The sequence below is a fragment of the Macrotis lagotis genome, chromosome 2 (genome assembly GCF_037893015.1).
Source record: "Macrotis lagotis isolate mMagLag1 chromosome 2, bilby.v1.9.chrom.fasta, whole genome shotgun sequence".
Lineage (NCBI taxonomy): Eukaryota > Metazoa > Chordata > Mammalia > Peramelemorphia > Peramelidae > Macrotis > Macrotis lagotis.
The window spans coordinates 136,093,416-136,237,594 of record NC_133659.1 but is presented as its reverse complement, the minus strand read 5'-3'; the positions used below and the strand labels follow the sequence as shown (position 1 = coordinate 136,237,594).

Genomic DNA, 144,179 nt, shown 5'->3' with positions numbered 1-144,179 from the left:
ACTCAGAAGTTTGATGATAAGTTGTCATGGAATCAATTTGATCTACTTTTCAAAATAAGTGAATGCTATTTTCTTTGGCTCTTATAGGAAACTTGATTCTAGCTAGGACTTAGAATACTGAGCTAATTCTTCAAAAGAATTTGTATTTCATGCCATTGTTAGGGGGTAACCTCAAGTAAGTAACCAGAAACTAGTAATATGAAGATTAAACTACACCCAACAGCCTGAGAGAATAGACAAATGGGGGATGTATGATTTAAGTCTTCTGAAAAGATTATAAAAATACATCTTTATAATTGGTTCAATGGGCATACTTCTTTCAAAATTGAGTAACATTTGGAATGTTTCCTCACAGAGGTGAAGTGACTACAATTAATTTCTGTTTTTGAAATAAGTATGTGGTAGGAGCTAGATATGTAATATTGCTTATATGAGGAATATCCCGATTTAAGAAAGTCTTTCTTCCACTGCAGGTCAGTATGTTCTCTGCAATCTATAGACTTAGAATGTTGTCCAGGTTTTTCTCATTCCAAGACCAGTTCTCTAGCCCTTCTATCATGTAGTTTCATATACATGGTATTTGAAATGCTATAATTATTATTCATATTTATGGATTGTAAGATCAAATGGATCAAAGGTTGTTTATTATTACTCTTTTTAAGTCCAGAGCCCAGCACAGCACTGCCTTGGGAGACAGCAAGTAAAGGAGGTAAAGAAACCTCCTTAGAGGCTAAATCTGAAAGATTAAAGTCAAAAAGTGACAACTTCATACTTGCAGAGAAGTGACTTACATGGTAGTCTAGGTCGATGTGAAAACTTCTGTGGAATGAACAAATCACCAGTCCTCCTTGAACCTTTGCTTCCTCTTCTGCAAGATGAAGGATTAGACTAAGTGGTCTCTATACTTCTTTTCATTCAATAGCTCCATTCTTTAACTCTAGAAGTATTCCAAGAGAAGAATGATGATGGTTTGTCAGCAATGTTATGAGACAGATTCCTATTGATTGGATTAGATAACCTTGGAAGTCCTGTTCAACTATAAGATTCTCTGACAAAAAAAATATACTAGGTATGTATACTATGCCATGAAATAACCCAATGGGTGGAAAAAACCCATTATAACAAGTTCATTTTGGAATCAGCTTTGGATTCAGACAGGTCTTCTTTCTTTTAAATTCAGTTCCAAAGAAAATTAAAACTCAACAATACCAAGGTAATTATCAGACAAAGAAATAGTTGATTCATCAGTTTAAAGGGATATATTTTCAATATCTGTGCTTACCATGCCCCCCCTTTTTGATGTCATCATCCAATCTAAGAAAGATAGGAGAGAGAGAGAGAGAGAGAGAGAGAGAGAGAGAGAGAGAGAGAGAGAGAGCGCAGTATAGGTAACTTGATTTGAAGATGACCAGGAAGTAACAAAGGGGAAATGAAAGAAAGGAAATGATAATGATGGGGAAGAGTGAGAAAATTGGTCAGCTACTAAACTACTAATAGTTGATATATGTATAGTGCTTTACAAGTTCCAAAGCTCTTTCACATAAGCATCTATCATTTGATCCTCCTAATGTCATTGTGAAATAGGAAGAATGTGTTATTCCTATTTTAGATGGGGAAACTGAGATTTGGAAAAGTTAAGTGAATTTTCCAAGATTCTCAGAAGCCCAAATCTGTACATTCTAGCTAGGTGGCACAGTAGATGTAGAGTTAAATTTGGAGAGAGGAAGATGTTCAAATCCTGTCTCAGACACTTATAAACTGTGCGACCCTGGGCATATCTTTTAATTTCTTTTAGCCTCAGGTTCCCCATCTGTAAAATGAGAATAATAAGAGCACCTACCTCACAGTGTGACTGTGAATGCTAAACAAGATAATATGTGTAAGGTACTTTGCAAATCTTAAAAATATATTGCTTGTGGTTGGTTGTTCTTTGAAGAGGACCAGTGACATCAAGAGGTAATATCTTGACTTGCACTTGAATTGGATTTCGGTAAGGTTCAGTAGCAAGACTTCATCAACTTCATTCTCTCTCTTCCAAAGTCATTGGAGTCCAGTGGCAAGACAAAAGTCAAGATAACTGGTGATAGCCTATCTTTCACTGAATAATCTTCACATCTTCCTTTTAAGCAAATCACAACACCTATTTCAGCAACCTTGGTGACTATTGGAACAGATTGCTCTCATCTGCCCATTCCACTAGAGGAAGTCTTCACATGCTTGAGATAAATATCATCCAAATTCACCAACAGGTTTCTTTTATTTTTTCTTTTCTTTTCTTTTCTTTTCTTTTCTTTTCTTTTCTTTTCTTTTCTTTTCTTTTCTTTACTTCTCTTCTCTTCCCTTTTCTCTCTCTCTCTCTCTCTCTCTCTCTCTCTCTCTCTCTCTCTCTCTCTTTTGGTTTTAGCAAGGCATTGTGTTTAAGTGACTTGCCTGAAATCACATAACTAAGCAAATATTAAGTGTCTGAGGACAAATCTGAACTCAGATCCTTCTGATTCCAGGGTAACTTCCCCTCACCAACAGGTTTGAGGCCTGTCAATCACCCTTAACCTAATTTAGTCCATCTGCAGCATGTCAGGTAGACACCAAAGGTAGAGGAGCAGCCCTGAAAAAGACTCAGCAAGCCCTCACACGCATATAAAGAGAAGCATTAGATATTATACAAGGACTAGCAATTATGGCCTTTGTGATTCTGAACTGTGCTACACAGGCTGCCAAACAAAATCTCATAGTGAGTTAATTTCAAAAACCCTTTGCTTTTAGGGGCATATTGCAATTTCCCATGAGATGATAATTGAAGAGAGTGGATGACATTGCCTTATAATAATTCTGGTTAGGTTTCTTAGGAAGGAAGAGAATAGTGAAAGATATTTACTTTTCCATTGAGAGCAATTAATTTTGTAAATTATTCTGCAACTTCTAAGGAACATTTCTCTCTAATACTGTTTGCTATACAATGGTCACTGGGTGAGGTTTTTTTTTTACGTGGTCTATGCTGATGTGAAGCTTGAGAAACACATTCTTTGTTTGTTGTTGGTCATTCTGGCATTCTTGTTTGGTTTCTCCTAATCAGGCAAAGACAGGCATGTGCATAACAATGAAATTGGCTCAAGTTCAACCATAGCCAGCAGCATATGAGATTAGCAGAGAGGTCATTTGAATTACCAAGACTGAAAGAATTTGTTTACATGCATTTGTGGTAGGTTCATGGCCCTTTGAATTTTCCAGGAAGCATGGGAACTCTCAGGTTCTCAAATGACAATTATATTTCAACATGATTTATCCATTTGGAAACACACACACACACACACACACACAGAGAGAGAGAGAGAGAGAGAGAGAGAGAGAGAGTCAATCTCCTTCTCACTCCAGTAGACATAGTGGACATAGTAGATTATAGATTTAGAACTGGAAGGAACCTTAGAGGTCATTTGGGTCAATCCCATCATTTTACAATTTAGGAAAATGAAGCCCAAGGAGGTTACATTGACTTGTCCAAGATTATTCATCTACTAAGTGGCAAAAGTGGGATTCAAACTCAGATCATATGATTCCAAATTCAACACTTATTTCATTATAGTTTTAGTTATCAATATCAATATCAATATCAATATCAAAAAAGTTATCAAAATATCCACCTCAGTTCTTTCAGGGGCATTATCTTATTTACACACACACACACACACACACACACACACACACACACACATATACAACAGTGAGCATCAAACTGCCCACCAGTTTCAAGAAGTGGTTAAACAAAAATCTATGATGGTCCTCATTTTCCTCATATTCTTCCTTTTCTACCATCACCATCACCCTCACCCTCACCCTCACCATCACCCTCACCCTCTTCATTATTATCACCAATCACATTTATTAAGCATCAGCTATTAGCCAGGCAATGTGCTAAGCATTTTACAAATATTATCTCATTTTGTCCTTACAATAATCCTTTGAGGTAGGTTCTATTATTAATTAAACTGAGACAGACAGAAGTTAAGTGACTGTCCAAGATCACACAGCTAGTAACTATCTGAGGTGGGATTTCAATTCAAGTCTTCCTATCTCTTGACTTATCATCTCTTCTTTCCTACTCAAAATTTCTGATTGTTACCCCCAAAAAGGAGACAGCAATGGGATAGTAATGAAGAGAGCAGTGGATTTGGATCAGATCTCAGTTTGAATTTCTGTTCCAATATGTAATATCTGTGTACCACTCACTTTGTCTTATTTGTAACACTCAGATTCTTCATCTGCAAAAAGAGGATAATACTATTTCAACTGCCTATCTCACAGGATTGTTATTAAGGAAATGCTTTAGAAACTTTCAAACCCTATAAAAGTGTGCAATTACTTTCACAATCAGAAAAGCAAGTATAACCCCCATCCCAAAGTACATTGATTTGGACTCTCTCCTCATTGGTGGAGATGATGACCTAAGGTCAGAGTGGGAGAGCTCTAGTTTTCTCTGGTCCCCTTAAAGACTTTTTAAGCTTGTCTTCTTTGGGATTCTTCACTTCTAACTTTGAGTTTCAAGAAGACAGACAAGGTCATCTCCACTTCAAGTTGCTTAAGGAGAAGATTCTCAGAAGACATGGGAAGAGCAGGCTATCTCCACTATGTCTCTATTCTAACTTGCCACCCTTGAGAATTCAGTGGGGAGTTTCCTCTTGGTAAGATATAAAACTCTGTCTCTTGGATGAGCTGAGTTACCTCACTCCCAAAGGGAAAGCCCCTTCACTCTATATTTTCTGGTATATGTTTTCATATGTATATCTTTCCTGATTTTTGATTTGGATAAATGGGTTTCTTTGCAATTCACTATATATATATATATGTTCATTATGGAATTGGCATTTGATGGGAAAGTAGTCAAGCCTTGATTTCCCCCCCCATAAAAATGAATGAGATCAAAAGTTAGATTGAGCCTGATTATATCCCCTAGAATAAACAATATTTAAGAAAGCAGATGAATAAAATCCTTGCCTGATAGCATCTCTATCATTATATGTGATAGTTTTCTGGAATCTGGAATAGGTGAATACAGGAGGGAATTTAGTGAATCTAAGAACAAAATATATCAATTAAAAAGGTTTTTTTTGTTTGGTTGGTTGGTTTTTTTTTTATTATATTAGCTCAGTCTAGCCATGAACAGTTGATAATAGTCTGCCTTGGCAGGTAGACTCCCAAGTATTTTATATGGTCTGAAGTTACTTTGAATGGGATTTCTCTTTCTAGCTCTTGCTGCTGTATCTTGCTAGTAATATATCAATGGCTCTTCCTAAACCTTGTAAAGACAAGTATATATCAATATATCTATCTATATATATATCTATATATATATATATATATATATATATATATATATATATATATATATAAAATGGTATTATTACAATGACAGAAACTCTGAAGAGAACAGAGTAGCCTCTAACCATGACTTCCTGTTTTCCGTCTTGGGAAATTAAAGTCTCCCTTGGAAAAGGGTGAGGAGAAAAGCCACAAGCAAGGCAAGTGAAGACCCAACCCCCTCACCACACATGACCTCATTACATATGGGTCCTCTCTTTACACAAGGAATAGGCACATTCCTTGTATTCCTTTTCAGGTTCCACACACTCTAGTAAGTGTTGGAGATACAAATACAAACAAAATTATAAGAAAGTCCATGTCTTCAAGGATCTCACATTCTAATGGGGAAAAAACAATGCATAAAGGAAGCTGGGGAAAAGATGCAGGGAAGAAGTGGGTCACAGAAAAATACACAGTTGGGAGGCATGGTACTAAAATCCAGAAAGTCAAAAATATGGCTAGGAAGGATGAGGTACTGAGCATATATATAGTACTGAAATCGGGATAACAGTTGAGTTTTAAAGGTAGTAGGGCAGTAAATACTGCCAAAAACACTGATAAGAACATCGGGCAATTGATAACTCAAGGGTAGGGACTGTGTTATACCTTTCTCTATATCCTCAGAGAAGAACTACACAGTAGATATTAATAAATGCTTGATAATGAAATGATTTCACTCATAAAAATTAAGAAAACTCAAACCTTTGAGCTGATGTTCCTAAATGGGCTCTTATACCTAAGCTGCAGAGACAATCATCTTGCTAGAAAGGAAAGCAAAAGAGCCAAGTAAGACTTCTTCATGACAGAAGAATATGACTATTGAGGAATATGGATATTGAAGCAACTTTGCATATGTATCCCTGAGTTAATCTTGTCCCTTGTGCTGTGCTGTCTGAGGTACTAAGTGAAGAAAACAATTGTTTGGATGATTGTGACTCAGGAGTACATCCTTGTTAGCATCTTCTGAATCCTTTCCTAGAGCTCTTGAGGCACAGCTATGCCAGAGATCTTAGGATCCTTGTAGGCCAAGGTCATAATATACTGAATCAATGACACTGTTAGAAAAGAAGAAAGAGAGAAGAGAAGAAAATCAATAAATGACAACCCAAGGAGAAAAATAATAAAAAGTAAACCCATGAATCTTCTCAAAAGTAGACCATGTATCCCAATGAATATACAAATGTACTGTGAATTTCCTAATATCTACTAAAAAGCCCTATTAGAGATGAAAACTCTATGGGGCGGCTAGGTAGCGCAGTGGATAGAGCACCTGCCCTGGAGTCAGGAGTATCTGAGTTCAAATCCGGCCTCAAACACTTAATAATTACCTAGCTGTGTGGCCTTGGGCAAGTCACTTAACCCCATTGCCTTGCAAAAACTTTTTAAAAAAAAAAAAGAAAAATGAAAACTCTAGAATTTGACCTAGTTAATTTCTTAGGAAATGTGAATTTTCTTAGGGATATTAAAGAACACTACAAAGAGCTAGCTGGTACAATGGATAGAGTATTGGATATGGAATCAAGAAGACTGAACTTCCTGAATTCAAATATGACCCCAGACAGTTATTAGCTTTGTGACCTTGGGCAAGTTGCTTAACCCCATTTGCCTCAATTTTCTCAACTGTAAAATGTGCTGGAGAAGGAAATAGCAAACCACTCCACTTTCTTTGCCAAGAAAATCCCAAATGGGATCACAAAGAGTCAGAAAAAAATAAAACAAATGAAATGCAATTAAAGCACATTGAAAAGCATAAAGCACAAAAACAATAAATCAAGTTTGATAGTGACTATAACAGTATAAATGGAAAGAACAATCAGACACAAAAATGTATACATTTTTCCTCTTTGACTACAGTGACTTGTTTTACATGATTTGACATTGAACTTATTAGATTTTGACATATATTCTCTAATTTTTCATCATGAAATCATACTTAGAATATTGGATATTAAGCAAGTCTTTGATGAAGTCAACTTTTTTCTAAGACTAGATTTGATTATACCCCACAGGTTCAAAAAGTTGTTTAAAGGGGGTGAGTTCCTACAATTATTGCCATCTCTTGGATATATTTTTTAAATATTTTTTGACATGTGGCATGATATAAAGTCATATTTCAGTGTTTCATCACCAATCAGGAATATGCAATTTAAAATACCCAGAATATACATATATATATATATATATATATATATATATATACACACACATATAATATACACATATATATTATATGTACATATATTATACACACACACACACATATATAAATTCATCATTTACTAAAGGGAGCAAGTCTTTCAGTCCCATTATAAATCTTTAATAATTCCTTAACATTATATATATTTTATATTTGTATTTAAAAATCCCTTAACATTTTATATTTATATTTATTTATATTTCTCACTTCCTCTGACAGTGATTCTAGTATCTCTTTGAATGAAATAGTAAGTTTTCTTTTTTCCTTTTTTTTTTAGGTTTTTTTTTTTTTTGCAAGGCAATGGGGGTTAAGTGGCTTGCCCAAGGCCACACAGCTAGGTAATTATTAAGTGTCTGAGGCTGGATTTGAACTTGGGTACTCCTGACCCCAGGGCCAGTGCTCTATCCACTGCGCCACCTAGGCGCCCCTATAGTAAGTTTTCTAAGTAAAAAAATTGCTTTTTACTAATCTTCAATATTCTGGTGTTTGTATTATCTTGTCAATGACAAGTGATTTTTCTTCACAGCAATGATTAGCAAATGATTTAATTTTTTACTGACCTCACTTTTCTTCCAACTTTAAGAAGACTGTGTCATACTTTATGGGGATCACTTACAATCACCTCAGTTGCCAAATACTTTTGAAGGTCTTTCCTTTCATTTAAGGATTAATTAACCTGTTTTACAAAAACTGTTTGTAAGTTCTTGGTGCTGTTTTTCATTTTTCTTTGAGCTTTGTTATTACTGTTACTGATCCTTGTGGATCTCAATGATCCCAGAAATATTTAACTGACCAAAACCAACATCCACAGAAATATATTGAATAGTCTTTGAAATATGCTCTTTAGAAGATATAACTTTTATACCTTTCTTTGGATAAATAACTATTCCTTTTAAAAATCACAGAATGAAAAACACAGCAAAAGAGATCAATGAAATGAGTGTATTGCATCAAGTTCAGCATTCAAATGAGAAAAAACCATCTAAAGGTAGGGAAACCAGTTTCATCCAGTTTCAAGTACAGGTCAGACATTCTGAGTCAACCTAATGTCAGCAGAAAGTCACACATATGATCGCTGCTGTCTCAAAATGAAACCATATCAAAATTTGTACTTATCACATGTGTGGAAGATAGCACACAAATTAATACAGTTCAAGGTTGCACAGAAAAGATATTACATTTTCTGTGTCATAGAAATACCACCAGGTATGAATCTTCTACCTTTTCCATTTTCTTCTCCAATTGGAGAATTACATTGTCATAAATTACATTGTCAAAACAAACTATGAGATTCCATGTAAATTCCCCCAAAGTCCTTAGGTTTTTTTCATTAACGTTGGGAAAACTAAATAATACTTGGTAGCATCCAATGCTTCTGAGCAATTTTATTAAAATTCTCTTTTAAATTTTAGATAGATTAAATATGAAATATATTTATAATAACAAAATTTACTAATATATCTCATGCTAAAAAGATGCATTATGAGACCTCAAAAGTTCAACAAAACTCTTTTTGGGGGGGGGAAGAGAGGGAGGGAGGAGCAACACCTCCAAAAAATATAATACATTAGGCAGGCAGTCGTAACCCTTACTTATCAACACTTCCCAGGTTTCTAATAGAATGGCCTCTTAAGCTGACTGAATATGACACCTTCTTAGGACACCTTTATAGAAGACTACATTAGCCCTGCTGTCTGAAAACATTAATAAGGCAGTCCTGTCCTAGATGGTGAGTAAGACACACAAACTCATATAAATGGACTTTCTAACAAAATATATACATATATATATTTATATATGTATATAAATAGTTAATTTCTTGAGGACAAGAACTGTCTCTCTTTTGTCTTCATAGCCCCAGAACCTAGCAAGATTATCAGACAAATAATTAGCATTTAATAAATACCTTTTGATGGAGAAAAGAATATCTAACAATTCCAAAGGGGAAATCAGTCAGTTAAAGGAATACCACAGAAAAAATCATTCTGCAAAAGGTAACCTGAGTCTCAATATTTCTACACTGGAAAAACCCAGCAAAGTTCTGGAGCCGGCTACATTTAGGACAATAATTACTTTTTGAGGGAATATCCCTGATTATTCTCATTGTGCTTATTGACAGATGGGCATAGGTGATCACTACAGTTAGTTCAAGTTCAATGCTGGAAAAAATGAAGCACATGTAGATCTTTTTTTTTCATTTTTATATTTTTTATTTTCCAATTACATGTAAAAATAAATTTTAACATTCATTTTTTAAGATTTTTAAATTATAAATTTTCTTCCTCTCTGGTTATTAAACATTGATGTAAGACAGTTTAGTTAACTGTAATATAGCAACAAGGACACAGTAGCACTTAACTCCTATAGAAATGACTTTCCTCATCTCCAAATGGAAATAAGTCTGTTTAGCAAGGTCCAATTCATGTGGTATTCCAGAATCCATCAAATCTGAAGGGCACCAAACCCAAGTAGGTAGGATCTTTTATTTCTCTTGTTGACCAAGAAATCATATAAATACATTTGACCTCACCAAGAAGTTTTATGGAATTTAAAAATCTGAAAGGCACAGTTTAAATCTTGTTCCACCCTGACCCAATTATGTCCTGACTTTATCACCTTTTAGGAAAAATTTAACCTAACCCAATGTCAGAAAAACATGATCTATCACTAACCACATTCTCCACTGTATCCCACCACACAAATTTTGATATTGGGGCACATTATGACCTAGAAAACTCCAAGATGGAAACTTACTTCAAATGTTGCCTATCTCACCCATTACACACACAAACTCAAACATATACATATACATACACACATATATATATACACAAATATTTATAAATATGTATTATAAGACAAAAATCTATAGATTTTTCAAATACATATTGCAATCTATTTATAATATTCTCTCCATTCACACCCATTGTAAACCTTGGAGATGACTTTGCTTACCTGGTTAATTTGCTAATCCTTTTTTAGACAGGATTTACCTTCCCCTGCTTCTCTCTGTTTTATGAAATGATATTATTCATGATCATCTATCATTCTTCTTTGTAAGATTTTATAAAGAATATTATATTTCAACCCAGCATTCCCTTTGGCAGACATCTTTTTCTTTTTGGGAAGTAAGTCTAATCTTTGCTGATACTGACTTTTTTTGATGACCTTGCTGTAAAAATTAATCTATATATTTCTATAGTGGAGCCAAGATGGCAGTGTGAAGTTAGCATGCTCCTAGAACTTTTCCCTAAACAATATTAAATGTCTCTACACAGATACACAGATATTAAAGCTACAGATCCCACACACACAATGTAAAAGGCAAGATAGAAACAGGTTTTCAATTGTAGACAAGGCAGAGGATCTGGAGTGAAGGTCTGTTTCTTTGGGGGGGAAAGGGAAATAAAGCCTTGCTAGGCAGAAGAGTAGGAAAGTCAATGGGAGGCTTTTAGCCACAATATAGTCCAGCAACTAGAAAACAGCACATGCCCCTCCAGCTAGATAGCAAGCCAATAGGGAGGGTCCCAATCCCAAACAAAGTCTGAACCCTGAGAACACTGGGGTAAAAGACAGGATTGGGTTGAGAACAAACCACTGCATAGGCAATGCCTGTGCTGCATAGGCAACATCTTGGCCAGCAATATGCCAGGGATAAGACTACCCCCCAGCACAAAAAGTTTGGGTCTACATTCCCCATACCCCAGGCACAGAACTCAAACAATCAAAATGAGCCAAAAAAATTAAAAAGAGTCCTAACAATAGAAAGCTACTATTCAGATACAGATGATAAAAAGGCCACTTTAGAAGAAGAAAGCAGTGAAAAATTACCTACATAGGAAGTCGCAAAGGAGTCTAGGAGTTGAACTCAAATCCAAAACCTCATAGAAGAGTTTAAAAAAGAATTTTAAAATCAAAGAAGAGAGGATGAAGAAAAAATGGAAAAAAGAAATGAGAGCCATGCAGGAAAATTATGAAATTATGACCAAAGAAATAAACTCTTATTTTAAAAGTAGTTCTAATAACCAACTGGAAAAAGAATGTAAGTCTTCAAAAAATAAAATTGACCAACTGGAAAATGAATACAACTCATCTAAAACTCAAATCTACCAAGTAGAAAGGAATGCAACTTATTTAAAACTCAAATCAACCAACTGGAAAGGAAATGAAACTCAGCAAAATGTAAAATTAAGCAATTGGAAAAGAAAACAAAATAGCCAGCTGAAAAAAATAAAACCTAAAAATTAAAATTGAACAAATAGAACCCAATGAATCTATAGGACATCATGATTCCATCAAACAAAATAAAAAAGATATAAAAATTGAAGAAAATGTAACTTTTTAGGAAAAAGAAACCACTGGGAAAATAGATCCAGGAGAGATAATTTACAAATTATTGGTCTAGAAGTCTAGATCAAAAAAAAGAGCCTGGAAAACATCTTTTAGGAAATTATAAGGGAAAACTGTCCAAATCTGCTAGATCAAGAAGACAGAATAGCCATTGAAAGAATACATAGTGGGGTGGCTAGGTGGCGCATAGGGGTGGCTAGGTGGGGCAGTGAATAAAGCACTGGCCTTGGAGTCAGGAGTACCTGGGTTCAAATCTGGTCTCAGACACTTGATAATTACCTAGCTGTGTGGCCTTGGGCAAGCCACTTAACCCTATTTGCCTTGCAAAAACCTACCAAAAAAAAAAAAGAATACATAGAACCACACCAGAAAGAGGCTCCAGGATAAAAACTTCAAGGACTGTCAGCCAAATTCCAGAATTCTCAAATAAAGGAGAAAGTACTGCAAGAAGTCAAAAAGAAGCAAATTAAATACAAAGAAAGCACAACCAGACTTATACAGGACTTAGCAACTTCACCTTGAAGGATCAGAGGACCTAGAATATGATACTTAGGAAGGCAAAGAACCCTGGAGTGCAACTAAGAATTTACCACTCTGAAAAGTTCAGCCCATTTTGTCAGAGGAAAAAGGAAATGAAATAGAGAACTTTCAAAATTTCCTGATAAAAAGACCAGAACTGAACAGAGAATTCAATCTTCAAATACAAGACTAGAATTGTATTAAAAAAGTAAATGGAAAGGGAAAAAAAAACAAATATTAGTCAAGAATAATAAATTGTATTCAGCCCTATAAGGGAAGATAACACTTTTAACTCTTGAGAATTGTATTTTCCTTAGGATAGTTAAAGTGTTGAATATAGTTGAAGAGATTGTACTTAGAGGATATGGATATGATTGGTTCTTGTCCTTCTACAAGAAGACCAAACTGAGACAAATTACAGGGTGTCTAACTGTGGTTGATCAGACCAATATGATCTCAGAATGTTCTATCACAGGTTGTGCACAAATAATCCAGGTGAAAAGCTGGGGTGTTTACTCTAAAATTATGTGTCTCACATTTCTTTTGACCTACCTTAATCCTGTCTTGCTCATAGAGCTCAGAACTTTCTCTGAGGAGGGCATCCTATACTGAGCAGTCCTGAGCCAATGTCTCACACACCTTACAATCAATTGTAAAGTTCTTAAGAGAGACCTTCAGAGTGTCCCAGTACTTAAAATACCTAGAGATTCTACAGTTAATTAAATCAGAAGTGATTTTACTTTACTAGATACTTAGAGGTTTGTAAAGGTCAGAGGGTGGGAACCTATTTAGAAGGGTTCCCACCCTCTGACTTTTACAAAGAGATTAAGAGATTAAAGAGATTAAGAAATAACATTATCTTAATCCATACTTGAGGGTTTAAGTACCATGTTTGGGGAGCTAAAGGGACAGAGAGTATTGGGGGGAGTAGTACAAATGGTACATGAAATGATTTGACTTTGCATGATGTTTGCTCATGAGGATTATGTGTCCAGGGAGCATACCTGAAAAGGGAATAAGGTATTAAAGTGATTATAATTTGATGTACTTGTCTTGAGTCTTGAGAAATGTATGTCTGAGACAGAAAAGGGGAGGGCACTTGATAGATTGTACTTTGATTGATAGTACTTCTATCAGGTCAGATAAAAGGAGTATAATTTGACAAAATGGATGCAGTACAAGACAGGGTTAAAACAAGAAAAACATAAAAGAGAAAGCTAGACATTAGTGGATAAATAACACCAGGTGAAGAGGCACAAAAACCTATTGGAGTAGAGGGAAAGAAGGAAGGATGTGAGTACAGTAAATACTATTCAATAGATCTGACTCAGAGAGGGAATATGATATATTCTCAATTGGTTTTAGAAATCTATCCTATTCTATAGGAAAGGGGGAAGGGAAAGAAAGGGGATGAAGGGACTGATAAAAGGGAAGTGAAAGTAAACTGAAAGTTAAAATTTAAAAGAAAAGTTAAAAGGAAAAGGGAGGAATTGGTATATTATCCTAGTAATTGTGAGAAGGAATAGAAGGAAAGGAAAGAGAAAAGAACAAACAGGGAAAAATAACATGTGGGGAAATAAAGAATTAGTAATTTTTTTTAGGTTTTTGCAAGGCAAATGGAGCTAAGTGGCCACACAGCTAGGTAATTATTAAGTGTTTGAGACTGGATTTGAACCCAGGTACTCCTGACTCCAGGGCCGGTGCTTTATCCACTATGCCACCTAGTTGCCCCTACTGTGCCACCTAGCCCCCCCTAAGAATTAGTAATCTTAAATGTAAATATGAATGGAATGAACTCTCCCATAAAAATGGAAGTGGATTGCAGAATGGATTGAAAACCAGAATCCTACAATATGTTATTTACAAGAAACACATTTGAAACAGAGAGATGCATACAGGGTAAAGGCAAAAGGCTGGAGCAAAATATATTATGCTTCAGCAGAAATGAAAAAAAAAAAGATCAAGGGTAGCAGTCCTGATCTCAGACAAAGCAAAAGCAAAATTAGATATTATTGAAAATCATAAGGAAAGAAACTACATCTTTTTAAGAGGCACCATAAGCATTGAAGTGATATCATTATTAAACATATATGCAACTAGGAGAATAGCATCCAAATTCTTAGAGGAAAAGCTGAATTACAGGGAGACATAGATAGCAAAGCCATAATAATGGAGGACCTCAACCTCCCTCTCTCAGAATCAGATAAATTAAACAAGAAAAATAAACAAGAAGGAATTTAAGAAGGTGAATACAATCTTAAAAACTTACATATGATAGACCTCTGGAGAAAACTGAATGGTGATAGAAAAGAATATACATACCTTTGTCTCTGTTGAACATGACACATATACCAAAATTGACTATGTACTAGGGCATAAAAATGTTAAAATCAAATGCAGGAAGGCAGGAAATAATAAATGCATACTTTTCAGATCATGATGCAATAAAAATTACATGTAATAAAGAGCCATGGAAAGATAAACCAAAAATTAACTGAAAACAAAACTTATTTTAAAGAACAAGTAGATCAAATGACAAACATAGATATAATCAATCATTTAATCCAAGAAAATGATAACAATGAGAGATCATACAAAATTTATGGCATGCAGCCAAAGCAGTTTTTAGGGAAAATTTTATATTTCTAAATGCTTATATGAATAAAATAGAGATAGAGGAGATCATCAAATTGGATGTACAACTAAAAAAGCCAGAAAAAAGAACAAATTAAAGCTCTCCAATTAAACACCAAATTAGAAACTCTAAAAATCAAGGGAGAGATTAATAAAATTGAAAGCAAGAAAACCATTAACCTAATAAATAAAACTAAGAGTTGGTTTTATTAAAAAAACAATAAAACAGATAAACCTTTGGTTAATCTGATTTTTTTAAAAAGAAAGAACAAAACCAAATTACCAGTATCAAAAAAGGAAAAGGGTAAACAGTACCAATGAGGAGGAAATTAAAGAGATAATTCTGAGCTATTTTACCCAACATTATGCCAATAAATTTGATAACCTGAGTGAAATGGATAAATATTTACAAAAATACAAACTGCCCAGAATAACAGAAAAGGAAATAAAATACTTAAGAATTGAAGAAACTATCAATAAACTCTCTAAAAAAAAACTCTATGCATCCAGATGGATTTGTAAGTAAATTCTACCAAACATTAGGGAACAATTAATTCTGATTCTACATAAACTATTTTTAAAAATAGGAGAAGGGGTTCTGCCAAATTCCTTTTCTGATACCAATATGGTGCTGATACCTAAACCAGGAAGAATCAAAACAGATAGCATTGTAGACCAATCTCCCTAAAGACATTGATGCAGAAATCTTAAATAAAATTTTAGCAAAGAGATTACAGCAAGTTGTTATTACTAGGATAATACACCATGATCAAGTAGAATTACACCAGATAGGCAGAAATGGTTCAATATTGGGAAAACACTCAACTTAATTGAAAACACCAATAACAAAACCAACAGAAATATATGATTCTCTCAATTAGATGTTAAAAAAGCCTTTGACAAAATACAGTAACCTATTCTATTAAAAATACTAGAGAATATAGGAATAAATGGAATTTCCCTTAAAATAATAAGCATTATCTATCTTAAACCATCAACAAATATGTAATGGGGATAAACTAGGATCATTTCCAAGTAGATCAGGGAGTGAAGAAAGAATCCCCATTATCACTATTATTATTCAATATAATATTAAAAATGTTAGCTTTAGCAATGAGAAGAAAAAGAAATGAATGAGGAAGCAAAGTTTTCACTATTTGCAAATGATATGATGTTATACTTAAGAGAATCCAAGAAAAATCATCTAAAAACTCCTTTAAACAATTAACAAATTCAACAAAATAGCAGGATATAAAATAAACTTACATAAAACATCAACATTTCTATATATGAACAACAAAGCCAGTGAACAAGAGATAGAGAAATTCCATCAAAAATAACTGCAGACAATATTAAGTACTTGGGAATCTACCTCCCAAAACAAACCCAGAAACTGTATGACCACAATTACAAAACCCTTTTCAACAAAGGAAGTTATCTAAACAATTGGAAAAATGTTAATTGCTCATGCTTAGGTCAAGCTAATATAATAAAAATGATAATTCTACCCAAATTAAATTACTTATTTAGTGCTATACTGATCAAACTACCAAATAACTACTTTACCTAGCTAGAAAAAAATAAGTAACAAAATTCATCTGGAACAACCAAATGTCTAGAAAAGCAAGGGAACTGATGAAAAATAAATGTAAAGGAAGGTGACTTAGCTCTATCAGACCTAAAACTATACTATAAAGCAGCAACCATCAAAACTGCCTGGTACTGGTTAAGAAATGGAGTAATGGATCAGTGGATTAGGATAGGTTAAAAATAAACAGTAGTAAATGACTACAGTAATCTACTGTTTGACAAATCCAAAGACATTAGTTTCTGGGATAAGAACTCACTATCTGAAAAAAATTGTTGGAAAAACTGGAAAATTGTATGGCAAAAACTAGGCATAGACCCACATCTCAAACCCTATACCAAAATAAGGTCAAAATGAGTACAGGATTTAGACATAAAGGACAATATCACAGACCAATTAATAAGATCAATAAATACTCTATCTGTCAGATCTATGAAAAGGGGAGAAATTTTTGACCAAACAAGAAATAGAATACATTATATAATGCAAAATGAATGATTTTGACTATATTAAATTAAAATGGTTTTGCACTAATAAAAACCAATGCTGCCAAGATTAGAAGGAAAACAGAAATCTGGGAAACAATTTTCATAGCTAGGGGTTCTGATAAAGTTTGCATTTCTAAAATACACAGAGAATTGAATCAAATTTATAAGGTTACAAGTCATTTCCCAATTGATAAATGGTCAAAGGATATAAGCAGGAAGTTTACAAAGAAATTAAAACTATATATAATCATATAAAAATGCTCCAAATCATTACTCGTTATAGAAATGCAAATTAAAACAACTATGATGTACCATCTCACAGCTATTAGATTGGCAAAGATGACAAAAAAAAGGAAAATTATCAATGTTGGAAAGGTTGTGGGAAGATTGGGATAATAGTGGATTGTTGGTAGAGTTGTAAACTAATCCAACCATTCTGGAGAGCAATATGAAACTATGCCCAAAGAGTTATAAAACTGATCATACCTTTAACCCAGCAAAAAACAATCCTAGGCTTATATCTGATAGGAAAAAAATCATAAAAAAAAGGGAAAAGTCCCACATATTCCAAAATATTCATAGTAGCTCTTTTTGTAGTGGCAAAGAATTGGACATTGAAAGGATGCCCATCCATCAGGGAATGGGTGAACAAGTTATGGCATATGAATATTATGGAATGCTATTATTATATAAGAAACCATGAATGGTCAGACTCTTGAGAAGCATGGAAAGAATTACAGTAACTGATGCTGAATGAAGGGAGCAAAACCAAAAGAACAACTGTACACATTAACAACAACATTATAAGTTGATGGACTTTGATGGATGCAGCTCCTCTCAGCAGTTCAGAGAGCTAGGATAATCCTGGGAAACCTGTTATGGTCTATGCTATCCACATTCAGAGGAAGAAAAGTCCTAATTCCTCATATAGAAAATGAGTAATCTGTAAACATGTTAAACACAAATTATATGTACAATTTTCACCAGACTGTTCACCATTGAGGGGGGTAGAAGGAAATTATGTAACTTATCAATATGCATATTCATGTGAATGAATGTTGAAAAACTTTTACAACACGTAATTGGAAAAAATTAAATTAAATATCAATTGGGGAAAAAGTAATTAATCTATATAATTTTATCATCTGGATGAAATTATTATAACTGATGCCAAAATTCCATCATCTACCTCCCATTGTTAAATTTTAATAACTTGTTTTTATAATTCAGGGTTAAATCTTCTTGATCATATGCCATATCTTTTTTTTTTTAATTATTATTCTTTCTTTTGGTTTGTTATAGAGTCTGATGTTATTTCTAGAACTTTGGTGTTCCAACTGCATCTAGCACAGCCTTCCAGAATTCTTAATAGTAAAACATCTCTGTGTTTCTTTAAATGTAGTCTATTTTATTCTTTGTTTGTGGTGATATTTAATGCTTATTGTTAAATAATACTTCAATTACACTTTGTAATTCATGATGTAAGAATAATAGAATTAATTGAAAGAAATGCCAATTAACCTAAGAGGAGAACTATGATAATTCACAGACCTGAGTTTAAATTTAGCCACAGATACTTACAAGCTGTTTAATTGCAGTCATAACTCCTATTTGCCTCAGTTTCTTCAATTATAAAATGTGGATAAAAATAGTACCACTAAAAGGGTTATTGTAAGAATCAAATAAAACATTTACCACAGGGCCAGATATGTAAAAGACATAAACATTTATTCCTTTCCTTTCCTCTTTCACAGATAGATGTTATTTACAATATGCAAGATCTGATAGCTTTTCATATTACTTAATTATTCTTGCTAACTAGGTATTAAGATCCTAGTTAGCAGCTAGTTATTTCTACATTGCTCAAGGTGGGCACTTACTTGAATATATACATAATGAATTTTCTCATTCTCTAAATTTTGGAGCCCAAGAACAAGCCCAAATTCTAGATAAGACATATGGTAGTTAAAACACTGATAGTTGCCAACCCCTCTTACAGGCACACAGGCTTACAAGGCTTAACGAATAAATAGTATTTTTTAACAAGCCAAGGGAAACCAATAGAACTTGAAAATTAATATTAATAACCTATAATAAACAGGGATCTGTATAATATCTAGTATGTATCATCATAGCCAGATATTAACATATTGCATTAACAGAGGTTGCTCGATATCTGGCCTTCAATCACAACCCTTCACAACTCTAGGACTCTTTCCCTTCCTTGTCTGACTGCACAGTATTGCTCTGCCAGCAGTCCTCCATCAGACGGCACTGGTATCATTCAATTGTCATGGGATTTTGTCACTGTATCTGGGTTCTTACCTTTGAACCTTGATCTGCATCAGTTCCCAACAAAGGATTGTACTTAATTGGCATCCTAACTCAGGGGAAAGACAGAGACTCTAAAATGAGAGAACCTAGTTTCAAATCCCACCCCAAACTCCCTAGGCCTCAGTTCCCTTATCCATAAAATTAAAGATAGTGGTCCCTTCTATCTATAAATCTATGATCAATGATGAGTACAATTTTATAAATCTCTCATATCCATAAATAAACCAATCATAAAAAACAACTCACACACACACTTTTAATCCACATGTTGAAGCTTTCCTTCTTTCTCATATCCCTCAGCTTCTTATAATCTCCAGATTACAAAATGTAATCCAAATTACAAGATGTACTCCAGAATCCAGTGGCAAAAACCAGCCAATCCTGAGTCTCTTCCTTTGCTCACTAGAGAAATGGATTGGTGGTGGATAAACACTTTCACTCTTCACCCCCTTTGCACTTGACTATGACCAGGAAATGTTGTAATCCCCACTACAAGTGGCCAGAATTACATAAGGTCTCACTAAAGTTGCAGTTGGAGCAAAATTAACTTCTCAAGAAATAAAGAATAAATTTAAAGGAATCAATCCAGTTACACTCTAGACTGAGAGACATATGCATCAAAGGAGATTGTTTAGACATGGATACATGCTCAAATATGCAATCTCACCAATAGCCAGCAGCCTAGAGAAGGTGGGCAATAGGTACCAACTTTCCATTAGTCCCCTCCTTAAAATGAGACATAGAAGCTTCATTCCACTTAAAACTGAATACCATTCTGAGCAAACTAGGACTTATACCCTTTCACTATTTATCACAAAGAAAAAAGAACACTGCAGTAGAAGAGAGAAACTTGGGGTTTTAATTCTAGTTCTTTCATCTGTTAGATACTTTACCTTTCTGTGTCTCAAAAAACATCTGTAAAATAAAGGTGTTAAGCTAAATGAGGTTCCCTTCTAGCTCTAATATTCCAGATTCTTTACCTATTCCTTGTCCTAGACAAGACAAACTTTCACAGTGCTGTCTGAATTACTGAGTTTCTCCTTGGAAATCATAGGCATTTAAAAGAAAATGAAATAAAATTTTCAACTAGACAAGAAAACATGGGCTGGAGAGGTGAGGGAGTGGGAAAGAAATCCTTAAAATACTAGCTTAAAAATTACATATATATATATATATATATATATGTATATAAATATATATATATATACACATTATATATATATTTATATATGTGTGTGTTTGTGTGTGTGTAGATACAGATATCCTCAACTTTGAAACTTGTCCAATTCCTCTATTTAGTTTATGGTTGTGACCACACTAATTATTGGTCATCCCATCTCATTTCAACACAGGTCATCAGTAGTTTGTCCTTCAGATATGAGAGAAAGACTAACAGGATGCCATCCTTGAACTCTGGCCTCCCCAGTAAACAGTATGGGAGTCATAGTGATTAGCAAAAGCAAAATGAACCTATTTTATCTAAACAAACAGGGTTCTATGAATCAGTTAAGCTTCCTTTATCTGTGAATCTGGAAGAATTCTGTCATTAAGTGATTCTTGGCAAAAGTTTTTTATATCTCAATGGTAATAAGCATTACAGTAACTTGAAAAGAAAAAAAAAGGTGGACAAGCATGTTAACCTTAGTGATTTCAACTGGGTTTTGAAGGTAGTATACTAGAATAGAAAGATCAACTGTTGGGGCAGCAGAGCACTTAAGTTCAAATTTCAGACCTACCACTCTGCTTTTAACCTCTCTGATGCCTCAGTTTCCTTATCCACTAAATGGGAGGTTTGTATTACTAGCTCTATAAGGGTATTTCTGTTTCTGAAATATCTAAAATCTACTCTCAGATGCCCTGGGATCAGTAATTTCCATCATTAAGAACTTACTAATGCAAACCTTTGCTTATAGAAACAAGCCCCTTGATTTTACATTCCAACTAAACAGAATTCTAAAAAGATTTATATTGATTTTAACCACTTTAGGATAAAGGAACTGTTGCAGAGAAAGAAAAATTAAGGATAAACAGCCTAGAGAATGAAATGTACTTTTTCCCCAAGTACTTTTGAATAGATTTGTTAATAAGAATTTTCCTTTTTTTTAAGTCCTTGGCCCTTCTTCACTTTCTCCTTTTTTCTTTTCTTCCATATTCTCCTTTCTCAATAACCATTTTAACCTGAAGTCTATTTTCATACATCAATAATTAACAGTTGATCAATTGATGCTTATTAAGTGGCTACTATGTGCTACTTGCCACAAACACAAAAAAACCTGAAGGGCTGTTTTGATCATATAGATCCAGAGTAGCCCATGTTGGAACAAGGAGGGATTGAATCATAGATACACAAGAATTGTTCCATCTCATGACTGAAAGACAGCTTCCTCTCCCTCACTGTTCAGTCCAATCTATATCTAAATGAAAATCCTTTCTAAAACTTTGTTAAGAGCATTATCTACTATCAAACCATCCTCAGAACTTTATCGACTCAGGATCAAAACTCTCCAGCCATTAATTTGGCGTCTTGGTGACCTACTTACCAAAGTCAACCCACAGGAAGGCAGGAATAACTCTTGCTCAGGTTTGTCTAGCCCACTAATATAGTCCAAATAGAGGCAAGGAAGCTGTATGAAACTCAATCAATGATCTTTCCATGATATGTTTAAGTAAATCATCTTTCGTTCAATGTCAGATGGCTGTTGGTTGCCTCCCTCTTTTTATTTCAGTTCCCAACTTGAAGCATTAGAACATCATAATCAGGTTTGGCCTACAACATAAGCAATATAAACAGCAAGAGTTTATCTTCTTTTTCTTGTAAACATCCAGTGAGAGTAGAACCCACTACCTCCTGAAGCAGCTGAAGATTTTCTTTTTATCAAGTCTAAATTTAAATTTGCCTCTTTATAAGTTCAATATATTGCTCTCATCTCTTTCCTATATAGCTAGTTGGGCTCTTTTTTTTTTTGGTCCTCTCCATTCCAAAGATCATTCTTAAAGGAGAAAAAAGAAACAAAATAAGACCTTCATATTTCTGCCTTCTTGTTCACAAACATTTTCAACATGTGTTCTGTCTAAATCAACTGGGTCCTGTCTCTTCTTTGTTCCTCTTTATTTGCCAATATAACTAAAATACACAGTAAGTTATCACATGCACATGGATTTGGAAATAGGGACAATATATTCAAAAATGCCCCTGATCCCCTTGCTAGTTTGCCAAGAATAGTAAATTTTAAGAGGTCGGTGAGGGTAGTAAGAATGAAGGAGGGGGTTAGTCACTTATTCGTCAGAGTATGTACAGGGACCTCTGATTATGTCAACAGTAACTAGAAATGTGTCCCTTCTAGAAATGTCTTCAATGCAGAGTACACCCAAGTATTCTGTGACTATATCCTATCTGCTTAGTGTATGGTGAAGGAAAGAATTTTTCTTTTTTTTTAATGTTTATTTAAGTTTTTTTATTTAAAACTTTAAGTTTCAAATTCTATCCCTTCCTGAGATGGTAAATAATCATATATAGGTTATGCATGTGCAATTATGTAAAAGATTTCCATCTTAGTCATTTTGTACAAGAAAACTTGAATAAAAGAAAAAAACTAAAGAAAGAAAGTAAAAATAGCATGCTTCAGTCTATACTCAATAGATGTCAGTTTTTTTTCCTCTGGGGGCAGATTAGTCTCATCACAAGTCCTTTGGGATTGTCTTAGATCATAATATTGCTGAGTATAACTAAGTTATTCACAGTTCATCAAACAATATTGCTTTTAATGTGTACAATATTCTCCTGGTTCTGTTCATTTCATTATGTATCATTTCATGTAGCTCTATCCAGGTTTTTCTGAAATAATTCCAATATTTCTAATAGCACAATAATATTCCATTGCAATTATATATCACAGAAAGTTTAGCCATTCCCCAATTGATATCCAATTCTAGACACCACAAAAAAATTGTTATAACTATTTTTGTACAAATAGAACCTTTTTCTTTTTTTTTTTGGATATAGTTGATATAGATCTATCAGTGGTATTGCATGGTTATGTAGCCCTTTGGGCTCTCCGGAATCATTGGAACAGTTCACAGCTCCACCAATAGCACATTAAAGTCCCAGCTTTCCCACATTTCAATACTTTCATTTACTTTCAATACTTAACATTTACCATTTTGGCCATATTAAATACTATAACAGATGTGAAGGAAACCTCAGAGTTGTTTTTATTTGCATTTCTCTTATCAATGATTTAGTAAATTTTAAGAGGTGGGTGAGAGTAGCAAGTATTTTTATATGACTATAGATAGTTTTTATTTCTTTGTCTGAAAACTCCCTGTTTGTATCCTTTGAACATTTATCAATTGGGAAATGACTTGTATTTTTATAAATTTGACTTAGTTCTCTATATATTTCAGAAATGAGGCCTTTGTTAGAGATACTTTTTACAAAATTTTTCCTGTTTTCTGCTTTGAAGAAAAGTTTTTAATTGATTGTTGATCTGCTAAATCTCTCTCTTCCTTTGTAATAAGTATAGTATGAACTGCTCTAAGTCACCAGGTGGAGAGAGATGTAGAACCAGCAACCTATTCTCCCTACTTGGATTGAAATATGACCGTGAGCTCATGGGTGCTTCTGTTTCTTCTATACTCTTGTTTCCTCTTTCTTAATGTTAGGTGAATGTGCAATGGAACAAATTAACAATGGAACAAACCAGGCAATGACTTTTCAAACTAAAAAGGTCACAAAAGCCCCCAAAAATTCAGTAACCAACTCTAGGAAGGCGTCTGAAGAGTGACCTGCTTGGTCTAACCCACTAATAGATCAACACAGAAGCCAAGATTGAGTCCTGCAAATGAGAGATATTCATCCATTTCTTATTCCATACCTAAAACTTAAATACCCATAGTTAAGACTAACCAAAGGTATAAATTTCTCTAATTTCACAATTTCAAAAGCAAATACAATTTTTTTTCAAGCAACCAGCAGAAAGGTGTTGAACTATGAAAGAATGTCAGTTAGAATGATAGAGTTGCTACTTAAGCATTAAAAACTGACAGAGGGGTGCAGCTAGATGGTACAGTGGATAGAACCAGCCCTGGAGTCAGGAGTACCTGAATTCAAATCCGGCCTCAGACATTTAATAATTGCCTAGCTGTGTGACCTTGGGCAAGTCTCTCAACCCTATTGCCTTAAATAAAGAATTTTTTTTTAAAAAATTGACAGGGAGAACAGAAAAGGATTTTTTTTTTAAGTTCAAACTGCAACCCAAAAGGACTTACTCTGCAAAGTTGAAACTTGTCAACTTTGGAAACAAATAAACTCTCAACAAAAGAGGGACATTTAACAGTTGTTGCTTTGCCCTTGAATTATACATATATATTTTTTATGAATATATATGTCATATTTAAGTATTTATTGAAATATATAATATCTCATTTCTGATATATATAAATGTTTGCAGTGAAAATTCAATAGCCTGCTTTCACAAACTAGTTTCAGTTTTCAGGAATCATAAGTTCAACATATATATATATATATATATATATGAGAGGCAATATTATTTTCTTTGAGCAAGGCATGTTTTGAAAGATGGGTGCTCTGGCTTTGACCAGAGCAGCAGGAGACAAGAGGTAAATCCCTTTCATTTGGTGGCTATTCCTAAAAGCCATGTTGCTTTTACATATACATATACATGTATAAAATGAGAGAGTGAAAGATCTATATTTATATAAATATAGAGATACATGAATATAAGTATTATAGATATATAAAATGTGTGTATATTATAGTATAAAGTAGTATACAATCACACACATACATATACACATATATATATATATATATATATATATATATATATATATATATATGTTTGTTTTGTTTGTCCTTCATTTTTTTTTTAGGCTTTTGCAAGGCAAATGGGGTTAAGTGGCTTGCCCAAGGCCACACAGCTAGGTAATTATTAAGTGTCTGAGACCGGATTTGAACCCAGATACTCCTGACTCCAGGGCCGGTGCTTTATCCACTGTGCCACCTAGCTGCCCCTGTCCTTCATTTTTGAAGACCATTGTCATTAGGGGATGATGTCTTGACTCATTTATGAAATGGATTTGGATTTAAATGAAGCCGAGATATGCCAACATCAGCCTCCTCCCCCTCCTTTTCTCCTTACTTTTATTTGAGGATCCATCAATTGCTGTCCAAAGAAACATTTTAAGAGAATAAGTCATCTCTAACCTCAAATATATTCCATATGTCTTTATAAGGAAGAATGATTAATGTTCCCTCCTTCATATCCTCCCTACTCTTCCTTTCCTTTTCCCTTTAATTGGAAGCAGAGTGTAGGGCCTTAAGTTAATCCATGGCTTTAGCAGTACTATATTTGTCCATTAACAATTTCAAACTTAACAATAGAAACTGCCATGACAATTTCTTAACTTTCCTACTTGGAATCAGAAGTTCTTTCCACCTTCTAGAAATATATGCCTAGAGGCAAAGATCACCTGGCTCCCCAATAGATTCCATTAATTCAGCCACTGTAACCTAGGTAAACACTCTTGAGCCCTGCCTACTCCACCAACAATCTACATAATTGAGTCTAAGACTGGTTAAACCAGAAAACCACTGCTCATTCCCAGAGAGTCATATGACCACAAACAATTCCACCTGAAAGACTGAAGATTATAAATTAATTAACAAAAAAATTAAAGACCAAATGGTTATTTCATCACTGTTGTCCACTGTCAATCAATAAAAGACTTTCAAAGCAAAAAATAAATTTGGTAAAAGAATAGTGCTTAAGGGGTGGCTAGGTGGCGCATTGGATAGAGCACCGGCCCTGGAGTCAAGAGAACCTGAGTTAAAATCCGACCTCAGACATTTAATAATTACCTAGTTTCGTGAACTTGGGCAAGTCACTTAATCCCATTTGCCTTGCAAAAAAACCTAAAAATAAATAAATAAACAAACAAACAAACAAATAAATAAAAATAAAAGAATAGAGTAGCACTTAAGATGATGGTGAAAAAAAATATACATTTGGTTCCTGTACCCCAACTTGAAATATAGAAATTGAAGATTTCTGGTCAGGATAGAGTTCCTCTTAAAAATAAAGATTTTAAACCAGAAAGGAAACCCTATATATAATTGCATTTTAACCACAGAGTAGGATTTGGAAGAACAATTGAAAAAGCATCTAGTTCACAGGCAACGAAATCCAAGAAGGAAACCAGAAACAACACTTATGATCTCAGATGTACAGTTCAATCCTAACCAAGAAATATTTTTAAGTGGCTGCTTAAAGGTGCCATGCTGAGTATTAGGAATAAAAAACAAAATAAAAAAACAGGTCCTTGTTTTATTATTTAAACAGAATCTGTAAGCATGGGGAATAAACAAATTGTGATAGAAATACTAATGCAGGGAGGTGAATTTGACTTCATGGTTATCACTAAGATATAGTGGGATTAAAATCCATGTATGGAATATGGCAATGAAAGGTTATGCCTATTTTACAAGAAACAGGATACATAAAGAGAGCATGGAGGAGTTGGGGGTAGAAATGATATCAATTTATCAAAAAGATATAGACATGTAACAGGATTTAGTACATGCCTAGATCACTTAAGATGGAGGTACCCACATGACAGACTATAGGGACCTGTTTCAGGGAAACAGGAGCACTATCTCAATGTGGATATTCTGGGTATGATAGGAGAAGACTGTGCTCCCAAAGTGTGAGAGGAAATCTTTGTATATATTCTTACAACATATCTTTGAAGTAAATATTTCTTTATAAAAGTAAATTTGACATAAAAAGGAAACTGGGGATAATACTCAATGGCTCCTAAAAGTAGGGCTCTCAAATGGTAGGGGATCTAACTATTAAGAAAAATAAGACACCCCAATCCCTATCCTCTCAGGGTACCAGGGAACACTAGGAAGTTGTGCAAATGAAATAGACCTCCTAATACCCAGACAGTGGGGCCAAAGCAAACTCATTTTAAACTTATATAAGAAAATCCTGGGGGAAAAAAGGGAATGAGTGAGAACATTTAGGTTAAGCTCAACCAAGGCAGAAGTACAAGCAATCAAATGACAATCCATTTGAATATACCGCAAGGGGAATGACTAAACAAATTATGGCACATGGGTGTCACAGAAAATCACTGTGCTAAAATATGATGACTACTCCAAAGACACTTGAGCAAAATGAAATAAGCTGAGTCAGGAAAATAATATATACAATGACTGCAACAATATAAATGAAAAGAACAATCATCATAAAACATTTTTTAAAAAAAATGAAGAGGGGTGGCTAGGTGGCATAGTGGATAGGGCACCAGCCCTGGAGTTAGGAGTACCTGAGTTCAAATGCAGCCTCAGACACTTAATAATTACCTAGCTGTGTGGTCTTGGGCAAGTCACTTAACCTCACTGCTTTGCAAAAAAAAAAAAAAATGAATATACTGAAATTATATAGAACAGCCCTGGCCCAAAGAAGAGATATGACAACTCCCCCTATTCCTTTACCTAGGTTGGGTGTGGGGAATGGAGGACATCTATGAGCATAGAACTTTACAAATGACAGATTTTTTCTTTCAAATTATTAATAGGTTTGCTGGAATTTTTTTCTTATTTTTTCTTTTTTAAAATATTCTTTGTCATAAAGGATGTCTTTCTGGGAGGAAGTGATGGTTACAAGGGAAAATCTAGAAGATATAAAAATGAAATAATAAAAATTATTATTTTTATAAAAAAAGAACATACAATAGACTAGATGAACAGAAAGAGGAAAGAGAAAAGGAACTCAGGAAATAGCTTACAAGCCTGTCATAGAGACATAATGTAGTAATGATGGGGGATCAATTATCCAGACATCTGCTGGAGTTCTCTCTCTCTGCCAAAAGCAGAGCAACTAAATAATTCCTTGATTTGCTTTAATGATCATTTCATTTTTTCAAAGAGTAAAGGAACCAAAAAGGGGAAATCATTCTATATCTGACCTTCAACAAGGTGCACCTGGTTGCTATGGTAGAAAGACCTGGAATTTTGGGGAAAGTTCCAACCAATCCATCTTAGAATTTGCAGAAGAGGAAAGGCAAGTCAAGAATTGATTGGCAAGCACCCTACATTTTTGAAAAGTAGATTTCAAAGTGTTCATAGAAAAAATAGGTAGTGTTCAATATATTAAAATTGAAAGGGAAAGTCAACCTGTAAGAAATGGGAAACTCTCAAGAATGAAATCCTAGAGACTCAAAGAGAAAATGTTATGATCAGAAAGAAAAAAGAAGAGATCAATAATAGATGCATAGGGAACTCATTAAGCAACTGAAAAAGTACATAGAGGGAGGATGGAAGCAAGGCTAAGTAATAGGAATGTTTTTAAAAGCCTGGCCTGTTTAAAAAGGAAAAAAAAGAATGAGGAGTGCTAAAACTCTCAATGAACAGATTGTAAGAAAAAATTAACATTAACAAAAAGAAGTTGTGAGTTAGTTGGTATTATATTTTTATTTGTTAAGATGTGTTGCAGAAAAGAGTTGAACTTAAAAAAGAGACAGGACTAGTACTTGGGCTACACAGGAACCAATAGACAATGGAGAGAAAGCAGAATTTCTCATCTCATTTTTACTTGTTTTCTCTGTCAAGGAGAATAATTCTTGTATAGGAAAGCAAGACAGGAAGGAAGGGGAAAGCAAGAAAGGAAGGAAGGGAGGAAAGGAGGAAGGGAGGAAGGGAGGAAGGGAGGAAGGGAGGAAGGGAGGGAGGAGCAGAAAGAGGGAAGGGATTATGGAGAACATTCCAAAGTAGTTTGATCATTCAGTAGAAGTAGAATGTAAATTAAGCTCTGATAAAGATCTGGAAAAGGATTCTATCTTGAAAAGCATTATAATACTGTGAAAAGTGTACTAGTCTGAGAGTCAGAGGACATGAGGTCAAATATTTACTCAACTTCTCATAGGATCTTCACCCTTACTTTACTCAACCAGAAAATTAACAATGAGAATCAACTCTCCTTGAAAATCCCTTCCAACTCCAAATCTGTTCTATATATCTCCTTTATAGCTTTGAATTCCATCAAGTAAAAACTATTTTTTATTAAATCTTGTTATTTTTAAAAAATTCTGAATAGATACTGTTTGACTTCCTTAAAGAGTCATTTTTAGAGTTGGATCATTTTATGAAAAAGATCTGAAACTGCTGGACCTTCTTTAAGCTGGCTCAAATGGGTTTTGGTCTCCTTTCTGGGCTATAGTTTTGTGTGATACTAGACAAGTCACTGGCAAAGTGATACTTAAATTTCAATTCCCTCATCTATAAAAGTGGAGTAATAATACCTGTCTTATATTCTATGTATGGATAAAGAATGTAACTGGAGAAATATGTACCATAAAAAGAATAACATAAGAATAGCCTATTTGACACACTGGTATCCACCCAATGCTAAGAGAACCCAGGGAGCACCAGCCCCGCTCCAGTTGGGTATAGATTTATGGGAATTGTGGAGAGGCGAAGTACATATTAGGTGGAATAGATGTTGCTGTTTTGCTGGAGAGACCAACCAGGTCAAAGAGATCACAGGCCTATTGAATATTGGATTATTGGAGTATAAAACTTACAGGGTCATTGAGAGGATTGGTAAAGTAATGTGTGTAATAATGGGTCAGTCAGTAAGTCATCAAGAATTTATTAAGTGCCTACTAGGTAGCAGCCAATTCTGGAAATTACAATACTTGGGAATCCTGGGTGTTTAATCCTGGGAATACAAATAGAAGCAGAAAAAAAGACAATCCCTGTCCTAAAGGAGTTTATATTCCAGGCTGAGCCAAGATAGCTAAGAGAAACCAGGAATTTCCTTAAGGTCTCCTGGGTTTCCTCAGAAATAGCATTAATCAAGCCTCTAAATGGATTCTAGAGTGACAGAATCCACAAAAGAACAGAGTGGAGCATTTTCTAGGATAATCTGTCTGGGAAGAGCCCAAGACCTGAAACCCAGCTCCAGGATGGTGGGGTATGCTGAGGACCAACTGGAGTTTTTCAGCTACAGAAGAGATCTGCAACAGGACAACTGGGAGGGCTCCAACTCCAACCCAAACCCTCATTCAGCCAGCATACCTGGACTGGATGCTCCAGGTCAGACAGCAAGTCACTAGCATTCCCAATCCAGAAGTTCTCAGCCTAGTGAGTAAGCTGCTAGTGTTCTCAACCCCAAGGTCAGTAAGCAGCTCCTCCCTCAATACAAGAATTGTGGGACAACTTAATCTACTCAGAATGAGTAAGAAAAGTCACAGAAAAGTCAGAACTATACAATGTTAATTTGGGGATAGGAATGGGCAGAAGAGGATGGCAGAAAAAGCCACTCCTATCTCCTATCCAATTAAAATTCTGGTAGCTGGGATCTACTGCTCCCCTTCTTTCCTCAATGAGTTCAAGTCCTGGCTCACAAACTTTCCTCCCCATTTCCTGCCCTCAAATTAGTAAGCTTCAAAATATATATACATCCAGTCCAGGTATACACACATGTATATATATACATATATACACATGCATATATATATACATACATATATAGATAGATACATAGATAGATATGATATTCCTCCAAAAACTCTGAATTCTTAGTTTCTCAACTTGTTCATTCCTCATGACCTATTCCACCATCCTACCTTAGCTACACATGAAGATGATCTTAATCTTGTCAACACCCTCAAATATACCATTTCTTCATTCATTAACTCTGAAATTCCCATATCTCATTACTCATTATAATCTGTTCTTTTTGGACCTCTCCCTTTACCTTGAAACCCCCTAACTCTTTTGTCCTTACTGTGATCTCCAATAACTTCAGCCCTCAGTTCTTTCTTAAATTATAATTCCTACAATGGCTACACTCACAGCCCTTTACTGTCTTGACTCTTTGGTGAACCATTTCCATTGTATACCATCCTTTTCTCTTGAGTCCCTTGCCCTGGATTTTTATCTCCCAAATCTTACCTTTGGATTTCTCCCACCATTCATTATATGTTGGAGCAAAATATGAAAACAGTCTTACTAGATACACTACAAATTTATGTAACATGATATCAATTGAGTTCCCACTGCAGCAAGGCAACCTTTTTTATATTGGTTCACTATCCCACTCAACTTGATGACTTTTCTAAACATTTTTAGCTGTCCTCAAACTCCCAAAGTTCACCATCTCTCTTATCTGCTCATATTTTAATGAAGAAATCGAGGCCATTTTCTGACAGTTCCCTCTACTCTTATCCACATCTCACATTACTGTTATTTTCCCATCTCTGCTCAGTCTCATATGAGGAATGATCTTTCTCCTTGCTGAGATACTTATGGACCTGTGTAAAAATGATCCCATTTTATCCTGTCTTCTCCAATACATTGCCCCTCTATCATCTCCATACTTTATCTCTAGTCTCTCCATCTATTAGTTGCTTCCTTACTGTATACAAACATGGTTACATCTCTTTCATCCTCAAAAAAGTCCCCATTTGAATCCATCCAAATCTCTCCTCCCTTTTGGGGCTAAACTTGAAAAGGCTGACTACAGGTGATGCCTCTACATTTCTTTCTTACATTCTTTTGTTAACTCTATACAGTAGTCTAACTTCCAACCTCATCATTTAACTAAATTCACTCTCTTCAAAGTTATTGATGATCTCTCAACTGTCAAATATAATAACCTTTTCTCAATTTTCAGCCTTCTTGACCTCTCCTGTAGCATTGACACTGTCAATCACCCTTTCCTCCTTGATACTTCTCTCTAGGTCTCCATTCCATTCAGATTCTCCTACTTGTCTGACCACTCCACAATTTCATTTGCTGGATCTTTGTCCAGGTTATACCTGCTAAAAAGAGATGTCCTTTAAGGCTCTGTCCTGGAGCCTCTCTTTTCTTCTCCTATTTGTTGATATCATTAACTTCCATAGATTCAATTATCATTTCTATACTGATGATTTGAGAATCCAGCCCTAACCTCTTTCCTAACCTCCAGACCCTGATCTCCAACTCCCCCTGGAATATCTCAAACTGGATCAAATCCAACATCTCCAATATCAAAATTATCTTTCTCCACAAACTCTTGCCTTCTAAACTTCCTTATTAGTAGTTTGCCAAAATCCACCCTCCCAGTCAGCTAGGCTCACAGCCTAGAGGCCATCTACAACTTTCTCTCTCTCTCTCTCTCTCTCTCTCTCTCTCTCTCTCTCTCTCTCTCTCTCTCTCTCTCTCTCTCTCTCTCTCTCTCTCTCTCTCTCTCTCTCTCTCTCTCTCTCTCTCTCTCTGTGTGTGTGTGTGTGTGTGTGTGTGTGTGTGTGTGTGTATCTCTGTCTGTCTGTCTCTCTCTTTCTCTAGGTCTCTCTCTCTCTCCCACCCTCCCTTTGTCCCTCCCTCTCCCTCTTTACCTCTTTCTCTCTCTGTTTCTGTCTCTGTCTCTTTCACATACCCACACATACATACAAAACACACACACACACACACACACACACACACACACACACACACATGTTCAATAGGCTTCAATGGTTCCCTGTTATCTCCAAGTTAAAATAGAAAATCTTCTGTGTAACCGTCAAAGCCCTTCATAACCTGGCCCATTCCTGTATTTCTGATCTTCTTAGACTTTACTCCCCTCTGCAGTTGAGAGACATTGGCCTCATTGATATTATTCATCTGTCAAATATTTGCACATTCATGGACAATATGAGTTCAGTAGACCTGAAAGAGGAACACAAGAGAACTCAGCAGATATTGTAATCAACTGCATGAAATAGCAGCCCTGAGTGAAACTAGATTGGCAAATGAAGGTCAGCTTACTAAAGTCATGTATTTCTGGAGTGGTCACAGACAAGGGGAGCACCATGAAGCTGGTTTAGGCTTTTCAATGAAAGCTAATCTAGTAAAAAAAATAAAATAAAATAAAAAAACTTGTATCTGAGGGGCAGCTAGGTGGCATACCGGGCTTGAAATCAGGAGAATCTGAGTTGAAATCTGGCCTCAGACATTTAATAATTGGCTAACCATGTGACCTTGGACAAGTCACTTAACCCCATTTCCTTAAATAAATAAAATTTTTTAAAAAACACACTTGTATGCCTTTCAAAAAGAGTGAGCAAAAGGCTCATGACGATGTGATTCCCACTTGTAAGAAAGGATCATGCTACCATCATCAGTGCATACATTCCCACCATGAAGAAACCTGATGAAGTCAAAGAAAACTTTTACAACGCCATGGAGACCCTTACTATCAATGCTTGATCACCCAGAGAAGTTCTTACAAGTATTGTACATCATATATACATACAAATACACACATGCTTACATACACATATCGTACACCAGTTCCACAATGGCATGCTTGCACAGTTCCTGGATGATGAAAGACATTCTTGTGCTTTCTTAGTCACCAATGGAGTACAGCAAGGCTTTGTGCTTTCTCCCATGCTTTTGCACATGTTTTCAGCAATGTTGCCAGATGCATTCATGGAAGATGAAAACAGAATCAAGATCAGTTACCATACTGATGATAAATTGTTTAATTTGAGAAAGTTATTTGCCAAAGACTAAATTGAAGAGAAAGTTGGTGCATGATTTTTTTGTTTGCAGATGATTGTGCACTCAATGCTACCTCTGAGACTGAGATGCAACAAAGTACAGGTCAGTTATCTGCTGCTTGTGCTAATTTTGGCCTAACAACACCAAGAAAACAAATGACCTCCACCAACCAGTACCACATCATCCACACTTATAACCATAAGTTACAGTAAATGGACAAATTATGAATGTTGTAGATAAGTTCACTTACTATGGCAATATATTTTCTAGGAATGTACACATAGATGATGATGTTGACTCATGTATTGCCAGAGTTGGGTCAATGTTTGGTATGCTCTGAAGGAAAATGTGGGAGAAAAGAGGTATTATAATGCCTACCAGACTGAAATGGCTCTACAGAGCCATTGTGCTTATCTCGTTGTTGTATGTCTGAAACCTGGACAATCTACCAGCGCCATTGAATCCCTTCCATTTGAATTGTCTTAGGAAGATGCAGAAGATCACCTGGCAGGATAAAGTACCAGACACTGACATCCTTTCTAGAACTAAATTGCTAAGCATTTAAACTCTACTGCAGAAAATGCAACTCCAAAGGGCTGACCTTGTTGGAATGTCAAACACACATTTGTCTAAGAGGCTATTTTACAGAGAACTCATGCAATGCAGGTGGTCAAAAGAAGTGATAAAAAGATACTCTCAAGGTATCTCTGAAGAACTACATGAAATGGGAGACACTGGTAAAGGACCACCCAGCATGGCATGCCTACATTAAAAAAAGTGTTGTGCTCTATGAATGAAGCAGAATATCAGTAGCTAAAAAAAATAAGAAAGGGAAATAAAATTTGATGCACAAGTTTATTGACATCTACACTGCAGATTTTCATAAGGACTATTTGTGCCAAACCTCTGCTAGAGCTTTCCAAACTTACATTGGTCTGATCAGTCATGGTTGGACAAACTGTGCCACAATTCTAACATAGTGATGTCATTTTGTTCCTCTTCAAAAACAAAGGACAACAACCAAGTTGCTTTTGTGTTGTCACTCCTATTAAATTTAAGAGCAGGGACTTTCTTGTTTTTCTCTGTATCTTTAGTGTTTTATATAGAAGATGCTTAAGGAGGAGAAGGAGAAAAAGGAGATCAATGAGGAAGAGGAGAAAAAAAGTAGTAGGAAAGAGGAGGAGGAGGAACATAGCTAGCTCTTTAAATTTACAAAGTACGTTACATATGTTATATCATTTGATCCTTACAACAAACCTCTGATATTGGTTCTATTATTATCTCCATTTTAACAAAGGAGAAATTAAGGCTCAGAAAGAGAAAGTGGCTTGCCCAGGTTCACACAACTAGTAACTCTCTGTGGTATGATTTAAATGTATGTCTTCCTAATTCAAAGTTCAGCACTTTATCCACTGCACCACTGAATATATTTGCTTATTGTACAAGTAAGACAGGTGTTATCCAAATAAGTCATAGATGTGATTATACTAGAACCTCAAATAAGAGGCAAATAATGCCTTCCTACATTTCCATTAAAATTCTACATTTCAGAAACTTCTTACATTTGTCTCTCTGTGCAAAAATTTTGTTTTAAACCAATTTAAAAAACACAACTCTGTTGGTAGGTATAAGGAGTTTAGTTTCACAGATGAATTTCACTCAGAAATCAATGAATTGGATAGTATGAAACAAGAGACAATTATGCCAGTCTAGCATTTATTAAGAATGCTGCAGTTGACAAAGGAAATGGAAATCATCTTTGTCCCATGAGTACATCTTGCAACAATGACACTTTTTTGGAGGTGTCTCACAGTCCACCACAGACAATTTTCTTTAGATTCTAGCAATGTTTTCTGTTGTTTAAAGACACACATTAATTTAAAGTTTTCTCCCATTTTCTCTGCAAATTACAGCATTCAGATGAAGTGGCAGCTGCTGTAATTAAGACACAGTTAATTGCCTATCCCCTTAATTGCAATGATAGGATTTTGGCAGTTTGGTAAATAAGAATTGTTTGGTTTTTTTCTGGCAAACTAAGCTTCAGTCTGATCTTCCCTAGTAAATGCTGAGTAACCAGGATTCTATGACAAAGGAATCATCAGATGGAAGAATCAGGGAACAGGCACATCCTATGATATTACAATTGTCTCAAGCTCCTATTACTGGCAGGTATGTTTGTGTATTTGTATACATGCATATATGTGTATGGTGCATGTGTGTGCATATCTTGCAAATATGCACATGTGTGTCAGACTTACATGTGTGTGCATATTTAAGTGTATGTATGTGTATATTGTTTGCAAACACACAGGTATGGGTGGTGTGGCATATAAACATGGGTGGCATGTAAACATGCATGTGTAATCAATGTGTTTATGAACACAAATGCATATATATATGTACATATATATATATATATATATATATATATATTTACAACTCATGTATTCCTGCCTGTTTCTTCATTAAGGATGCCCCTCGATGCATAGATGTCTGTCTCATCAAAAGTTTGTTCAGTTAGAAATGGAGGCATAGGTCTTTCTGTTACCTTGCTTTCCTACTAAGGTTAGAGATGTTTATCCATATCTTTGGAATCTGCATCTCTCAGATAATTCAATATTGAATATCCCTACAACTGAGTCACCTACAGAACAAATATTCTCTATGTGTACTTGTAATCCAGCTGCTTTTCCCATCTTTGTTCCCTTTAGTGCTATGTCAACCTCCCCTCCTCTTTTATGTTACAGTTCAAATGAGCTGGCTCTACTGTGCCTGTCAGTAAGAAAAGTTCATTACAAAAATTTTTGCTCATATTTCCCATATTTCTTCTTGTCCTCCCATTCTTATTTTTAATTTGCTCAATAGGCTACCTTTTTTAACATCACATAATTGAAAGAATGATGCAAAGACACACAGGGATTGATTTTTATTGATAGTGAAAATTTTAATTTGATAGAGCAAGCAATAACCTTAAGGGGTCTCTTTCAGCCAGGGAACACTCATCAATATACCAAAATTAATTCAAAAATTCTTAAATTATACAATAGAAATAGTCTAATTCAACAGCTTTGGTCACAAAACAAGGAGATAGATGCTAATCAAAAGTGTTCAAAACTGGAGCAGCTAGGGCGGCTAGGTGGCGCAGTGAATAAAGCATCAGCCCTGGAGTCAGGAGTACCTGGGTTCAAATCTGGTCTCAGACAGTTAATAATTACCTAGCTGTGTGGCCTTGGGCAAGCCACTTAACCCCATTGCCTAGCAAAAACCTAAAAAAAAAAAAAACAAAAATTAACTGGAGCAGCTAGGTGGTACAGTGAATAGAGTATCAGTCCTGGAGTCAGAAGGATCTGAGTTCAAATCCATCTTCAGGCACTTGATAGTTACTAGCTGTGTGACCTTATACAAGTCACTTAACCCCATTGCCCCAGGAAAAACAAAAACGAAAAGTGTTCACTGTGATGGAGGATATCAAGCTCAGAAATCCAAATGCAGATGGCATTATTCTGATTGCATCACACACCCTGGAACTTTGTGCCTCCTAGAAGAGATCCTTAATTATTCAAAAGAATTTGATCTTATAATTCATACAGTAAAAACAAAATGGAGAAAGAATTTATATTGCTCAGATTACTGTTTGCAGTTGGAAGGATAATCTATAGACTTTATCGGTTTGTATATCTGGGATGAAACAAATGGATAAGTTGGATGTGGAATTAAGCATGAGGAAGAGTATGGGCTGGATTGCCTTTAGGAAACTGCAAAGCTCCAGTAACAATCTCAAACTTCTCCTGAAAACAAAGGCTCTTCTTTTTAATACCATTTAATACCATTTTTGGTTCTTAGGTGATGGCAAGATAGTCTTTAAGAACAAAAAATTAATGTCATAAAGAACTTGAGAGATGTGTGTTATGATCATGAAACTGCTGCAATGAATAACAAAATAAGGAACTTGGAAGAAAAATAGGAGTAAAGGTCATTATCAGGGAAGTACATAATTAAAAATGAAAATGGCCTGATAATATGATGAGGATGAGGGATAATAGGAGAGGACCAAGCACTCCTTTGGTGATGATGTTTGTCCTTTGATCTCGAAGAAGACCAGGACATCAGGGAGGTGATGCCATGACAAGCATATGAATTGGATTTGAGTGAGGGGGGGAAGGGCTGTGCTAAGTCACCAGCCTCACTTTCTCCTCCAGAGCCATCTGAGTCCAGTGGCCAGCTATGAATCAGGATGACTGGAGATGGCCCTAGGTGCAAGGCAGTCAGGGTTAAGAGACTTGCTCAAGGTCACATGTCTGAGGCTGAATTCAAACTCTTGTCCTCCTAATTCCTAGGCTGGTGTTCTTTCCACTACACCACCTAGCTGCCCCTGCATCCATGTCCAGAAAAACCAAGAAAGTCTTTCCATTTGAAGAACTTAAAGATGATATGGATGAGAGTCACGCAGGATGGGCAAGAATGAATAGCGTGATCTGCATTCTTGAAGGGAATTTTAATAACCACCTTATCTTCCCTAGTCCATCATATGCTTTTTGTGCTTTCCTTAAATAAATGGCATTCCCTGTACTTAGTAAGTACTTCTCCTTATCTCTATTATAATATTTGAAAACGAAGCTAAAAGCCTACATTAAGCCTTTCCTGATCCACCCTGTCAGAAATTATATTTTCTTCCTTGGACCTCAATATCATTTGTCATGTTTTATTTTATATTATACTTATCTGGGTATATGCCTTGTCTCTTACTACATTCTGACTTTCTTGAGGGCAAGAGGTATGTCTTAATTATTTTTGTTTCTCCTGGTGCTAAGGACAGTTTCTTTCTATGAGCAGGTGCTTAATAAAATGTTCTTGAATCCCCAAAGTAGCAAGGTTATTAATTTATCCATTCATTCAATAACTTTTTTTGCTGCTCCCCTGGTAATTCTCCAAGACTAATTTGTAGAGGAATTTCCAATCTCAATCAGTGGAGGGAGTTTTCATGCTAGCAATTCCTTACCCAAACAACATCACAGTTCCAGACAATAATAACTGATATTTAAATATTTTTAAGTTTATAAAATCATATATATTTATATATATATATATATTAATTTAATTCTAGCAACAAATCCATGGAGCAGGTAATAAAAATATTATTGTCCCCATTTTACAGATGAATAAATAGACTGAGAGAGTTTAAGTGACTTGTCTGAAGACACACAACCACTATATCTACAGCTCTATTCCAGGTCAATAGATCACAAATGAATTGTCTACAACTTTACATTAAATTGATCTTTCAAGGGTACTTCTGGCTGATACCAGAGGACTGATCAAAGCCATCCTGTACTAGAATATCAAAGAAGAGCTAAGGTATTCTACACAGCTATCTCTTGTTTAAAGCTTTTAAACATCTTAAAGTCATTCAGGTTTAAACGTTAACCTCTTCTCCCAGGGCCTGAATCTCCTTGTTAAAGTTCCAACTGAAGCATCCACTTAGCCACAAATTTTAACAAAGTTCAGCATGGAACCTCCAGAAGTCTTTCTACTTATTGATTATATGTACTGTTTCATTAAGAATTGTTTAATGACTAATATGAAAATACATTTAACATGATTGCTCATGTATCACATATCAAATCACTAGCTGTCCTGGGGTGGGAGGAGGGAAGGGAAGGAGAGAGAAAAATGTGAATTCTTACAAAAGAAGAATTTTTTTTTACAAAATTTACAATTTTACAAAAAAAAAGAAAATTATCTCTATATGTAATTGAAAAAATAAAAATTCAAAAAAGAGAGAAGTATTTAATTAGGAAAAATAAAATTCAACAGTGCCAGTGAAGAATGGAAAATTTTAAGAGAAATATGTTCTATAATTAATCTTTTCCCCTTTTCACTATGTACCTTACAATAACACTGACCTCCCTCCATCCCATTGTAGAAATTATAAGATGAGGTTAATGAACTTTTAGTAAAAAAACTTACCCTTCCCTGGCAATGACTACTGGTAAATCACTGCCCCAGACACAAAAACCACTATCAACAAAACAGCGGGTCCCTGCCTTAGACTGAAAGAATTAAGGTTTTTGAGTCCCTACCACTTATCTAAATATCCCTAATTACCTCATCTCTGCTCTTTGAGCTACTTCCTTTCATCAACATATACCTAAATTACCTCATCTCTGTTTTTTGAACTACTGCCCCACATTAACATATAACTAAAATCACCTCATCTCTGCTCTCTGATATACCCAACCCCCACCTACATCTCCCTACATTCTCCCTACTTCTCTCTACATCTGTCCACATCCTCCTTAAAAGCTTGTCTTTCAGGGCAGCTAGGTGGTACAGTGGATAGAGCACTGGCCCTGGAGTCAGGAGGATCTAAGTTCAAATCTGGATTCAGACACTTAATAATGACCTAGCTGTGTGGTCTTGGGCAAGTCACTTAACCCCATTGTCTTGCAAAAAAACAAAAACAAAAAAAGCTTGTCCTTCTGTGAAGTTGGACTGCTCTGGGGGAGTGTCATCCCCCAGATAACCTCTCACTTTCCTTTGTTCTTCTCTACTGCTTATTCCTTGGTTATTTCTTTACTGCTCAACCTTTCATGGTGGCTTTTGATGTTTAGATTGTTTAGTAGTTTTCTACCCTTTAGTCTCTCTTTTCTTTAAGCACACAGTAATATTTAAATAAACCTTTGTGTCTCTAATATTAAAAAAATAATACATATGCACTTTTTTTTGTGGTAACCTGAGCAATCTGGGAATGAAAGTCCATCCCTTTTCTTACCTTCCTGAGTCAGACAGTCCGTTGATTTCTTCACCCAAAATGAACCCATATAGATCCTCAAGCACCCTCTCTTGAAGTCCACTATCCTGGCTTCAACAATAGCTCTTGGCTAGAGTCTGACTTTTAGCAGTCTTGATCCTGACTCTCCATTTTATTTATCCTGAGCTACTTGGATCATGAAAACACTATTTGTTTATATTTTCATGTTGAATTAAAGAATGATTGCTTTATCATCTCAGCTTTTATTAATATTCTTTCTTTTAAATCACCATAGTTCCCAATGTGGATAATTCTGATTTGTTCTCTTCTACTTATTAATAGAGTTAACTACTTAACAATGGAATATATTCAGTTTTATAGATATACTATAATTAGAATGGGAAGCTAGAGTGGGAGTGGAGTGTAAGGCAAGAGAAAACTTCAAAGTCAGAAAGATCTAGGTTTCATTTTCTTTCTGCCTCTGACCTATACTAGTTGTATAATCTGATCAAGTCTGTTAAGCCCACTCTCCCATTGATCTTCTCTCTCTCTCTCTCTCTCTCTCTCTCTCTCTCTCAGTACTCTAGGAGAAAGGGCATTGACCTGTATTAGTAGAAGAATTTTCCTCACTGTTCTCTATACCAGTGAAGTCACAGATGCAAAACTTACTTCTATTGTCAGAAAGTCATTCTGAAAGGTCAGAGAACTGTCTGTAAAATGGTTGGGCTGAAAAGGGTCTTGGGTGTCATCTACTCAAATTCCTTTGCTCATGCATGTACCAGCAACCATCATTTTAACCTATTGAGTGTTTTGGTTAATGGTATTCCAGGAATGAGTGAAGATATATTTAGACTGCAAAGCCCAAATCATGACCCCCACTCCTTTTTTTAAATCCAAATTTCAATAGAAATTCCATCCCCATCTCATCTCCATCCTCTTCTGTCAAATTTCTGAGAAAACCCGTGCCAGTATGAAACCTTCATTCTATAAATGGTACAATGCATTTCATCCCAAACAGATTTCACAGGTAGGATTAACTGCTGTCTTTAAAATATATGCATATTATAGCCACATTTTCTATTTCCCTATAATTCACAATACTTAATCTGGTGACATTACCTATTATTTTCTGAGAGAAGTTTTTAAAACCTGGGAATCAGTATTTATGCATTCTTTGTGTGCATAGCTCTGACACCAGAAGAATAACAAAACTAAAATAAGTCATTGTTTCTGTCTTCAAAGAGTTAATAGTCTGCAAGACACAAATAATCGCCTATAATGCATGACATTTTGTAAGTACATGAAAGAGTTGTGAAATAAAGTACTTTCTGAGCTCCGAGGGAGAAGATTGTTGACAATGGGAGAAACAGGGAAGGTTTCATGGAGGAAATGAAATCAATGTTGCCCTTTAGGGTAATAGTAAGAAAGAATTCAACAAGTAATGAGGTGGACAGAGAATAATTTTAGGAACATGAGAGCAAAGGTCAAGAAAGTCAAGAAGATTTCCCAGAAGAGAGCAGGATCCTAGATCTTAACTTGGAAAGGACCTCAGAAACCATTACTGAGTTTTGTTTTGTTTTGTTTTTAGATTTTTCAAGGCAATGGGGTTAAGTGGCTTGCCCAAGGCCACACGGCTAGGTAATTATTAAGTGTCTGAGGTTGGTTTTGAACCCAGGTACTCCTGACTTCAGGGCCGGTGCCCTATCCACTGCGTCACCTAGCCGCCCCCAATTACTGAGTTTTAAAGAACTCAGTATTTGATTAAGGTCACTCAAGTAAAAAACATTAAAGGTAATGTTTGAACCTACATTCTCTGCCTCAAGAGGCAGTGTTTTTTCCATTGTACTAGACTGTTATTGATAATGTTTGTCCTTCATTCTCGAAGGAGACCAGGACATCAGGGAAGTGGTGCCATGACAAGCACATGAATTGGATTTATGCTAAGTCACTAGCCCCACTCTCTTCTCCAGAGCCATCTGGATCCAGTGGTCAGATATGGACAGAACACTGGGAAATAGAAGAGAAGCCTACAGAAGACTTACTGAAGAAGAAGAGAAACCAAGATGGCATAATTTGATTGAAGTCATGGGAAGAGATGATAGATGGAATTATCATTTGCTGTAGAAATGTAGAGATAAAAAGAAAATTGCACTTAGTTTGGATTTTAGGTGACTTTTAAGAGAATGGTATGAAAGAGGGACAAAAGGATTTTAAAGAATTAAAGGAGAGAGTAACCGGGGAAGAAGTGGGGGGGACATTGAGTTTAAACAACTTTTCAGGAAGCTTAGCAACAAAGGAGAGATGAAACAGTAGCTGCTTAGAATAAAAAAGAACCAAGGGAAGTTTTTTTGGCCACTATTTTTAAGAATAACTTTTGTTTAAGCTCATTTGTAAGCATTGGAGGAGTCAGAGGGGAGGTAAGAGATTGAATGTAAAGAAAGAAGGGACCAACTGTTTGTAGTACAAAGTCCTAAAGGAGAGAAGAATGAAATCAGGAGTGGAAGTAGAGGAACCAGTCACTCCCCATTCCTTATCCTTCAAATCCTCCTTTGAAACCAATTTTCATCCCCCCCAAATTGGTACATACATACATGATTTCATTGCTTAATTTTCAAGAGAAAAATATTAAGCATCTAATTTTTCTTACATATCTCTTATGAAACCCCATGGAACATTTATTGAAACCACAGAAGAAAGTTTAGGGAACACTGCTCTAGAACACTTTTGGCTATGTCTCATTTGTTTCCTCTTTCAGTAATTAATGAAAAAAATTGACCCTAATACTTTTTCTGTTTCATAAGAAATTGAATTTTCCAGAATAATCAAGAAGGCACCAAGATGATACAGTCAAAGACTTGGCATAATTTAGACTAATTTTTCCATTAATCAACAAATGTTTATTAAGCCCCAATAGCAATCAACAATGTTTATTAAGCCCCCAATATGTGAAAAATACTGTGCTGTGTGCTGGGGACGTACCTATAAAGGTCCCTGTCTTCAAAGAACTTACATTGCAAGCCCTACTTATCTAGTACTTCATAATGCCTCAGTTATGATGTAAGTGGTTGACTAGTCACCAGAAGGTGACTGTTTCACTGTTGGATTTCAAAGGGATCTAAGATCTCTAAGGACCTAGTATATCTACTATTCTCCTAATGATAATTTTCCTTTCATCATCTAAAAAGGGCAGATTTTCATCTTACCACAACATCAACCTAAGCAGGTAATTCTAATGGTTTTTCAATAGAAACCTAACCTTCCATAAACATAAATATTTCTGAAAACTCATCCAATTTGTCCAAATAGAATCCTAATTTTAAATACTTTATGGAAAGGTGCATTAGCATTTGGTAGATAGAGAGCATAGAGCATAAAAGGTTTGGATTTAAGTCCAAGACATAGTGACTATGTTCCTGGGCACACTCTACCTTTCAGTGTCCCAAGTAACTCTTTAAAACTACAGACTGTAGAGCTGTTGAATTGTATTAGTGAATGGAGTTTCCTCCTTGGCCTAAGAAGTACAAGTATGAACCAAAATCTTTGGATAAGGAAAGCAGAGGAGATGGGTTGCTTAAAGGAATCTTATAGTAAATAATTTTAGAAAGCAAATAATTATTGTTTGAACTTCAAAGGATTGGACTCCCTGAACTTTAAGGTCTCTTCTAGGTGTATCTATGAACCTATGATCAATGAGTGTTTGGAGGAGGGTGGGTGGGTCATGAGTCTGGGTGAGTCTACCATTGTGACTCATAACACTCCAAAGTCCACCATATAAAATGCAAATAAAAACCAAATCCCCCAAAACTAGGTGACAAAGTTGTGCTTAGAGCCACTCCATTACAGTTTATCTGAAAGGCACACTGAGCTTATATGTGAATGTCTTTCTCTAGAGAAGTAGGGAAGAGGTAGAGCTAAGAATCAAATTTGTTCAATATACATCTTACTCATTACATCCCATTTCATTGAATCAGTTTACTAATCAATTATGTAATCACATTTTGGAAGGAAAATCTCAAGCCTTATTGTAGTCACTAAGAAACTAATTCAGCCAGGATTAAATAACAATATGTTGGCTAGAATTCAAATCCAGCCTCAGTCACTATCTGTGTAACCTTATACAAGTGACTTTACCTCTGTCTCAGTTTTACTGTGAAATGGACATAATGCTGGCATCTACTTCCAAGGATAATGTGAGGGTCAAATAAGATAATATTTTTAAAGCACCTGGTATATTTTCAGTTATGTCTGATTCTTCAGGACCACATTTGGGGTTTTCTTGGCAGAGATACCACAGTGATTTGCTATTTTCTTCTCCAGCTTATTTTTATAGATAAGAAAACTGAGGCAAACAGGATTTACTGACTTGCCCTGGCTTTCACAGCTAGTAGGTAGCTGAAGTCACATTTGAACTCAGGAAGATGAGTCTTCCTGACTCCAGGCTCAGTACTCTATTCCTTGCTGTTCAGAATTCTGGCACCATAGTAGTTGCCATATAAATTTTAGCTATTATCATTTTTTTTAGGTTTTTGCAAGGCAAATGGGATTAAGTGGCTTGCCCAAGGCCACACATCTAGGTAATTATTAAGTGTCTGAGACCAGATTTGAACCCAGGTACTCCTGACTCCAGGGCCGGTGCTTTATCCACTATGTCACCTAATGCCCCAGCTATTATCATTAATTAGAATATTCCCCAGTACCTCTTCAATTTCTACCTCTGTGCCTCAGACAAAGATGCTGCACCCTCAGAGACAAAATGAGAAAAATAATGCAGGAATTAAGGACAACTCTGGGACCACTCATGGGAAACTAAATTGGACTTAGAGAAAAATTGTTTCTATTGATCACAGATACTAAATAGTCCCGGTTTGATCTAAAGTAGATTAGGACCCTGGAAGTATGATTCTAAATCTTTGTCCTGTCCTTGGACCTAACAGCAATGGACTCCTTGCTTCACCTGGACTCCTTCCAAGACAGCTCAAAACACACCTTCAGGAACCTTTCCAATACCTCCCTTGTTTAGTGCCTTCTCCTCTACCTCTCATTTACCTCTCATTTGGTAATACATAGTTGTACATTTATATAAATGTGTGTAAATATGGTGTATTTCTATGTATATTGTTGTATGTTATGCTTCTATAAATGTATATGCTAACACAAGCACATGACTGAACATGTGTATGTATATGGAAATAGGTTATATTTATATGTACAGGGTTTTCACGTTACACTAGTATAAACATGCATATAAGCATAGTATGTTTATATATACATAGTTGTCCATGTTATGAACATGCATGCAAACACATTGGATTTCAATTACATGCTACATGTGTAGATATGCATGTTATACTTGTATAAGCATGATGTTTTTATTGCATGATTATACATGTTACAAATATATAAATGTGTGTTCATCTAAAATAGATTAGATTAAAGCCCTGGGAGTATGATTCTAAATCCTTGTCCTGTGCTTGGGTCTAGCAACAATGGACTCCTTGCTTTACCCACTGACTTTCCTGGATTCCTTCCAAGACAGCTACAATCCCACCTTCTTCAGGAAATCTTTCCTATTCCTCCCTGGTTAGAGCATTCTCCTCTAAAAATACCTCTCATTTACAGTTGTGTATATTGTATGTACAAAGTTTTACAAGGCACACTTGTATAAATGTGTAGTAAACATGAAGTATTTATAAGTACATGATTGCTTGTTTCCTACCCCATTAACATGTGACCTCCTTAACAGAAAGGATTGGGTCTTTTTTGCCTTTCTTTGTATCCCTCGAAGCTTAGTCACAGTGATACGCAGTACTATGTGCTCTGCTTATCGATTAACTAACCACCTACTTCACACCCTTCACAACATGCCCCCAACCTATTTTCCAGTCTGATAAGACTGGTCATTTCTCCCTTCACACTCACTGGTCTAGCCAAACTGACCTTCTTGTTGTTTCTCATGCATGTCCCTTCTTTTCCCATATCCATGCCTTCGTACTGGCTGTTCTCCATGCTTGAAATGTATTTTTCTCACCTCTATCTCTTTAAATTTATTTATTTCCCTCAAAAATTGATTTGTGTCATCTTCTACATGAAACCTTTCATGATTCCCACAGCTGCTAGTGCTTCTTCCCAGTACCTCCCTCCAAAAAAAAATGTACCCAGTATTTATTTGGTAAAATGGAAAGGAGGGAGGGAGGAAGGAAGGAAGGAAGGAAGGAGGGAGGGAGGGAGGGAGGGAGGGAAGGAAGGAAGGAAGGAAGGAAGGAAGGAAGGAAGGAAGGAAGGAAGGAAGGAAGGAAGGAAGGAAGGAAGGAAGGAAGGAAGGAAGGAGGGAGGGAGGGAGGGAGGGAGGAAGGGAGAGAGAGAGAGAGTGAGAAGGAGGGAGGAAATGAATAAATAAAGAATGGAAATAATAAAAATATAAATAAAAAATATGAAAATAAAGTAAATAAATAATGCATGTATCAGATTATCAAGCTCTTTTCCCTTTCAGTTTGAATTCCTGGAAAAAGATGTCTTCCCCTCTTACCTCCAAATTCTCTCTTTAATTTCTTGGTGCTTTGCAAATTGGCATCTGACCTCATCACTCAAGTGTGATTTTTCTCTTTAGTATTACCAATGATTTCTTGATTGCCAGAAAAAAATAGGAAGAGAACTTTAAATGAATTCTTTATGATACTATTGAACTTGGATGCTCTCTCTTGTCTGGATTTTTGAGACATAGCTTTCTTGGTTCTCCTCCCACCTGTCTGACTACTTCTCCTGAATCTCCTCTGCTGATTCATCTTTAATATCATGATCGCTAAAAGGGTAGACATCCCAAGGTTCTGTCCTAGATCCTCTTCTCTCTCTTTTCTCTCTCTCCTCTCTAACTTGGTAACCTCTTTGGTTCCATGCATCCTATCCATATTCATCTAACACCAGGTAATGTCATGATTCCATTGTATTCACAATTAGGATAAACTCTATAGAAATTGCTAAAAACATTTTTTCCCAAATCTAGCATATTACTTGGCCATATAAAGAAATTTGTTGTTCATTCCAAACTCCTAGGCCAGAAGTGTCAAACTTGGGCCAGGAAAACCCCCAAGTAAAGCCTTAACCAGATTAAAATGTAATTGGGAAATGCTTATCTAAATAAACAAAAGTACAGTTCAACATAGTTAATTATTTGTGATTTTTCTGAGTTAATATGGGTGGGGGAAGGACAGAGTTCTATTTGAGTTTCATCAGTACTCTAGCTGACTAATTTCATGACATTGATTTTTTTAAAAAGTAGATCCACTAATAAGCTTTAATTTCAGAGTACAGGGAATATGACTTCCTAACCAGTACAGGAACCAGATAAAATTCTCAAATGTGGATCAGGTTGGAATTGTCTCCTCTGAGACAAGAGGCATAGAGTTTGCTTTGGTTCTAGAAGAATTTGCTGTGTGAAAATCTGAAGGAGAATCTACCACTGAAGTTATAACCAATGAATAATAATCTATATTTTTTAATGAGATGAAAGATGTTGTTGATGATGGTGAAGAAAAGAGTTAAGCAGTACTGGCTGACAAGAATATGGAAATGATGGCAAATATAACAGTGAAACCCAACAGCTAGTGTCATGTGTTCATATTTCAGTTTCACATTTAAATTTGGGATGTGATTACACTTTGTAAGATTGACTAAAACATTCACAGAAGCTTAAAACCATTTCAATCAATTCTTCAACATTTATTAAATACCTATTAGGTGTCAGGCATTATGTTAATGCTAATGCTTTCTCTCCTTTTAGATTCTTTGTACATAGTCTTATATGTTCTTGAACTGTGAGCTCCATGAGAGCAAACCTGAAGCTTTGCTTTGAATGTCCACTACTTAGCACAGTGTCTACTACATAGGTGCATAATAAATGCTTATTTTTTATAAATTTAAATTATTTATAAATTTGAATACTTTGTGCATTATATTTTATAAATTTATAAATATAAATTTGACTCAAGACAAAACAAGACAAAAAAATAGTTCTTGCCCTCAAGGAGCTTCTATTTTACTTTTAAATCCATACTAGGTACCGATAAGTAAATGTGAAGAAAATACAAATTAATATAAAACATTTTCAAAAGGTAGAGAGTACTGATGTCTATAGGAGTAAGAAGTCTCCTGGAGGAGGCAACCTCCCAGCTGGATTAGTGTTTTTCAGGCATGATGATCAGCCCATGCAAAGACCCTGGTAATGGCAAATGGAATGTCATGGATAGGGTGGGGTGTCTACAATTAGAAAGTCAAATAGAGAACTTGAAGGAGGTGTAAGATAAAATAAAAATGAAAAGTTTGCCATTTCCTCTTATAGATTACATTTTTGTTGGAGAGAGAACAGAGGGAGGGCAGCCTGGAATAGTGAAAGGAAGCATTGGACTTCCAAGTCTGAAAATGGGAATTGATAACCAGGTCCTCAACTTATTAGATCTGTGGTGTAATTATTTAAAAAGTTCATTTAACTTTTCAGAAGCATGGTTTCTCTGTATATTAAATGGAAAATAACAGCACTTCAGGTCAGTTAGGTGATATAGTAGATAAAGTACCAAGATGGAGTCAGGGAGACCTGAGTTCAAATGTGACTTTTAATTTATTTAATATATCTGTGTGACCCTGGGTAAGTCACATAACCCTGTTTGCTTGAGTTTCCTCATCTGTCAAATGAACTGGAGAAGAAAACAGTAAACCACTGCATTTGAATATCTCTTCCAAGAATACCAAATAACTGCCAGATGGAGTCACAAAGGGTAGGATAGCACTGAAACAACTAAGAGAAATAGCACTTCTGCTAATTTTCTCACAAGATTGTTGTAAGGTCTTTAAGGTGCAATGTCAAAAGCACCTGTCTGGTATCAGAGGACTTGGATTCAAATTCTACCATGCCCCCATCACTTATTATCTATATGACTTTGATCACATAATTTAACATCTCTGCATCCTAATTTTTCTCCTATGCAAAATAAGGAATTTACACCTGAAAATCTATGATCAGGTTACTTATTTGACTGTGGGTGTGGGCCCATAAAGAAGCAGCTTTTAGCTTAGTACATAAATTGCAGGGCTTGGAATCAGGATGACTTGAATTCAAATCCAGCCTCAGATACTTCCTAGCTATGTGACCCTGAGGAAGTCACTTAACATCAGATTGTCTGTCAAAAGGATCCATTGGGGCAGCTTTGTGGTTCAGTGAATAGAGCACCAGGCCTCAGACCCTTAATAATTACCTAGCTGTGTGACCTTGGGCAAGCCACTTAACCCCACTGACTTACCAAAAAAAAAAACCTAATTAAAAGAATCCATTGAATCTATTGAAGAAGAAATGGTAAATCACTCTAATATCTTTGCCACAGGGGCAGCTAGCTTGCACAAACAGATAAGAGCATCAGCCCTGGACTCAAGAGGATCTGAGTTCAAATCATGCCTCAGCCTTTTAATACTTACTTAGCTGTATGACTTGGGCAAGTCACTTAACCCACTGCGTGGAAAAACTTATTTTAAAAAAAATGAAGTGTTTTTGCCAAGGAAATGGGTAGTACATTTCTCCAGGCCACTCAGAGGTAGACATAACTCAGCAACAACATCATTGGGCCAATAAAGATTCTGTGTGTTTGTGTGTGTGTGTGTGCATGTGTGTGTGTGTGTGTGTGTGTGTGTGTGAGACCGATTATTTCCATTACTATGTGGCATAAGGAAGTTGTAAGGAAAGTGTTTTTAAACTTTAAAACACTGTAGTAGGCATAGCTAGGTGGTGTAGTGGTCCTGGAGTAGGGAGGACCTGAGTCAAATCCGACCTCAGACAATTAATAATTGCCTAGCTGTGTGACCTTGGGCAAGTCACTTAAACCCATTGCCATAAATAAAAAAAAATTAAAACACTATAATAATAGCTAATATCTATAGAATGACTTATGGTATCTTGAGTGAAATGTGTGGGTGTGGGTATCTGTGGGTTTTTATGTCTGTGTACAGGTGCAATTCATCCCCCTTTAATCCCATCTCCTATAGGAAGCTTTCCTAGCCCCTCTTAATTCTAATGCCTTTCCTCTGTAAATTCCTATTTATCCCATATAGAGCTTGCTTTGTGTATATTTGTTATCTCCCTTTTAGATTCTAAATTCCTTGATGATAGACTATCTTGTCTTCTCAGTGTTTAGCATAATGTCTGGTGTATAATAGACTTTCAATATATGTGTATTGAACTGAATTAAAGAAGAAGAAAGAGAGAGATAAAAAGATATAGCTATCTGTATATATCTACTTTTTCTTAACAGAAACAGATACATACAAATAAATATGTATATGTAGGAAGAGATATGTAATGCATACAAATTGATATACATATACATAGATAGGCATATGTGTGTATATATATTTCTATCTATAATTTTATCATATATAACACTTTGAGAAAGATTCCACAAGTATTAATAGCAATTAGCACAGTTCTATAACTTAGCAGATGCTTAATCAGTGTTTATAGAATTGAATTAAATTGAAAATATATATAGGCATGTATGTACATACATAATTAAGTGATATTTTATATATGTATAGATAAATTTTATCCTAAATAATTGGTTGAGAGAGGTTCTACAAGTATTAACAGGGAATAATTAACACAGTTCCTAGCACTTAGTAGATACTTAATGAATGTTTATTGTCTACTTGGCTATATATCCAACTTTGCAAATGAGGAAAGGCTCAGAGAGATTGTGATTTGTTCATTGTCACACAGTAAATGACAAAGACGGAAAATGAACACAAGTTTTTCTGAATCCAAGTCCAATACCCCATACTATGTTGTTCCTTCTTAATGTATTATTGTTATGAAGTAGAAGTTAATGTTAGACAATGAACAGAAGAAAGCAGGGTGGTAAATAAACAAACAAAAATATTGCCTTTGATAGGATTTAGAGGACCTGATTTTAAATCCTGGTTTTGCTACTGAATGACCTAAAGTAAGAGGTTGAACCAAAAGTGTCTTGAGTCTCCTTTCTTGTTCAGTTCTTTTTCAGTCTCATCTGATTCTTTGTGACCCTATTTAGGTTTTCTTGACAAAGATACTGGTGGGCTTTGCCATTTCCTTCTCCAGTTCATTTTACAAATGAGGAAACTGAGGCAAATAGGGTTAAGTCACCTACCCAGGGTTACATAGCTGGTAGGTGTCTGAGGTCAGATTTGAACTCGGAAAGATGAGCCTTTCTTGACTCCAGGCCTAGCATGGCACAATCTAGCTGACCTTGAATCCCTCTCAGGTCTCAAACCTATGATGCTAAATGAGTTAGCTGAGGGGATGACCAAGCAACCTCTCTCAGTTCTCTGGTAAGCAGACAAATTAATATCTCTTAGTTCTTTGAAGTTCAAGTTATCTTGTATTCCCCCAAAACTTAACTCCAGCACCCTCTTTGCAGTGATCATTTGCCACAGATGCTGCTACTTGAGTGTAGCAAACCAGAACCACTTCTGATGACTGACAAAACTTGGAAACCAAAGAATGATTTCTTTATTCCAAAGAGTGGTAATTCAGAATCTGTAGACACTAACAAAATATTCCATTCTCAAAGGCAAAGCAATTCCAGCTTCACTAGAAAGACATTATTTCCAGGTGAACTAAGCTTATTTGCCACTTTCCATTTCTTCCTTAGGAATGAAAAATAAATCTTGGGAGGTATGGCAGAATGGAGAGAACACTGGCTTTGAAGGGAAATATTTTTGGGAAGTCAGGTAAAGTGAGGTGAGGATAAGGAAAGTCCTCTGTACAAGGCAATGATTAAGCTCAGTTTGAAGGGATCTTGGGATTCTGGCATAAAGAATGAAGAAGAGATGGAGTTGAATGTAAATGTCAGTTTGGCAAAGACATGGAATTAAAAGTTGGAATACTGTGTATGCCCAATAACATCTGGGCCAGTTGATCAACCCACCTTTATTAACTTTTTTTGTTTGTTTTTGACCTCCCCAAAGAGAATCTAAGAGACATCTGAAACTTCCTTTAATGTTCTGACTTTATTATAGTGTCTATGTCAAGGTTGATATCATTCAGTAATATGACTCCTCCAGTAGTATGACCATGAATTGGTCATTGGACAAGGAGACTATATTTAGAACATCCAAGTTCAAGGTTATAGAACATCTAAAAATGATGACATTCTTAGCATCCTCTATCCTTTCTTTCTGACCCTCTGCTCCTTGGCTACAGAACTAGAGGGGGAGACAAACAGGATGGAGGTCCATACTATCTTTTTCTTTGTTCTATGGGCTACCACAGAATTTATCATCAGCTTACTAACTGTGAACCTCTTTTAGTTCCTAAGAAGAAAACTGCTTTTTTATTTGAATTTATTACAATTGTGCCTGACTTAACACAACAGATTGCTACAGAGAAGATGTGTACAAATTATATATTTTGCATAAATTGAATCACACTATACAAGCAGACCTTTGCCTAGCAGAGTTCATTACTTCTATAAAAACATGATTTTTAGGGGAACAGTTCTTAATTTTTTTTGTCTTATGGACCCTTCTGGCAGTCTGGTGAAGCCAACAGACCCCATTTTTAGAATAATGTTTTTAAATGCATAAAATAAAATCCATAGACTTTAAAAGGAAAGCAATTTTAATCACATCATATGTGATTTATGTATATATATCATACATCTTATAATTATTAAAGTTGTTTTATATATCTTTATAGCATTATATATGAGTGTAAAGATCTACAAATACATATAAATTATATATAAGTGTAAATCTATAAATGTAATACATATTTACTATATATGTTATATAATATATATATATATATATATATATATGTATATTTATAGAACTGAGGGTAAGGACCTCTCTTGAAGAAAAAAAATTCACAAGAGACAGTTATTTCCATAAGAACTCTGCTTAAAAGGGAGAAAAAAAATTCCTTGGATTTGGGGAGATGGGGAGAGGAGGGTTGTGAAGGAGCTTGTGACAGTGGGTGAGTAGAGTAATTACGGTAGTGCTAGAGGCAGTGATGAATGGCATGATTGGGTAGACCTGGAGAGGGAAAGATTCAAGTGAGACAGTAGGGAGCTTGGAAAGCTGTGAGAGCTCAGGTTGCAAGAGGGCAACCTGGGACTGAAGAAACCTAGGAGATGCTGACAAGGATGACAGTGGTGGTGTTGGATGGTGATACTGATGATGATGATGAATAGCCCACATTTATATAATGGTTAACGGATCACAAAGTGATTTGTGTCACTTAATTCATTTGAATCTAACAATGTCCTGTGAGGTAGTTGCTATAATTATTCTCATTTTACAGAGGCACAACAAGATTAAATGATTTGTCCAAAGTCATACAGTTAGGAAGTATCTGAGGCAGGATTCAAACTCTGGTCTTCCTGCCTCTAGTTCCTGAGCTCTCCTCATTATATCATCTACCTATATAGGGTTGCAAAATGGAGGAAAGGGAAAGAAACCTCAAGATGGTCTTGGGATTTGGATTATGTCAGGGTTTATCTATAATATAGTAATAGCATCTAATATACTAGTTTGCATACTTTACATATGTCTGTTAACCAAGATAAGTTCAAAATGGGTACACTATAAACAAATTAAGAGAACATGGAATAATTTATTTGTCAAATTTATGGATAAGGGAAGAATGTAGGATCAAAGTAGATATAGAGAGCATTACAAAGTATAAAACAGATAATTTTGGTAACATAAATTAAAAGGTTTCACACAAAACCAATGCAACCAAAATTAAAAGGAAAGCAGAAAACTGGGGCGGGAGCAACAAGTGCCTCTAATAAAGGTTTCACTCTCAAATATATAGAGAACTGGGTCGAATTTATAAAAACACAAGTCATTCCTTGTTGGGAGCCAGGGTCTCTAAGCTGCTTGACACAGTCGCGGCAAGAAGACTCAAGGCAGCCACACTGCCTGATGGAACAACATTTCCTTCTTCAATATATATAAGGATTCCATGTATACCCATATTTGTAGGATTAATATTGATTGCAAAACTTACTCATCCTACTAGTGGAATGACTATAAAGGAAGGATTCCAGGGAAAGTCCTTGAATAAAACAGATTGTAAACTCTGTCCAAATTTAACAGGACTGCCTTTCCCCAAGGCATATAAAAGGTTCCAACATAATGAAATCTTTGGAAAATACAGCACTTGGAATTCCAGAGAGACATCAGAATATATACAGGAAAAACAGATACAAAATGAGTTAGAATTCTTAGGAAATCAACAGTTTTGCCCCCCCCCCCCCATCATACACAGGAATATATGGTAAAGATGGTGAAAGAATAGTCAGTATAGGTGACCGATATGTGAACTTTAACAGCCTTAGTTTATTGGGAAAGAATAAAAAAGTCACAGAAACCATGGTTTCTATCAAGGGTTGAAAGGAAATTGGTTATTGAAGGAGTCAACAGATGCGTGGACAAACATGACTGCCCTTACTGTAGGTTGTCAAGAGAGCGTATCGAAAAACATTACATACATGGCACAAAAACATAAAAGCATTCCATTAAAAGAATTATATCAGAGATCATTATTATTAGGAAAGTTCTGTTTAATTAATAACTTTACTATGCAGCAACAAACTAGGTAACAGACAGGTTGAGGTCATCATGGTCTGAGCAGGGACAAAAAATTAATTAACTACATGATTGATAATGAAACTTGTAACCGCATGATAATGAAACTTGTAACTACATGATTAAACTTGTAACCACATGAATTATATGATTGATAATGAAAATTGTAAACTTTTGTAACCAAGGAAATGATCTTAGCTTGCTTGCTTGATGATTAAATGATTCTGAGACTATAAAAATAAATCTGAGCAGCAGTCAGTCAACCTGCTTCTGCCTTCAAACCCTTGCGTTGACTCAATTCCTTTTTCTGACTCTATCCCTCCTGTCAGGTTCTGAGGACCCCACGGAGGCTGGACCCCCGCAATTCCTCAATTGATAAAAAAAGTCAAAATATATCAATAGACTATTTTCAGACAAAGAAATCAAAATTATCTATAATCATATGAAAAAATGTACTAAATCACTTTTTATAAAAGAAATGCACATTAAAATAATTCTGAGGTTCTCACACCTATCAGAGTGACTCATATAACAAAAAGGGTAATTGTTCAGTATTGAAGAAAATATGAGAAATTGGGACTTTGATGCACTATTTGGAGGAATTTTGGGTTGAGCTAACCATTTTGGAAAGCAATTAGAAACTCTGCCAAAAAGGATTATAAAACTGTGCTTACCCTTTGATCCAACAATACCATTGTTAGGTCCAGAGACATCCATAAAAGGGGAAAGGAACTATTTGTGCAAAAATATTTATAGCAACTTTTTTTTGTGGTGGCTAAAAATTGGAAATCAAAGGATACTCTTCAATTGAGAATGGCTAAGCTAGCTGTGGTATATAATTGTAATGGAACCTTATGGTACTATATAAAATGGCAAGCAGATGATTTCTTTTTTTAAGAAAGATTTTATTTGTTTTGAGTTTTACAATTTTCCCCCCATTCTTGCTTCCCTCCTCCCACCCCCCACAAAAGGCATTCTGTTAGTCTTTACATTGATTCCATGTTATACATTGATCTCAGTTGAATGTGATGACAGAGAAATCATATCCTTAAGGAAGAAAAATAAATTATGAGATAGTAAAATTACATAATAAGATAACAGTTTTTTTTCTAATTTGAAGGTAATAGTCTTTGGTTTTTGTTCAAAATCCATAATTCTTTCTTTGGATACAGATGGTATTCTCCATTGCAGATAGCCCAAAATTGTCCCTGATTGTTGCACTGATGGAATGAGTAAGTCCATCAAGGTTGATCATTACTCCCATGTTGCTATTAGGGTGTACAATGTTTTTCTGATTCAAACAGATGATTTCAGAAAAAACTGGCAATTCTTACATGAACTGATGCATAGTGAAGTGAAGAAAACCAGAAAAATGTTGTACACAGTATCAGCAATGTTGTTCAATGACTTAGCTATTCTCAACAATACAATGATCCAGAACAATCCCAAAGGAATAATGATGAAGTATACCACCTGCTTCCAGAGAAAGAACTAATATTGACTTATTACACACTAAAGTATCTTATTTCCCCCCTTTTTTCTTATATTCAAGCCTTCTTGTACAAAATAACTAATGTAGAAATCTTTTACATAAGTACATCTGTATAGTCTATATCTGATTTTTTTACCATTTTAGGAATGGGAGAGGGTAGGGAAAGAGAGTGGGGTAAAATTTAGACCTCAAAACTTTAAATAAAAAAGTTTAAATATTTTTTTAAAAAGCTTATGTCTGTTCAATCATTGGTCAGGACATCTGAGTATCATCAGAAAGGAAAGTCAGGAAAGACCTAGCTTCCAATCCAATTTGATAAGCATGAATAACTCACTTCATGTCTCTAAGCTGAGTTTCCTCATCCATAAAATGAGAATAATCTGTACTACCTTCCTCAATGAGTTATAAGGAAAATGATTCGTAAACACTAATAAGTTCATACAATTATGAATTATAAGAGGTAGTATGCTCTATGAACAATGAAAAATTGTTATAGCTCTAAAGAAATGCAAGATGTGCAAATTTAGAGAATCCACCCCAAATATTCACATGGTCTAACTGGCTGACCTGTGGTAAACCATTCTGAGTTCATATTTGTCTGACCAGTCAGTCAGACACACTGTAATCTGACTCTAACATAGTGATGTCATTTTGGTCCTTTTTAAGAGTGAAAGACAACAACCATAATCATTTGTGAAGATGTAGTAGCATTTTGTTTTACACATGCACTGATCTCTTAACATGGAGACCCCAATGGGAGATGCCAGGAATCTGCTTCTGGGAGAAGACAACCCTGTGTTCTCCTGTGTTCCTGTTTATAGATAGGAACAGCCTCTTTCCTTTGACTGCATAACTGGAACAGGTTGCATCTTAAAAACTGTCACAACAAGATGGAGCAGTTTCTCTCTCCAGTTATGTCCAAAAGTAGTTGTTCTTACTCATATTTAGCAAAATGTTTGGCCATAGTAGACATTTAATAAATGCTTATTGATTTGACTAATGCTAAAGATCTTCACAGTCTGTGCACCTTGGATTCTCAGAACTTTCCTGCTGAGCTTTTGCAACATCCAGTCTGGAATCTTGACTAAATAGTTGTGAAGCCCAGAATCAGTACAGGGAGATTCTATGCCTCATGCCTAAAATTGAACAAATGGAAAAGAACAAAACCACAACCTTTATTTGTAAGAGCCACAGGACCCAAAGGGAGAGAAGGAAGGAAGATATTCCTTCTCCTACAGTTCAGTTTGTGGTACCTAAGCTATGGATGAACAGGACCTTTACCTTCCTTGGATGCAACTGGAAAGAGAAAGATTATTCCAGTTTAGTAGTTTTGAAGAACCAATCCATTCCAGTTATGTAGAGAGTAGGAAAAGGCTGTTCCCACCCATTTGGTAAGGGAATGAAAAATATTTTCTCCTGAAGCGGGTCCCTTTCTTGGGGTTGCCTATAAATGTACTAGGGGACCTGACTGTTAAATTGCAGTTAAATGTAAATTCCTTGAAGGTAGAAACTTTAGTGGCTCCTTCCACATAGCAAGGACTTGGAATGCAGCACCCCCTCTATCTGGAAAATCTGGAAAATTTTTCGATCTTTCCTTTGTTACCAGAGAAGAAGTCTGAGTTATCATGGTATTAAAGATAAAATATGTTGATATTATACAATACTATACATATATATTATACATTTTTGAGTCTCTAAACTTGTCCTGTGCCCTCTTCTAGATTTGCATATCATCTGTAGCCTCCACAACATTCTCCCCCAAATTTCCTTTTAAATGTCTCTGTCATTAAAATGTCTCTGAATCTTAGTTTCCTCATCCACAATAGAGAAAGTCGGGATGTGGAAAAGATAACTATACTTGACTTTTGTCTTCCCAGCACCTAGGACAGTACCCTATTCATCCTTGGTATTTAATAACTGTTAAATGAAAGGAAAATGCTTTGTCAAGTGAAAAATCATTTCCAGTCTATAGAAAAATCTAGACTTTTAAACACAGAATAAAGGTCTAATAAAGCACAGTGTGTATTTTTTGGTTTAGGATTTGTTTTACTTACCTCACCATTTGTGTCCTTCCCTAGGTATTCTCGAAGAGAAATGTTCTTATTTCCTGGAAGAGGCTAGTCATCCCGCCGTGTTCTTCTGTGCAATACCTGGGGAAGGTTGAAATTGTGTCTTGATATCTTACAACAGACAAATTAAAAAAAAATTAAGAACAAATATTCACCTTTTACATCAAGTTTTTCTCACCTTGACCTTTATCCACTATGTCTTACCTAAAACTACGAGATTTCAGGGATGGCAAGCCTATTCAACATCCCAGGTAAAATGTTTATTGGTATAGATGCATCTTCCCAATGTCCAATTTGAAATGAGCAGATGCACATCAGAGACATTTTACAGATGGTTTCCAACTGATTAGTTGGTATTAGATGCTACTAGAAATGCCAATAATGGGGCTTCTTGTATGACTTGGCAGAGTTTCATGGAAGTTCCATGAATGGCCAAGCCTTTGGTTCTGCTAATTTAATTCCCCCCAATCCTTCCACTTTGAATGGTTATTAGTCTGACCTTTAGAGTGCCATAGCTGGAAATTTGGAGCTCCCCTTCACTTCTTTTCCTTTGATAATTACAAAATAAGTAGGGACTCTAATCCTTCTACTATTAAAAAAGAAATTTTTGAAGAAAAAAAAAAGTTTGCATTTTTCCCAGATAGTTACAACATTGATTAACCCTCAATAGACCAAGCATGTACATTTAATGGGCATCTTCTGTAAGTTTAAAAGTAATAGATATTATAGAAGCTTCTCTAACTCTGTATTTCATTCATAAAATGAACCTTCACTTGTAGTTAGGTTTAAAAGGTCACAATTGCTTTACTGAGACCTTCAGTATGAATTTTTATGAGTGCTTCAGTCCAGAACTTAAGTCTCACAGGGACTACTGAGGATTCAGTATCTCCCTATAGCTACTGGAATAAAACACAAATTTCTTAGCATAGTATTCAAAGCCCTTCACAATCTGGCTCCATACTAACTTTCCAGGTTTAGGACTACCCCATTAGCCAGATTGGCTTCATGCTCCAAAGCAAGACCCTGAACATCAACTTCCAGGAACTAGAAGAGAGAGAGGTAGAAGGGAAGTGATCAGGGGGACCAAAACAAAGTACAATTTTACATAGTTTGTCTATAGAGTAACCCATTGGTAGTTTGGTTGGTATGACACTGAATCTGTAAATTCATTTAGGTAGTGTTGTTCTTTTTATTGGCAGCAATTAATATCTCTTCAATTATCCAAGTTTTCTTTCATTTTTGTAAAGAATATACTTTTTCAGAGGCATGGAAAAGATTTTGCAATGGAGTGGAAGAGGGAGTGAGCCTTTATTCTCATCAGAAGTGACTGGAGAGGAAATAACATACACACTCAATTGGGTAAAGAAGTCCCATTAAGATTCTTTTATCCACCCAGCTGACACAATGTACAATAGAAAAAGAGCTGGGATGAGAATTGAGATTAAATTCAAATCCTAGTCCTCCTACTTACTTCCAAGTCTCCCTTCTCATGCCCTCTTGCCTTGCTTATCTGTAAAAGTGAAGGTTTTGTATTAGATGATCTCTTAATGTTCCTTTCAACTCCAAATATAATCTTATATTTCTCAATTGGGTATAGAAGCATTACCCTTTGCATAGAGGAAAATAGGAGAGGGAAAGGGATAGGAGAAAGGGGATAGGAGGAGGTAAGGGGATTTAGGGGAAGGAAGAGAAGGAAGATTGTGGGAGAGGGTGTCAGATAAAACACACTTTTGAGGAGGGACAGGGTGAAAGGAGAGAGAGAGAGAGAGAGAGAGAGAGAGAGAGAATAAAGTAAATGGAGGTGAGAAATTAAATTATTGATGGATTTATGATAAAGAATGCTGTTCATCCCAAAGAAAGAGTTGGTGGTGGTTTCTGAATATAGACTGAAGCCCACTTTTTTTCTCACTTTATTTTTCTTGACATATCTCTTTCTTAGTGGAGGGGTATATTTACTTTTACATCTTGATTATTATTATTAGTAAAATTTCATGGCTACACATTTTATAACCTATACCAAGTAACTTGCTTTCTCAATGTGGGTAGTGGAGTGGGAGGAAGGGAGAGAATTTGAAACTCAGGATTTGGTAATAAATGTTGAAATTTGTTTTGCATGTAGCTGGAGTAAAAAAATAAAAAAAAATAAAAAAATAAAAATATGTACTTTTTAATTTCTCAGGAGTTCTTGCCAAATTGGGAGAATCTTCTTTATTTAAAAATTATTTAATTTATATTCTCAGACTTATTAGATACTTGATTATGAAAAACTGGTCCTTGCTTTCTAGGAGCTTGCTATATAATAGAAGTCTATAGTAAGAAGTTTGCAATCTAGTTTTCTTTGTTATTCGTGTGCTTCTAATGAAATTGTAAATTCTATGAAAGCACAGTATTCTAAAAATACAAAATGATTAACAGATTTTACATTTGAAATTAGCCAGTTTTCAAATCACTTCAACTCACCTTTGTTCAAGTTATAATGACTTTTTTGTAAAATTCATTTTAAATAAAACATAAATCCAAGAAATATTTGGGGGAAAAAAGCTTTTAAAAGCATATCTTTAGGGGTAGTTAGGTGGCACAGTGGATAGAGCACCAACCCTGGAGTCAGGAGTACCTGAGTTCAAATCTAACCTAGAAACCTAAAAAAAAAGTATATCTTTAGCACTAATAAATATAATCTTTCATTTTTCCAACTAGCTTTTCAAGTTAATCCTTTCCTCTGACCATGTAGCACATGGATAAAATACCAGCCTTAGATTCAGGAATATTTGAGTTCAAATCTTACTTATAGCAGTTATTTGCTGTGCAACTCTAAGCAAGTCACTTATTCAGTACCAGCTTCAGTTTTCTCATTTGTCAAATGGGGATAATGATAATGATAACACATACCTTAGTGTTGTAGTGGGAATCAAATGAGATTGTTTGTAAAGTGATAAGTGAAAGTAAAAAAGTTTTCATACAAGTTTAAGCTTTAATTCCTCACAACAGCTCTAAGTTAATAGCTTAAAGCTAACTAGGACTTTTGGTACACCTAAAGTAACTGCCAGTTATTCTTAACCTGCCAAAGCAAAGCTCTTTGTGATAAAACTGGAAATCATTGTTTAAACTATTTATATGACATACCACAAAATGATGACCATCTATCATTTCTCTGCTAATTCAATGCTTTCTCCCCTAGATTTTGTGTTCATCAAGGAAAGTACATCAATGGCTATTATGCTGGGCAATTGGCAAAAATCCAATATGCTAAGGAACTTGAGAGACCTCCTGGGTGAGACAATTTCCAAATTATAATTTCAAAGAATTACATGAAAGAAATGCAAGAAAGTATAGTGGAAGTTGAGAATTGTCTAATTTTATCTTGGACAAATCACTTTCCTCATGTGCATCTATGTCTTCATCTGTCAGTGGGGATTCATTACCACATTAATCTAAGATCCTCCTAGTCCTATGTTTTATAGTATCAAAAACAAAAACTATCTGTCATCCAATTTTCCCCTCCGACTTTCCTCTCTTCCTAGTTATTCTTTTGTCTCTGAATTTTCCTAATATTATTCTCTCCTGGCTCTCTTTCTATCTAACTCTTCATCTCCTTTACAAGGAATTTGCATTACCCTTTGCATTATCCTTTGCATTATCTGTATCCCACTCCCTTTTCTTAGGGCACTGTCCAGGACTCTCTTCTTTCTTTGTATTTTCTTGGTGATCTAAAAACCTTTTGTGAGGTTGATTATGGTTTCTGAGAATGACACTCAGATCTACATATCCTGCCCTTAGCTACCTGCATCAGCATCTCAAACATAGTATGTTCAAAATGGAACTCATTACTTTTTAAAAAAAACTTTAAATTCAATCTTCCTCCAAATGCATTGTGTTGTTTTGTTTTGTTTTTAATTTTTTCCAGGATACTACTATTCTTTCAGTTTTTCAATTTCACAACCTCAGATTTAGCCTCCAGTGTTTTTTTAACTCTCATCCCCCATCAATCCTCACATCTAGTCAGTTGCCAAGTCTTATAGACTTTACCTCCACAATCCCTCCTCCACTCAAATGAACAGCATGTTCATTCAGACTTTCATCCTTTCACTTGGATTACTGCAATAGGCCTTCCTGTCTCCAGTTTATCCCATCAACATTCTTTTATCCACCCAGTTGACACAATATACAATAGAAAAAGAGCTGAGATGAGAATTGTGAGATTGAAATTCAAATCCTGGTCCTCCCACTTACTTCCAAGTCTCCCTTCTCATGCCCTCTTGCCTTGCTCATCTGTAAAAGTGAAGGTTTTGTACTAGATGATCTCTTTTTTTTTTTTTTTAGATTTTTCAAGGCAATGGGGTTAAGGGCTTGCCCAAGGCCACACAGCTAGGTAATTATTAAGTGTCTGAGGTAGGATTTGAACCCAGGTATTCCTGACTCCAAGGCCAGTGCTTTATCTACTACGCCACCTAGCCGCCCCAGATGATCTCTTAATGTGCCTTTCATCTCTTAATATAATCTTATATTTCTCAAGTTCTGATTTGACATTACTCCCTGGATCCAGAAACTTCAATGTTTGCATAGTATTAAATACAAACTCCTATGTCTGGCATGTAAAATTAGTCATATTCTAGATCCAGTCTAACTTTCTAGATTAATTTAATATTTAATCCTTCTCATACTGTCAATACTCCAGTCAAACTGACAGATAAGCTCCTTCCCATACATGATATTTCATTTCCTATATCCATGTATTTGTACAAGATGCCCCCCCCCCCCATGCTGAGAATGCTTTCCTTCCTCACCTCCAGCTCTTTGAATCACTAGCACCTTTTGAGGAACATATCAAGTGACAATTCACTCAAAGATGTTTCCTAAGTTCTGGAACTTTTATTGATCTCACCCCTGTCCCCTCACTACCACCAGTACCACTACCATAACCACTCATTTGTGTGTGTGTGTGTGTGTGTGTGTGTGAATATATAAATAAATGTATGTATGCCAGAATTGGGCATGCCTAGCATAGACTTATGTATATAGGAGCCATATAAAGTATATTGAATGAAATTGAACTGAACTGAACCAAATCAAGTCACTAAAAACACTGAATTTTCACAGACTTGATACCTTTCATTAAAAATGATAGACCCATGGCTGCTAGGTAGCAGCACAGTGGATAGAGCACTGGCCCTGGAGTCAGGAGTGCCTGAGTTCAAATCCGGCCTCAGACACTTTATATTTATTTATTTATAAAGACACTGACTGTGTGCCACTTAACCCCACTGCCTTGCAAAAACCTAAAAAAAAAAGTGATAGACCCAACAATTGTCTGGGAAGAATGAAAAGTTCAGAATCAGTCTTGACAAATAGAATGTCCTTTATATGGTATGTGTTCAACAAGCTTTTCCTACTTTCTTTAAGGCATCCTGAAGACTACAGACCTTATTACCAGCCAAAAAGTCCTTATCAAATTCAATTTGACCGACTAACCTTAGCCAACTACATTTGTCATCGAAGAAGGGATCAACAACCATTCAAGGGGTGGTACAATGAAACCACTTATCAAAGAGCTTTCTCCTTACCATTTTACAGGTTTGGTAAGTTAAGCCTACTGTTCAGCATTCTTATGAAATTTATCCTAATGTCCCTTTGGTCAAACTACTCTTTTCTTACCTTAACCACTAGGTTATAAATTAGTACCTCCTGATGTGTGAAGTATCCAAAGTTGTTGAGGATGTCTGAAAATGGTCATTATCTAGATAGGAACTCCTAATATTTCTCTCCTGATATCCCAGGAAAGAATTTACACAGATTCATTTGAATGGAAAGTTCTTTGCCTGTGATTGCTCAATATTTTTTTTCCACAGTTGCTAATGCTAGCTATATTTCCTTTCATCTTATTCCCCCCACTTCCATTTATTCTATTTTCTCTCTCACACTGTCCCTCTTCAAAAGTGTGTGACATATGATTGCAACTCTAATTCTAACCTCACCTATAGGAAATGATGAGGATGGTTGTTTCAGAAATACCTGGAAAGACTTCTATGAACTGATACAAAGAAAAGTGAGCAGAACCAGGAGAACACTGTACATAGTAACAGCAATATTGCATTATGATCAATTGTGAAAGACAATTCCTCTGATCAGTGCAATGATCTAAAATAATTCTGAAGGACTCACGATGAAAAATGCTTTCTGGGGCAGCTAGGTGGTGCAGTGGATAGAGCACCAGCCCTGGATACAGGAGTGCCTGAGTTCAAATCCAGCCTCAGATAATAATTACCAACTGTGTGACCTTAGGCAAGCCACTTAATTCCATTTGCCTTGCAAAAACCTAAAGAAAAAATGCTTTCCACCTTCAGAGAAAGAACTGAGGGACTCTGAGTACAGATTGAACTATATGGTTTTTCACTTTATTTTTCTTTTGCAACATGGCTAATTGGACTTTTTTTGGCATGGCTACATATGTATTTTGGGTGACATGGTGCTTGTTTCTCATGGTTAGAGGGAAGAAAAGAAAAAATTTAGAACTCAAAAAGTTTAAAATAATGCCAAAAATAAATTTTTAAATGAAGATTATTATATGTGTGTTCACTACTGTGAAAGGACTGTATAGAGAATCTGATTTTCTTCCTTGAGCCTTTATTTTTTCTTTAAACAAGTTATTTTCTTGGTATCTTTTATTTTTATGTCATCTTCATTTAAAAATGTAGCCATCTTCCCTTATCCAATAAGCTACCACATCACTAAATAAATAAATAAACAAAGATAAAATAAGATGAAAGGAAAGGTATCTTTTTTAAAAGCAGGAAGGCAAACTCATATACTAACTGAGTTTAACATCTTTATTTAATTTTAAAATTATATTTGTTTCATTAAATATCTCCCAGTTAAACATAAAAAAATTAACAATCATCTGAAAAAATTTTGAGTTCCAAATTCTCTCCCTCCATCCCACCCTTCCTCTCTCCTTGAGACAGCAAGGACTTTGATTTTGGTTAAATATATGAAATCATGCCAAACATATTTTTATACTATCTGTGTTGCAAAAGAAAACAAACAACATAAAACAGTAAAAATAAAGCAAAAAGAAATAGTATGCTTCACTCTGCATTGAGAATATCAGGGCAGAGCCAAGATGACAGAGTAAAGGCAGGAATTCCCCCAAATTCTCCTCCAAATTACTCCAAATACCTTTAAATAAAAGACTATAACCAAATTCTAGAGTGGCAGGAACATAAAAAAGACTGAGTGGAACAATTTTCCAGCCCAAGACAACTTGGAAGATCCACCAGAAAGATCTGTCTCATCAGTGTTAGAAAGGGCCCATAGCGCAGCCCAATCTCATGGAACAAAGCAGCTTCAGCCATTCCAGAACAGCCCAAGGGGTGCTTAGGAACCTGGGGGCACCTAGGTCCATGGCAGCAGTGGCAGTTTCCAGATCTCTCAGCCCAGAGATTGCCAAGGACAATTGGGAAGGTCAGCAGGAAGAAACTATTGGCAGCAGAGTGGGCTTGGAGCCCCGTCCAGCGCAGGCCTCAACAAAGTCCCTAGAATCAGAAGCAGGCCCAGGGAGTCACCTGGCAGGGAGCCAACCAGCAACTCCTTCCAGAGCAGTCAACAGACAGACAGAAAGAGGGTTGGGGGAGATTGCAGAGCTCTCTATCTTATCCCTCAGGCAGGATTCTGTTGCTTTGTCCATTTTCAAAACCAGATCACAGTCTGGGCTCATTCTCAGGAAAAGTTTTATTGCCAGAGCAGAGCAGAGACCCTCCTCAGAGCTCCAGGGCAGAGAAGGAAGATTGAGGGAGATTGTAGTCAGGTTCACCACACTTTTGAAGAGGGACAGTGTGAGAGAGAAAATAGAATAAATGGGGGTAGGGGGGAATAAGATGGAAGGAAACATAGCTAGCATTAGCAACTGTGGAAAAAAATATTGAAGCAATTTCTCTGATGGACTTATGATTAAAGAATGTTATTTATCCCAAAGAGAGAACTGATAGTGTCTGAATGCAGACTGAAGCACACTTTTTTTTCTCTCACTTTATTTTTCCTGAGGTTTCTCTTTCTTTGTTTACTTTTACAACATGAATATTATAATAATGTGCTTCATGGCTACACATTTTTAAACTATATACCAAGTAACTTGCTTTCTCAGTGAGGGGAGTGGAATGGGATAAAAAGAATTTGAATCTCAAGGTTTGGAAGTAAATGTTGAAACTTGCTTTTGCATGTAGCTTCACTAAAAAATTTAAATATAATAAAATACCAAGAATAAAAAAGAGTACATTATAATTTCTGCCAAATTGCTTTTTTTGGTTTTCCCAGTAACTTTTGTTAAATAGTGAGTTTTTTCCCAAAAGTTTACCTTTTTCTTTGATTTTATCATTTATAATCATTTACTACTGTTCTTTGTATACCTAATCTATTCCAATGAACCAACATTCTATTTCTTAGCTAGCACCACTCTGTTTGAAATCTGAAACTGCTAAGTTGCCTCCCATAACATTGATTAGTTTGATATTCTTAAACTTTTGTTCTTTTTTCTAGCCCTATAAAATAATTCTGGTAGTTTAACTGGGATGACCTTGAATAAGTAAATTAATTTGGGTGGAATTTCCTTTTTATTAATGTTGACTTGTTCAATGTATGAGCAATTAATATTTCTCCAATTGTTTAGATCTGATTTTATTTGTGTGAAAAGTTTTTTGTAATTGTATTCACATAATTCCTGGGTTTGTCTTGGTAGTTAGACTTCCAAGTATTTTATATTGTCTGCAATTTTTTTTTTAGTTTTTGCAAGGCAATGGGGTCATGTGACTTGCCCAAGGTCACACAGCTAGTTATTAAAAGTCTGAGGTCGCATTTGAACTCAGGTCTTCCTGATTCCAGGGCCAGTGTTCTATCCATTGTGTCACCTAGATGCCTCTACAATTGTTTTAATTGGAATTTCTCTATCTCTTCTCCGGGTTTTGTTGATTCTGTGTTGAAATACTGATGATTTATATGAACTTTGCTAAAGGTTAAGTGGACTTTTTAGTGGATTCTCTAGGGTTTCCAAGTATATTATCATATCAGTTTCAATGAATGATAGTTTTGTTTATTGCCTTCTTTTTTTAAATCAAATTAACCAGGTCTATTTTATTGACTCTTTCATAAAACTAGCTCTTAGTTTAATTTATTAGTTCAGTGATGTTTTGTTTACATTCAATTTTATTAATTTCTCCTTTGTTTTTCAGAATTTTATTTTTTCTGTTTAATTTGGACATTTTTATTTGTTGCTTTTCTGATGTTTTTAGTTGTAAGTCCAATTCATTGGCTTACCCTTTCTCTCTTTTATTAATGTATACATTTATAGATAATAATGTCTCATTGTCATCATTCTCTTTAATGAAATTATTGTTTCTAGTTTGTTATGTGACACACTAACACTTTAGGATTAGATTACCAGTTGCCAATTAGCTTTTAATCTATGCTTCTACAGCCATTTATTAAATATAACTTTATTGTGTTATGGTGTGAAAAGAGTACATTCACTTTTCTGCATTAGGTTGTGAAACTTTTAGGATATAATACATATTAAATCTTCAAAGAGGTGCCATGTACAGCTGAGAAAAAAGGTGTACTCTTTTCTATTCCATCATTTTCTCCTCACATTTAACTTTTCTAAAATTCTATTCATATCTTGATTTCCTTGTTACTTATTTTATGGTTAGATTTAACTAGGTCTGAGAGGGGTAGGTTGAAATCTCCCACTAGTATAGTTTTACTTCCACTAGTATATTTTCCTTCTGTAGTTCATTCAACTTTGCCCTTAAGAATTTGAATGTTTTTCAATTTGATGCATATATGTTTAGTATTAACATTACTCTATTATCTATAGTCCTTTTTAGCAAAATATTATTTGATTCTTAGGTCTATTTTTTATTTTGTATTGTCTGATATCATTATTGCTACCTCAACCTTTTCATTTCAGCTGAAGCCTAAGAGATTTCTGCTCCAGAACCTTATTTTAACTGAGTCTCTCTCTCTCTCTCTGTTTCAAATTTGTTTTTGTAAACAGCATATTTTCAAATTCTATTTCTAAACTATTCTTCTATTTGCTTCCATTTTATGGATAAGTTCATCCCATTCACAGTTTTGATTACTAGCTGTCCATTTTCCTCCATTCTATTTTGTCCTTTATCTTTATTTTTTGTCCTGTTCCTCCTCTAAAGCTTTGCTTCTGACCACTGCCCTTTTTATCTGCCCTATCTTTTACCATACCCTCTCCCTTTCTCCTATTCCCTTCCCTTCCTACTTCCCTATTAGGTAAGAGATTTCTATCACATATTCAGTGTTTGTGTATCTGTGTGTGTGTTTGTGTTTGTGTGTGTGTGTGTGTGTGTGTGTGTGTATTTTTCTCTTTTTGAACCAATTTGGAAGTGAGTAAAGCATTGCCCCTATCCTAAACCATTTCCCCCTCCACAATAATGTTGTTCTTTAAATATTTCTCTTCCTTCTTCATCTCCAAGGGCATCTTCTTTTTTGCCAGTCCATTTTTTTAACATAATCCCAGCATAATCTTCTCACTTGTGTACCCACTTTCTATGTAGAATTCTAATAACTGCCGTAATAATAATAATAAAGTCCTTAGAAGATATATATATCACTTTCCCATAAAGATACCCAGTTTAACCTTATTGAATACCTTTTGATTTTCCTTTCTTTATCTTTTAATGCTTCTCGAGTCATGTATTTGAAAGTCACATTTTCTATTCATTTTTATTTTTTAATTTGGAATGCTTGAAAGGCCTCTATTTCATTAAATATCTGTTTTTCTTTAGAAGAATTATACTAGGTTTTGCAAGTTAGGTTATTCTTGATTGTAATGCCAAGCTCATTACCTTCTGAACATGGCAGTTCCTAATTCTTATGTGACCTGGCTGGGGTTCCATAGTATTTGAACAGATTCTTTATGGCTGCTTAAAACATTTTTCTTTGACTGGGAAACTGCAATTTGACTACAATGTTCCTGGGAGCTATAATTTTGGGGTTTCTTTCATATGATGAACAATGGATTCTTTCCATTCTTATTTTGCCTTCTGGGTCTAGGATATTAGGACAGTTTTCCATTATAAATTCTTGTAATATGATGCCAAGGCTCTTTTTTATTCATCATTGTTTCCTGGTGATCCAATAATTTTAAAGTATCTCTCTTCAATCTTTTTTTCCCAGGTCAGTTATTTTTTCAATGAAATCTCATATTTTCTTCTATTTTTTCATTCTTTTGACTGTTTAATTGCTTTTTGATGTTTTGTGGAGTCTTTAGCTTCCACTTGCTGAGTTCTAATTATTAAGGAATTATCTTCTTCAATGAACTTTTGTACCTTTTTTTGCATTCAGCCAATTCTATTTTTTTCAGGTATTATTTTCTTAAATAATTTTTTGTGTCTCTTTTACCAAGCTATTTATTGGTTGTCTTCAGAATTTTCTTCCTTTGCCTCCATTTCTTTACCTAATTTTTTCTCCATCCCTCTTATTTAACGCTTAGCTCTTCTAGGAATTCTTGTTGTGCTTTTGTCCAATTTACATTTGTCTTTGAAACTTTGATTGTAACTCTTTTGTATTCATTGACTTCTGAGTTTTGTGTCCTGTTCTTCCTTGTCACCATAGCAGCTTTTTATTGTCCAATTCTTTTTTATTGTTTGTTCATTTCCTCACCCTATTTCTTGATTTGGAACTTTATGTTAATGTTGGACTCTAGTCCCACTGTGGAATAGGGGATAAGAGGAGTTTTATCTCAACACAGGGGATAAGAGGAGTTTTATCTCAACTTATCTCAAATAGGCTTTTTTTTATACTTTTTTTTCAGAGCTGGGATTTTGGAAATTTTTGATGCTTTCATCGTGTGATCTGGGCAGAGGTGCTGTCACTGCTCTCTTGGTCTGCACTCTGGTCCTTACCCAGGAAGAGCCTTTCATCATTGGAATAGTAATCAATGTTGCTCTTCAGGGCCCCTCCTCCTCCCTTGAGAACAAAAACAATACTGTTCCTCTGAGTCCCTGATCTCTTGGAGTTGGAAGTGATACTGATAGAGATTCCTCTCTATCCTTGAACTATGACTCAGAAGTGGGTACAGGCAATGAAGTTGCCAAAGTGTCTGGTTCTATATCCAGTGTTCACATAGGGGTAACCCTGTAATCAATTCTTTGCCACTACAAAAAAGGGCTATTACAGATTTTTTTTGTACTTGTAGGTCTTTTTTCTTTTTATGATTGCTTTGGGAAACAGACCTAGTGGTGGTATTCCTGGATCAAAGGTTATGCACAGTTTTATTGCCCTTTCGGCAATAAAGTGGTCTCCAGAATGCTTGGATCAGTTCACAACAACAAACCACAACAATGGTGTTTTAGTGTCCCATTTTCCCCCATTCTCTCCAACTATGATCATTTTCCTTTTTATTTTTCATTTAAGCCAATCTTATGAGTGTGAAGTGGTGTACCTCAGGGTTGTTTTAATTTGCATTTTTCTAATTAATTAATAATTTAGAGTATTTTTTCATATAACTATAGTTTTAATTTCTTCATGTGAAAACTGCCTGTTCATATCCTTTGGCTATTTATCATTTGGAGAAAGACTTGTTTTCTTAGAAAGTTGACTTATTTCTCTATATATTATAGAAATGAGTCCTTTATCAGAAATGCTAGGCGTGAAAATTGTTTCTCAGCTTTCTGCATTACTTGGTTTTGTTTTGGTTTTTGGTTTTTGCAGGGCAATGAGGTTGTGACTTACCCAAGGTCACACATAAAAACCCAAGGTATTTATAAAGTATCTGAGGCCTGATTTTGAACTCTCTCCATTGCACCACCTAGCTTCCCCTTTCCACATTACTTCTAATCTTGGTTGCACTGATTTTGTTTGTGGAAAAGCTTTTTGATAGAGTCAAAATTATCCATTTTGCAATTTATAATGTTCTTTACCTCTTGTTTGGTCATAAAACTCCTCCCTTCTCCATAGATTTGACAGCTACATTATTCCTTGCTCTCCTAACTGGCTTATGGTATCAACCTTTATGTCTTAATCATGTACAGATTTCAACCTTATCTTGGTGTATCTAAGGTAGCAGTCTGACCTTTTGTTGTCTCTGCCACCGCAGAATTCAATTTAAGCCATTATTTTAGAGCTTTTGGAGAGGATTAGTAGGAGAGCTCAGCTGATTGTTTCTCTACATCACCATCTTACACCATCCCACCCCTACCCAATCAACATCTTTATTTTAGAAATCGGTTCATATTTCCTTTTCTCTGACACTCAGCTTTTTTCATCTCCAAGAGGACTAAGGTGAAGCATAGTAATATAAGCAACACCTGCCCCTATACCCTCTTCCCCACCAACTCAAATACTCAACTCTCTTCTAGGTCTGTGAGAGATACAAAATATGAAATGGAATCTATTCTCAAGGAGCTTATATGTACAGAAACATATCAAGTGTCAAACTGTGTGGTATTGATCACAAGTACAACACAAATTCAGGAAAGAGAGCAATGCAGTCACCAATGGTGTCATGGAGAAGGGAAACTTGAGCTCTGGACCTTAGCAGTGAAGCCACAGTTTACAGATAGAATAAATTTCTTAAGTCAAGGAATGATGTAATGGAAGAAGTTCATTAGAGAGCTTAGTCTGGCAAAAGTATGCAGAATGGATTAATTTTAATCAGGAATCAGTGTATTCTTTATTACCCACAGATATCCCTATGGTGCTTTGCATACAGTAGGCACTCAATATTTGTTAAATACATTTATTTAACATTATTAAGTATAGTTTGGTCTGGATTCTTTTTAAAACAATATTTATTTTTTAACATTCATTTAAAAAAATTTAGTTTTAATTTCTCCCTTTTATCCCTCCTCTACCCATTGAGGTGTGTAATATATCAATCATACATGTGTAGTCATGTAAAATACATTTCCATATCTTCCATGCTGCAAAAAAAGAAAAACTTAGAAAGTGAAACAATTATACTTCAATTAAACTCAGTTCATCAGTTTTTTCTCCAAAAGTAGATAGCACTTTTCATCTTGAATACTTTGGAATTGTTTTGGATTAATTGGCATAGCTGAATCTCTCCTTGTTGATAATCATTACTGTATTGCTATTACTGTGTACAAGGTTCTGCTCACTTCTTTTTGCATCAGTTCAAAAAATCTTCACTGATACTGTTTCAATATTGTCTGTATACTTCCTGCCTTGTACAATAGCTGGCTCATGGGGGGGTACTTAATTAAATTTTATTGATTCACTGACTTCTAAAGGCCTTTGGTCCTTTAAAAGCATTTCCTGGACTTAGATATAGTTATGATAATATTTTACATACACATTTGTCTTCCCAGGGCTCAGGTCATATTCTAGAAAAAATAAGATTGGCCTCAATTGAGATAGCTTAAAGCAGGTCAAAATCTACCCCAAAATCATCAGTATGTAGTGTTCATTACTGCAGCCCTTCATATTTATGTTGAAATTAATCACATTTGTGACAAATATCCATCATGGCAGTCTAAACAAATAAATGCAACCTTAGTTTATACAGCTACTCTTTAGGTCCAGATTAATGAAAGTAATAAAGACTATGAAGAAATTCCATTATTTGAGTTTGCATATTTTCACTGGACTGGAACCAAATTTTACATTATAATTTCAAATAGTTTGAATATAAATAGGCTACTTATTCACACTAAAATAATAATTGTTAACATTTATATAACATCTACTATGAGCAGGGTACTGTGCTAAGCACTTTTTTCATTAGTTCATAAGCATAATTTTTTTCAACTGAATTTTTCAGTTTAGTAACCTTAGAGTGTAGTAAAAGATTTAATGAAAACAAAGAAAAAATAGAATAGTTCAGAGGTTTTCTTTTTTGATAACATTTTATTTTCCAATTATATGCTTAAACAATTTTTAATTTTTTTCTTTAACTTATTTACACATTACTAAAACATTCTTGTTTAAGAGTAAACATAATACCCCCTCCCCTACAAAAATATAAAACCTCATGCAAAATAAAGTAAAAGAGAAAAAAAATGTGTTTCAGTCTGTGTTCTGATACTATCAGCTCTGTCTCCGGTGGATCACATTCTTTATCATAAGTCCATCACAGAAGTTACTTCCATATTCTTCCACAGTTGCTGATGCTGATTGTAATTCCCTTCATCTATTCCTCCCTACTACATTATATTTTCTCTCTCCTTTTACTCTGTCCCTCTTCAAAAATGTGCTATGGGACAGCTGAGTGGCACAGCAGACAAAGCACCAGCCCTGGGACCAGGATGCCCCAAACCCACATCCCACCCTAGAGACCCAGCAACCACCAGGCCCCATGACCCAGACAGACCATCCAATTCCAGCATCTTGGAAAAAGTAAAAGAAAATGTGTTATATCTGACTATTCCCTCCTATGATCTACCCTCTCCTCTATCACCCACATCCTCCCTCCTCGTTCCCTTTCTCTCCTTTTTTTTCCTAGATGTCGATTCCCTATTGAGTGTGTATGCTGTTTCCTCTCTGAGCCATTTCTGATGAGAATGAAGGTTCCCTCATTCCCTTACCCTTCCCCTTCACACCACTGCAAAAGTTACATTAAATATCTTTTATATGAAATATCTTAGTCTATTCTACCTCTCCTTTCTCTTTCTCCCATACATTTTCCTTTCACCTATTGAATCCATTTTTACAATATCTTCAAATTCAGCTCCCTCCCTCATCTATAAAAGCTCCTTCTACTTGCTCTATTAAATGAGAAGGTTCATGAGTATTATCAGCATCATTTTTCTATGCAGGAATATATGTGGTTCATCCTCATTAAGTCCCTCATATTTTCCCCTTCTCCTCCACTCTCTATGCTTCACCTGAGTCCTGCACTTGAAGGTCAAACTTTCTGTTCAGCTCTGGTCATTTCAACAGGAACATTTCAAAGTCCCGGTTCATTGGAAATTCATCTTTTCACCTGGAAGATGATGTTCAGTTTTGCTGGGTAGCTGATTCTTGGTTGCATTTCAAGCTATTTTGCCTTCTGGAATATTATATTCCAAGCCCTACTAGCCCTTCCATAGGCTGGGCACTCAGGGCACGGCTGCCTGGAGGCTCTCTGCTGGGTGACTCCATGGACCTGCTTCCATTTCCTGGGATCTGGGCTATGCCACGCTGAAGAGCTGGGCTTCACACTCACTCTGGCAGAGGTCTCCCTGCTGAGCAGGTCAGGAACCTGGTACTCCCAGGTGCCCTGGGGTTGTTCCCCAGGAGGCTGAAGTTCCATTGTTCTGGCCGGGCACCCCTCCAACCCCATGGAACAGTCTTCCCACTATTTTCCCAGTTACCTTGGGCTGGAGAATTGCCTCACTGGACTTTCTATAGGTTCTGTCTCTTAATAATTTAGTTAGTCATAATTTTAAGGTTTTTTGAAATATTTTTGGAGAGAGCACCTAAGAAAGGCTCTTCTCCAGCTGCCACCTTGGCTCCACCCCACTCTTAAACAATTTTTAACTTTTGTTTAAGTTTGGGTTCAGATTTTATTCTTTCTTTCTTTCCTCCCTCCTATCCTCTTTCCCTGAAATGATGTTGCTCAGTAGTTTTAAATGCAATCATGTAATACATTTCCATATTATTCATTTTGTACAAGAAGATTCAAGAAAAATTTTTTTAAAAAAGAAAAGAAAGTGAAAAATAGTCTACTCCAATCTATATTCAAACAGCAATATTTTCTCTGGAGGTGAAGAGCATGTTTCATCATGAGTCCTTTGAGATCATCTTAGATTATTGTATTGCTAAGAATAGTTACAGCATTCACATTGTACATTGTACAATATTGCTTTTGCTGTATACAATGTTCTCCTGGTTTTATTCTATTTTGAATTAGTTTCTACAAGTTTTTCTGAACTCATCCTGCTTATTATTTCTTATGGCACAATAATATCCCATCACAATTGTACCACAGCTTATTCTACCATTCTCTGATCCACCCTTGGATTTCCAGTTCTGGGGTTAAGTGACTTGACCAAGGCCACACAGCTAGATAATTATTAAGTGTCTGAGGCTGGATTTGAACTCAGGTCCTCCTGACTCCAGGGCTGGTGCTCTATCCACTGCACCACCTAGCTGCTCCTAAGTATTTTTACTATTATTATTTCACTTGATCTTCACAACAAAGATGAGTTAGATGTTGTTATCCCCATTCTACAGATGAGGAAACTGAGACAGTGATTAAATGACTTGCCCAGGATCACATAGAAAATAAACATTTGAGGTTGGATTTGACTTCCTAGCTCTAGGTCTACCACTTTATCTACTCCCCAACTGTCCAAGGAATCTCCTTTAAACAATGTGCTTTGGGGTCTCAAATGAGTTACTGACTAGTTAGTATTAAGGTCAAATAGAGTCAGAGAGGCACCATGATTAGTGGGGAAAGAACAAGCTTCAGAGTCAGAATAATCAGGAAGAAAGTCTTCTTGAAAATTGGCTATAAGACCCTGGCAAGTCAGTTAGTCTTTTAGGGCTTCTGAGACCCTACGATTACAATGCATTTTTGTAAAGATTTCTTCATAGAAACTTCCTATACCATGAAATCATAGGTTTTGTCTGCCCCTCCTACATCACCCTTCCTAGTCTCCTAAACTTATCTATCGAGGCAGATGTTAAAAATCTAGGCATTCTTTTTAGATTAAATTTGGAAGTCAAAAGAACTATAGTCATTTATTAACAGGCATTTACATTAGTCAAAAGTTGTTCTGGGGTAGATATTCTTAAAATAATAGCACTTTTTTAAAAAGCTCATTTTAATGTAATAACACTTGCATATTAATTTTACTCACAATTCATAAAATTAAGGTTAATTCAATTTTTTTTATTATAGAGTTGGACCAGATTTTAGCTACACCAGTACTTGAACCAAAGCCACTTAACTCCCTACCAAAGCTCCACTGATGAAAAGAAGGCTTTTGAAAGAAATGGATCTGAATTCCAGTAATAATTCCCCAGGCAGGCAAAGTACAATTTTTGATATTTTCTGATTAAAGAAACTAGTAACAAACTGTTTAAAGATATAAACAGGAATATCAAATTCTAAAACATTTAAACTAAATACTATAATAAATTCTAAAACATTTAAATTGTACAAATTATTCTCTTTTACCAGCTAATTAGACTCCCTCATGAAACCAATTAGACTGAGATCAGGGATTCTATTCCAAGGATATCAGCTAACTCTCCTCTATCTTAGAGTCAGACCACATATACTGCTGTAAAATATTCTGATACTGGTTATGAAGGTAATCAAAGAAGAGTATGGATGGGTGGGAAACAATTCACTTGTGGCTTGGTGCGTTAGTGAATCAATGTAACATTTTGGAAAGCAGAACATTTTGAGCAATAGGTTGAATTAAGGTAAAGTACAGGTATACTTCACAGATGGATAATGAAGGAGATTGGCAGCAAGAGTGTACTATTAGATGGGACATAACATTAAAACCACTTCAAATGGCACTCTCCCTTCCCTTGTTCCGCTGTCATGGAGACCCTGACTCTAGTCTACAGAAGTTTTCCTATGGCCACAACCCTTCAGGAGCAAAAACCTGATCAGAGGCTGTAACCCAAAAGCACCACCAGTACTACGAAACTCTGAACTGGCGATGCTATGTAAAACGGGATCTGAACTGCTGATAGCTAAAGAACTGAGGAATAGAGAGTGTGGAACAGGCCATCATTCGGACAAGACATTATCATATGATAGACTGGGCCACACTCCATCAAGCCTAAGAGAGAAAGTATGGCATCCAGCTGGAGTTGATTCTAACCACCCAAAAATCAGTTGGGGCAGATATCCAGGATGGTGAACCATGCATTGTCCAGTGCTTGAGGAGGCTGAGATGTTTTAATCCAACCTTCAAGAAATCGATAATCAAAGGGGGCAAAGTCAGGAAGTTAGTGATAAGGAAAATGGGAGAGGAGGGAATTGAAAGATTTCAGGAAGAGAACCCAAAGATCTTGAACATAAACAGATAAACAAACAGTAAAAATAGTAACAACAGGAGGAACTATGACCTCCAAAACTAGCAAATAAATTCAAGTATCTATCAATAAATACTATAAAACTAGGGGAAATAATTCAACACTTGATGAGACAAAGGACTTGGTAGAATTTGAGAAGAACGTGGAACCATATCACACTATTTTTGAGAAGTTTAAAAGAGGAATGAGATTTATGAAAACAGAATATATGTTCCTCACAGTAAAAATCATGAAAAACTTGAATCTGCAATGGTAAGCCTCACCAAAGGACCAATTGAGACAACATTAGATTGAAAATTCATACACACAGAAACAAAAGAAAGTATATTCCATTATTCTGCACTTACTAGAAAAAAGGAGAAAATGGAATAATGTATTCCAAAGAGTAACGGAACTTAGAATGAGCTAACCCTACTCAACAAAAAATGGATATTCAATGATAAGGAAAATGAAATATTTTTAGAAAGAAAAATAGAACTAAAGAGATTATTTGCTCCTCAAACACCCTACCCCAAATAGAAATGCAGGAGGAATGAATAAATGAAGTAGGTAAGGATAACAATAACAGAGTGACAATGGAGACCAGTGAGAGATTTCTTTCTAAATGTACCCAAGGGTAAAGGTGGAAATCTGGTAGAGGTAGCAGTGAAGAGGCAAATAAAGGGTTTTATGGACAAAACCTTGGCTTAGAGATGAATGCTTCTTTTGGGGGGATTATATTACAGGAGAGCACATGAAAAAAGGGGGAGAACAGGAATAGAGAAAAATGAGTGAGTTGCCAGAGTTTGAATCAAGGGTTAGCCATGAGGGTAAGGTGACCTTGTGATCCCAGAAAGAGACTTCAAGAAAGTATCTTAGAAAGGGGTGGAGAGACTAATAAAAAAGGAGTGGGAGAAGGAATGAAGGTTCCACTAATGAATGTTCCTATTGATAAAGGGAGATATGAGGACCTTACACTGGATGAGATCTAGGGGATTGGGAACTTAAAAACTTAATGTAGGAGGGAACAAGTTAGAACTCCTTGGGGCACCTGGCACCTGAAGGAGTGGAGATATTCAGACAAATAATGGAGAGGGGGGGAGAAGATCAATGAGAGGATACAGATCAGTGGTGAGGGAGGGGCCCTACCATTGGGCAGTGTCCTTTGATACCTTCAATAATAGGCATTGCTCTGGGAGCAAGGCCCAATGGAAAGAGGAATCATGGGATAAGTCCTACCAGGCAGTGGCAAAAAGTATGTAGAGAGCAAAGTCCAGAGCAGTTACTTTGGAAGCTCTGATTGCATAAAGAATACAGAGAAAAGAGTCCTGATAGAGGGGTCTTGAATCAGAGATTGAAGAAGTAGAATAGAGAGGATGGGATAATGAAAAGATTGAAATATTTATTTGGAAAGGGGGTCAAAAAAGTGAAATTGTAAAAATAATGAATAAAACTAGATAAAAGGAGAGGAAGGTGGAATCTAGTTGGTTAATGAGGAAAAAGAGGGAGATGAAACCAAAAGAGAAAAAGGCATTAATAAACATAACCCTAACAGAAAAGGAGTAACAAAATGAGATCACAGGTGAGAAAAAGAGAGTCAGTAAGAACAGGATCACCTTTTAAAAAATGTCACAGTAACTGAAGAAATATAATACTGTGTTTAAAAATTTCTGTATAGATAACAATACATCTATGAGAAGGAAAGAGGTCAAGTATATACATATATATATATATATATATATATATATACACACACACACACAACATCACATGGTCTGAAGGCTACGAACAACCAGTTCTCAAAAGGAGAAATGCCAAATATTCATAATCACATTTAAAAAAATGCTCCAAATCACTAATAAACAAGAACTGCAAGTGAAAACAATCCTCAAATTTCATCTCATATCCTTTAAATTAGCTCCCCAAAATGACCCCCCCCCCCCATAGCATTAATCAGTGTTCAAGGAATTGTAGAAAGAAAAGCATACTAATATATTATTGGTGAAGCTGTGAAATGGTACAACTATTTGAGAAACCAACTTAGAGTTATGCAGCAAAAAAGCAACTAAAATGTCCATACCCTTTGAATCAGAGACTCTATTAATGGGCCTATATGCCAAAGAATCCATCAATAAGGAAAACAGTTTCTACAGACTCCAAAATATTTAAAACAGCACTTTTTGGGACAGCTAAGAATTGAAACCAAAGTAGATGCCCAGCGGTTGGGGAATGACTAAACAAGTTGTGATACATGAGTGCAATATAATATTATGCTCTAAGAGATGACGTGTATAATGAATACAGAAAAACATAGACCAGTATAAACTGATGTAAAGTAAGTATAGTCAACAAAACAGTACTTAGTAATTATAATGATGTAAATGGAGAGAACACCATCAAAATATCAAAAGCAAATGTAACAAAAAAATATAAAATTCAGGAGGTACCAAAATGAGATGTGAGAAGATACCCGTCAAGAATTATGATTTTTATGTTAATTTATGTGAAATTTAATATTTTAATAAATTTAATAATTACCTAGTTTCTAGAGATTTAAACAAGCCCTGGGCCTGGGAAATAAGTGAAAACAAAGTAACAGAAGTCATCAATCACGTCAGATCCTTCCCTAAACCGTGCATGTCTGTTTTAAGTGAAGTCTATCAGTATAAACTGTACTGTATACTCCCATTTTTGTTATGCAGTTTTATCATTCTCACAGGACTCCTACTTAAATTGATAAAAATGAGCTGTACATTGTATTTTCCTGATATGGTGGAATTGTCCTAGGAAGATCTCTCAAATTCCAAATGCACTTGTTCCCTGATCTACCTTCCCACTTATGAACATGTATAAAATATCTGATTTTACAATAGTAAGGTAGGATTCTGAAGAATGTAGTAATCCCATAATTAGCAAATCAGTTCCTTACAAAATAAACCACTCTGATTTACTGGCATTCTGGCTCTAGCCTACACTGTCACAACCAGGTTAAAGATGGCTCAGTAAAAACTGGGTTAACACCCTCAAACTATCCCTTCATGGAGGTGGGAGATCCAGATATTTACACATTGCATGTTTCCTACTTTTCCAATGTACTGATCAGTTATGCTGACTTTTTTCCTCTCTCCAAAAAATATTACTTTAATTGAGCAACAGGTTTAATACAATTTAATACAATTTCTGTAATATAATTAAGATTAGGGGTGGCTAGGTGGCGTAGTGGATATAAAGCACCAGCCCTGGAGTCAGGAGTACCTGGGTTCAAATACCATCTCAGACACTTAATAATTACCTGTGTGGCTTTGGGCAAGCCACTCAACCCTGTTTGCCTTACAAAAAAATCTAAAAAAAAATATAATTAAGATTGCTCTCAGGCACAGGGAGGAGAGATACATGAGATACTGTGATAATGTAAAAAATAAAACTTAACACAAACTTTTAAAAAAGAACTAAATGGGGTTGCTAATATATGCAGATTTTAGCAAAATTACTTTTTGAAAAGGACATTGCATTATAAAAATTTAGAGTTGGGAGGGACCTCAGGAATCATCTAATTTCATCCATGATTAAAACACCCTTGAAAAATGGGTCTCCCCAGGCTCTGAAAACCTCCAATAAGCCAAATTCATCAAACCAGGAAACATTTATCAAACAATGTGCCAGGCACTGGTGAATGCAAGCACAGATTTTTGGACAATTATAATTAAGAAGGTGTTTGTTTTGGTGTTAAGTCTAAATTGGTCCTTGGTGACTTATCTATTGTGCTTTGTTCTGCCTTCTAGAACCAAGCACAACAAATCTAGTCCCTTTTCTGTGTAGCAGAGCTTGAAGACAGTGAGCATGAAATCCTCAAATCTTATCTTCTCTATGTTTAGGATCCCTAATTTTTAATATGGCATGGATTCAAACTTTCACCAATCTAGTTGTCCTTATCTGGCTTATTTTTCAAAGCCTTTCTATATAATCTGTCCAGGACAAGATATAGAGGGGCTATCCACCTGCTCATTCTTCAGAACTATAATGCAGGTCCAGATCAATATTGCTCACAATGAACTTGTAATCCTTCTCAAACTCCCAGAACTTTTTCAAACTACTGTCTCTCCTCTTGTATATTTGATTTTTTGAATCCAGGTATAAGACTATTTATTCCTTAACTTTTATTAGATTCAACCCAAAGCACTAGCCTGCCAGCATCTTTTCCATCCTCCTGTCATCACCTAGTCTACCTGCAAATTTGGTGAACGTGATACATTTTGCTCTAATCCAAGTCAAGGCTAAAAGTTTCCCCAGAAATTGAAATCAGTATAAGTGGTTTATAATTTACTCTTCCCTTTTCTGATAACCAGAACGTTCACCCTTCTGCAGGCCTACAGTACTGCTTTTCATGTTCCTCCAAAGAGCACAGATAATGGCTTAGCAATCACATCTCCTTCAGTTCCCCATCATACCTTCTAATTTACAATAATCAAATGAGCATTCTTCCAGCCTAAGTGATGGTTTCTTCATCTGGGTATTAACTATAGCAGTGAATAGCATAGATATCACAGATACCAGTCCCTATAAATAATATGCCTCGACAAAATAAGAGCCCATAAAATAATTTTAATGTATCATAATGCTTATTTTAGTCACCACAAATTACAAGATAAAGGAATATTTTCATATGAAGCATGAGGACAAAAAAAGGGATTTTCATTGACAGTTTTGAGGAAAAGAGACTTTTGAAGTTGAACTTAGTTTTCTGATTTACTTGTTTTGTAAAGCTAATCAACATGGGGGGGTGAGACTGTGGGGTGAAAGTGTGGAACTGCAAATCAGAATGGAAAGGCAGAACGATTTTAATTTTCAGAATGAGAACTATGACCTTGGGGAACATGGCTTAACTTCTCTTTATGTTGGCATAATGAAAGATTCAAACCAGAGGGTCTCCGAGTCCTATCCCAGGAAAATCCAAAAGCAAATAGAAATTCTAATCTTGAACATGGGTATTAACTTTGTTGGCAATTTTTGCCCTGCCATTCCCAGTGCAAATAAAACAAATTACGAACTGACCCACTTGCTTTTCCTTAATTTCCAGTATCATTCCGTCCACTCCAAATGGTATGCTACTACCTTTTTTTGATCATCCCTTTCTCTTTAAAAATCTAAAAATCTTTGTTATCCTTAACTTTTCTTGTCAATTTCAGTTTTCTGAGTTTTAGTCAGCCAACAAAGATTGTTTACTGTGAGTTAATAAAAAGTGCCAAGTTCTGGGGTTACAAATAATAATAGAGGGAGAGATAAAAAGTTACCTAGGTACGTGCAGAGATGGGAGAATTAGCAGTTGGGGAGATCAGGAAAGGGTTCCTGCAGAAGGTGGTGACGATTCAAGGAAGCCAGGGGAACTTAAGAGTTAAAGTGAGGGACTAGAAAATTCTAGGAATCGAAGGGACAGAAAATGCCAGTGCAAAGGCAGAGTAACGAAGATTAGTGTCATTAAAGGAACCAGTGTAGTTAGAGAATATGTAGAGTAGGTTGTAAGGCTAGAAAGGTAGGATAGCTCCAGGTTATTAAGCATTTCAGGTTTTGTATCTGATCTTGCATAAAGAGCCAAGAGTCATTGAGCTGGTAGAGGAGTGACTTGATTAGGAAAAAGACCGTAGCAATTAGGTAAGAGGATGGAGTTATGTGGAAAGTGGTAAGAGAAAGGGATACCAGTTAGCCTTTTGCAGTAGTCCAGTGAGGAATGATGAGGACCTAATCTATGGTTTTGAGTGGAAAGGGTAAAAGTTTGAAAGTCATCAAGGTAAGGACAACAAAATCTGACAATCAATTCCATTTGTATCAAGTGACATCATTATGAACCTGGGTGACAGAAGATGGTCAGTGCTCCTGAGAGTTAACTGGTTAAGTTGAAAAAGTGAGAGCCTACATCAATATTGGCAGTCTCTGACTTGCTCCTTCTGTGTATAGCTTTAAAGAATTTGTGGTTGGTAAGTTTCTTGGGAATTCACATTAGTTTCCTTATTACAATTATTTTGTCTTCACAATATTAGAGTGGGGGAACATCTGGCCCCTGGGGGTCTTATCAGGCCTTTGAAATCATTTGGTCTGGTACTGCCAAGGCAATGCTGGTGAGACTTGTAATGCAATGAATCTGGGAGATTTGTAGGGGTGAATTATTAAATGTATGATCAAACATAGTCTAATTTTTTAGGTTTTTGCAAGGCAAATGGGATTAAGTGGCTTGCCCAAGGTCACACAGGTAATTATTAAGTGTCTGAGACTGGATTTGAACCCAGGTACTCCTGACTCCAAGGCCGATGCTTTATCCACTACGCCACCTAGCCGCCCCCATAGTCTAATTTTTAAGTTGATAATTTTGTTTGGCTTATGAATAATGTTTAAATAACCAAACAGCCCTTGGTAGAAAAAAGGTTCCCCAATCCTGGGCTAAAGGATGGGAGAGATAATGCCAATACTAAGTATTTGTTTTCTTAGAAGATTCATTATAAATAATACGGAATGGACAAGATTCTGTATACTGTATATGACTAGAATAGTAAACTTCGCTATTTCCTATTCTTAAGACTTTCAATGAGTTTATTGTAACCTTTAAACAAAAACATCTTGAGATAAAGCCTTAAATAAATATTAATAGTGTCATTTACTTTATAGTGCTTTGCAGGCTTTTTTAAATAGCTTGATTTCTAGAAACTCTTACAACTCTTTTCAAATGGAGAACTGTGAAAAAAAGAAAACTAAATTACTTTAAAATACCTGTGATTTCATCAACATAATTCTCACCAGAGATAAAGACCCATCCATGCCTGCCTATGTGATTTACATCTGTGTCTTCTAAATTCTCCATAACAGGAAATCCCAACCTGTTAGGGGTCTCTTCTCATTGTCTCTGGAGATTAGAATCCAAAGTGTAATACAATTGGCCTTGTATTCATCACTTGTGCTCTCTTTGTTTAGTCATTTTTTCAGTTGTTTAACTCTTTATGACCCCATATGGAATTTTATTGACAAAGATAGTGGAATAAGAGCAGCTAGATTGTGCAGTGGATAGAGCACCAGACCTGGAGTCAGGACATGAGTACAAATTTGACATGTTTTAATTAGCTGTCCAAGTGACCTTGGACAAGTCACTTAAACCTCACTGCCTCACTCCCCCCCCAAAGAAAGATACTGGTGAGATTTACTATTTCCTTCTCCAGTTCATTTTACAGATGTGGTCTTGGGGCAAACAGCATTAGTGACTTGCTCAAAATCACATAAATAAGTGTCTGAGGGTGGATTTGAAATCAGGAAGATGAGTCTTCCTGACTCCAGGCCCTGCACTCTACATACTGTGCTACCTGGCTGCCCCAACAGCATCAAAAGTTCTCAAGTCCCTTAACAAATAAACATTTGTACCTGTTGTTATTAGATATATTACTGCCCCTCCCATTTATAATCAGAAATATTAAAAGAATCAAGTATTTTATTTTAAGACAGTTATGCACAGTTGATGATTTTGCTGGATACTATGACACTCAATTCATGCACAATGAATCAAACAAAGCTTAAATTACTATAGTTAGTACAACTTTGAAATTTTAATATTCTAATTATTTGAAAATTCGCAATTTAGATAGAGTACGGGAGCTTTCAGGCAATACTAGGACTCAACCTGGAATCAAACTGAACTGTTACAGTCTTCTTGACACCTAACTAGGTGACCATGGGTAAATTAACTCCTTAAACCCAGTTCCCTCATCTTTAAAATGGAAATATTTCTACATGTATAAGGTTAAGTACTACACAGCTCTCATGCTATTTTTTTATAATGCTATTTGAGATTTTCTTGGCAAAGATACTGAAGTGATTTTCCATTTCCTTCTCCAACTCATTTTACAGATGAGATAAACAAGGGTTGAGTCACTTGACCAGGGTCACAGTTATTAAGTGGTTGAGGTTGGATTTGAATTTGGGAAGATGACTTCAGGCCTGGTACACTATCCCCACTATGCTACCTAGCTCACAGGGTTGTGGTAAAAGTCAAGTGATCTCAAGTACTTTGCAAATATTAAAAGCACTACATAAAGATGTTATTGTCATTATCCTATTGCCTAACTGTTCAAGTTAAAGAGGAGGTTTTATATATGTATATCTTAAACATGTTTGTGTCATGATTTATAACATGCTTTTTTCTTTGCAAGCCAGCTCCTAGAAGAATTTTAGAAGTTTATATTAAAGTAACATTGTTTGTAAGCTACACTGGGGTTCACGTGTCTGTGGTAATAAACTTTTGATTTGTGGAACTAAAACATCTTGTCTATGATTTGTGTCTGATAACTGATCATAACTCAAAAGCAGACTGCCTTTACCCAATTGAATTTGGAAAAAAGGGTATGCTTAAAAAGAAAAAAAAAGCTCGCCAATCTGTCGAAAATAGTTTTAATCTAATCTACTTTTCAACAATTCCTAACCTTGTTTACCATCATTCCAAAACATAGTTTCAGGTGCTGACAATGCTAGCCAAACATGTCAAATACAGGTTTTTGGTTTTTGTATTGTTTTACACAAAGCAGGTATAAGATAGTGAAAAGAACACTGCATAGTGTTTTAATTTTCACTCTGTCCATAATTTATCATGTGCTTGGGGGCAAGGTGTTCTTCACATCCTCACAAGGAGGCTGCTAATGTCCCCTTCTAGTTCTAAATAGCTAGCCTATCGGTGTCCAAACCAGAGCATTAGGGGAGAAAAAGAGCAGAAATGAAAGCATTATTTTAAAAATCCACATAAGACACTTAAAAACCAATGGATTGGTTTGTTTTCATAGTAAAGCTATACTTGTTTTTCTTTTATTATGTCATTCATTCTCTTATTAAGTGTCTGAGACCGGATTTGAACCCAGGTACTCCTGACTCCAAGGCCACCTAGCCGCCCCCTCAATCACATCAAATGACCTTCAAGTAACAAGGACCAAGAAAGAAGTCCTTAAGAAATGAGGCCTAGTCAGTTATCTACTTCCAACAGAAAAACATGTTCAAAATGTTTAGAGATGTCAGCCTTCTTGCTTTCCCTAAGCCTTATTTTCCATCCTGGGAGAGTACAAGACAGTATAATGTAACAGATTACTTAGTGTATAATATTTTTAAATCTCTCTAACATTGTTCCTACTCAACCTTTACTTTTAGGCCCAATTTTTCCTCTCATAACTGGATCTCTGTAAGGCACTTAAAATCAACTGGCATAGAGCTTCTGTTCTATTCAAGGCTGATCCTGTTTTTATTCTGGTAAATCTTCAACAAATAGATTATTAAAGAACAAATTTTAAAAATACACAAACTCAGTCATTACCAAAAGTTAAAAACAAATTATACAAGCCTACTTTATATACAAGGCACACTTGAGTCCATTTTTCCCCCAGAGAATCTCTGGATATTCCAACACTACCAATAAAAAATGTTACCTTTCTCTCCAGAACAAAGACACAATATGCAAAGGTATACTAGAAATATTTGGTTCTTTTTAATCAGCTAATTATGATATAATAAAATAAAGGAATTTAAATGGCACCTAATTCAAACATTTAAAATATCCCATTTAATAAGGTCCTTCTAATCTGAAACAATATAATTTAAGCCTAATCTTCAAAATTGTGCCCCCCTTTTCTTACAGGAAAGAAATACAATCATCTAAATATGATTTACAATTTGGGGAGGCTTGATGGTACATTTGGCAACACGTGATTTTATAGGCATAAGCTGTAGGCACAATGTTGAAGAATAAGCCCGTCAGATGGAAGAACAATGCTAACGTATAAAAAGCAAGGTACATATTTCTGAGTTGTCTGAAATCACAAAGAATCAAACCCACCAAATATCAGACTAGTTTTTTAATTTTTTTAAATTAACCTTTTACAATATCCAAATTTTTGTAGGTGACTTTTTCTCTTTTGTCCAAATAAATGTTTAAAATATTAAATAATTCACAAAAATCAAGGTCTCCATGCTGTGTATACAAATTAAAGAACCTGTGTGTGTCCTCCAATTGGCAATAGTCTCTGGACAAAAGAAACAGCTCACAATTTAAACAGAATTTACAGCATTACAAAAATGACCAGAACCTTCTTCCTTTAATCATTTACTCTAACAGCAAAGATTACAATGACAGAATTTGAATGATCAGAATGTAAAAGTATTTGTGCAAAACTGCATTAATTGTTCTTACCATCTAAGATTTGTGGGTACACCAATGACAGCACACAGACAATGGTGAAAATTAAATACATTTGAAGGAGTTCTCTACCTTAGATTTTTAAAAATGTGGACTATATTATGACTAAACATTAAAAGAAAATGTGGCACCATGAGCAGCAGGAGCAAAAACAATCTGGCAGTTATGCCAGCTAAAGAAAGCTGACACTGGAATATGCCAAAGTTTCTTTCCACAGCAGCCAGTGATCCTAAAATCTGAAAACAACTGTAGCACATATTTCCATTCAGTGTCCATATTCTTGACTTTGCAGATTAAAAATAAAATGTTTAAGAATAAGCAGTCTTTTTTCTTCTTTGTTTCTTCCTTTCTTTTGGGAGGGAGGAGTGTGCTTCTTTCCTGCATTGGCAGTCCTTAAAAGAGTTGAATCATTGATTCTCTGGATTTACCTACACCAATCCATTTAACTAAGAAAGAGGGGGGGGGGAAACAAAACCATAAACTTTACTTTGGTACCCTGCAAGTTGAAGCAAAAAAAAAGACAATCTCTTACAGTACTTTGCATCTTACCACTGCATATTCATGGTTGTCCAATTAAAAAAATGTACTCACTTCTTGTAGCTTTCAATCACTTATTTCATGGTTTGTTACTATCTCTGAATATACTGGGAAACAGCACAAATGCAGTCAAGATATATACATGATTTAAGAATTTTAACCTTAACACAACCCTGCTTTTAAATATCAATTTTGTGAAATACAGAGTATTTTAAAAAGGAGAGTCTGTCTGGTCTCAGACACTTAATAATTGCCTAGCCGTGTGGCCTTGGGCAAGCCACTTAACCCCATTTGCCTTGCAAAAAAAAAAAAAAAAACCCTAGAGGAAAAAAAAGGAGTCTGCAAGTATGATGATGCTAGAAATTTAAAATATTTTTTAAAATTCTACTTTTGAAAAGGAATTCAACACAAAACTGGCAACATGTAATTTGTCAACTATCTATAAAATACATTCAGATGATATGGGACTGCGAGGGTTGAACAATTTTTTGCTAACAAAAATTTAACAGGATTCCAGTTGTAATGGGGAAAGCTAGTCTGTAGACAGTTTTGCATTTAAGGTATTTTAGAGATCTTAAACTTAATAATACAGTATTTCAACATTAGTACATTTTAACATGGATGAAAAAGTTTCTAAATCCCTTTTTGGAGAAGAAAGACTAATGGCAACAGAACAGAGGGCCACACATGCAGGAGGGTTCCCAGTTTCATTTGGAACAGAACTGCTAAGTGAATATTAAGTTTTTTAAGAGTAGGAGCTATTCTAATTTTAGTTTTGCAATTCCACTTTGTACAAGGAGTTGCTTAATATTTAAGTGTAGGGAACAGTGTACACTAAATCAACTAGAAAATGAAAAGTTATCATCTATAACCCAAAAAATAAATTAGGAACTGAATGGTCTTAATGACCATAAAACCCTAACAAACTGTCTTAACATTGCAAAAATTGAAAGCCAAACTTACTTATTTTGGTTTTTTGCAAGGAAATGGGGTTATGTGACTTAATCAAGGTCACACAGCTAAGTAATTATTAAGGATCTGTGGCCAAATTTGTACTCAGGTCCTCCTGATTCCAGATCCAATACTCTATTCAGTGCACCACCTAGCTGCCCCTAAAATTATTAATTTTTTTGCAAGGCAAATGGGATTAAGCAGTTTGCCCAAGGCCACATAGCTAGATAATTATTAAGTGTCTGAGGCTGGATTTGAACTCAGGTACTCCTGACTCCAGGGTTGGTGTTCTATACACTGTGCCACATAGCCACCCCTAAAATTTTTTTAAAGAACTCTAAAATAATTAATGCAGCACTAAAAGATAGAAGAGGACTAAAACAAAAAAAAAATCCTAATAAAACCTGTCAATTCATTGTTCCTACCTGAAAATACATTAAAAACAAATGAAAAATAAATATTTAGAAGATATTAATTTTTATCTACGAGGGGACAGAACATTGAATAGTCTGTTATTTTTGTCCCTCTATTTAATTTTTCTTCAATTAAAGAGTAAGTAATCTAATAGCATCAGGAGAAAATACAGTAAATATCTATAGTGACACTGTCTATCTTCTGATTATCCCACTCGATTCTGGGATTCCAGGAGCCTCTTTCTTGGCTTCTGTTTAGCTCCTCTTATTAAAAATTTTCCCAGTCTTCAAAATTACCTCAATGTCACAACTTGAATCAAGTCTTTGTTCATGCTGTTATTTCAATCTCAAGACTTTCTGTAAGAGCAAGGATCATGCTAAACTTTCTTCTAGGGCAGTGCACCATGGGCTTTGTATGTGTTTGATAAACATTTGATGAGCCAATGAATAAAATAGTGGAAATGTTTTTAAGTCTGTAGGTGAAACCAAACTGAGAATGCTGTTATCAATATGGAAACCAGAATTAAAAGCTGGAAGAACAATTATTTGGAATGATCTGAATCATAACAGGAGTAACATGGCTGGATACACACAAAAGGTTCTCCTCTCATGGATTTGACAAGATTAGAAAACTAGGCCTAGACAGGATCCAGAAGCATCTAATATAACATTCTTAATAAACACAAGAGGAAACTAAAGTCCCAAAGGGTTACTTATTCAAGATATCATGTCCAATACTTCTCATCTTTATGACTTTCTCTAAGGGTGGAGATTTCATATCCTCCTCTAATATCTAGTGCTACCTAAACCTAGAAATAGGTTTAATTAAAATCTCATCTGTTCATAAATTCATTTCCCTCTTCTTTCTCTACAGTCTTCTGCAAATATAGACATTAACTAATCCTCACACAAATCCTTTAAAAGACTTAAATGGAACATTTTTAAATCAATTCTTAGCCTTACTTCTCTTTTCTTTATGGTTCTCTTTTTACAGAGGATCCAATTTTTATTCCTTTAACAATTTCATTTTTCTCTGAAGATTCTAGTTTTTTTCAAATCTTTTAAAAAAAAATCTAGTCACTAAAATCAAGCACAATACTGTGCTGGATGTAGTAAGTAAGATGTAAGTGTGCTGGACCACATTCCTTTTAATATATCTTAATGTCATCTAGTTTTTTTCTTCTTCATTATAAGACAATTATATTTCCCCTTCATCACTTACAGTTTAGGGGGAGATTCAAAGTGCAAATAAAATCTGTTCCCTGTTCTCATAGAGTTTAGTTACTATAATAGTATGATAAGACACACACACACACACACACACACACACACACACACACACACACACACACTCAGAAAATGCTGACATTCCCTGGCTTTCATTGTGCATTGTTCATTTGTTGCTGTTTTCTGTAAATACTTCTGAATTTCATTCTGTTTATATAGGATTATTTCTCCAGGTTTCCAAGTGTTCCTCTAAGTTATCAATTAAGCTTTCAAACATAACAGGTTTACTGAAATAATAAAATAAAATAAATAAAAATAATAGCCAACTTTTATACAGCACTTACTACAATTCTATAATCTCATAGGATCCTCACAAAACCCAGGGAGGTAGGTGCTATAATTAATTATCCTTACTTTAGAGAAGCAACTGAGGCAGCAGTCAATAATGACTTATTCAGTCACAAAGCAAGTCAGTATCTAAGGCCAAATTTGAATTCAGGACTTCCTGACTCCAGGTCCAGCATTCCATTCATCTTCATCCTCAGAGGTTCTGATCACTAAGTGTGTAAAAACTCTTGGACCAACTAGTCACCTACTAGATAACATGATCAGATTTAGACTCAGAAGGATCTAAAGGAATCATCAACTCTACACTCTTTATTTTACAAGTTTGAACACACATTCTCAATATCTTATGTGCTTTCCACTATACATGAAATAATACTCTAAAATGTCATATAAGACTGAACTAAGTTAACTAAAATCAAAATTATTTATATCATATTTCATAAGGCAATGCTGTGGCCTGTAAAGAACAGTAAAAAAAAAAAGAACAGCGATGTCACTTCAGAACCATGTGACGCTGGGAGGTCCTATTTACTTCTGAGCTATTCACTTGTAAAATGAGGGGCTTCATTAGATCATTTGTCAAGTCCTTTACACTTCTAAATCGGAAGAATATGAAATGAGCTTTTTTGGTGAGAATAGCCTTTCTGTTGTTTACAAATGAACAGGTTTTTTTAATCTTCCCATATGTGGCCAGATAATATGTTATAGAGGTCCATTCTGGAAAAGGAGTTATTTTTATGAAGAATGGCAATCCTCTAGGTTCCAAAAGATTAAAAGATACGATTTATGAAATACTCTGTGTTTTAGTTACCTGGAATTTGAAGTTCATCTTGAATGAACTGAACATAATTCTGTGCATTGACAGGGAGATCTTTAAATGTCCTTGCATTTGATATGTCTGTGTTCCATCCTGGGAGAGTTTTATACTGAACTTCAACTTTATTTAAGACTTCCTGGTTTGCTTTTTTAAAAAAAGGAAACAAAACACATTTTGTCAGTGAACATTTATCAGCTAACCTATCAAAAAAATTTTAATTCACAGTGCAACATAGTCAACATTTAACAATAGTTATATAGGAACGCTGATTTTGCTTGCTTGCTCTTATTAATAAAGAACCTAATACAGGACTTGAAACTAAAAGATGTCTAAAAGCTTAGACAAAATTTTATTTGGCTCCTTCATTTTGTATAAGAAACTGAAAACAGAGACTGGAAATGTTTAACACCCTTGTTATATCACTCCCATCCAATATTTTCCCCTAGATTTATAAACAATAAATGAATATGGCTATCATCAGAGCAAAGTTATTTGATCTAGCTTAAAATTAAATTCCAAATGTAAAATTATACAGCCCACAAAATTAATAAGCTTCAATAACTTCACTATGTGACATAATTTTCTAACCCGAATTTGAGAAAGTATTTTCTTCTCACATCACAGACTTTTTGGGAACACCCCATAAGTCATGTTTGATATTATGAGATTCTCCTTAGGGTCCAAGTTGGCCTTAAAGTACCTATGGAATATGGTGAACCAGTTCTTTAGGCTTAATTAGCTGAGTAGCTTAGATACTCTGAACCTTATAGCATAGCAATGCTCAATTGAACTTATACGTACCAGTCTCTAAAAAGGCATCTAGTGTCCAGAAATATCTATCTGCAAAGCTCTTCTTTAGAGAGTAATGGTTCATATTAATTTATATGCCAAGAATATAAAAGATTACCTGGAAAATGAGGTATAATTTCACCATCTAACTTGTAGGCAACTCCAACTTTTATTTCTGTAAACACATCCAAAATATCCAACTTGGTAAGAGCCAACCTAATTTGAAAGAATCCAACAATGACACAGCAGACTACAAAATTCACAAAATCATAAACTGAGATTAAAGATAAACTCAAACAACAAATTTTTATACCCATCTGATTGACAGATAATATGAAATGATACAACTGTTGGAAAACATATACACTAATCAATGTATTGTTTGAAGAAATGTGAATTGGTCTAATCATTCTAGAAAGCATTCTAAAAGCATGTCCCTAAGGTCAATAAACTGAGTATCTTTTAACTCAAGGATTTGTACATCTATGTACAAAGTGGAAGAAAGATAAATTGTACCTCAGAAACGTGACCCTAAAGTAGCTTGTTTCTCCCTTTAAACATAAACCTTTACCTTAAAATATATCAAATAAAGGAGAAAAAGATCTGTATGTACAAAAATATTCATGGTAGCTCTTTTGTGTTATAGCAAAGGATTGTAAGCTAAGTCATTATCTATTAATTGTTGAATGGTTGAATAATAACAATGAGCATTTATATAGAGCCTACTTTGTGCCAGGCTCAAGTGCTCTACAAATATTATCTCAATCGATCTTCACAATAACCCCAAGACATAGATATGATTATTAACCCAATTTAACAGATAAAGAAATTTGAGTTAGATGATAAATGACTTGCCCAGGATCACACAGCTAGTAAGTGTCTGAGGCTGGATGACCTTGGATGCAGTGAATGATCTTGGCCTCTTCAATATCTGACCAAGCTCCACAGCACATGCTCTAGTACCCATCATAGACATTAGATAACATTTTTCTCAGCCACCCTTCTGCTGAAGAAGTCTTCATATGCTTGGAGTAGATCCCTTACTTAAAGGTTTGAGGAATGTTGGTTATTCTCAACCTAATTCATCGCACTGCCAAGACAGTTAACCAGGGTGTGGGCTACTGAGCCTGCTATAGTATGGCACACTGTGGACAACAAATGCTTGTTTCTTTCTAAAACTAGAAATAACAACCATAATATTTACAATAAACATTTTTATAGGGGCAAAAATGTGGAAACAAAGGAAATACTCATCACCTGGGGAATGGCTACACAAAACTGGAATATCTGAATACATTACTGAATTCTAATAAATTACTATGAACATGAAAAATCTGAAGGAGTATTACAAAGACTTAGATAAACAAATGAGTGAAATAAGCAGTTCCAGGAAACAATGAAAATTACAAAGACAGAAACCAAATGTATAATTATAATGTTCAATCACAGCGCAAAAGAAGAAATGAGATAATGTTGCTAGTTGCATCAACTTTTTTCTTCCTTCTTTTATTACAAGGCATGGCTCTCTGGGTCAGAGAAGGGGGTACAACCTGCAAATGATGGTGATGTAAAACAAAATGCTGTCAATTACTTTTTTTTTTTTAGGTTTCTTTGCAAGGCAAACAGGGTTAAGTGGCTTGCCCAAGGCCACACAGCTAGGTAATTATTAAGTGTATGAGGCCGGATTTGAACCCAGGTACTCCTGACTCCAGGGCCAGTGCTTTATCCACTGCACCCCTGTCAATTACTTTTAAAAAAACAACTTCATAAGTACAAATCAAGAGGCAAAACTAAGCAAGCAAGATGTACTAGTGTGCTGTATATTTTCTGACTTTCAAAACACTCTTTAAAAATGTAGATAATATTTTTTAAAAAATCTAGCAAGCTGTTATTTAGGAACTCCTAGGTTTTTTTGAGAAATCACACAAAACATTATTTCCATATTCACTATACTACAAAAAAAGCAAGAAAAATTAAAAAGAAAAAAGAAAATTATACTGTGGTTCACACTCAAGAGTTTATCAGTTTTCTCTGGAGGTGAAAAGTATTTTTCCATCATAAATCCTTCAGAGCAGTCTTGGATCATTTTAATTAGAGTAGCTAAAACTTTCACAGTTGATCATCATTACTATTTAATTGTTACTGTGTATACTTATCAGTTTATATGGGTCTTCTATATTTTTCTAAAACCATCTCACTCATTTATTCCTTATAGCACATTAATATTGCCACAATCATATACAACTTTTTCAGCCATTTCCCACCTGATTAATGGGCATCCCCTCAATTGTCAATTCTTTGCCATCACAAATAGAGCTGCAAAAAATATTTTTGTACACAGATCCTTTTCCTTTGATCTCTTTGAGATATAGCCTTGTAGTATTGTTGTAAGTTTCCAATTGTAATCTATAATGGCTAGACAAGTTCAGTTTCGCCAATAGTGCTATTAGTGTTGTGTAGGCCTTTTCCCTTTCTTTTCTTTTTTTCTAAATCTGGAGGTTTTAGTAGACTACATAATCAGTAGGAATAAAATGACATGGTAGCTAAACAAGTTCCTACAATCTTAGGCTGTAATAAGAGAGACAGAACTTGCAGAAATTAAGATAACTATCAAGCATGAATTTACTGAGCTCACATTTAGAAGGACGTTCAGTTCTGGGCATGAATTTTAGAAGACTTTGACAAACTAGAGAGTATACAGAAGAGAGTAGCTAACATGGTGAAGAGCATATGAAGATAAGAAGAAATCCATTTTGGAAGAGCAAAGACTCAAAGGGAACAATTATATTATTCTGAATACTTGAAAGGCAAGTACAAGAAAATCAGATTTACTCTATTTGTCCCCAAATTAAAGACCTAGGAAAAAATGGACAGAAGGTACAGATGCAACTTTGAGCTTGATATATGGGAAAACTTCTTAACAATTTGAACTATCCCAAAATAAGTCTGGCTACTTCAAGAGATAGAAGTTCTCATTCAGTGGAGTCCTTCAAACAAAAGTCTGGATGATTAACTACTCACTGGGAAGATGATAAAGAGGATTCTTTTTTGGGTACAGGTTGGTCCAGAATGCCAACAAGTTCTTTGCAGTTTTAAAATTCTGTGCTTCCTATGGGTTGAATGTCAGTTTTATAAATAATCTTGAATTATTTAAAAATCATTTATGTAACTATTTAATTGTTTAGTCTATTTAAATATATCACTACAACTGTTACTCTATCCACTGTGCCAGCCTTCAGCTGCCTCTGAAGAACAAAACAATCCCTACAACTAACATTCTAAAGGGTTAGTAGGTAGGGGGAGACAAGTAAATTATATACAAAAACATATAGCATAAATATAAAGTTAATATAAATAATTACAAAGTAGTTCAACACAACAGTTTGAGGAGGGCACTGGAAAGACTCAAAAAGGAAGATGCCAGATATGCATCTTATTGCCAATAAGGGGGATGGATAGTCCAACTGCACTGGGTGGGAAGGGAGATGAAGTATCATGTGTTAGGAACATAAAGGCCAAGTTTGGTTGAATGAGGGGTGGGGAGCAAAGAGAACAGGGAAAGGCAAATGTCAAATGAGGCTGGAAAGATGGGTTAGACCCAAGTTATAAAGGCTGTAAAAATCAGAGTCATGTGAACTGATCCAACCATTCTAGAAAGCAATTTGGAACTATGCCCAAAGGGCAATCAAACTGTGCACACCCTTTGATCCAGCAATACCACTACGAGGTCTGTTTTAGAAAAAAATCATAAAAGAAAAAAAGGGAAATGGACCCACATTATAAAAATATTGATAGCAATTCTTTTCGTAATGGCAAAGAATTGGAAATTGAGGGGATGGTCCACCAATAGGGGAATGACTGAACAAGCTAAGGTATATGAATGTAATGACTACTACTGTCCTGTGAGAGAATGAGTAGGTAGATTTCAGAAACTTACATGAATTGACTCTGTGCAGTGAGAAGAATCAGGAGAACACTACACAGTAACAGCAACATTGTGCAATGATCAACTATGATAGACTTAGCTCTTCTCAGTAATACAATGATCAAAGACAACTCCAAAAGATGTATGATAAAAAATGTAGGTACATCCAGAGAAAGAACTATGGAATCTGAATGCAGATCAAAGCATATTATTTTCACTTTTTAAAAAAACCTTTGTTTTTTTATTTCTCATAATTTTTTTTCCTTTTATTCTTTCTTACACAACATGACTAATATCTATTTGTGTTTAACATGAGTGTACACATATAATCTATATCAGATGCTTATGCTTGGGGGAGGGGAAGGGAGGGAGAAAACTTTGGAAATCAAAATCTTACAGAAATGAATGCTGAAAACTATCTTTACAGGTAACTGGAAAAATACTTTAAGTTAAATTTAAACCACACACACAAAATTAAACAGAGCAGTTTATAATTTTATCCTGGAGGCAACAGGAAGTCCTTGAAATTGACAGAGTAGGGGAATAGTATGGCCAGATCTATGAATATGTAAAATTACTTTTGCAGCAGTGAATGGGATAGACCCCAGTAGATAGACTCCTTACCAAGGAAGGGAGATCAGTGAGGCTATTATCATAAACTGGAAGAGGGGATCAAGGCCTGAACAAAGGTGAGAGACTGTATGAGTACAAAAAGGTTGCTAAGAAAAGTAGAAACACCAAGATTTGGTAACTAATCATGTACATGAAATGAGGGATAGTGAGGAATTCAGTATAATACTGAGATTATGAATGTGTTATACTCCTTGTCAAAACTACAACTGCTATCAAGGATGGTCAATGCATTGGTATTACTGAATGCTTTTTTCATTCTTTTAAAATACTTGTTTCAAGACATGATTTTTCTCAGTAAGAAACTAGGAAAAGATGTATTCAGAAATATGATGTTAAAATAACAATTTTTTTAAAAAAAAGGATACTCCATGCTGATCAGAAAAGAGTCTAGGAGAAAGAGAATCCTAAACAAAGTTTTAAAAAGCAAAAGGATTGGGGACAAGTGAAGTTAAGTGGCAAAATGGAGTTAGGAGGACCCGAGTTCAAATCCAGCCTCAGACACTTAATAATTTACCTAGCTATGTGACCTTAGGAAAGTCACTTAGTCCACTGCCTTACACACACACACACACACACACACACACACACACACACACAAAAGCAAAAGGATCACTTTTCTAATTTCTACAGAGCAGTTTTCCAGGTAATAATATTGACTGAAATAAGTTAAAACAGAGAATGCAACTTAAAAGGCACATTTGACAAAAACAGAAATGCTTAATCTGTATAATAATAAAAAAGTTAAGTCACTTACGCAGTAAATCCATTAATCATATGAGCATATTTGAGCAAAACAAGATCCAACCAGCCACACCTTCTTTTTCTTCCAGTGGTCACACCAAATTCTCTACCTCGGGTCTGTAACAATTCCCCAATTTCCTGGGTAACAGAATACAAATTAAGTAGTATATAACACAAGATTCTTATTACTTAGCTAAACCATATTAAGAGAATAGTTCTAGCTTACATTTATACAGTGTTTTTCTCCAAGCAACTAAGCAGGGATAGGTAAGACAAAAATATATACAAATAGAACACATTCATATATAATATTAATATAATGTATATTCATATACATATGAAGAAAATAAAATGAATTGTTCAAAGTCACTTGGCTATATAGCCAGGGCTCAAACCTAGGGCTACTGAACCCAAGTCTGGGGCTCCTTTCCATTATTTCATACCTCTTCTATAATTAACAGGAAAAAATTTCAGTCTTCTTGAGGTAAATAGCTATCTACCAGAATACAACCAAATAATCAAATCATAGAGTGATGAGATTTCATAAACTTTTTAAAAAATTAAATTCAGAATTGTATAAATCTGCTCATAGTATATTCCTTAATCCTGCCCCCCAATAGCCAAAAAAGAAAGCTAAGAGCAACATAATTCAGTGAACTCTCTGGAAGCCACAGAAAATTACTGGGCAGTCCTAATCATAGTTCATAGCTCCCATGTAAGTCAGGAAATCACAATGTTTCTTAGAAAAGAATTAATACTGAACATGAAAATAAAAGTCATGAATTAAATTTTCTATCTTTAACTCCTCTCCCCTTCCTCTCCCCATCAAGCCTCAGGACTCTGTATCAATGACTATTTTTTTCCTGGGTCAATCTTCCAATGAGAAAGCACAAGGAATAAAGACCACTGAAAAAGAGAATCCATAAGAAAATACAGTAACATCTACTGTTATTTTCCCATGGCTGTGAACAAGATTTACTGAGAAATCAGCTTACATTATTCTGTTCTGTTGGAAAGGCTCCAATTCCAACTCGAGTTGTATAAGCTTTTACAACTCCATATACCTCACCCACATTCTGAGGAGGCATACCCAAACCTGTGCAAACACCTCCAACAGTACAATTGGAAGAAGTCACAAAAGGGTAAGTACCTTAAAGAGAAGAAAAGAGAACTTTCAATTAATCATTTTCATTAGTCCAAATAACTTAACACTTTTGTATTAATTTAATTTCCTTGAGTCTCATTATTTCTTCAATTTATCACCAAAGAAATTACAGAGCAAGAAAAACACTTTTTAGTGTCTAAAATTCATACAATAACTATAATGTTTGAACTAGAAAATTAAAAACTTAACTCTATAGGTGTATGTAAAACAAAACAGAATTAGCATAATGGAATGAAAAAACATTACTTCTTTAAAATAAAATTATTAATATGATTCAGAATTTGAGCATACTTCACTTATCAGAATGCTTAAATGTATCAGTGTTATAGTGTTATACTTTCTTCTCAAATTTCACATTTTATTCCTTGACAGGAAGGAAGACAATGGTGGTTAAAAAGAGGTGCTAAAGCTTTAACCCTAGCACTTAAGACCAATACTATAGTCATCCCTCTTAAAACCACACAATTTAAGCTAATTTTTCTTTAAAAGGTCCTGAAACTATCCTGTAGTCTTGGTTGGCTAAAAGGACTAAAATTTTAGTCTAACAATATCATTTCCTGGCACACCTAGTAAAAATAGTACCCATGAGGAAAACTCCAAGGGCAAGGGAATGTGTGACTGAAGACTCCAGATGGGCAACTCAGTTAAAGGAGCTTCCTTTGAATCAATTTTAGGTGTCCTATTTCTGTTTAATTCTTCATTGGTTTTGGCGAAATATAATTCTTTTCGTGGACTTGAATGTCTCTTTTTGTTCTAATACAAATCTAAACTATCTGAGGAGTGGTCTGAGTTAGGTCCAGTCCAGAACATTCCTTTTTTGTCAGAAAATTAGTTAAACCTCAAAAAGAATTCCCAGGGAGTCATCAAAGTATATACTTTCAAAGGAAGTATTTTCAAATTTCACTAGAAGATCAGCTCCCCTCTTTGATCACAAAGGATCCCCCAAAAAAACCAGACAACACTTGTGGACTTCTCATCTCTGCAAAGAGGTATAATGGGACCATCGTCTCCTATCTTTTCTTCCAAGTCATCACAATGTCATTTTATAATTTTCAAACTGTCACACTCTACATAACACTTAATTATCTCAATTTAATTAAAACAAATCTTTGATTTACTTTAGATGTGAACTATTGGCTAAAGATATTAAGATTTAGAACTATCTAACATCCTCTTTAACAAATAAAGAAATTAGGGGCGGCTAGGTGGCGCAGTGGATAGAGCACCGACCCTGGAGTTAGGAGTACCTGAGTTTAAATCCAGCCTCAGACACTTAATAATTACCTAGCTGTGTGACCTTGGGCAAGCCACTTAACCCCATTGCCTTGCAAACCCCCCCCCCCAAAAAACCTCCCCAACAAATAAAGAAATTAAACTCAGAGAATTGATTTTTCAAGTCACAAAGGTAAAAGCAATAGAATAAATGTTCTTTACTCCAAATCCAAAGTTCTTTTGATTACATTACTATTCTCTGTTAAGGCATAACTAGTTAGCACAAGTGTGAGGTTATACCTATGAAAGAATAAGGTTTATTTTAGTTTTCTACACCCTACACTCAAACTTGCAGAGTATTTGAGATTATGACTGTTATTTCAACTAAGAAATGAACTAAATGAACCAGAGTTTATTTTACTAAAACAATTACTTACCAAGAAAACTGCTTTAATTTTGATAGGTTATATCTCTAGAGTACTAATTAGACTTTTTTTAGGAGAGCAAAAGCAGTAACAATTTGTAGAACCAAAAACGAGTTATCCAAATCAATGTATAAAATAAAAAGGAAATTTTAAAAATTCTCAATGAATCAGGTCTTAGTAAAATTATTGAAAAATTTTAAGATCTGGGCACTGTAGAGAGATACTGAGTCAGCTGAACCCAACACTAACTAATTGTGTGACCCCAGGCAAGTCACTTAACTGCTTCCAAAAAAATTTTTTTTTAAAAAACCTAAAACAATAAAATATTGCCCAAACAAAATAGACACTGGCCTTAGGAAAAGATAACTTTTACCAATTGACTATGTGCACCTTGAAGTCAGTTTTTGAAATGCTGTAATGTCTATATTTAATAGGGAAAAGTACAAAAGCAATTTGCGACTTTTTAAAGTTTTCAAAAAATAGAAACACTTACCAAAATCAATATCAAGCAGAGCTGCATTTGCACCTTCTACCAAAATTTTCTTTGGGGGGCCATGGAGGGCCTCATAGAGAAAATAAACACCATCCCTTACCATTGGTTTAATCCTTTCCATATAACCCTATGTAAAGAAACCACTTTTTCAGATGAAGTTTTTTAACTTGGTAAGCTACACAAAGATAAAACGACCTTTGATTATTGCATACTATTATCAACTCTAAGCTTCCCATTTATTCATTTTATCACTTTACCCCTATATTTATCTCTTCAGGATGCATATGAAGTTTATGTACAGGTTAAATACCATTATAATATATATAATATATATATATATCAACCAAAAAGTAATTTCCATTTAGAGCATGCAATATGTTCTTAGTTAATTTAATTTAAAATATTTCTGAAAACCACTTGTTTGATATATAAATTCACCCATATTTGATATGACAAAATTCTATTACAACAGAAAAATGATAAGTCCTTTAAAATTCATCTCAGTGTACTATGACATGTATATTTCCAGTCAAAATAACTCATGAAACTGTCAGGTACAAAGAAGCAGTAATTTGCTTCAGTGAAAGAACATATATAAAGATAGAATCAATTTCCCTTAGGTTTTTTTGAGTTCATTTATGATGCTTTAAAATTGTCAGTGAACACACTTTTCAAAAAGTGTGAAAAGGCATGCTAAGTTGGTGATCTTTGTCATTCTGGTATGAGGGTTTGGGGGTTATGAGTTGATTCTCGAAAGATAAGGACATATCGTGCTATGAAAAGCAAGGTCTAACTCTCAAGAACAATATGAAGAGAAAACTGTGGTAGTAGTGACTGACAATATGCTATGGGAAAGTGTCATGTTCTAATTAATTGTGACCTCTCTAGGTTGGCTTATTGTCATTTAAAATGTACTTCCCTTGCTTAGTCATTTAAATCTTTCATAACCTACAACAAACTTTTCTAGGATTTTCAGTACTTTTTTTCCCACATTCTAAAATAAACAAAAATGGACATGTCATTCTCCTCCTCCAAGTTTTACCATTGGAGGTCTCCTATATCTAGAACAGATTTCTCTCCTTATTCCTTTTAAGTGTCCGTTGTTTCCAAGAAGACTCATTCAAGTGTTAATTTCTTATGAAACATTTCCTGACATTCCCATTAGTGACCTCTTGCTATTATATTGCATTTATTTTATAGCTATTATAGCTTAAAACACACTAAGACCTTTTTGAGCCATCCTGAAAATATACATATTGTCTTCCCTGGAGGGCACTATTTCACTTTTGTGTTTGTTTCCCTACTGGAGGTACTTAACAAATGCTGCCAGGTTGATAACCTATCTGTTTAAGCCATGTGATTAATGGAAAGAACGGTGGATTTTGTAGCCAAAGAACTTGGATTCAAATTTCAGCTCTGCCTCTAATTATCTGCAAGATCTTAGGCAAGGTATTTTTGTCTTTCTCAGTCTCAGTTATCTGTAAATGAGAAGTCTGAAAAGGATGACCTCCAATATCTCTCCTAGGGAGGTGAGGAGGCACTGGATAGTGTTGAGTCTGCAATCAGGAAGACCTGAGTTCAAATCTGGTCTCTGATATTTCCTAGCTGTCTGACCCTGGGCAAGTCCCTTAGCCCTGTTTGTTTCAATTTCCTCATCTGTAAAATGAGCTGGAGAAGAAAATGGTAAAACAACTCCAGTATCTTTAACAAAAAAATTCCAAATGGGGTCACAAAGAGTCAGTTACAACTCAACAGGGCACTACCTCCCTGGCTGTCTCTCTAGATCTCTACGTCAATGTCAGAAGTCAATCTCAGTTACAGAATTTCTAACTTCCATTTGTTTTCCTATCACAGATTATATCTACTTCTATCCTTACCCAGGCCTTCCTCAAATACTCTAAATAGACTAAAAAAACAGGGGTTCAAGTGAATAACCTCAAAATTTATGCTGTACTGATAATGGTCACTAACACTAAAGTTAATATTTCCTAACTTGAAAAAAATCTCCTTAAAGGACCACTCCTACTCATTTATTTTCCACAAAATGTAAACAATGCTGGGTTCATAGGAACTTGATAAAAACCTAATGAGGAAACTGGTGGTTTTCTGCTTCTCTACTTTCAATACTTTTTAGACAGAGCAATTAAAAAAAAGTCATTTACATTTTTGTTTTCTAATCAGTATTTCAGAATAGTGCAAGAAGTGATTTTTCTCTCCTTTACATAAATGTCATATGAAGTACGTTAAATTATGCCATTCTACTCACTCCAAGGACCTTAAGTGATAATGCATTCCAACTCCCTTATTTTTCAGATGAGATCCCTAAGTCCCAGAATTCTTAAGCAATTTCCAGCAGGCTACCTAATGGCTTAGTGGCTGAATCAAATGAACCGAGCTTAGGTCTCCTGATTTAAGTACAGTACTATTTTTCAACAAAAAATTTTAAATGAGATGTATACTTCTTAAATATGAATATTTTAAAGGAAAAGCAACAAAATTTGAAAGTCTTGCCCTTTAAATAAGTACAAATCAAAAACTATTAAGAATGTCACAGTTTACCTTGAGTTTTTGTAATTCACCTTCAATATCGATTTCCAAAGTGGGATATATAGATTTATATTGATTAGCTAAAACTTTGAACCTGCAGAATAAATAAAGTTGGTTAGAGCTGCATGTCATTTGATTTTAAAATCTTCACAAATATCCATGGGTATAAAGTAAGGATGTATGTGTGTGCTCAACACACTCGGGAGGAGAGGGAGAGAAACAAAACTAGTCAGCACTTTTGGGGAAGGAGGAAATGGAGCGGAGGTGGGGAAGATCTGTGACTTTATTTATTGAAAATTCTCTGGAAGGAAACTATTACAGTATTGTAGACTGGCAACTGCTCTGTGACTTAAAGAAACTTAGAGGCTGAGTGACTTGTTCTTGATTACCTTTTTTGTCAGAAATAGGGGTTTGAATCACTTATACTTGAATCAGACTCATCAATTTAAAATTTAGGGTCAGCTAAATTCTAATGACAACCCAGGAATATAAATATTTAACTAGAATACCATTCCTAACATCATCAGCTAGCCTAAAATCCTCTAGATTTCAAAAACTCAGTTTTTCTTTTTGGCTTTTAAATAAAATGTGAGTTACCTGTCAGAGAAGCCATCAAAGTCCGAAACAAGATCACACATCCTGAGTCCACTTCGAGAAGCTTTAGAGGAATAAACCGGGCCAATACCCTTTTTTGTGGTACCCAAACTTAAAAACAAACAAAAAAAAACACTTTAAGCCTGACTTTTCCTTGAAATTGGTAAAATAAAAATGAAGTTAGTTCTTTAGTTCCTATGACCAGGTCAACACAAAGAACACTTTTTTAAAGCCTAGTTTCTGCTTTAAATACCTGCTAAATTTATCTTGACAGTAAAATTTACTGATACCATAAAACTGAAAATCTAAATATAATTACCTATTATTTCTTTTTTTTTTTGGTCTTGTGTGCATGTGTGCAAGCATGTATGTGTGTGTAAAGCAAAACATATCCAGGGATATAGCCTGAGGAAACTCCTATTAATACAGGATGACATGTTTGATATGTCTTCAACCTAGATCTTCCTACCTCAAATTCTACCTTTATTTAACATTACACAACAGTATACACCGGCATGCTTAGACTACAGAATCACATTTTTGATTAAACAGGACATACTTCTTTCCAGCTTGCTCCTGTCTCTGTTGTTCCTGAATGCCATCTGCTGCTTGATGGAAGTCAAATACTAGGAAAACAAAACCATAACTATCAATGAAATGAAATGAAGACAGATTATTCATATATAAGGACCTGCTAGAACAATCAAAAATCTGTGAAAAACCAATTTTTCTCCTATCTCTCCACTTTAAATTCTTATGTGTTCAGATGTTTCTCATTACAACTAAGTTTCTAATATGGAATTCACAGATATAAACTGAAAGATCTTGAAATCTGGGTAGTCTCTACAACCATAAGAGGGAAACAAGAACACTTTACCCACAAGTTTTAGACCATAAACAAGTTAATAAATTTCCCCACAACTGTGCATGCAGCATTTTATATATATCAAGGAATATGACAGAACTAGTATAATGAACTTTTCAGAGCTATAATCAAATAATTATTTAGTTTGGGATTAATATGAGAAAGCTGATAAAAATATCCTTGGCATGATTAAGTTGTAAAATCTACATTATTCAACCAGCACTAGTCAGGTTCTACACTCAGTTTTGTTGTTAACACACGTTCACCATAATTGGATTTTAGCAAAACATTTAACAAAGTCTCAAGTACAATGCCTATGGGGAAAATAAGATTATATAAAAATAGTTAGAGGGTCCCTTCCTTAGCTGGTTGAATACCATGATCAATGAAGCAATGCCTATTCTGTAGAAGTCTATAGTGAGTAGTATGCCACATGGGTCTATCCTGCTCAACTTTTATCAACTTAAAACAAATACTATACCTGTTAAATATGCAGATGGAAATGTTGGGAGACCTTAGACTATTTCAGAAAAAATATTAAAAAGCATCTTGGCAAGTTGGAAAGATAGGCAAAGCAAAATGAATTAAAGGATAGAAATGTAAATCACAGAAGCTTTAAAAAAAAATCAACCCCAAAAGATGGTTGAAAATATGACTTAATAGTTGTAGGGAAAATAGAAAGCTAATGATCCATATGAACAAAATCCCAGGTTTATTTAACTAACGCAGGGTTTAGAGCAAAGGAATATACAGTTCTACTGTACTCTATGTGCTGATGAGATCACATCATGAATAGTATTACTCAGTTCTGGATACCACATTAACAAAATGGTGTTGAGAGGAAGACAAGTGAAGCAACTCTGGAAACTCTGTCCTGATAGAAGTGGGAATATTTAAGAAATACTTGGATTAGGGAGGAAATATGGCATTTAATAAATAGTGAAGAAATATGGGAGATTGTCTAGTTCAATACCACCCATATACACAGAGAGAGGAAGTGACTTGTCCCAAAGTGGTGCAGATATTAAGTTGCAGAAGTAACTGATGCTGAGATTTTTTTATCTGATTATTTTTTTTTTAAAGAGCAACTGGCCAGGGAGCTGACTTCAATTGCAGGTAAAATTCAAAGAATTTCATAAAGAAATATACTATTATGTTCCTTTTTTTGTAACTTAAGTTGGGAGCTAGGTAAATTAATGGTTTTAATTCTAATTTTAGATTTAGCAAACAAAGTATTTGGGAAAAAAATTATTCATACTAATCTGGTGGAAAAGATATAGTTAGATGATAAGCTAGATGTAACAGTTTGATGACCTTTTTAAGTGTCATTTAAGATCCAAAATGTAACTGCTGATGATTCTCTCTCCTAAAGGACACTCCATCGCCACTTTCCAAGACTTTGCACTGTCTTTCATACCAGGAACTAACTTCCTCATTTCTACCTCTTAGAATCCCTGGGCTTCCTTCTAAATTCTGATTCAAATGCTATCTTCAGGGGAGTTGGGTGGTGTAGTGGATAGAGCACCGACCCTGGAGTCAGAAGGACCTGAGCTCAAATCTGGACTCAGACATTACCTAGCTCTGTGACCCTGGGGCAAGCCACTTAACCCCACTGCCTTGCAAAAAAATGAAAAAAAAATACTATCTTCTACTTTGATGGATTCCTCTCAGCTGTATAAGCCTCAAAGAATACCTTCCATCTACTTTATGAACCTTGTGCATACTACCTATCAATTTATATGTTGTCTCTCATTAGAAGGACGAAGATCCTAGTCTGAATTACAGCTTTCACTGGCACTTACTAGCTGAGGAAACTTCTGTTTCCTTATTCCTTATATAAAAGGATAATGATACTTGTTTAGAACCCTGAGAAAAATGTATAATACAACTACTAAAAAAAATTTAAGCTCTTCATTATTATTTTTTTTTTTTTGCAAGGCAATGGGGTTAAGTGGCTTGCCCAAGGCCACACAACTAGGTAATTATTAAGTGTCTGAGGTCAAATTTGAACTCAGGTATTCTTGACTCCAGGGCAGGTGCTCTATCCACTGAGCCACCTATCTGCCACCCTCTTCATTAATTTTTTCTTTAGGTTTTTGCAAGGCAAACAGGGTTAAGTGGCTTGCCCAAGGCCACACAGCTAGGTCATTATTAAGTGTCTGAGACTGGACTTGAACCCAGGTAGTCCTGACTCCAAGGGCAGTGCTTTATCCACTACGCCACCTAGCCACCCTTCTTCTTCATTAATTTTCAAAGCTTTCCATCAAGGAAGGTGTTCAGGCAAAGGCAGAATTAGTATTTCCAAGCAATGTTTTTAGAAGGCTTTGTTTCATTGAGTAAAGGTTCAAATAAATTCTCTCTCAAGATTTAGATTCCTCAAGTCTAATACTTAGTTACAATGTCTTTTCAAATAAATTTTTTTAAATTAAAAAAACTATAAATTTGATCCTAGAAATCTTTAGTGTTAATGTGGTTCCCTCAGATAACTTCAAAATTCTTTTGAAATATAAAGTGATAAGAATAAGATTTTTATGCCAAGATAAAAAGTTTGAGAATCATTCTGTTTGCACCAATAGTCAAGATTAGGAAGCACCAAGAATAAAAAATCCAGTTTAGCAGGGGGGACAACCAATTTTATCTAGACAATTAATCTATCTGATTTTCCACTAAAATACTTATATAAGTACTTGTTGAAATCTTGTTCCTTCTCCGATCATAAGAAACTTTAGAAAACAAAAGAAAAAACAGACATTTATAATTGCAAAAGAAAGTTTTATTTTTTTAAATGTCACACAGTAGTGAAGCACTGTAATCAGAACTGATCCATCAACTGATCACGTTATCCAACAGTAACATATTTCAACAATACTGAAAATATATACTTAGAAAATAAATACTTAGAAGCAACAAACCAGAGCACGAAGAAAAAGTAAACTTTCACAGGTAGTTCAGAATGATTGTAAGCCAAGTCTTGAAATTCATATGGTAGCATCACCATTGCTCTAGAATCAAGACAGTTATGTTTTTGTCTGGTGAAGTCTATGAAACCCTTCTCAGAATGTAATAAAAGCAAGGGAGTTATAACAGAAACAAATTATACTGAAAACATAATCATAAAAGTAAAAATATCTGTAATATTCATAAACACTCAAGTCCCAGAAACAGGTGGGCATACTATGGCTTTCTGACCCATCGTCACAAAATTCAGCACTGAAAAATACTTTCACATGCACCTGGTCTCATCATTTCTGTACAGCAACAGCACACTTTGCTTCACCAGTAACTAGTGCTTATTGCCAAAGCATTCAATCACCTGGGGGGGGGGGGGGTGATGTGAAAGGGAGTCTACAAATACAGCCATCTAGTATTTAGCTCATCTGGGTTTGGGAGCTGCTACTTAACTTCCAAGATGATGGAAACAGCATGATTCACTTATCTCTTTTCTAATATTGTTGCTGTCTATGTCCACTCTTTCTTTAGCATACCAACTCTTATTTCAAAGAACTTTCTTGGTTCACTCAACTCCTAGAAAGTTATAATAAAATTTCTGTTCTTATGATGACTACGTATTTGACTGATCATGGACTATTTCTATTAATAAAACACAAGCAAAATATTTGAGAATTTTTACCAAAAAAAATTTTAAGAGAGTTGTTATTGGTGGCCTCTTTGGTGTGTGAACCAGTCATTTCTGTGAATAAAGATTCATACTTGAAAATAACACCTATAAAATGAAAACATTGGATTTGCTTTTTTAAAATTTGAGATTGACTTTCTATACTAAACTTTAATATATGTGTCAGACTGAAAAAAGTTAAGTTAAAATTTAGAATTTTCCAGGCAAAGGTGATCTAAAAATAAGAGATTTGGACACAAATATTTAAGCATTCAAAAATACTATTCATAGAAATTAGATTTAAAATACTCAAAGACTATAAAAGTTTAGCAATAAGAGATTAGGCATCTTGCTCTGAATCTTCCCATCTTTCATAAGAAAGTAAATAACATGCCTCCCTGCCAAAAATTAAGGCTCAAGAATAAAATTAGCTAATTTAGTAAGCAACTAAATTATAACAGGCATTGAAACAGAATGATGCTTTTAAAATATGGATAAAATTTTTACAACCCACACTATCCAAATATCTTCCAAAAGATCTTTCATTTTGCAGGTGGTTTTGTGAATTTGTGGACTTTTTGACTAGTTACAAGCTTCCATACAATTAAAAAAAGATTGCTTATGCTTATATAGCTTTAAGGTATACAAAATGCTTTAAATACATTGCTGTATTTGATTCTCATACAAAACTATTAAGTACATAATGTCAAAGTATTAGCCTTTATAGGTCAAAAAAAAAATCAAATGAGAACTGGGAACTTGCACAAATCAAAAAAGTATTACACAGAAGAGCCAAAATTTGATCCCAGATGCTCAAACTCCAAGTCCTGTAAAGTCCTACTATGACTTCAATTGAATACCAAAATGAAGAGGTTACTCCCTTCACTTCCTTTTTCCTATTAAGAATCTGACCAGCCATCGTCCTAATATTTTTAACGAACTCAAACTCAGGTTCCCAAAGATTCTGTATTTGGTTAATTTGTTTAGTTAATAACGAATTTTATCTAGACAATTAATCTAGACAATTAAAAAGGTCTCTGGACTTTTACTAGGGAATAAAAGAATATATTCCACACTAACAGTATTTTTCATTTAGCACACTGAGGCATATTGCCATTTTCTGAGGGAAAGACAGAAATGAAGTAATATAGCTATTTCAAACTTTAACTAGATAAATTTCATTTATTAACATCACTTACACTCAAAATCTAAAGCAAAAAAAATAAAAGTATTTTAAATGCCAGGATGATCCTCAGACTCCTTAAATGTTTTCCAAGCAAAGAACGTGCTTAGTAATTCTTTTGCAATTTGATTTCTATGCATACACTGAATAAAATATAAATTAAAATTAACATGTTTTATCTCATTCATAATTTAGCTACAGTTTTTAATTTCAAATGAAGTTTTAAAATTATAATTAAGTGACACCAGAACAAAAATGAAAAGTATCAGACAGTGTTTTAGAGTTTCCTGGCTCACTGTAAATTGAAAAGTCCCTGGCATGCACTAGAGTAAGGAGTCCCTCAAGTTTCCAATACCAAGGTTCATCTAGTCTCTATTCCTAAGTCAAGTCTTTATTTAGTTGCTAAGTTGAAGGAGGGGCTAATTGGGAAAATAAAATTCACAAATGAAATCTATTTAATTCTTGGTTGTATTATTAACTTATTAAATAATAAAACACTTTATCTATAAATATTATTTTAGATTACAAAACTTCAATTTAACCAAAGGAGATAACAGTAAATATTCTATTCTGAATTCCTTAGAATATAAAGTTAATAATTTATCCAAGATGGCCAATATTGCTATGAAGCAAATAGTATTATACCGGAAACACTATCATGCTTCAATAAATTCACCCCCCCCAATGAGTATTTGAGCTTTTGAATGAGTTGATTTGAAGCTTCCCCCCCACCATTTACAATGGGAAGCAAATACATAGCTATTATATGAAAAATTCTAGATCAAAAGTTCTTAACTTTTTGTGTCATGAAATTCTTTTGATAGTATAGTCTTCTTCCCAGAATGGTCTTGAAAACAGACAGTTCTAGCTTTATTTAAGTAGATCTTTCTGCAGACATCTACATGAAGTGATTTTTACATAATGCAGATTTGAGGAAAAGGAAAAAAGGGAGAGACAGGAAGAGGGCTGAGCACAGGGAGGAGTATCTGGGAACAGGGAATCAAAAACAGGAAGAGGACTCAATGTATGGGGAGAGTGAAGTAAAGATCTCCTCTCTTGGCACTGGAGGTCTGAAGACATACCCCTGGACTGGGTAGCAGTGGTGCCTCCTTTCTTCTGCTTTCACTTGGAAGTTTTTATTTTATTTATTTTATTTTGTAGGGAGGCATGAGGAGGGGGAGGATGTGAAAGGTCACAGAGCCAAGAGGCAGGATGGGGGGGGGGGAGAAGAGGAAAGAAGGGGGGGGGCGGGGAAAGTGAGGGAGGAATACTCAAAAGTTAACATGGGAGGGGGCCGCTAGGTGGTGCAGTGAATAGAGCACTGGCCCTGGAGTCAGGAGTACCTGAGTTCAAATCTGGCCTCAGACACTTAGTGATTACCTAGCTGTGTGGCTTTGGGAAAGCCACTAAACTGCATTGCCTTGCAAAAACCCTAAAAAAAAAAAAAAAAAACAAAGAAGAAGATATTTGGGGCGGCTAGGTGGCACAGTGGATAGAGTACCGGCCCTGGAGTCAGGAGTACCTGAGTTCAAATCTGGCCTCATACACTTAATAATTACCTAGTTGTGTGGCTTTGGGCAAGCCACTTAACCCCATTTGCCTTGCAAAAAAAAACTAAAAAAAAAGTTAACATGGGGAGTTTTTTGGAATATAGATTTCTTTCAGAATTCTTTACATAAATATGAATTCAAATAATGTGAATATATGTAAAGAAAGAACTTTCTATCCATAAAGTAAAGTACATAGGTCTATTGTAGGTCATTGTTCAATCATTTTAATAGTGTCTGACTCTTGGGAACCCCATCTGGGGTTTTCTTGGCATAAGTCCTAGGGTGGTTTGCCATTTCCTTCTTCAGCTCATTTTACAGATAAGGAAGTAGAGCAGGGGTAAGTAACCTGCCCAGGTCACACAGCAGTGTATGAGGTCACATTTGAACTCAGGTCTTCCTGATTCCAGGCCCAACCTTCTATCTACTTTGTCACCCAGATGTCCCTTACAAAGAATTACAAGGTAATCATAGACCCCAGGTTAAGCACACCTATTTTTAGATTAAAAAAAAAAAAGAACAAAATGTTAAAATAAAAGATTTACAAAAATGCAAAATTCAAATTTTCACACAGTAACAGAAAAAATCTTTTGCAAAGATAGAGTAAGAGTTATCATTTTGCAGATCTAGGAACCTAAGCAATATAAGAAAAATAGGGACCTTTAAAAGTCTTTCAATTCAGATAAAAATTAATGAGGAAAAAATATTTCCCTTTTTGAAAAGTGGACTCAAGTGCACCTGGGCTTATAAATTATACACTTTGTTGTAAACTATCCAAGTTATAAAGAACAATTCTAATTAGGGTAGCTGGACAATTTCAAAAGGTGACCAGCTGGGGAAAATTTAAAAAAAAAAAAAAAAAACAGCAATAACTTAGTTGAAACATAATCTGTTCTATCTGTAGGTAAAATATCAGCTTTCAATCATCCAGGTATTTTTTTTGAATATGTGAGTGTGCTTCAGCTTTTGTTTTCCCTTCTATTTTCCTTACTTCTTCTTTCACCAGTGAGGACTGCTAAGAGTTTTAAGAGATTGTGAAAAAAATATTATAAAGATTATTAGAAAAAAAACTTAAACTAGTCATCTTTAAAGTTCAGCATTTTATTAGGTAGAAACACAGAATTTTAGATTTGAAAGAAACATTAAGAAGCCAACTATATCCAAAAACAAATCCTTACATCCCCCAAAATTGTCACCCAATCTACGCTTGCAACTAAGCTTGAAAAATCTAAAAGAAGACTTCTAGTTTTTCAAGTAGCTTATTTTCATTAATGCAAAGACTTTCTGTTATCAAGTCTAAATTTGGACCTCTCTGCAATTTACACACCCACTGTTCCTACTTGTCTTCTCTGATAAAACAGAACTAATCTTATATACTTCTTCTGGCATGAAAATCTTTCAAATTATTGAATACTGCTAACATGTCTCCCAAAATAAGTCTTCTCTTTTCTAGGATGAATAAATACTCATTCCCCAGCCCTAGTTTCTTCATTGTATTCTCAGATATAACATAAACTAAAGATTTTTCAGCATCCAAGATGCAGGTTCCTTCTTCCTAAACCGTGGTAGCCAGAATTAAAACAAAACTCTAGATCTGGTTTGAACATGAGGAAGAAGATTAGGAAAATCACTTCGTTATTTCCTAGATGATAGACCTCTCAATATAGCCAGGACATCAACAGCATTTCTGATGGCCATATCACAGCTAATTCATATCGAGCTTAGAGACTCCAACATCTCCCTTTTTTTCCCCCAGACATTATAGTATTTTTAAAACATTTCCAAATTAGTCATGCTGTGAAAGAAGCAGCAGAACTAAAACAGAAAACCATGAGAAAAATTTTAAAAATTTAAAAGAGTAAAAATGTTTTGGTCTACAATTAAACTCCATAGTTTTTTCTCTGGATGTGAATGGCATTTTCTAACACAAGTCTTTTAAAATTCTCCTTGATCAATGAACTGCTAAGAGGAGCTAAGTCCTCAGAGTTAATCATCACACAGTATTGCTGCAATTGTGTACCTAGTTCTCCTAGTTCTGCTCACTTTTATAACAGATGCTGTAATGTGGATACAGCAAGCTAAGAAAACTTACAGAATTTTACTTTTCGTGTAGTGATATCTGTAAATATATATAGATAATAGTTTGATTTCTTTCTGGTCCTATAACTCTAAAAAGGAAATTACAGGACTTCAAAAGACTTAAGGAACCCCAAAATGAAGCATTTGATAGCCTTTGATCTATCAAAATAAGGCTAATTAATCTATAGCAGTCATGTCAATAAATATTTGCATTTATTAAGTGCTTATTGTGTTCAAGGAACTATTCTATAGCCTGTGGATAATATGAAAAAGCAAAAACAAAATTCCTGCTCTCAATTTTGACATTTCAAGGATTTAAAACAGCACTGGTGAGGGAAATGGAGTTCATAAGGATAGAGCAGAAATAGTTTAGGTGCAGTTAGGGATTCAACTGAAATTATATGACCATAAATTTGTTTGAAATCAACTCAATTTCATGACTTTCTCAAATGATCCTGCAACAGTTTGGGAATTACTGCAAAAGTAACAGATGATAAGAGATTCCCCAGAATTGATTACAAGTGCTGCATGAGATAAATCAAGTATTACTAGGGAGATAGTACAAAAGTACTTTTGACAAGCAATGAATTGTGTACAAACATCCCCAAAATATTTTGAAAAGGATTCTCTTTTGTTTAACAATCTATTATAGTTAAAATGATCATAAATTTCACATTAATAAGGATTTTATGTTGGAATTTTAGATAATCCATACTAATCTTATAATCTACTACCAATGATAATCAAGGATTATATATTTAAAATATCCCTTGACATGATATGAAGTCTCCAGTCATAAAAGTAAGAAAACAAATTATCACCAAATGCTTTTTTAAAAGATGAATTTCTTATTAAGATGAATAAAATTAATACAATAATGCTACTCTTACCAATATGGGCTCTGTCAGAAATTATAAGCCTTTTTTCCCAACCTTCAAGACCTAGAAGCAACAAAAAGGGAGGAAAAAGTAAGATTTAGATGGAACATTTGTTTTACAATAACACTTAATACTACAATACTACAATAATACTATATTTTTTAAAAACTAGAATGAGAGGCAGCTAGGTGGCACAGTGGATAGTGCCCAAGCCCTGGAGTCAGGAGTACCTGAGTTCAAATCCTGCCTCAGATACTTAATAATTACCTAGCTGTGTGGCCTTGGGCAAGCCACTTAACCCCATTGTCTTGCAAAAACCTAAAAAAAACCCCAAAACTCTAAAAAAAGTAGAATGAAAAGTTTCTCCCTACCAAGACCAAGACTGCGCTTTTAACAGTATTTCCCCTTAAAAGAGTTCCCCAAATAGCCAAAGAAATATGTAATGATACAGCTTCTAATGAATATTAATGTAATGCTTGTCTTTTGTTCTCAAAGGAGACCATGACATCACAAAAGTGATAACATAACAACATGTAAATTGGATTTGAGTGAGGAGGTGCTGTGCTAAGTCACCAGCCTCACTTTTTCCTCCAGTGACACCTGGGTCCAGTGGTCAGATATGAATCAGGATGGCTGGAGATGGCCCTGGACGCAAGGTAGTCAGGGTTAAGTGACTTGCCCAGGGTCACACAGTTAGTGTCAAGTGTCTGAGATCAAATTCAAATTCCTATCCTCTGACTCCAAGACAAGGGCTCGACCCACTCCATCACCTAGCTGCCCCAGGACTCCATAACATTCATGTACAATAACTTATTCAGCCATTCCCCAATTGGTGGGCATTCCCCTAATTTCCAATTCTTTGCCATTACAAAAAGAACTGCTGGAATTATTTTTGTACATGTGGGACTTTTTCCTATTTTTTATGATCTCTTTGGGATATAGATCCAGAAGTAATATTTTATTGCTGGTTCAAAGGGCATGCACAGCTTTATTGCACTTTGGGCAAAGTTCCAAATTATTCTCCAGAATGGGTAGGATCAGAACATTAGTGTCCCAGTTTTCCCTCATCCTTGCTAAAATTGATCATTTTCACACACTGATGTGTGAGGTGGTATCGTTGTGTTGTTTTAATTTGCATTTTTCTAATCAATACCCATTTGGAGCATTTTTTCATAAGAATTTCCTTCATCAGAAACATTAGCTGCAAAAAATTTCCCCTAGTTTTCTGTATTCCTTCTAATCTTGGTTGCATTGGAGTTCAGCAAACCAGATCATGTGCACCTGTGCCAGGTTTTAGAGATCTTCTTCCTAGGTGAAAAGCAGGTGCACGACGAAATGCCTGAGTGGCAGGCTTCAGATCGAAAAACGTGCGTGGGCCGGGGCGTCTAGGTGGAGCAGTGGATCGAGCACCGGTCTTGGGAGTCAGGAGTACCCGATTTCAAGTCCGACCTCAAACACTTAATAATTACCTAGCTGTGTGGCCTTGGGCAAGCTGCTTAACCCCATTGCCTTGCAAAAACTAAAAAAACAAAACAAAAAACAAAAACATGGGCCAAGTGCCCATACACAGGAGTTCCACCCAGTGCCCAATCCAGGGAAATTGGCAATGGAGAGCTTCCAGGAGCTTGGTTGCATTGGTTCTGTTTGTGCAAAATTTTTAATTTAATTAATATACTATTTTTAATTTAATATATTTGAAATCATCCATTTTGCAGTTTTTATAATGTTCTTTATCTCATTTGGTTATAAACTTTCCTCTTCATAGATTTGATATATAGACTTTTTTTTTGTTCTCTTAAATAGAATCACCCTTTATGCCTAAACACTGTACCCATACTGATGAAATTTCGAAACAGGGTGAAGTGCAGACGTAGTTTTTGCTGTATTATTTTCCAATTTTCTCAGTAGTTTTTGTCGAATAATGACTTCTTTGCTCGAAGCTAGTATCTAACAGAAGATTACTACTTCTTCTGAATCCACTGATCCACTTCTCTTACTTTTTAGCCAGTTTTGATGACTGTCACTTTATAACAAGTTTTAGATCTGGTACAGCTAGAACACCTTCTTTTGTATTTTTTTTTCCATTAATTCCCTTGATATTCCTGACCTTGTTATTCCAGATGAAATTCTTAGTCACTATTTTTTCTGGTGCTATAATGGCATGGCACTGAGTAAGTAATTTGAGAAGAATTGTGATTTTTATTATATTATTTTTACTTTATCATATTATTTATTTTATTATATTAGCTGAGTCTAACCATGAATGTCTGACATTCTTCCAACTATTTAAAACTGATTTTGTGTCAAAGTTTTTGCAATTGCATTCATATACTTTCTGAGTTTGTCTTGCCAAGTCTTTTATGTTATCTACAGTTATTTTAAATGGAATTTTTCTCTATCTCTTGCTCTTGGGCTTTAGAGGTCATATATATATAAATGCTAATGGTTTTTGAGGGTTTAATTTATATCCTGCTATTATGCTAAAGCTGTTAATTATTTCAAGCAACTTTTTAGTTGATTTTCTAGGGTTCTCTAATTATATCATCTCTAATTATATCATCACATTGTCTGCAAAGAGTACAATTTCTGTTTCCTCAATACCTATCTAATTCCTTCAATTTCTTTTTCTTCTCTTATTGTTAAAGCTAATATTTCTAATACAATATTGAATAAAAGTGGAGATAACAGGCATCCTTATTTCACACCTGATCTTTCTGGAAAGGCTGCTAGTTTATTCCCATTACATATTTTAGGTAGACACTGCTTATAATTTTAAGGAAATGTTATGCTCTCAAGTAAGAATGGATGCTATAGTTTGTCAAAGACCTTTTCAGCATCTATTGATAAATTATTTTTGTTACTGTTAATGATATGGGGTCAATTATGTTAATTATTTTCCTAACTATCCCTGCATACCTGATATAAATCTTATCTGATTATAGTGTATTATACTAGTAATAATTTACTTCAATCTCTTTACTAAAATTTTTGCAACAATCTTCAGTAGGGAGATTAGTCTATAATTTTTGACTCTTCCTGGTTTAGGTCAGTACCATATTGGTGTCATAGAAGGAATTTGGCAGAACTCCATCTATTATTAAAAGCAGTTTATATAGAATTAGAATTAATTGTCCTTTAAATATCTGATAAAATTCACTTGTAAATCCATCTGGGCCTGAAGATTCTTTTCATAGGGAGTTTATTGATGGTTTTCTCATTTTCTTTATTCTAAATTGAGAATTAAGTATTTTATTCCTTCTTCTGTTAATAGATGTAGCTTATATTTTTGTAAATATTCATCCATTTCAGATATATTGCCTGATCTGTTGGCATATAGTTGGGCAAAATAGCACTGAATTATTACTTTAATTTTGTCCTCGCTGCTGGTGAGTTCAACCTTTTCATTTTTGATACTGGCAATTTTTTTAAACCAGATTAATAAAAAGTTTATTTTATTTTTTTTAAAACAAAACCAAGTCTTAGATTTATTTATTAGTTCAATAGTTTTCTTACTTGTTTTTATGCTCTAGTATATGGTCAATTTTTGTGTAGGTGCGATGTCTGCAAAGAAAAAGGTATATTCTTTTTTTTATCCCCATTCAGTTTTCTCCAGAAATCTATCCTATCTAAATTTTCTAAAAATTTATTCACCTTAACTTTCTTCTTGTAATTCTAAGAGACAGAGGTTGAGGTCCCCACTATAGTTTTGCTATGTCCCCCTGTAATTCATTTTTCTTCTCTTCTTGAAACGCATATATTAATACTGATATTACTTCATTGCTTATGGTACTCTTAAGCTATTTCCTTCCTTATCCCTTTTAATGAAATGTATCTCACAATTTGCTTTGTCTGAGAAAAGAATAGCTACCTGTTATTTTTATTTCAGTTGAAGTATTCTACTCCAGCCATATTTACCCTGCATGATCTCTCTACTTTCAAAGGTGGTGGTGGTGGGGTTTTGGGGGGGGGGGGGGGGAAGATTTGCAAGGTAATGGGATTAAGTGACTTGTCCAAGATCACACAGCTAGATTATTAAATGTCTGAGGTCATATTTGAACTCAAGTCCTCCTGTCTCCAGGAGTGGTGCTCTATCCACTGAACTTCCACCTCAAAAGTAAATATATTGTAGGACTCTTTATTTTTAATTTGCTCTGCTATCCATTCCCATTTTTTTCTCTAGATTTTTCAAGGCAATGGGGTTAAGTGGCTTGCCCAAGGCCACACGGCTAGGTGTCTGAGGTCGGATTTGAACCCAGGTACTCCTGCCTCCAAGGCCAACGCTCTACTCACTGCGCCATCTAGCCGCCCTATCCATTCTCATTTTATGGAAGAGTTCCTCCCATTCATATTTACAGTTATGATTACTAGCTGTTTCTTTCCATGTTGTCTTCCTATTTCTACCCTTTCCTTTACCCTTATCCCTCCTCACCAATGTTTTGCTTCTGACTGCTGCCTCTCAATCATCTTTTTCTTATCAGCTCTTTGCTCCTTCCTTTGTTCCTTCTTTTTTCTTTTTAACTTTACTTTTCCTTTTTTTACCCTCCCTTTTACCAGTCCCTTGTTCCCTTTTCTTTCCCCTTCACCCCACCCCCACTTTCCTAGGGTAGGATAAATTTTTAAATACAAATGGGAATGTATGTTATTCTCATTTTGGGCTAAATCTGTTGAGAGTAAGACACATGACTACCTAGCATCCAGGGTCATCTCCAGTTGTCCTGATTCATATCTGACAACTGGACCAGATGACTCTGAAGGAGAAAGTGAGGCTGGTAACTTAGCACAGCCCTCCACCCCAATCCAGTTCATGTGTTTGTAATGGCATTACCTCCCTGATGTGATGGTCTTCTTCGAGAATGAAGAACAACAACAAAAACAATTATTTTAAATCTATAAATTCTGTCAAGATATATTCCTTCCAAGGGTTGACTGATTTGTAAGCACCATTACCTCATACTCATTTCATATTAACAGTCTCTGTCCAGGTATACTCTCCTCAAATATTCCATTAGAAATATAATCCTGAAGAGTTATGAGTATCATCAAATTATATAGTCAGTTCAGACCACAAGTTCTTTCCAAGTACTCTCTAGAGAAATATAATCCTCTTGAGCTAAATTATCATGTAAAACAAAATCATTTCAAGATCCATTTATACTTATATCCCTTAGGTACATTCTTTCCAATTATATTTAAACCTCAGGAGCTAAAGTATCTGCTAAAGCATCATCACTTTCATGATCAATCTTTATACCTAGTCCCTCCTCTCTAAGTATGCTTTTTTTAACTATCCTAAGAGAAATACAAATCTCAAGAGTTACAAGTATTATCATCCTATGTAAGGATGTATACACTTTAATGTTATTAACTATAATGTTTTTCTCCCTTTCCGCTTACTTTTTTATGTATCTCTTGAGACTTGTATTTGCAGATTAAATTTTTTGTACTGGTCTTTTTACCAGATAAGCTTAAAAGCTTAAAATTGAAAATCTATCCTTTTCCCCTGAAACAATTTGTTGAATTTTGCGAAGTAGCTGACTCTTTGGTTGTAATCCTTTGCCCTCCAGAACATCATTCCAGGTCCTCTATCCTTTAATGTCGAAGCAGGTTAGTCCTATGTAACCCTGACTGTGGTCCCTTTATATTTAATTGCTTCTTTTTATCTGCTTGCAGTATTTTCTTCTTTAGCTGAGAATTCTGAAATTTGGATACAATATTCTGGAATTTCTTTCTGGAGCTGATCAGTTGATTCTTTCAAGGATTATTTTGTCTTTTATTAGGAAGGTTTTCCATGATAATTTCTCAAAAAATATTTTGCATTCTTTTTTTCTGATCATGGCTTTAACGTAGACCAATAATTAGTAAATTATCTCTCCTGAGGGGCGGCTAGGTGGCGCAGTGAATGAAGCATCGGCCCTAGAGTCAGGAGTACCTGGGTTCAAATCCGGTCTCAAACACTTAATAATTACCTGGCCGTGTAGCCTTAGGCAAGCCACTTAACCCCATTTGCCTTGCAAAAAAACCTAAAAAAAAAAATTATCTCTCCTGGATCTATTTTTCAGGTTGGTCATTTTCCTAAAAGGTGCTTTACATTTTCTTCTATTTTTTTTTTCAGCCTTATGGTTTTTGTTTGATGGGATTTTGGTGTCTCATGGTCATTGGTTTTCCATTTGTCCAATTCTAAGTTTTAGGGTGTTCATCAGTAACTTTTCTGTTTCCTTTTCCAGTTGGTTAATTTTACTTTTTTGCTGAGTCAATACCCTTTCCAAATTGGTGGATTTTACTTTTTGCTGGGTTGCATTCCTTTTCCAGTTGGTCACTCTTACTTTTAAAGTAGTTGTTTTTTACTTTTCTATTTGATCAATTTTACTTTTAAAGGAGTTAATTTCTTCAATTTTTCATAATTTTCTGCATGGTTCTCCTTTCTTTTCCTCATTTTTCTTCTTCTCTTTTTGGTTTTTAAAATTCTTTCTGAGATCTTCTCCAAGAGAACTTTTTGGATTTGAGGTCAATTCATAAACTCCTCTGACACTTCCCATGTAGTCTTTTTTTCACTGCTTTCATCTTTGGAGATGGCATTTTTATCGTCCCTATCAGAATAGTAGCTTTCTATGGTTTATGCATTTTGGGGTTTTCTTTTTTTGCTCATTTGGTAGCTGAGTTCTACTCCTGCAGCACAGAGAATATAGTCCCAAGTTTTTTTGTGCTGTGGCTTGGGATCTGGCCCCTGACTTACCATTTGCCTATGGTAGTGCCTATACAGTGGCTTGTGCATTGTTAGGGTAGCTCAACTCAGGCCTATCTGTTGTACCAACACTCCCAGGGTGCAAACTTTGTCTTCTGAGCTGAGGTTGGGGACCCTCATTCCTGGCCTGCTGCAATGCTATCTTGCTAAGCTTTGACCTGAGCTGCGCTACGGCTAAGAGCCTCCTGCTGGCTTTCCAGCTCTCCTATGTATGCTGGGCTACATTTCCCTTTTACCAGGTGAAACAGACCTTTACTGATGTTGTTCTACAATACCTTCAGTTAAGATCTTGTTTCTTTTTGTTTCATGTTAAGCTCCAGGAGCTTCCTAGCTTCATGATGCCATCTGGGCTCTGCTGTAGAAGAGACAGGACTTTTATAAAAGGCTTTGCCACAGCTGATAACTCAGCTGGCATGGCCTTTAAGACTATGAGATTATATCAACCATTCATGACTAAATACCTGAGGATTTTAATCAATCTTTGTGTTATGACTTCTTTGCTCAGCAAAATAGCAAGACATTAAATTTCATTTAAATGTAATAACCAATGTCTATTTTAAAATTTGCACTATATTTCAAAAGAACAAAGATCTAATTAAATTTATCAAGTATTTTATTTTTAAAAAAAACTCTAGGGGCAGCTAGGCAGCACAATGGATAGAGCACCAATCCTGTAGAAAGGAGATCTGAATGCTAATCAGGTCTCAGATCCTTAATAATTACCCAGCTTTGTGACCTTGGACAAGTCAATTAACCCCATTGCCTTGCAAGCCCCCCCCAAAGGGGAAAAAACCTCTATAAAAGTTTATTGTAGTTTCAATTCTTACCTTTCCCCTTTTGTACATTTTTCTCTGCTTCTTCAAATAATCCTGGTAGGTGAATTACCACACCATTTCCTAAAAGAACCAAAACATTTAAACTACAACTCAATCTCAGATGTATTCTTTTTTTAAAAAAAGAATAAACTGTGATTATCTAGAATGATAGTGAATGGGTTAAATGAGTTAGCCAAATACTGATTATAAATTACACACACACACACACACACACACACACACACACACACACACCCCTTTTGTAAATTATCAATTTTCAAACTAGAACATTTTTAAATATACATAAAGCTGAAATTATACAAAAGAAGAATTAACTGCTACCTGTTAATTAACTATTATCGTGTGACTATGTATTCCAGATGAATTAGCAGATGTTTATCAATCAGTTGGACTGATGGTTAATTTTTAGTAGACTCTAAAGGAGAAATATCAAGGCCTGGTAGAGAGTATGCGAAAAAAGATATTCCAGGCAAGGTAACTTGAGGCTAAAGGTCTTGATCTTAGACTGTCATGAAGAGGTTAAGCAATAAATAAAAAAAAATTCTATAATGGGGTAAAGTTATAATAATTTGACCCAGTTAATAACTTTATTTTTTAAATATTCACCTTTAAGGACTCCTCCAACCTTTTCCATTAAAAGGAATTTCTACAAAAAGCTTCTCTCTTTCAACACTCCTTTTTCCTCCCCCCATCCCCCCCGTTAGAAAATCTGACTGTTTCAAGCCTCCAACATAAATTCTTCTACATCTTAACAAACAAACAGAAAAGATGAAGTGGTCTTTGGATGGGTCATTAAATCTTTCTGGGTATAGTTCTTTATCTATAAACCTAATGGACAATTCTGCTTTAAAATTCTGTGATTCGCACACTCTTTTATAGTACAAGGAAGACTTTGATCAATATCATGATCCAATCTCAAGAGATCAAAAGACAAATACAGAATCATTTTTCTGATCAATCATAGTAGAAAATTAACCATCCAACTGTTGGGACAACACTTCATATTTACCAATGAATGCAGTGACATTTGGATTGATGATTCCACTTGGTAAGAGGTGAAAGTCATACTCCACAGAATCCACAACAACTGTATGGCCAGCATTGTTTCCTCCCTGAAATGTACATTGTAATAGGAAATATTTTACTGATCCTGAAAATTAAATCTGTATTATAATCACTGCTTAAGTAAGACATTTCCCAAATCTTCAATACCCCATATCTCCTACAAAATCCATTCCCCACAAAGTTAAACCAAAATTCCCTTAACAGAGCAATCACAATTTTAACTTGCCATTTTCCATTTTTTTGTTGCTTACTATTAACAAAAAGGAGGTAAAAATTAAAAATTTGGAATCATTCTGTTTCTACTGTAATTGACCTGAGCTTCATTTTTAGGATAGTTTTCATTTACGTTTTTGTATATATTGCTTTCTTTATTAACACATTTCTTCTTTATGTCTCTGAATTCTTCATATTCAATGTCTCTTAAAACAACATGTAATTTCATATACTATATGTTCAGCTACTTCCCAAATGTGGGCACAGTTTGATTTAGCTACCTATAATTACAAACAACTTTATTCTGAATATTTTTATGTAACTGGGGGGGGGGGTATTGGTTTATTATTCTTGGGAGCATTGATCCATTAGGATAGGTGGATCAAAAAGTAAAGAAATAATTACTTGCATGCTTCCAAATGGCTTTCAAGAATAGTTAGACCACAGCCCCACCAATATTGAACTAATGTGCCTTTCTTTCCAGTTATCTCCAACAATCTTTTTTCCTATCTTTGCCAATTTGATGGGAATGAAGATATTTTAATCAGCATTTCTGATTAGTGATTCTGAATATTTTTCCGCTTTTTGATCACAATAATTAAAAATTGGAATTACAGTGAAGTTCATTGGCCTCCTGGTTGTTCTTTAAATGTACTTCTATTCCCCAACTTCTGAGGTTTTTCACTTGCCTGTCTCCATGGTTGGAACTATCTTCTTTCTCATCTCCACCTTCTAGTTAATCTGGTTTCCTTCAAGTTTCATCTAAATTCCCTTCTCTAAAGAAGATTTTCCCAGTCTTCCTTAATTTGAAGCCTTTCCTCAGAAAGTGTCTTCAATTTATACAATATCTGTATGTGTACATAGATGTAAGTCATTAATACATAGCTGTTTGGATGTTTTCTCACCCATTAGACTTTGAGCTCCTTTGGAAAGAGATTGATTTTGCATTTCTTTTTATTCCCAACAATTACCATAGTGCCTATCACATAGTGGGCATCTAATATATCTTAGATTGAAATGTAGCCCATGATTACAAGAACTTGAAGAAACCTCATAAAAAAAACCTTATTCAACCTGATCAAGGACAAAAAAAAAATCCTTCTATAAAACTGAGCAAGTGGTAATATAGTTTGTACCTGAAGAAATTTGTTTTTTTTTCCTTTTAGGTTTTTGCAAGGCAAATGAGGTTAAGTGCCTTGCCCAAGGCCACACAGCTAGGCAATTATTAAGTGTCTGAGGCCAGATTTGAACTCAGGTACTCCTGTCTCCAGGGTCAGTGTTCCATCCACTGCACCACCTAGGCGCCCCTCTGAAGAAGTTCAAAGAAGAAACTCCCATTACTCCATGAAGGATTCAACTGCACATATGGGTAATTCTTAAGAGTTAGAAAGTTTTTCTTTAAATCAAGCCTAAAGTGTCTACCCACTGCCCCTGGTTTTGCCCTCTGTGGCAAAAAAAAAAAAAACCCTTCTGAATTTTGGGTTCATTAAATACAATCTCTGACAGGTAGCACAGATTCCCTTTCTTTTTGCCCTAAAGTATTAGGCATCCCCTTTACATGGCTTTCTTGTCTGATCCTTAACTGGGAATGGAAATTGGAGACCTGGATCTACTAGAGTAGTGGTAGATATCTTTCCAGATTAGAACATGGCTCAGGAAAAACTCACTGGATATTATCAACAAAAGAATCCCAAAAGAATAGCAGATATGCCCAAGTTCCCAAGCTATTCACAACAGTAATAACAAACAATGTTATAAAAGATGGAGAAAATTCCCTATCAACTAGTAGGGGCAATTAAATTACTTCAGAGAATCACAATGTGTAACTAGCGGAACTACTTGTCCTATTAACAATTAACAAAAGCTTCCAACTCATTTAAAATGGTTAAAAATATTAAGTTATAGCAAATTCCACATGACAAAATCTAAGGGTTTGTCCAAAAAGGTAACATGTAAGATATACATTCATTTGAATGAATTTGCCCAAATATACAGTGTAATAGATAAGATCATTGAGCTTGGAGTCAAGAAAATGAGTTCAAACCCAGTCTCAGCCACTTACTTCCTGTGTGACCCTGGGCAAGTCATTTAACTTCTATTTGCCTCAATTACTCAGTTATAAAATGGGGAATACACTGAAAAAGGAAATGATAAACTACCACAGTATCTTTGCTAAGAAAATCCCAAATGTGGTCACAGAGTTGGATACAACTGAAACAACAAAGTATTCCCTAATTCCCAATTCTGCCTGCCTGCTACTAAAATCCTAACTCTTTAGTTCCAAATACAATCTCTCAACTTTTGTCTTTGTATATATCCAGTACAAAGATAGAAGAATGCACAGAACATGAGTGGTTAATAAATTCCTACAGATTGACAATATACGTACACTTATACATAAAAAGATCTTGAGGATCTAGGGTCAACTGGTTCATTTAAAAAGCACAAAAACTACAGCCCAGAGGTTCTAAGTGACTTTTGTCAAAAAGCCTGGACTCAGGTCTTCTGAATCCATATACAATACCTTCCACACTTTGCACTGCAATCATATAGTAACTTTTAATTTTTCAAACTAAATTTAATCTCAGCACCAAAGAAACTATGTCTCTTATCTGATGGACCCAGTACAATGCCTTATCCAGTAAATGCTCAAGGAAACAAACTTGAATGTTTGTAATCAATAAGCTCCATTTAATAACAAAAGGTTGCCTTTAAGTACCTAGGAAAGTATACCATGAAATCAGTTGGAAAAATTTATTGATCTGTACATATTTATTTCAGAATGTCAGTCACAGGGCAACTAAGTGGGATAATGGATAGAGCACTGGCCCTGGAGTCAGGAGTACCTGAGTTCAAATCAGACCTCAGACACTTAATAATTGCCTAGCTGTGTGGCCTTGGGCAAGCTACTTAACCCCATTGTCTAGTTAAAAAAACAAACAAGAATGTCAATAACAGTGAAGGCAATACTAATAACAATAGATAAATCAAACATCTATACAAAACAATAGAGTATTTATTATGCAGATATAACACAACACACACACACACAAACACAGACAGATGTAAGCATCAAGAGAATTAATTATCTATTATTAAGCACCAGATTCTTTTAGACTAGAAGAACCAAAGGTGTGAGGTTACTTTTTTCCTTCATCAAATAAAGCTGAGACAAATTGCATTAGTTCAAGAGTTTATATAGTGGATCAGGTTCAAAGTTTGTAAGAATTTATTAACCTCCTACTATGAGTCAGACCCATAAGAAGTTTCAGTGATTTAACTACCCAGTCCAGCCAGGAGTAGACCCCTATGAAGTAATGCTAATTGGGAAGTCACAGGTGCCTGGCAAGGACAGGGTCCAAGTGAAACAGCCCCTCCCTGGGAAGATCCAGAAGCAAAAACAAGGGGCACTGGTTTTATACAAGCCTTAGTTACCAAGCTTCACTTTATTCCCCACTCTCATTGCCTTTGCCTTGGTCTTGTCTCTCCCTCAAAGCAAAATTTCAGGACTGCTAATCTATACTAATATTATACTATCTGTTAAAATTGACTGTGACAGTTAAAAAAAAAGGTATATCTACACAGAATTCGTGTACCAGAGAGCAGAAAGTATTTCCAGGTGAAGAAATTCCCTTTACCAATGCAGGCTGAGACCTTCTCTACAACTTAAGAATAGAGATTAAGTCTCTTTAATATAAAGACTAAGAAATTTGATCTCAGGTCTTCCTGTCTACCAGATCAGCACTATAGCACTCTATCAATATCAACAAATTTATTAACTCATTATTAACACATTTACAATAAAATTTACCAAATGACAAATTCAGGGGGGAAAAGAAGAAAAAAAAGAAAAGAGATGAATGCAATTTATAAGAGAACTAAAGAAGACAAGTCTTGTACAACTGTCTAAGTAAGAGATGGAGGTTTAGAGAAGATGGAAATGCAAAAGGAGTGAAACCTGAACAACACCCAAAGTAAAGGTATTTATCAATCATTTGCCCCATAAGTTCTTATTACTTCAACCTCAGAGTAGAACAAAAGCCTGGTTTTCATATTTGTATTGCCAGTAGTAGAAAGAGCACTGATTCTGAGAACTTGGCTCCTAAAGACAATCTCTAAGGCATGCTACCTGTGTAATGTTAGGAAAACCTCTTCCTTTCTTGCATCTAAGTTTTTTGATCTTTAAAATCAGGGAATTAGTCTAAATGAACTCTGAAGGTCTTTTCCAGTTTTAGAGCTAAGATCTATGAAGCTAACTAACACATGATAGGAGTTTGTGGATTGAAATGAATCCCTGTAGATGGAAGGAAATATTTTTAAAATATTCTTAAGCTACTGCATTCAACAACTGCCCCAGTTCAAACTTTTACACAGCACTCCAATGTGGAGTGCTTGAAACTAGTAAATCCAAAGGTTTTTTTTTTCAGAATACCACAAAAGCCTTCCCTTATAACAAAAGAGAATTAAGCAAAACCTACTGACACTGCAAAGTAGTATGATGGCAAACTGCATTAGACGGCTAAGTGAAGGAAGGTATATTTCTTCACTGCTTCTTCAGGATCAAGATTAGAACACACAATTGAAGTTTGGTACCTTTTTGAATATATTCTTCACATATATTCCTGGTTCTGCTTACTTCACCCTACATCAAATTTTCACATATCAGTTGATTTATTAAGTGTCTATTATGTATTATACACCGAAGGATATAAAGAAAAAGACAGTTCTAATCCTTGAAGTACTAATAAATCTAATGAGGGAGAGATCATATAAACAACTCTGTATAGACAAGTTAAATATAGGATAAACGGAAAATCATCAACAGAAGGAAAGGTCTAGTTTAAAGAGTGACTGGAAAAGTTAAGATTTTAGATACAACTTGAAGAAAGCCAAAGAAACCAGAAAGTGGAAATGAGGAAGGAGAGCATTCCAGGAATGGCAGACATACAGCAAAATTTCCCAGTCTAGAAAGGAAGCCAGTGTCACTGGAACAAAGTAGATAGGAGTAAAGACTAAGAAAACTGGAAAGGTGGAAGGGGTAGCACCAAGGTTGTAATGGACTTTTGAACAATAGAGGATCAATAGGGAATCGCTAGAGTTTACAGAGTAGGGGGTTGTTACAGCACAATAGTATTCCATTTCATTCAACTTATTCAGTCATTTCCTATTTTGTTTCCAACATTTTACTATGAAAAAAGATGCTATTATTAATATTTGGGTACACATAAAATATTTCTTCTGGTATATGGCCTTTGGGGGTGTTAACCTAGTTGCAGCATTTTCTCTGGGTTCCAAATTGTTTTGCAAAATGGCTGGATTAATCTTCCAACAGCTTTTTTTTTTTTTTTGCTGATCACTTCCTTCCTCATTCTTCTGTCTTCCTTAAATTTCCTTTTCTGAAGGCCACCCCCTATTTCTGTATTTTTCCTAGACCTCTATAGACTCCTTCTGAAAGAGGAAAAAATCATTTTTAAACAAAAAAACTCCAAACTCAACTTGTGCAAAACTACCTTCTCTATTCTCTAAATCTGTTCCTCCTCAATTTTCCATTTTTGTAAATAGGATCACCAATTCTAGATCCAAAAATCTTTGATACCTCCCTCACTCTTCAATTCTCTTTCTCATTCACTTTTTTTTCCTTTCTACTCCTTCCTCTCCTTTGTCTTTGCAATCATCCTAATTTAAGGCATCATAAGTTCTTGTTTAGACTATGGTCAGGCAACTATATTGAACAAGATAGTCAATGGTGGCACACTGGGCTTAGAGCTAGGAAGATAGATCACTTCCCCCCCCCCATTCTAATGCACATCTTTTAAATGATCAAAAATTTTCAACGGGTTCCTCACTCAGATGAAAGAAAGATAATCTGGTTTCTACCTCTCTTTCCAAACTTTTTCATATTACTTCATATTTTGTTAAAAAAAAAAACCTCTTTCAAGTTTTCTGACCTCTTCAACCTTCAGTTTTACACCGACTCCTATCCACCATGCACAGAAATTGCTGAAATTCTAATCATTCTTCAAAAACCAACCACAAATGCTTGCTTGCCATCTCTGATCAAACACAGATCTGCTTGAAGGAGGTTGCCTTCCCCAAATGAATTACCAAATATTTTGAAATTTGCCTCTCATCCATTTAGCTTCTATTTTGCATAACTTATTTGTTTTTTGTAAAATCAAAGAACATTTGACAACATTCTCATGGGAAGAATGATTCAGATTTATCTTTATATCCCCCCTCACGACTCAACAAAAGCACTTTTACCTGTATTCATCCGTGTGGACTTTTCTCCCAACAACCTATTTATGCCTATTCATTTTGTGCTACTCGTGTCCACAAATTCCAACACATCTTCCACAGGGATGTTCCCAACATGCTAGAGGTCTTTCTTTTTTTGTCTTCTTAATGCCTATATATGAGTGGAGCATTATCTCCCCTTTTAAGAATTAAGAAAAAAAAAAGCTGTGAAATGAGAATATCATTTAAAATTTCTGAAGCTCTCATTCAGGTTCCATATTCAGGTACCATCTTCCAGTATAAAGTCTTTCCTGATTCCCTTCTTTCTAAAAGTTCCTAGACCATACTTATTAAACAAGTATATGCTTGTAAACTCCTGGAGGGCAAGGACTGTTTAAATTTTGTCTTATATTCTTTTACCTCTAGGACAATGCCTAGCACATGGTAGGGATTTAATATTTACTGACCAAATATAAAAACTAAGATATGACTATCTGACTAAGTCAAAGTAAACCTAATCCACAAACCACCCTGGATCCTTAAGGGGAAAACAGAAGGACACAAGGCATTTTTCAAAACAGGTGACATTCGGATATAATCACTTACTAAATTTTGTTGTATTACTTGATGTGTCTAGCTAATTTTCAAGTATGTGGCCTATTTCTGAACTAAATTCACCACACTTCTCTCAAGTTCACTACACTTTAATTTCACTGCAATACATGTCCACTAAATTTAAGCCAATGACTGACCAAATATCACTATTAGTTAACATCCTAAGTCAATTAATACAACAATAGCTTTAAAATCAATTTTCTGCCCCCAACACCTAAAGGAAATGGTAACTTTTTTTGACCCTGTGAGATGAACAAAGATCAATAAAAAACTTGGAAAAAATGAACAAGAGGGGTAAACATCTAAATATATGTTTTAAATTAAACTATAATTTATAGTGTAAATTTAAAAAATTACACATTATTCTTTTTCTTACTCTGTAGATTCAATTAAATGAGCTTCTAATCCATCCTGATAGGGGCTTATTCAATTAGGGGAAAAAAAAAGATTGTTCATTCATTTCCTTTTTTTAATTAATACTAGGGAAATGTGCTTCTGTCAGTTACAGTTAGGGAATTCTTACCTTATCTATGACTTCTAAAAATCCTAGGGAATTATTGTCTGAGACCCATAAAGGTTTTCAACTGATTTTCTAGAATTGATACAGGTATTAAACACACCCTAGAATGACCTCATACATATTAAATATCTTTCTCATAAAGAGAGGTGATCAAGAAATTTGAAGACTGAGGCCATATACTCAATGTTATTCAAACAGGTCCATTCCAACTCCTACCACCAAAAAACTTGACTTCTCCTTGAAGACACTATCCTTAGTTAGCCTCCTCAGTCCTGAATGCCCTTTCTCTCACTGCCTGCTCAATGGACCAGATGTCCTGCAAGCAACTCAATCTGTTCAAAGCAATCACTGTTGAGAGGACCACCATCCTTCAAATTCACAAACTTGGAATCAAATTTTTTTTCTCACCCCTTTATTCCCATCTTTTCAGTTGTCACATTTGATCCTACTTCCAAACCTCTTTAAATATCCCCTTTTTCTCAATTCACAGTCTCTATTCAGAGTTGAGACTTGAGGGAAGTGAGGAAGCAGACAAAAGGAGGGAGAGCATTCCAGTCTTGGATCGGAGTAAAGGACTGGGAATGTTGTATATGAACAATATAGCAATCAAACCTAGTGAGGAAATAAAAGTATATAAATACTAGAAAGTTAGGGAAATTGTGAAGGACTTTAGATTCCAAAGGACTTTATAACTGACCCTAGATTTCATGGAGCAGACAAATGACATGACCTGACTCAGACCTTAGAAAAATCTTTGGCAGTTGAGTCCAAGATGAAGTGGAGCAGGGAGACTTGAGTCAGAGAAACCAATCAGTAGGCTATGGAGTTAAGGACTACTACCTGCATGGAATGATGGTCATGTGGGTAGAGATAAGCAAACAAAAGCAAAAAATGCTGTGAATGTCAGAGTGAACATGTGGAGTGAGACCGAATAAGTTAAGTGAAAACTTGAATGAAAAAGAGATGTCCTAACAATAAGAAAGTTCGGAAGAGGATGGGGAAGGAGATGCTTTTTATTTTGGACATCTTGATTTTTTTTTTGAAGCCTATGCATCCAATTTGTTTAAAGGGCAATTAGTGATAAGGGTTCAAGGTCATCTAATTTAAGAAAACTATTAAAGTAGAAAATCATCTTCAGAGGAGATAGTTGAACCTATAGGGAACAGCATAGGGGGAAAAAAAGGGAAAACTCAAAAGAGATCTTGAGGGAACATTCAAGTTGTGGGCATGAAACAGATAAAGACATGGCAAAGGAGTGTGTTAAGATAGATAGGAGAACCAGGAAAAGAGTAGTATCACAAAAATCTAAAGGAAGGAATATTCAGGAAGAGAACCGTTGATAGTAAAAGGTTGCAGAGGTTTAGGTGAGCAAGAAATCTGAAGACTGAGGCCATATTCAGTGCTTCCCATGTTATTTCTGTCTTCTGGATTCTCTAGCTCCTTTACATGTCAAGTTCCTTCTTTACCAAATATTTCAAGTTATAACCCAATTATCCCCTATTTATTTATGTTCATGTTTTCTTCCCTACTCTATTAATCTATGATTAAAGGCAGGTACCGGTTATTTTTTCACTACATTACCAACGTCTAATACAGGACCTTATAAATAAGGCTTTTTCAAATGATTGCAAAGTTTGTTTCATTTTTAACTCAGGGTTTCTTGATTCCATGTCCAGTAATTGGTGATTGCCTATAAAATAATTGTGATATTTTCTTTGGGAAACTTGGAAAATATTCTATATATTATATTGGAATACATGTAATCCTTAGTTTTTACTATCAAAGACCTATTTGGGGGCCAATAGCCTTACATGGTAGATACTAGGTCTATGTTGATTCATTTGTATTTAGATTCCCAAAAATCTAAGTAAAGATTTAATTCAACTGATTTTCAAACTGCAAGTTTATAGGAGAGTTAATAAATTACAGAATGAAGTCAAAATTACCTTGCTGTTCCCCTCTACAATAACAACTACGGGTCTGATCCTTTTATTTCCAACTTGGTACCTCTAATGAACAGCGTAAGAAACAGTTATGATTAGATCCTTCCGTGTCTTCTTTTTCTTTTTTTTTGCAAGGCAATGGGGTTAAGTGGCTTGCCCAAGGCCACACAGCTAGGTCATTAGCCACTGCCCGCCTAGCTGCCCCTTCCTCGCCTTCTTTAGTCAACCTTGCCTTCCCCACCAAAGCGGTGACGCTCTTCTTCTACACTTGGCAGGGCGTTGGCACTAGGGCACAATTCAGCTAAGGGAAGCCACTTCACGCACCTGAAAAGCAAGCGCTGCACAACTACGGGCAATGCCACGGAGCTTTTATTTGCACTCGGAAGGTCAGTGTGGCATCTGAACTCGGGCCGGCCGGGCCCAGCTCCCCCCGGACCACGTGTCTCCGACGCAAAGTCCATGCCCTAGGGCTCCCCCGGGCACAGACCCGCGGAAGGGGCTCCTGCGCCCGCCGCCCCCTCCCTCTCTTCAGAGGGGCATCCCCGGCCAGCGCCCCGAGTCGTGGGGGGAACAAAAAGCAGCGCGGCCGCGCCGGCGGGCATTCGTCCGCCCTGGTCCCCCCGGGGGCGGCAGCCGCGTCCTAGGCCCGCATCCGGGCCGGGCGCCCCCCAGAGGCCTCCGCCCCGCCCGGCCGCTTCTCCCGCCATTTCTCCCGGGGCCGGGCGGGGGAGGGGCCGGCGCCGCGCCGCCGCAGCGCCCCCGGCCCGCTCTCACCTGGCAGCGGCAGACGATGTCGGCGTCCTGCGCCAGCAGATCCACCACCTTCCCTTTGCCCTCGTCGCCCCACTGCGCGCCCAGCACCACGGTCACTCGGTTCCCGCCCGGCCGGGCCGCGGCGCCGCCGCACTCCCCGTTGGGCACCGAGGCCGCCGGGGGGCCGTTCTCGGCGAGCGACATGGCCGTCGCGCAGGGGCGCGCCAGGGCGGCGACACACGGTGAGCGGCCGCGCGGCTCCGCAGCCGATGCCGCCGCACACGCGGAGGGAAAAGAAGCCCGCGGTGCGCCCGCCCCTCGCCCGGGGCGGCCCCCGCCCGGCGGCCCGGCCCCGCCCCCTTCCCGCCTCCTCCCCTCAACGGGGAGCCATGACTGGCCGAGGCGGGGGCAGGAGGGGAAGGGGCGGGGACGCGGCGCGGCGCCCCGGCTCGCGCGGGAGGATTGTGAGATGGGCGCGGCGCGGGGGCGGAGCTTGGAACGCGCTCCGGGACGCTCGCTCCGCCCCTTCCGCCCCCTCCTCCCGAGGCCGCGCCCGGCCTCGCAGCCCGGACCCTCCGGGTGGCGCAAGGGACGCACCTCTCCCGGCATGCAATGCGCTCTATCAGACTGCAGTCCGGCCCCTCTGTGGAGCGGTGCATTCTGGGGACTGTAGTCTCCGCCGTTCGCAGGTGTTCCCCCCCCCCTCCGAGGACCAGTCACACTCCCGCCTTTTGATATTTCAATTTCATTTTCCTCAACACCAACATGAGCTTCTCCTTCTGCGATTGCTGTCCAATTGTGTTAGTCTAAATTAGAGACGAGTAGCAAAGCGAGCCTTCCGAAGGAGTGAAGGAACAAACTATAGCCTACGGGGAAGGGGAAGAACAGCTGAATGAACAGGTTCGAGAATTTTAGAAGATTGCCCTAGTTCACAATTATTAACTGCAAGGTGTTTTGAATAGATTGTATTATTTGAATATTACAGATGTTGTCCCCATTTTATTTTATTTTATTCTATTTATTTTATTATTTTATTTTGCAAGGCAATGGGGTTAGGTGACTTGTCCAAGGCCACAAAGCTAGTTAATTACTAAGTGTCCGAAGCCAGATTTGAACTCATACTCCAGGGTCGGTGCCCTATCCACTTAGCTGCCCTACCCCCATTTTATTGATGAGAAGAGTGGGGCCTAAAAAGGTCAAGTAACTTGCCCTTGATCTCCAACTGCCTCTAGTAGCTAGTGATAGCAACAGCACTTAGAAAGTTTGAGATCTCTGCGTTCATCAAGTGTGTTGTAATTGTTGCCTTTTTTGAGAGTACAAACTGAACAAGATTTCCATAATGTACCTGTTGAGAGTATGAATTGAACAAGATTTCCATAATGTACCTTCCTTTGGTGATTCTTAGAATACAGTGTCTTTTTTTTTTTATCATCAAACAGTTCTAGCATTTTTAAAAATGGTTGGACTAATCCACAGTTCTACTAATGTGAATTTATAGGCTCATTTTCCTAGCCAACCTTGAATTTTTCAATCTATGACAATCTTTGCTATGTCGATCAGCATTCATCTTCAGGCAATAACTAAATATCTTTTAAGGTTCTAAGTGTTGGAAATACCAAGAAATATAATCTATATCAGATGACTTTCTATTCTAGAGTAGAGAGAAGGAAGAACAAGAGGGAGAAAATTTTACAAAAATGAATGTTGGGCCTCAGACACTTAATAATTACCTAGCTGTGTGACCTTGGGCAAACCACTTAACCCTATTTGCCTTGCAAAAACCTAAAAAAAAAAAAAAGAATGTTGGAAATTATCTCTACATATAATTTTTAAAAGAAATCACTGCTGACACAGGACATATTGAAACTGAACTTTTAAGAATTTTATTTCTATGTACTTCTTCTTTGTCCAAAAAATAAAATTCTAAACTATAGACAAAAAAAAGCCAAAAAAGGCAAAGAATAGGTCCATAGCCTCAAGGGATCCAATTCAAATAGAAGTAGGGAGAGAGACCATATGCAAATATATACCTAATACAAAATTTATATAGAGTAAATGGAAGATAATCACAAAGAGAAGGTACTAGCTACTGAGTGAAATGATATTTTGGTTTTAATTTTCATTTCCCTGATTATGAACAATTTGAGCATATTTTCAGGTAATTGTACTCTACTTTTTTGGAAATTTGTTAAGATCCTTTGACTACTTATAATATTGGGAATTTTTTTTAGCATTTTAGATCTGTGTCAATTATGTATAGCTTTGGAATGTCAGAAATTTAGCAAAAATTTATTATTTGAGATATTTTATCCTAATTTCCTAATTTTTTATATAATCTAATTAATCTGTTTTCTGTTCATAGCTTCTCTGTTTTGAAGCTAATTGACAAATTTATCCACTATTCCCAAAGCACAAGAGAAAAATCTTCCTTTCTCCATTGACTTTTTAATGGTTATATTTTTAATTGTTTAGGCATTAGACATTTAAATTTTAATGTGGTATATAGTATCAATCACTGACCTAAATATTTTCCACCCAAACTGCAACATTATTTTCCCAACTTATTTTGTTGACAAAAGTTTGCCCCCCCCACCCCTGTTTTGCTGTGGCTTTGTATTTATGGAAGTTAGTACTAGAATGTTTTATCTATTTCTTGCCAATCTATTACTCTGAACACCTATAAGTTGACCAATCAATGAAAGCCAGAGTGATGTGGGTTTAAGGTTAGGTCTTCAAGAAAAAAATCTAGTTTGTAAACTCCAAGATATTTAGTGAGGTTTCATGATCAAAATTTACATTCCTTTGGGCAGAGCATCCTCAGGTAAGGTATCCTTTGTGGGCAGTGGGAAGGAAGGAAGGAAGGAAGGAAGGAAGGAAGGAAGGAAGGAAGGAAGGAAGGAAGGAAGGAAGGAAGGAAGGAAGGAAGGAAGGGAGGGAGGGAAGATTGTTGCTCAACTACTACTCACAGTGGTTGTTGTTTGTCCTTCATTCTCAAAGAGGACCTTGACATCAGGGAGGTGTTGCCATGACATCATGCCATGCAAGTGAATTGGATTTAAGCTTGGCATCCATATATGACCACTAGATCTAAATTACTTTGGAAGACAAAGTGAGGGTGATGACTTTGCTCAGCCCTCCCTTACTTAAATCCAATTCACTTCCATGTCAAGGCATCACCTCCCTGATATCATGGTCCTCTTCAAGAACAAAGGACAAACAACAATACCACTGATTAAGATCTCTATTCTTTTATGAGTACCCAGTTGTTAAAGGTACAACATTGTTCATAAAATTTGTCCCAGCTATAACATTATTGAATTTTTACTGAAAACAGTTTCATGATAAGAACAGCATCAAAAAAACTTTAAAAACTATTCACAAAAACATTATAATTACAGAAAAGATGGAAACTCTGTGCCCAGTGACTCAAGAATAACTATAAGCAAGCAAGTATCAGAATGAAATGGAATATTATTGGACCATATGAATATGAAGAACTAAAAAAGAATAGAAAAACTTGTTTGAAGTGATAGAGTGAAAGAAAAAGGCAAAAGAAAAATATAAACAATTACAATACACATGGAAAACATGAGACAACAGTTGAGTCTTTTCTGGTGTCACTGAGGATATAGCCGGAAATAAGTGCACAATTTAAAAAGGCAAGGAATGAGGTCCTTATTGGAAACTTGGATTATATCTCTTTGATAGGTACAAATACCTCATAGATCTCTCACCTAAGATTTTGTTGGGAGAAAGAAAGAATGGAAAAAGCAGAGACTGCTAATCTGTTTCAGAGAGAGAGAGAGAGAGAGAGAGAGAGAGAGAGAGAGAGAGAGAGAGAGAGAGAGAGAGAGAGTGTGTGTTTGTGTGTGTGCGTGTGTGTGTGTGTGTGTGTGTTTGGGGGTGTTGATAGTGCTTCCTCAGAAACAGGGAAATTTGAAGGAGGAATAGATTTAGGAATAGAAGATAATGAAGTTTAGTTATTTTTTTTTAGTGATGTATCTAAATAAAATTTGTACATGAAAGTTGAAAAACAAAAAAAGGTATTGAACTCTTCCTAATTGAGGCATATGCTCTATTCTAGTACAATATACAGCACAATTTAACACTTAACTATGTTGGCATGTTGACCAGTTCTGTTTTCAAAATTTCATTGAATATTTTTTCACTGAAGTCTGTTATATTACTGAAGTATAATCTATACTACTACTCAAATTTTCCCATGTAACCAAGATAAAAACCACCTATATAAATTGAACCAATACAGACACTACATCTGATAGAAAATATAATATTCCTCAGAGTGAAGTTATCCATGTTTCTTTTCTGTTTGTGTATTGGGAATCTGTCACATGTCCAGATTCTATCATCTTGCCAAGATCATATCTCCACATGGAGCACAGCTTCTAGTAGAATCATAATGATAAGCGCATGTGAGAACATTCTTTGAACTGGATTGAATTGTGGTAGGTATGCCTACCACATATTTGAATGGAGCCTTTTTCAATTGGATACATAACCTGAACTGTTGGGAAAAGTCTGAATAGAGTCCAGACATTTCTTATTGCCAAATTGGCTTCTGAGGAAATGAAATGACTCCCTCACCCACAGCATCTACATTAAAGAGGTATGGCTTTAGTGCTTCCTTCTCTTCTTACCCATGAGGCTTCTCAAGAAATAGGGACTGGATTTTTTTTTTAGTTCTTTTACATACAAGATGTACAGAGTAAAGTCTTTAACCTTGGGAGTTTCAAAGTAAAATCCACTGAAATCTAGGAATCCAAGGCAGTATGTAGCAAAGAACAATTCTCTGCAGCATGGGTGTTCAGCCTTTAAGTTCTTCTGGGCCACAGCAGCCAACAAAAACTTATCAAGGGCCACCATAATGTAATCTATATTACCAATGAGTATTATAATAAAATGTAATAATGCCACATGAATGATTTTTGCCATGATTTGGACACATCTGTAAGTCTAAAGTGACCTTTAGGAATTCTAACCCAGCAAAAGTTAGAAGTAATGCTTCCTTTGAATAGAACCTATACCTTCTTTGTGCCTAATCTTAATATCAAAGAGCTATTAACAGAACTGAAAAAAAATGTTGATTGAATTCAATGCAAATTTGTACATTTTTATTTTACCTGGGCTTTCAATTCATTGTAAACTTTTCTTAATAAAGGATTTAAGTATTTTAGTTAAAAGATGCAGCCTTGGGGGCAGCTAGGTGGCACAGTGGATAAAGCACCAGCCCTGGAGTCAGGAGTACCTGGGTTCAAATCCGATCTCAGACACTTAATAATTACCTAGCTGTGTGGCCTTGGGCAAGCCACTTAACCCTGTTTGCCTTGCAAAAAAAAAGTTTAGTAGTTAAAGGAAGGAGAAAGATTCAATGTTCATTGATTTTTTTACAAAAATTAAATTATTTGAGACAAAAGATCCCTTTTTATTTAGGTATTCCAACACAACACAAATTGCTCACAGATTAGATGTTACATAAATAATAAATTCAACATTTATTAAAAGTGACTGTTAAGTGCAGAAATTACTGTCTATTAATAAGAATGTGCTGCTTAAATATGAGAGTTCTTCAGGTTTCTGATCTAGGCACTATTCTTTTCTCATTGCTTCTCTTGGCAACCTCCTCAGCTCTTTGCATATTATTTAGAAATCTATATGTCTCATTACTGTCTCCAGCCTCTAGAGTTGAATTCAGTTCAGCATCACCAATTGCCTATTGGATATTTCAAAATAAATGTCCCAGAGAAATCTCTAATATTACATATCCTAAACTTCTCATTATCTTTTCCCCAAAATTCTCTTCTATTTTTTCTTTTTTTCTCTTTCTCTTTGCTATTTTTCCAGTGCCTCAGGTTCGTAGCCTCAACTTTAAGCATTGAAAACTAGGTATTGTAGTAGATAAATTGATAGACCTAGGGTTAGGAAGAGTTGAGTTCAAATTCATCCTCAGATACATCCTGTGTAACCCCCTGAGGAAGATATATAACTTCTATTTGCCTCAGTTTCCTCATCTGTAAAGTGGGTATGATAATAACCCTAATCCTAAAAAGTTGTGAGAATTAGTTAATATTTATAAAGTACTTTCTAAACCTTCTAGCACTAAATATATGCTAGATATTATTCTGAAATCTTCATTCTCCATCATCTTACATATCCAATCAGTTACCAAATCTTACCATTTCACATTCAAAATATCTCTTGCAAGGGATGGAGCCAAGATGATGGTGAGAAGACAGAAACTTCCCTATGATCTCCCAGACATCCCTCAGAAACAACATTAATCAAGCCTCTAGACAGATTTGGAGCAACAGAATCCACAAAAGAGCAGAGTTGACCATTTTCTAGTTTAAGATATCTAGGGAGGCAGCTAGGTGGCATAGTGGATAAAGCACCGGCCTTGCAGTCAGGAGTACCTGGGTTCAAATCCAGTCTCAGACACTTAATAATTACCTAGCTGTGTGGCCTTGGGCAAGCCACTTAACCCTATTTGCCTTGCAAAAAAAAACCTAAAAACAAAAACAAAAACAAGCAAAAAAAAAAAGATATCTGCGAAAGATTTCAGAAAAGGTCTATCTCACTAGAATGGAGAAGGAGAATGGCCTGTGGGGAGCAAAGCCCAGTGGAGGGAACTGAGACCAGATTGGGTGGGGTATAAAGTAGGCAGTCAGAGGTTCTCAGTTACAACAGAAATTTGTTATTTAAGTCCCTGGATCCTGACTCAGCAGGCCAATACTCCAGACCCCCCTAGGGCAGCTGGCACAACTGGACTGGATGGCTCTTGATCAGTGAACAAGCAACTAATGTTCCCAATGTAGAACATCTGTGAGTGGGCCTTTCCCCCAATATAAGAAGCTTGGGACAAGGTTCCTGCATTCCAAGAGCAGAGCTCAAAATGAGTAAGAAAAGTCAGAGAAAAGCCAAGATGATAGAAAGTTACCATGAAGATAAGGAAGATCATAACACTATTTCAGAAGAGGACGACATGAATTGTAATCCTTGTGAAGCCCAGAAGTGGAATATGAATTGGTTTTCAGTCCAGAAAGACTTCATGGAAGAGCTCAAAAGAGAATTTTAAAAATAAAATAGAAAAATTGGGGAAAGAAATGCACTAGAAATTCAACATCTTGCAAAAGGAAGCAGAAAAATTGACTGAAGCAAACAACTCCATTAAGAGGATAATTGGAAAAATGGAGAAAGAAAATAAATCTTTAAAAAAATAGAATTAGACAAGTAGTAAAAGAAAAAATTCCTTCAAAAATACAATTGGGCAAATGGAAAAAGAAAACAACTCCTTTAAAAATTGAATCAGTTGGGGCAGCTAGGTGGTGCAGTGGATAGAGAATTGGCCCTGGAGTCAGGTGGACTTGAGTTCAAATCCAGCATCAGACACTTGATAATTACCTAGTGTGTGACCTGGAGCAAGTCACTTAACCCCATTTCCCTGCAAAAAAAAAAAAAAAACAATAAAAGTTGAATCGGTCAAATGGAAAAGGAGATGCAAAAGACAATAATTCCTTAAAAATAGGATTGAGCAAGTGAAAGTTAATGACTCTTTGAAACATCAGTCAAGCAAAATTTTTTAAAAATTCATTGGAAAAACAACTGTCTTGGAAAATAGATCTGGGAGAGATAATCTAAGAATGATTGGGCTACCTAAAAGCCATGAGACTGGACAATGAGAAATCATCAAGGAAAACTATTCTGATATCTTAGAACCAGAGTGGGAAATAATCATTGAAAGAATGTACCAATTATCTCCTGAAAAGGTTCCCAAAATTAAAATGTCAAGTAATATCATAGCCAAATTCCAGAATTATCAGGTCAAGGGAAAAAATAACACAGGCAGAAAGAAACAATTCAATTACACAGGACTTGGCAGCATCAAAATCAAAGGATCAAAGGATCTGAAATAGTTTATTCTGGCAGGCAAAGGAGCCAAGAATCAACTACCCAGCAAAATTGAGCATACTCTTTAAGGAAAAAAGATAAACATTTAATGAAATATGCGACTTTCAAATTTTCCCAATGAAAAGACTAGAGCTAAACAGAAAATTTGATCTTCAAATATGAGACTCTAGAGAGACATAAAAAGGTAAACAGAAAAATAATGTTACTCAATAAGATTAAACTAGTTACATCCCTACATGGGAGAATGATATAACTCTTGAGAACTGCATCTCTATTAGCTGGAGTATACTTATTTAGAGTTATGGGCATAAGTTGATTTAATGAGATGATGTAAAAAAAATTAAGACATTAAAAAAAAGAATTGTACTAGGATGAGAGGCAGAATGGGGCTAAATTACATCATATAAAGAGGTGAAAGGGAAAGGAAAGAAGGGTTGAGAATTGCTGGAAACTTACTTTCATTGGATTTAGCTCAAAGAGGGAATAACATATAAAGTCAGTTGGGTTAATTTTTTTTTGAGTAGGTAGAAGGGGACATCTTCCCCCCACCAGTTCATTCTTTCTTTTAATCAATGAATGGTTGTTACCTCAGACAAATTGAGACCTGGGAAAGACCTTAGCTTAAAAAGGACAAGGTCTCCTACTGCATCCCTAGTCATCTCTAGTTATCCAGATCTTTGTCTTGCCACAGGACCTAGATGACTGGAGGAGAATGAGTTTGGTGAATTTGCCAGCCCTCCCTTACTTAAATCCAATTCACTTGCAAGATATCACCTTTTTGATGTCATTGAGCTTCTTTAAGAGCAAAACGCAAACAATGAGAAGGAGAAGACATAAATGCCTGTTTGACTTGAAAACCTTTTTATAATCAAGTCCAAATTTATCTTTCCTACCTCAGTGGACATTCCCTCACTTCTCATATGCTTCAACCCTTCTCTCTCTTGCTAATACTTAATACTTCTAGTCCTGCCTTCTTTCCTTTGCATTACTAGTCATCCCAAAAATGCATTTTTCTCCACACCTTCAAGTGAGAGTCCCTCTCTTTCTTTAAGATATAGTTCAAGCTTCTCTGACTTTTCTGATCCTCTCCAAACTACTTTACATCTGACTACTTTGCATTTATTCTCTTAATAATATATACACATGTAAAAGTGTACTTGTGTGGCATTAGGATGTAAGCCCCTTGGGAGTAAGCCTTATTTCATTCTTAGTACTTGTATCCCCTTGAATGTAACATAGTACCTAGCATATAGAAAGAGCTTAATAAATGATTGGATTTTTTGTAGGGGAAGTTGTTTTATTGATGTGTTTCATTTTTACATTACAAACATTTACAGGTGAAAAATGAAAGATGAAAGATCTCTTGTTACAAACTAAAAGTTAAGTAAAACTAATAATATACAACAGTGCACATTTATAGCCCTCCACTTCTCTTTTTTTAAAAAAAGTAAAATGTGGTAATGTTTCCTGGGATGTGCCAACATAGTGACTCCCTATATATCCTCTGTAATGTGGATGTAGGTAGCTTCTTTTGAATAGCTATATAGACGGAAAGTCTAAGTTTTTAAAACTGACCAGTCTGGAATAGTCCTTTCCTTATGACTTTGGCTCTTTTCTGCATGTTTTTGCTTTCTTTGTCCAGAGGGTGAAGATCTTAGATCACCCACAGCACAGTTGCCATCAAGAGAGAGGAGATGGACTTCATTCTTCTTCTCATCCTCCCTTTTCCCTGACTCTGAGAAATGGGATTTGAGGTATTTGACTTACTCTGTTTAATTTTGTTTTTCCCAGCTTCAGGTGCTGGCCTTGGTACTGGATCTGTGAGTTTGAACCATGAGGTTAGAATTTTGGCCTAAATAGTACATCCAGTTAGTTTTACAAGGAAGCCTGGGGAAATCAGGTACCTAAGACTAGAATTAGAGTCAGAATTTGGTCTTGGAAATGGAACTATGTGCTCTAGAGAAATTGATTAAAGCAATAAACCTAAATTCCTTCCTCTTCCCAAAGAAAAAGATGCTATATACTGGGATAAGAAGGAGGATAATCTCCTCCAAGTTGAGGGAGTTTGTTTCTAATTTTGTACTTTTGAGGCAAATATTCCCTTATAAAAGTTAATATAATGGTTATTGACAACATAGAACTAAGATGCAGGGATCACCATACTTAGGGAAATACCATTGGTGTGGCCTAA

General features: G+C 35.5%; 2 protein-coding genes and 1 long non-coding RNA gene across 6 annotated transcripts; 1 reads left to right on the top strand and 2 right to left on the bottom strand.

The window, feature by feature from the left end:
- Window positions 1-32,965: 32,965 nt before the first annotated feature.
- LOC141511187 (uncharacterized) lies at window positions 32,966-42,919 on the bottom strand. Its single transcript, XR_012475284.1, has 3 exons — window positions 42,816-42,919; window positions 33,794-33,911; window positions 32,966-33,185 (listed from the first exon to the last, which is right to left on the bottom strand). It is a non-coding gene; the product is annotated as an uncharacterized LOC141511187 (long non-coding RNA).
- Window positions 42,920-43,855: 936 nt separating this feature from the next.
- On the top strand, window positions 43,856-77,060 carry SPMIP3 (sperm microtubule inner protein 3). Of its 4 annotated transcripts, none has more exons than XM_074222873.1 (6): window positions 43,912-43,996; window positions 52,440-52,518; window positions 58,954-59,195; window positions 62,123-62,215; window positions 64,345-64,520; window positions 76,811-77,057. In XM_074222873.1, the coding sequence occupies exons 3-6, from the start codon at window positions 59,140-59,142 to the stop codon at window positions 76,879-76,881; spliced, it is 396 nt and encodes a 131-aa protein (XP_074078974.1). In that variant the 5' UTR covers window positions 43,912-43,996; window positions 52,440-52,518; window positions 58,954-59,139; the 3' UTR covers window positions 76,882-77,057. The 4 variants fall into 4 exon arrangements, with proteins under 4 accessions (XP_074078971.1, XP_074078972.1, XP_074078974.1 ...); XM_074222872.1 differs by having other exon boundaries at window positions 52,440-52,528; XM_074222871.1 differs by lacking the exon at window positions 52,440-52,518 and having other exon boundaries at window positions 43,908-43,996.
- A 2,625-nt stretch (window positions 77,061-79,685) lies between these two features.
- On the bottom strand, window positions 79,686-134,298 carry ADSS2 (adenylosuccinate synthase 2). The gene is made up of 13 exons (XM_074222869.1): window positions 134,084-134,298; window positions 123,726-123,828; window positions 122,708-122,776; window positions 115,151-115,201; window positions 105,530-105,596; window positions 104,974-105,081; window positions 104,389-104,470; window positions 101,830-101,956; window positions 99,530-99,684; window positions 98,548-98,672; window positions 93,354-93,451; window positions 92,441-92,590; window positions 79,686-88,599 (listed from the first exon to the last, which is right to left on the bottom strand). Exons 1-13 carry the CDS (start codon window positions 134,264-134,266, stop codon window positions 88,547-88,549), a joined length of 1,371 nt encoding a protein of 456 aa, XP_074078970.1. The 5' UTR covers window positions 134,267-134,298; the 3' UTR covers window positions 79,686-88,546.
- Between the last annotated feature and the right edge of the window lie 9,881 nt (window positions 134,299-144,179).

Coding starts and splice junctions, on each gene's coding strand:
- SPMIP3 (XM_074222870.1), top strand. CDS start 43,929: ATGATAATTTTCCTTTCATCATCTAAAAAGGGCAGATTTTCATCTTAC. Junction 43,997..62,122: donor CACAACATCAACCTAAGCAG/GTAATTCTAATG, acceptor TTTCTCCCCTAG/ATTTTGTGTTCATCAAGGAA. Junction 64,521..76,810: donor CTTACCATTTTACAGGTTTG/GTAAGTTAAGCC, acceptor TTTTTATTATAG/AGTTGGACCAGATTTTAGCT.
- ADSS2 (XM_074222869.1), bottom strand. CDS start 134,266: ATGTCGCTCGCCGAGAACGGCCCCCCGGCGGCCTCGGTGCCCAACGGG. Junction 101,957..104,388: donor GTGAATTACAAAAACTCAAG/GTAAACTGTGAC, acceptor TTCTTTACATAG/GGTTATATGGAAAGGATTAA. Junction 98,673..99,529: donor TTCCAACAGAACAGAATAAT/GTAAGCTGATTT, acceptor TCTGTTACCCAG/GAAATTGGGGAATTGTTACA.